Here is a 134,332-nt window from a genome sequence, read left to right on the forward strand (position 1 = left end):
GCAAGTATAGTATTAATATGAGATTTTCATATAGTGAAAAGGAAATGTACAATTTCTTGTCACTGATTGCTTTGTCTAAAATGCACTGAAGTTTTAAATGTGGGATTTGCATGCGATTTCTTGTTTTTTTTGTTTTTTTTTTAAATTGGCATTCCATTTACAGAAAAGCTTTATTAACTCTGGTACAGGTAGTTAAATATGATGCAGATTGTGAGATTCTTAAAGGAGGAAGAAAGGTTAAAAAGTAAGTAAGCTTTATCCGAAAGGTCTATATAAATACACTAGTAATGCTGATCTGAGTCATCTGTCAAAAGAAACACAGCATTCCTTTCCTTCTATTGTGTATACATGGGCTTCTGCATCAGACTTCCTTCCTTCAGCTTAAACCTCCAGGGCACGGGCTTGAGCATGCTCAGTTTTTTCCATCTCTCCATCCTCCCCCTCCCTGCTGTAATCTGAGCCCAAAGCTATGAGTGAGCAGGAATAGACTCAGGCAGGAAGCGATGTCACACCAAGCTTATATGAAAGCTGTTATCCTAAACAGAGAGAGCTTCTAGAGCTGTTCATGTATGGTAAAGCATTCTGCAGAATAAATATAGCATTCTATCTTGCACTATTGTGGCTAATCTATTGACACTTAACTGCCTCAGTAGTTTTGCTTCTCCTTTAAACTATTTACAAATGGTCTCTAAATGGTTTCAGGCCTCTAGACTGGAATTAAAGGAGAATTCAACCTTAACATTAAAAAACCCATACCCCCTACCCCACATAGACCCCCTCCCTCCTCCCCCTAGCCTAAGTTTTACCCCGGGCAAATGCCCCTAACATTTTACTTACCCCTCGGTGCAGATCCAGGCATCGGAGTTCACAGACGCCATCTTCGGCTGCTTCGTTAATTTTCGTAATGAGACCGGGGCTTCGGCAATTTTCATGAGTTTTGGTGCATGTGCAGTTGTCGCTATACAGAAAATTGCTCCAACTGTGCATGAGCCGCCACGCCGGTCTCATTTCGAAGAGAAGAAGATGGCGCCCGTGAACTTCCGATGCCTGAATCTGCACCGAGGGGTAAGTAAAACATTAGGGGCATTTGCCCAGGGTAACACTTAGGCTGGGGGGAGGAGGAGGGATGGGGGACTATGTAGGGGAAGAAGAATTAACGTTCGGGTTGAATTCTCCTTTAAATGGGTTGTTAACCTTCCAGACATGTTTTCAGATTGTTTACCAGAAATGACTGTTTTCAATTGCTTTTCAATCCAGGTGCGTATTCTAAACTGTTATAATTTGCTACATTAGTTGATACATTTCTCCGCAGCATCTGTGGAATATTAACAACTACTGTATTGTATCAATTAAAACAGCTGCCTTTAATGAAACTCAGTAGTGATAAATTCCGTGTTCCTTTTATAGACCCGCCGATGACGTCACAAATGGGGTGGGGGGAGCAGGCGCGCGTCTATAATAAAGGAAGTCGGAAGCCAGCAGTGTAAATTGGTGGGCAGGGAGAGCAGGCAGAAGAGCTCAACCTGGACCTGCCTGCCACCCACAAATGGGGGTGTCGGGCGTGTATTGGGCCAGCACACACATCACTAAAACTCAGGTACTCTGTTCAGCAGAGCCAAAGATAAGAAATGTATCCATTTAGAACAGTTTACAGTGTCTGCGACCCCCCCCCCTCCTTCCCAGATCTGCTTTAAAAATAAACATAAAGGTGAAATATGAAAGTTTACACTTAAATATTAGAAAAACGGTCAAAAGTAGGAAATAGAATTGGAAAAGTTTTGGTATATTTCTGGTGAACTATTTGAAAACAACTGAATTGAAAAAAAAATATTTTGGAAAGTGAATAACTTCTTTAAGGCATATAGCACAAAGGAAGGGGGTTTGTTTGTGGGGACTCCCACAAATGCACTAAACACAGGTTATGTGCAGTGGCGTAACTACCGGGGGAGCAGGGGGTGCGATTGGGCCAGGGCCCGCACCCCCTTAGGGCCCCCCCCGGCAGCTCATGCGCCACGATTTCCGGGCGGTTCCGGGTGTTATGTCACTGGTTATGTGGTCATGGCTTCTGTCTGATCAACCCCTGGGCTAAATGGACAGAGTACATACAAAGGGCTACGTGTGGTATGGCCATCTTCCTAATGTTTTGATTGTCATGCAACAGACATAAGCCTCAGCTCCTCTTCACTTTCTATTCTGCCACTGCCCCATGCCCTGACCAGTTTGATACAATGACAGATAACATTTTAAACCTGCCCAATCCCTGACCTAACCAATATACAAAGTTGGGATCGGTAGACTGCCATACACACGCACACACGCAAGAAACTTTTTTTGTGTGTATGCCCAGCTTAAGAGGACCACATAAAAAGGCCCAAGTGCCATCAGACAGTGGTTTGATCAAAGCTGCAAGATAAAAATATTTCTGTAACAATAAACACAAGTTTTCCATCTAATATACTTTCATATTGCAGCAGCCAATTATCTCAAAAACATTAAAAACATTACATACAAGTTGAAAAGATGTCAAAAGAATAATCAGTTTTAGGTGGATTTCATCTTTGATTATATCATTCATATACAATTTCAATAAAAATTGGTAAAACAGGTCAACCTCTAGACATTTTAGGGACCTGAAAAATAATTTTCTGTGGGACAGTAATATCTAGTTATTCCACTAGTTACAGCTGACTGACTTTGGCACAATCCTGCATGTAGAGAGAGCTGTAGTTTGGATTGCCACCCTTTCTGGAAAAAAATACCCGCCTTTCTTCTTGCTTTTTCCTATAAATAACATTAGCATCAAGCATAATTTTTACTGACCAGGCTGGTAAAATACCAGCCAGGTTTCAACTCTAGATGTAATACATCTTTTAGGCAAAAGAAGCCCCCCCCCCCCAAGTGCTGCATTAGACCTAACTGTCGTCAAATCTGACTCCCAACTCCTGCGTGAAATAGATAATGAAGAGAGACAGATGCTGAAATGGGGAGTGCAATGATTAACTAGATTATTTCAGAAAAGGCTCAGAATTTGTAATTGATTATGTTTAGAAAATGTCTTATTTAATTATGATGAAGCTTATATAAATTTTTCAATTTCATGATAGTTCTCCTGTAACATCTGGAATTAAAATATCTATATAACTTGCCAAAATTATTCTGAATTTTTGACTTTGTTGTTTTAGTGTTTATTTGAAATACTGTGAAAAACTATTCTAATAAAAGAACAACCTGAATGAAAACGTTTTTTGTTATAAAGAAATTAATTTGCTCAGTATTTATATGCTTTATGTCCTTTTTAATGAGTTACACAGTATCTTGCTGGATATGTATACACACCAGGGTTCATTTACAAACAACAGTGCACAATTTGCCCGTTCAGTCTATTTGGATTAATTGCTTACTTTCAGTAAGATTCATATAGCTTTTTAAATACTAGCAGTAATGAGCAGATGGATGGAAGAGGTTTTATTCATGTGAATGTGATTACCACTGATCTATAGCCTTACTGTGAATAAAAAGTGGACCTTGGCAGAAGACGGATGGATGGAGAGCAGTGCTACATCAGTATGTATAACAGTATTGCTTTTATAGTAGCTGCAGGTTTGGATGACAAAGAGCACTTATCCAAGCTGCACAGAACTTTAACTGGTAAACCTCCCAACCCCTTGAGGGGTGTGAATTTTGAACAACCCCTTTAATAAATAATTACTTTTTTTGTAGATAATCTGGTTAATTGAGAATAAAGCCCCACCCTCTGCCTCCGAGTGCGTGCGCACTGCTGCCGACGCCACGCCACTGATCGTGTGAGTTTGTGCACCGGCAGGAAGCCACCTGAATATCACGAATCTGTGTCTGCGGGGACCACAGGTTTTTTCCCAGGTGTCCCATCGGCCCAGTCTGACCCTGATCCCATACCTGAAAAAGATCACCTATACTGCATTCAAAAAACATTTCTAAATTCTTCCACTCTGATATTGTGTAAAATATTACATTAGATTTAATGTAAGATACACTTATGGCTAATATAAGGGCAACCAAGTTTGGGATGAAAAATCAGATGGAAATTTAGAGTAGGACTGGCCAGTCATTGGATCAACTTGTACTATAAGCTGTCTTAAAATTGGTATGTTGGCTACAGAAATACAACAATAGGCTATATCAGTGCTGTCCAAGTTCTGTGGTACCGAGGGCCAAAATTTTACTGGCCTATGTGGAGGAGGGCTGATAATGGAAGTCAGTGTTGGCCACTCCCCCTTTTAAAGCACACCCACTGTAAACCACACCCATATTACCACAAGAACTTTTAAGATCATATCCACATTAATGGTGGTTGCACACCAAAAACCAAATGGTTGGTGTTCACTGCAGGGAAATCCCTCATCACTCAAATGTGAGAAATTGAAGTTATGTTAAAATCATCCCCTTCAATCCATATGCCTCATCCTCCCCTGTGGATAATACAACAACCCCCCCAACACGTGATTAAACACCTTAGGGGCCCTTAACAACAATTTCCAAATACTAACCCCAAGAACAAACCCCTAACAGGCTTACATCCCACAGGTAGGGTAGGGCAAGCAGCACTGGGCAAGCAGAGAATGGCACACACAGGGAGGCAGGGCCGGGCCAAGGTATTTTTGCACCCTAGACAAAGGCTTCAATCAGTGCCCCCCCCACCCAGTCCTGCATTACCATTTCCCACCTTACCAGTCATATAGCCCCCTGTACCTGTGCCAGCACCTATCATATTGCCTCCATTTGTACCTATACCAATGGCAGTCAATCCCTCAGATTGCCCCCAGGCCCCAATCTGTACCTGTGCCAACATAAGCCAAAACATCCATCATATTTTTACCCCCAATCTGTACCTATGCCAGTGGCAACCAAAATAATCCATCATATTGCCCCAATTTGCATCTGTTCCAGCAGTAGCCAATAATCCATCATATTGCCCTCAAACATCTGTGTACCTGTGCCAGCAGCCACCATATTGCCCCATGTACCTGAGCCAGCAGCAGCCAATCCCTTATATTTCCCCCAATCTGTACCTGTGCCAGCATCAGCCAAAAAATACACACTATTGCCTCCATATATGTACTTGTGCCAGCAGCAGCCAAATATCCATCATATCATTTGTTTACCTGTGCAAGTAGCAGCCAAGATATTGCCCATAAATATGTACCTGTGCCAGCAGTTGCCAAAAGGGAGCTGGGAGTGATTCTGTCTGGAACAGGGGGTTTATAAAGTTGAAACTATTAAAGGCCAAGCAAATCAGGGTTTAAAAAATAAAGAAAGGAAATTCCCCTTAAAAGTGTGCCCTGCCCATGATTGCGCCCTAGACGGGCACCTAATCTGCCTGCCCCTAGTTCCAGCCCTGCAGGGAGGGAAGGCAGAACAGAGCAGGAGACAGGAATCAGGAGCAGTCTAATATGTACTACATACAGTGACACAGTGCTAGTGCCCCATTAGCATTTTGAATAAAGTGTGAACAAGTGAACAATGTGGGCAGTTTCAGTCTGGGTCTCAGGTAGAACAGTACAGGCTTTAGGATATAAACAATAGAGGTGTCACATGTGTGAACCATGCAGGGGGATCATAGGTGTGATACAGGTGATTAGAGTCTGAATTTGAGGTTTAATCAATGCAGGGTGCAGTTTATCTCTACAGTGATACCTTTTAAATCTTACATATGGTAAACAGACAGCATCTGGGGGGCCAAAGAAGGGGTGGTCTATATGAACAAGCTGCTTTGTAGCTATGGGGGAAGTCATTGAAGCACAGGATACACAATAGTTTGATGATAAATTTTGAAAATAAATCCTTTGTATACTGCAGAGCTTATCTGTTGTCTGCTGTGTATCCTGTGCCTTTTCTCCTTTTTCAGCTTTGAATGGCTGCCCCCCTCCCATGGTCACACAGCAGCTTGTTTATATAAACTATAGTAGAGTTTCAGAAGCAAGCACACCAGTTGCACCAGAGTAGCGCAAAAGTACAATATATTTTCAATACTTTAAAACATTTTAATTTTTTGGTGTTACCGTACCTTTAATCTTGTGTTTCTTTAAAGTAAAGTTTAAAAACCAGTCTGTCACTCTGTTAGCCCAATTTAGCTGAGGCAGAAGAAAGGACAAAGTTAGATTTATAATGGCATATACTACTAAATGCTTGAAGATTAAAGGTGGTCTAAAAACTGGAAATAGTCTCACATTTATATATATACTGTATGTTTTTACAGATGTAGGACTTTTTTTATCTTTGACTGCAGTGATTATATATGCCCATCAGAGGGCATTATATTGCCAGTTTCATGTTCTCACTCAATATCTATAAGGGTGCAATACATGCAGCTGTTATGAGTATTGCTTGCTATATCAGTTTAAATCAATCAGTGCATTTCCTCTCCTGTCTATCATTACTCTGACAGCTCAAATGAATGGTGTGTTATTCTATTTTCATTGTGATAGGTTAAGGCAGGGATCCCCAACCTTTTGAACCCATGAGCAACATTCCGAAGTAAAAAGAGTTGGGGAGCAACACAAGCATGAAAAATGTTCCTCGGGTGCCAAATAAGGGCTGTGATTGGCCATTTAGTAGCCCCTATGTGAATTGTCAACCTACATTAAGGCTCTGTTTGGCAGAGTGCCTGGTTTTTATGCAACCAAAACGTGCTTCCAACCCAGAAATTAAAAAATAAGCTCCTGCTTTGAGGCCACTGGGAGCAACATCCAAGGGGTTGGAGAGCAACATGTTGCTCACGAGCTACTGGTTGGGAATCAATGGGTTAAGGCATGACAATTATAACAATTAAATGGCATAGGATATACGTGTAGTAAAGGAACAGTAGCATCAAAAAATTAAGGTGTTTTAAAGTGATTTACATATAATTACTTTTACCTGTACTATGTGTGTTCGCAACAGAAACATTGCTATAGTTATATATTAGTGCCTGTATATGATTAAGCTTAACAATTGCGTATGTGCTGGAAAGCTTCATAAATTATCGAAGGGAAAGAAGAGGATCTGAAGATACAGAAGATGGCTCCCATGAGCTCTGCTGTGTTACTCTACATGGATAAGTCAATGTTAAATCCAGAAACACTTTTTTTATAGTTATGGACTGTGTGTGGAGGAAGTGGGAGGGTCAATGGAGGGTCATGGACGGTAGGAACGTGACCTGCCCACACCTGCCTCCTCCCCTCTATTTATAGACCTGCACGGTCCCGCCGATAACATCTCAAAAGGGGCGGGACAGGCGCTATAAAACAGGAAGCAGGAAGCCGGCAGTGTAAGGCCGCGACCTGCAGTTGGTGTGCCTGGGGATCGGCTTGAACCCATCCAACCCGTGGGTCCCTCAGGTATTGGTCCAGGCCACACATCACTAATGGATGGGGGCTTTTTCTTTAAGGGGTTTAGTTCTCCTTAAAGGTTCAGCAGCTCTATAGTAGTAATGATCCAGGCTTTCAAAGTTGTCATAGGAGATTCCCCATCTTGGATTTTGCTTGGAAATTGTCACAAATCATCAAGCGGAAAATTAGGTTTGTCATATAAGCTGATGCTACAGGGCTGATTATTCAATTCTGATTCTAATTGTGCTGGTTTCTGAGCTGCCATGTACCAATAATCTTAATTAACTACAAATTAGCCTAATATTTTGACATTTATATGATATACTGTATTTATAACTAAAGATGGGGGTGCTGGGCATCCTAACATTCCCAGATCTTTACTGCTAAAGGGTTGTGGTTGACTTGGACTGGTATAGAATCCCAAAATATAATGTACAACATTTCTACCCTACTTTTTTTTGTTAAACTTTAGTTTTCCTTTAAATTTGAGATTTAGCCTTTAATTTAATTTGCCTTCATTGCTACACAGTAGCTTGTTTATATATACTGTAGTAGTATTTTTGAAGCAAACAGATATGTTTCACCTGTGCAGGAGAACAGAACATTATATTTAAATTACTTGAAACACTTTTGTTTTTGGTGTTACTGTTAACTCATTTTAATCTCAGATAAAATCATTGCTTAGTTGTTATTGTGTCTCCAGGTGTCAGTTTAAAAAAAAATCACAATTATAGTCACAATGGGTTTGTATTTCCAACATTTTCAACATGCCATACCTATGGGTGACTGGAGATATCATCACTGTACAGGTTAGATCAGTACTGGAGTGTGAATCAGAAAAAGAAAGGCTAGCTGACACACAGTGGCACAAAAGAGTAATGGAGCAACCATTTCTTTTCTTCTCTTTTACTCTTTTTGTTTATTTACTTAAGCCTTAAAGAATAAAAAAAACAAAAGATCTCGGAGCGAAAAAAAGAAATCTGCAGTTATGATATGGAATCATACACGCTCAGTAACGTAACTAACCTAGCCCTCTCCCGGTTGCAGGATGTGCAACTTGAGCGTCCCTACCCCTCCAGACACTAATTTTCTTACCAGCAGATAGTGTGCGTGAAGAAAGCTGCACTGTTATTACTTCTCTGTTGGGCCCAGAGGGGGTGTGGGTTTGGATGCAGTTGCACCAACCGCACCCCCAGTAGTTACGCCACTGTTTACACGTAAATATGTCCGACTTAAAATAGTCTCCCTTGTGGAAAGAATTTGTTTTGCAATAACTGTCCAGCAAGTTTTAAAGAACAGAAGAAAGTTGTCATGGGTAATATGGCTTATACTGAGGCACATAAACCATTTCAGGATACGCTGAGACAAAACATTTTAAGTGAAATTAAAAAAGTGAGGTGTCCAAGAAAAAAAAAAAAGATTCCATTAGCAAGAAGATAAAATAGGAAAAAGAACATAAAAAACAACCCAGCAATGTCAACAAATTTGTTTAGATTGAAAGAGTTAAAGGGCACCTATCATTGGAAACTTGTTTTCTCTGCCGGAGGTGCAGTCTATACTCCAGCTAAATGGAAATACTGTACTCAAAAAATCTTAACTTTCAGTTAGAATTCAACTGCAACGGTTGATAAATCTGCTCCTTACTGTCCCAACTTGCCAATTATGAGTATATGTGTGACTTCACAAGCGTGGCTGAAAAAAAAATATAGTTTCCCCCATCTGGAGGGTAGGCTCTATTCATTTGACATCCAGTAGGGGAACATTTTTCCACTTAAAGGTGCCGTTTGAAGATGCATATATTACAGTAAAACCCCAATTTTACATTTCCCAGGTTAAATTCCAAGAAAAAGGTTAAAACCGGGAAAGAAAAAAATGGGACCACAACAAAACAGCACCAATTCAGTGAAAATGGAAAATCCGGGGATGTAAAATCATGGTTCTACTGTTGTATTATTCTCTTATGCCACAGGAGGAAAAAGACAAAAGATCATTGGATCAGCAAAGCTACTAGCTACAGCCCTTAAGAAAAAGCCAGAGGTTTCCTCAAAATCCATTATTCAGAAAGCTCCAAATTACAGGAAGGGCGTCTCAGATAGAGTCCATTTTAAGCAATAATTCAATGATTTCCTTTTTCTCTATAATAATAAAACAGTAACTCGTACTTGACCCCAACTAAGCTTCACAAATCGTTATTGGTGGCAAAATAATCCTGATTGTGATTATTTAAATGTTTAAATTATTTTTATTAGGTTTAAGGTATGGTGATCAAAATTATGGAAAGATACCTTATTTGAATAATCCCAGGTCCCATTCTGCATAATAGATTCATTGCCATAGTAGAAAGCATAACAGTCATATCTAATAATTTCCCTACTTTTCAACAGTATTATAGTGTGAAAAATAGGTTATTCGTTTAACCATAATTCTGTCAGTGTAGGGAGAAACCTTTTGTGTAAAGTAAAATGCTAAAAACGGAAATCATTTTTATTCCATAAAAAAAACATTAAATGACTTGTAGATAGTAGGTCTAATCTTTAAGCCTTAGTATTGAAGTTAGGCTAATACCATGTCTGGCTTCATACACATGCTTCTTCCATGTCAACGTCACAATTGTTTATTTATAACTGCGAAGCAGTTCATTAGTAACAGACCGTGATAGTAGTATAAAAGCACAATACCGTATTCATCTTTGGGACTTTTGAGCTTAAAACATGCTTATACTGAAAACAGAATAAAAAGAATAAACAGCTAAACACCTCAGTAGCATTTGTGGCTTGAATCAGTTTAGTTCAGTAGTTACTGCACTGTGTGGCTTGCCCCACTGGGAGGTCTGCTTTATATATATTTATATGTCTATATACAGTATTTCATGTTATTGTTGCCTGAGCCCATATGGGCGACTAGGAAATTCAATTAAGCCCCATCTGATGAACACCTAAAAAAAAATCTCTCCTCTTGACACACCCTTAATTGTGACTCTTTAAGACAGTTTTTCTAACAATGACAAGCTTTTATACTCTAACTACTGAAAATGGTGCAGCAATAACTGGCATATACAGGGTCAGACTGGGGGTCTAGCGCTCACTGGGGCTGCCACATCTGGGGCCCCATAATCCTTTAGGGCCTCCCCAGACAGTACCTGATGCTGCAATACTCTCCGTATGTTTTTTCAAAAAGCATCAGTTAATAGTGCTGCTCCAGTAGAATTCTGCACTGAAATCCATTTCTTAAAAGAGCAAACTAATTTTTTATATTTAATTTTGAAATCTGACATAGGGCTAGACATATTGTCAGTTTCCCAGCTGCCCCAAGTCATGTGACTTGTGCTTTGATAAACTTCAGACACTCTTTACTGCTGTACTGCAAGTTGGAGAGATATCATCCCCCTCCCTTTCCCCCCCCAGCAGTCTAACAACAGAACAATGGGAAGGTAATGAGATAGCAGCTCCCTAACACAAGATAACAGCTGCCAGGTAGATCTAAGAACAGCATTCAATAGTAAAATCCAGGTCCCACTGTGTCACATTCAGTTACATTGAGTAGGAAAAACAACAGCCTGCCGGAAAGGAAGTTCCATCCTAAAGCTCTTTCTGAAAGCACATGACCAGGCAAAATGACCTGAGATGGCTGCCTACACACCAATATTACAACTTAAAAAAATGCACTTGCTGGTTCAATAATTAAGTGTTATATTGTAGAGTGAATTACTTGCAGTGTAATTTAGAAATAAAAAAATACCTCATAAAAATCATGACAGAATCCATTTAACTTCTGGCCTTAGCAGCTGCAAATGGGGGGAGGTCAGGGGGAGTGAAGCGAACACACAGCGAGTGTACAGTGTCTTAGCCAGGGTGAAGGTTTGGGTTGCGGACACCACAAGGGTTCACTGGGTTTTTTTTTTGGTGTGCCACCAGCCCAGTCCAACCCTCAGGTGAATTATAGGTGAATTATATTAAAAATTAGAAAATTGTTACCACTACATTTACAACTCCAAAACACCAAAACGACATACTACATCTGTTGCCCAGTTTCTTACGTCCACCTTAGGATTTTCTACGTACAACCAAACTGACCTCACTTATTACTTACAGTAATTCCTCATAATGATTCATACAAGGCGAATACTAGAATAGGTGTTCTAGTTATGAATAAGATGAGCAAAGGTTTGATGTTTTTAAAAACAACCGATCTGCCCTAAATACAGCTAATAGATTTCATGTTTATTCACCAATTTTAGTTGTGATAGAACACTAGGCTACTACTGAAAACAATGCCTTTGCATAGCATAGCATTGCTTTTGGACATTGCACTATTTTTTTTGTTGTGTCAGGTACAAACGTTTGAAAAACAATAGTCTATTCTGCAGAAAATTCCCTAGCCATTATTGCCCCCCACATCTGAAGGGAGCCCTCGGAGGGGGTGGCCATGTTGGGGCACAAGTTTGCTCATTATGCATACACATGTGAAGTAGAATTAGTCAGCTTCCCCGGATCCTACATCACACACATTGCTCACATGAACTCTGACTAACCCTCAAAACCCTTTAACAGATCACTTAAAATATGAAGTATAAAGATAACAAGTTCAAAACAAAACAATTCAAATTTTTACACAGTACACATAATAAAAACTTCAGAATCTGAAATGCATGCTTATCTCTAAAGTACTATCATGTTTCTAAATTCTATTTAAAGTAAATAGTAAAGTTGAAAAACCACGTTACCTTTTATCAGATTTGGACTAAATACATTTGATCAATAAATTTCAATACTATAAAATACTTATAATGCACATCAATATAAAAAATAAAATACAAACGATGAATAATACAGAATAATGTACTCCAATATTCTAATATACCTGCTATTAGAGAAGAGTTTTAGAATGTTATCTGTAACTACAGAAAATTTACCACACCAGTTATTGTAATGTATATGCCTGCATAGTTTCTAGAAATATCATCTATTCACAAAAGTTGAAAAGTGTTTTGTATGCAATGGTTCCATGAACTATTTTGTTGGCCACTGACGTTACATAGGAGTGGCCTTCAAAGAATTCATAAACACTTTTGCATTGTGCGTGTAATTCTTTTTTGTAAATCCCTTCCTGTTTTTGGGGCAGTGGTTTCCTTTTTCCTTGTTGAGATTTTATTTATAGAGCAGAGGGGGATCCTTGCTTTGAAAACAATCTAAATAATGAAAGTAGATATAGTCTCATGAGAACACTTTGTTCATTATTAAAAACTATCATTTATGGATGAATGTGAAATAGGGGTGAAGATATTTAGAACACTGAAGATATTGATCAGCAGGGAGCTGAAAGACATGCCTTCAGCTTGTGTTTAGTGTAGAAAAGGCTTCAGTCAACCTACAGGAAGCTAAGTAATGCTAGAAACTTCATTATTGTATTCTAAGGGTACAGCATAACCAGCTTAGCTTAGGATGTAAACTATTAGGCTAAGGCCTTGAGTTTTTGATTTACACAATTACGTCATATCCACCAAAATAAACATATTTAGTTTGAGAGCTGAAGTGATACAGGGTCTTTAAAATCAGTTGTTCATGTGTCATATATATACAATAAACAAATTTACTATATTTGAAGTAATATGTAATGTTTGAATTATTTTAGGTTTTTGGTCATGGAGAGTCATATATAATATTACAGAACAGTGAAATGACATAAGCATGTTGAATGCTAATGCTGAAAATAAAACAATAAATAATTTTGCTATGAAACTAAAACTTCCCCCTCAGGAAATGCTTCTAAAATGACAGAACACAAATGTATGTATATATAAATTTATTTGTACAGTGCTGTTAAGGAGCTGCAGCGCCGTACAATATATAGAAAGTACACACATGTCATATAATAAACACAATAAATATGCACAGTGCACAATGCTTATATAAGGACATCAAGCTATGTGGTAAGAGACACAGTAGGAAGGAGTCTCTGCCCCGTATAGCTTACAGTCTAAGTGGGCAAATGTATTTAAATGTATACAAATAGCACCTGGCGTTGAACACAAATAAAGTGTAATAAATTATGTTAACCAATGCGTGGCTGTATTTATTATATACTATACCTGCCATTTTACGTTTACATTTATCTTTTTTTTAAACTCGCTTAATTAAGATAAAACAAAGTGTTGTATTTGCATTTTGTTGCAGAAGAAAAGTTGGATTTCGGTGAAAATCAGAATGTTCCATTCATTCTTCACGAGGCTGAAACTATTGAATGTTTTTATAAGTGGGGAAAATAAAGTTGCTTTAGGCAACTATTTTACTTGGGACTTTTGTGCCTTTAAATAAATGTAAAATTTAAATAAAGAATTTTAAGAAATACTTTAATATACATTTTCAAATTTTAACAAAGACATCAATCTCCAGTAAAATAAATTAATGTTTTTGTGTGATACATTTTGTACATAAATGTGCTTGATTGACAATTACAGAATGATAAGGATAGCAGATGGTTATAGTTTACATAGAAGGAGAAAATTAGAAAACACATTGAGCTGGTCAACTCCAATTTCAGTTGAATTAACTAGTAATTATTAACAAAACATGACAAAGGGTATTAACAATGATTTAAGAGCATTGCAAGTAGCTGGGTACAGTAACAGATGCTTGCTGTTATGTTTTAATATGACCATGCTGATGTGACCATAAAATATGCTTACATAAGCTACTCATACCTGTTCCTTCCTGTTCAAATACATACATATATCTTAGCAGAAAATATAACACCCCAAAGCAATACAGTCATCCAAATGGTCCATCAGCCTTGGTTTTCACATCAGAAACAAAACAGTCCTCTCTAAGCATTAGTTTGTGAAGTGCCATTTCTCATTGATAGCTTCATAATATCTTAAAAACCTATTTATAAACATATTTATTACCAAAAGTATGGCATAACATTAATTGCATATATTTTAAACCAGCTGCATTTAAAATAATTTGGAGTTTCCCCACTGGCATACTTTCTCTATGTAAAAGCTCTATATGCTCTATATGCATTATTTGTTTTTTAATGTATACACCATTTTAGTGTAAAGTGCAGCGGAATATGTTGATATTTAGGGGCATATTTATCAAAATGTGGGATTAGAATTCACTAGTCACTACATAAAAATTTACCAACTTTCTATTCATTCCTATGGGATTTTTTAAGAATCTTATTTCTCAATGGATGAAAGTTAGAGTTGACGATTTGATAAATATGATTCTAAAAATCCCATATGAATGAATAGAAAGTGGAATCAGTGTTAGTGATGGGCTAATATGTTAAATATCTTTGCAAGACCTTGACTATGCACATGCTCAGTTTGGTCTGGGCTTCAGTTGGGAGGTTCAGCTTAGGGATCATCATGAATTACCAAAACAGCACCAAAAAATATCTGCCATATTAGCTGACACAGCAAGACTGATTAATAATCAGAATATGCAGACTGCACTGGGTCTGCGGATGCAAATCTCTACACAGTTGCCGGCTGCTTTATAGGAAAACAAACAAAGCTGCTCGAGGTCAGGGAAGTAAGATGGGGGGCTCCCCCTGCCGTTTGAAAGTATGATCGTTTCCCTGCAGAGCAGTTAGGGACCATCTGAAGTTTCCTATCTGCAGCTGTCAGAGCAAGTAAAACGAAGGGGGAATTTCACTTCATATAGTCAGATTTCTTATAAAAACTGTACAGATTTTTTAATTAAAGTATATTGGAGATAGATTTATTTTTCATTAAAGAAATTAAAAATGGGATTTTATTTTTTTGCCTTTACATCCCCTTTAAATAAATGAACAGGAACAAATCACATTTGCACTGGGACTATGGCAATACATCCCACACCCAAAGTGTAGGTTCAGCTACTGGGACTTCCCACGCCAGTAGGAAAATTAACCCCTTGTGTCCCCTACATTTTTTTTTATTGGCACTTTTTTTTGTTACAGGAGTTGAAATTACAAAAAATAGGCAAATTTAAAAAAGTTTTGTCTGTCAAAAAAATATACGATTTTTTAAAGTAAACCTTAAATGCCTTTATAATGAAAATATTCAAAAAGTGTCTGGCATAAATACATTTTAAAATATGATGTCTCTATGAGCAGACTTGTCCCTCAGCATCCATATACTGTAACCTGATTTTAAATGCCACCAGTATTGCCTTTTACCCTTCCTTTCATTATCTGCATTACTCTTCATATTATGAACCACACAGATTGAATTAAGCACTTAAAAACCCAGAAATATATTGACCAGCTTATTATTCAAATGTCTGATAATGTTTCAACTTTTTCATAATTTTTATTATTTTTACATTACTATTACAATGTTTTTGTTCTGGTATAAAATGAGAAAAAAAAATGTTCAATCCACAATGCTAGTGGTCTTAATAAATCAACTTTTTTGCCAGTATAAAGGTATTCGTATTTCATATAACATTGTTCCTTTAGAAAAGTTACAGCTATAATGAAAGTATCAGATGAATGTATTAGGCCTTTTTTGGAAGTAGAAGAGAATTGTATTAGCTGTAACAGGTGATCCACCTTGCCTGGGGCAAGGACACAGTGGCTAGGAAAGTGTCCAAGAAAGTGCCTAGGTGATTCTGGAATTTTTAGTTTCAACCTTCAGGTTGTCCAGAACTAGCTGAACTAGAACTAATGAGTGAGTCTACTGCTTTGGTAAAGAATTAATCAATCTGGCAACAGCACTTTCACATATTATAAATCCGACATTTTACCAGTTATTACCGTGTTTGTCCACTAGTTAACATTAGATGTTTTCCTTATTATAGTAACATAGTAAGTTAGGTTGAAAAAAGATGCACATCCATCAAGTTCAACCTTTTAAGTCTATATATAACCTGCCTAACTGCTAGATGATCTAGAGCAGGGATTCCCAACCTTTTGAACCCGTGAACAACATTCAGAAGTAAAAGGAGTTGGGGAGCAACACTAGCATGAAAAATGTTCTCGGGGTGCCAAATAGGTGCTGTGATTGGCCATTTGGTAGCCCCTATGTGGATTGTTAACCTACATTGAGGCTCTGTTTGGCAGTGCACCTGGTTTTTATACAACCAAAACTTGCCTCCAAGCCTGGGATTCAAAAATCATTTCCTGCTTTGAGGCCACTAGTAGCAACATCCAAGGGGTTGGAGAGCAACATGTAGCATGTATCAGACCAGTCCCTAGTATCGTGGTACAGGTATGGGATCCATTATCCGGAAACCTGTAATGCAGAAAGTTAAGAATATTATGCCCAACTCCCATAAACCTCATTTTAAGACAATAATTCAGATTTGTTTAAAATTATTTTATTTTTCTCTGTAATAATTAATCCTTATTGGAGGCAAAACATTCTTTTGGGTTTGTTAAATGTTTAAATGTTGGAGATTCAAATTATGGAAAGATCCCTTGTCCGGAAAGCCCCAGGTCCCAAGAGAATTCTGGATAACAGATCCCATACCTGTACGCTATAGATATCATATTTATCATTTTTTAAACAAATTATTTTAATTTAACACAGACAAGGTACAGTATACTGTAATTTATTCTTCAAGACTATTGCCATTCATTTTTACTTCAATGGATTTTATCTATTGTGGGTGATAATTTTTTTGCAGTTCAGGAAGATCATTGCAATAAAAGGATTTATTTAATCTCATTTGTAGAGAATTTTGAGCAGTCTTCATGGTCAATATGGCAAAAGCCAGTGTCCAGACTGGAAGAAGTTCCAGCAATGTTGTTGAGGACCACAGAACTACAAATAAGGACCTGGTTTGAATACAGCAACATGCATGGAGGTTGTAACAACAAAAAGTCAGGTTCGCCAATCCTCTTGGGGAAGGCATGGGTTCAAAAGACATCACAGCAAAAGGAGTTTCTGAGATTCAAAGTTAAAGGGGAACTCCACAAAAACATAGCTTTTTGAAAAGTAAACATAATTTCAGCAACTTTGCAATATACATCAATTAAAAAATAATTTTCATGATTTTTAATGGTTTCTGACAGTTCCCTTAGCCTAGCTCCCTGCTCTTCTGCTGATCTTTCTGACTACTTTGCTGAGCTGGCTGACTAATGTTATTTTGTATTAACAGCTAGCTGTCCTTAGACTGCATCCTCCAAACCCCACAATTCCCTGCAGATGTGATTTCAATAAGGAACATCATAGTGCAATGCATTGTGGGTTATGTAGTTCCTGCATGCTGTCTGTAAGCTGTGGAGAATTTGTTACAATTTGTTACATCAATGTTTAGTCCCTCCTTCCCTGCCAGGATTTCAAATGATGCAGAAAGAACTGTATTCATAGTTTTTGAAGAAACAGGTAATTGGATGGGTATATTAGGGGTTTCTGTGTTATTTCTCTTTATCAAATTTTGGTTTGGAAGTCGAGTTTCCCTTTAATTTACTGGGGCTGCTTCAACAAACCTTCTCTTGAGAAAGGCCTGGGTCCAAAAAGCATCACAGCAAAAGGAGTTTCTGGGATTCAAAGTTAATTTACTGGGGCTGATTCATCAAACCTTTTCTGGGGGAAAGCCTGTGTCCAAAAGGCATCACAGCAAAAGGAGGTTCTGAGATTCAAATCCAATTCCTGAAATTGAAGGGACTACTTGTATTAGAGAAGGTACAGAGAAGGGCAACTAAGCTGGTAAAAGGTATGGAAAATCTTAGATATGAAGAAAGACTGGCCAAATTAAAGAGGTTCACGCTGGAGAAGAGGCGCTTAAGGGTGATATGATAACTATGTATAAATATATAAGGGGATCACATAATAATCTCTCTAATGCTTTATTTACCAGTTGGTCTTTCCAGCTTACACAAGGTCACCCATTCCGTTTAGAAGAAAAGAGGTTATTATTATTATTAACATGTATTTATATATATGTATTTAAATATTTAGGTTCCGCCTAAATATTTTTTACAGTGAGAGCTGTGAAGATGGGGAATTCTCTCCCTGAATCAGTTGTACTGGCTGATAAATTGGATAGCTTCAAGAAGGGGTTGGATGGGTTTTTAGCAAGTGAGGGAATACAGGGGTATGGAAGATAGCTCATAGTACAAGTTGATCCAGGGGCTAATCCGATTGGCATTTTGGAGTCAGGAAGGAATTTTTTCCCCTCTGAGGCAAATTGGAGAGGCTTCAGATGAGTTTTTTTGCCTTCGTCTGGATAAACCGGCAGTTAGGCAGGTTAAAAAAAAGGTTGAACTTGACGGACGTGTCTTTTTTCAACCTAACTTACTATGTTACTATGTTTACTTATTATTTGCTATGCAAATTGAGAGCTCACAAACAATGCAGTCTTAATTTATAAAAGAACTTAGCATCGTGTTAAACAGCACCAATAACCTTCAGTCAGTAGGTCACTCTTTATTATATAGGGACTAAAGAACAATATAAAAGTTGGCAGAAGTGTTTTTAAAACGTTTGCATGGGAAAAGGAAATGCATTGGAAGGAAGGAAGCGGAAGGTTACAGGAAAACACCATTATCCTCAAAATACATAATTTTTAATAAAATCTGATATTTCAAAAAGATTTATGGGTGTTACAATTTATGGGAACTTTAGAATTGTATTTATCAATGGGTAAAAATTAGAACTCATCATTTGATAAATACGGCTCTAAAACCCCCACTGTAATGATTGAACATGAGTCTTTATTTACTAAGCTCTAAACATTTTGATAAATCTGCCCCTAAATGTTTAAGAGCCTACATGAAAGTATTGTGAGAATCGCTGGCTCTATAAAGTGATTGATGCATGATATCATTAAATTGCAAAAGAGAATTTTATAGATCACAAGGCATCAAGGGCAGGTTACATTTAGCCAGATTGACCTACCAGGAATTCTGCCAGCATCTTTACAAATAGAAATATATAGGGTTTTATGGAAAGATACATAAAAGATGTCTCCATGTTAGAATAATCACTTGCTACTTAATAAATATATTAAATGGTCATCAATATATTGAACTGTTAAATGCTTGAAAAATTTAAATTTGAAATAAGCTCTTTTACTATTTCTCCCTCTAGATAAATACAGTACAGTGTACTTTACAGATGTCTTAAGGCTAGAAATTACAACTCTATGTGTTTTTTATTACAGAAAAATCCAGTTAAGAACTAGCCAATGTATTTACAGACAGTAAAGCTGGACATAGATCCAAAGATACGACCATCTCCCGACCTGCCACTAACCATTCAGATCAAAGTCTTACCAGTTAGATCAAATAAAGTAGTTAAAGAACAGATCAGCCAAAGCTAGTGACAGTCTCCACTGAAAATCTAACGGTCGGCAATACACGCAGAGATATTATCGGCAGCCGACAGAAATTTTCTAACCTGTCCGATCGACCAAACGACCGATCTCTGCCGGACGAAAAATGACGTGACACTCCACACACGATTCCTCGTCTTTCATTCTTTGCGTCTATGGCCATCTTAAGGCCACTGCCTAAATATAACCCCCCTCCCCCCACCGGGCCCTTTTCCATCTCCGCTACTGTATAGTTCCCACCATATACAACTCCATGGGCCCACCATTCCTAGTGTGTAAATTCAGAGTTGTGCAACTGCCATGTTTGGTCACATCACAACATGCAGTGTCTGATGCCCTGCTCAGACATAGGAGCATGCACACTGAAGGGCAAGGACCAGGACCAGGTTCCCATCCTGTTCCTGCTCAGGGATGACTGGGGGTTTTCCAAGGGAGCTATGAAACTGGGGTCATTGAAGGGGGCTTTTTGGAGGTTTGTTTGTAATTGTCAAGATCTGGCATATGAGTATAATAAAAAGGTGTGAGGTTTGGCAGCTCCACTTGTGAAATATAGAATTATCACTGAGTGATACAATCTAACTCAAGGTTACCAAAAACCAACTCAAAGTGACACCTGCAAAGTTCAATTTAATAAAAAACAAAATATGTATGTATGTAGCATGTTTTATTTTAGCATTGCCGTGCAGCTACCTACAGCATAATTGTTGGGCAATACCATGTATGGGGACACTTTTCTCCACTATCACTATCCCCCTGAAATGGAAACTGATGGGAACCCTAATCTAGCATCCATATCCAAAACACATACATTACATTAAATTTTACCAGCACTGGATAGGATCCTGCCTGTCTTAGTACTGTCTGCTATTGGTCCTGACTCTTAGCTCTATTTTTGCACCTTCCCCATAATCTCTCATATCTGCCTCATCCTCCTTTACTTTAGATCAACTCAATTATCCAAGTGGATGCTTTAGAAATGCGAGCAATAAGGTCTGGTGACAGCTGAGTGACACAGGGCTAGGCTGGAAAGGACTGGAAAGAACAGAGAATTAGTTGTGTAAAGCAGGACCGCCATCAGAAATCACAGGGCCCCATACGACAAAATTTCCTGGGCCCCCTGGGCTGCGCCCACCGCAAGCCCCACCTACAGGTTTCGCCCCCCACCACACAACAAACAAAAAAAATATTGGTGGCTAGGGTTCCCACATGTTAATAAAAAATAAAAAGATATTGGTGGTCAGGGCCCCCCATAAAAAAACATTTGTGGCCAGGGCCCCCCCATTAAAAAATATTGGTGGCTAGGACCCCACATGAGAAAAAAAATTGGTGGCCAAAATTGGTGGCCAGGGCCCCCCCCCCCACATTATAAGAGAATTGGTGGCCAGGGGCCCCTTAAACGCCCATGCCTTCCTGAAGTCAGCAGCTCTCAGAAAGATGGGGGGCCCAGCTAATCAAGTAAGGGTGGCGTGGCTGGGCCCCCTTACCCTCTGGGCCCCCTACAACTCTCCCCCCTGTCCCCCCCTGATGGCTGCCCTGGTGTAAAGGCAACACACACATGGAGATCAAGTATTTAGGATGCCCAAAATGCACACTGTAGTGCACAGGATCCGTGTCGGACTGAGACACCAGGGGTCCACCAAAAAACCTTAGACCAAGGGCCCACTTTCAGTACTATTATTCTTCCTCTCCACACTCAACCGCTATTTTCCTAGTCTGTTTTCTTTACATACTATAATACTATAATCTATTATTCCACGTATTTAGCCTTTTTGTTCTCATAACAATAAAGAATGACCATGAAATGTGCCAAATGTTTAACAGCATGAGGGCCAACTGACACCTGGGCACATCAGGAGTTTTCCTGGCATCCTGGTGGGCCAGTCCGACAGTGCACAGGATCATTGAGTGCCCCTTATATTGTTCTGCCTTTTGTAACATATGTATATCAGTCATTGGATCGATTGTGAAAAACTCAAAGACTTTAAGAAATATCTGTCAGTGAGTGTTTGGGCTCAAACCGCAGACTTTGTAGTGTTTCCAACTTTTACAGGTTTGAACCCAAAAGTCTGAACGTAAGGAGTTAAAGCTAGAGAAAGGAAGCCTCTTGTATACTTTTTTTTCCTTATCCTACAGAACACACTGGAGACATTATCCTTAGTTGTCAACATCTGTAAATAATTACCAGGGACATGCATGCATTACACAAGGCTTGTCCTTAAATGCAAGTAAGCATGCCACTCATACCATACATGACATGCCAAAGTGTATAATAAATATATTATTATTTAAGAAGCCTTAAATACACAGTATTAAACAAAGATTGAGGAACGAGAACAACTTTTTGGCTAAAGCAAGCTTAAACTACTTTGCAGCTTGTTAGCTTAAAAAACCTGAAACATTTCAAACAGGGTTTCCACTACTCCTGTCCTTGAATGGCTATAATTCACTTCTAGGTTCTTTCTAAAACTGGTAATACAAGAAGTACAATTATTGGTCTGTCTGTAGTGGCCTATCAATATGAATATTGGTCAGTTCAGGAATTTGATTTGAAAATATCATATTTTGATGTACATTCTGGCTTCCAGTCAATTCGATCATTAATGTTCTATGCATGAACGGAACAACAGAAAGATGGAAATACTATCTGTGGCCTCTTGTAGGTCATGGAGAGTGTACCAGGCCTATCCATGCATGGTCACCTTGAAGGGCACCTATAACATTAAAAAATGTTTTCACAACAGGCGTTGAGTGCTAACAGAGTGTCCCAGCTCACTCATTATGTGCATGCATGTGATGTAGGATAAGATGAGACTTTGATCCTTTTTCACACGCTTAAAGGAGAATTCAACCCTTTAAGAAAAAAACCCGTACCCCCTACCCCACGGAGACCCCCCTCCCCCAGCCTAACTGCCCCCCGGGGAAATGCCCCATACTTTATACTTACCCCTTGGCACAGATTCTGGCATCAGAGTTCCACGCAGCCATCTTCCGGGTTTTCGTGTCTTCTTCCGGTGCTTCAGCAATTTTCGGGAGTTTTGGCACATGTGCAGTTGTAGCAAGCCGGCAAATTGCTCCAACTGCACATGCGCCAACATGCTGATCTCCCACTCAGCTTGCCGAAGACCTGGAAGATGGCTCAGTGGAACTCCAATGCCAGAATCTGCGCCGAGGGGTAAGTATAAAGTATGGGGCATTTCCCGGGAGGGGGGCAGTTAGGCTGAGGGGAGAAGGGGGGTCTACGTGGGGTGGGGGGTACGGGTTTTTTTCCTTAAAGGGTTGAATTCTCCTTAAAAGCAAGAAAAGGAACTCACTCATGCAAATTATACACCCCAAAATGACCGCCCTCACCAGAAACTCTCTCTCCAAGTGTGGATTAGCGATGTGCTGGTTTACCATGAAACCCGTGGGTGAGGCCAGTGTAGGTTGAAATTTGGGCACCCATTGAAGGTTAGACTGGTGAAGTCCTCTCCTCCCACATATTTCCTGTCTTGGAACCAGAGGCTGGTGCAGAAGTAGTATATGGAATGGAAAAACTTGGATACATTTTGGGTGCCGGCATACCTCCCAACTGTCCAGTTTTCTGCTGGACAGACCTGGTTTTGACAGCTCAGCCCACTATCTCAAGTTTCTTACTGAAATGTCCCAAATTTTTATTTTTCTCTGATCTCCTGCACTGATTCCAGAAAAAGATACAAAGTTGCACTTGGATATTTTGTAACAATTTACGATAAGCAAAGATACAATTGTAATATAAGCAAGTCTCTTGGGAGAACTGAGACTAGCATATTAAGGGTCAGGGCACACGCTCAGATTCGGGGTGCCTCACGAGGAAACTTCGGGCGACTTCGGAAAACGAAGTGCTCCGAGTGCCATCCCACCTGTGATTTACATTCTAGCGGGCAGGAGGCAGTTCGGGGGGATTAGTCGCCCCCGAATCTGAGAAGATTTGTCCCCGGGTGACTAATCTCCCCGAATCTGAGCATGCGCCCTGGCCTTAAAGGGCAATTCACTTTCATTAGCAAAACTGTTATGACACATAAATCATTGCACAAATGTGTTGAAACTTTCATAAGCTGACATTTTTTGTAAAATGGACATGGTAATTGTGCTCATTCTTCCCCACCACAACACAGCACGTTCCCCAGGTCGTTCTGAAGGCTACAGAAGGGAAAGCTGTCCGGTCCTTTCAGCAGAGAAGAAACCTACACTTCAGTGACTCCTTTTATCTGCATATAGGAAAGTTAGCGACATTCAGCCCTTTCTGGAGGCGAGACACACACACACTGGAGAAGCAAGGAGGCAGGGGGAGGGCGGGGCAGCTCGGAGCAGCACTTCAGTTTCCTGTCTCTGAAAATAGTTTGCGCAGAAAGCCCGATCGAAAAACTGAAGTAAGGAAACTGTGAGAGGTCCGGACGGGAATCAGCAGGAAAACGAAGGTGTCACTTATAATAGGTAAATAAGACCTGCCCTGTCAGGTGTGAGGGCTCAATTGCCCCTCCGCACAGCGCTAGTTGTTTGTTCCCCTTGCTGTTTCTCAGGTTTTCTCGTCATTTTCCAAAACGAACCAGCATCTCTTTAGTGTGTCAGCCCCTTCCTTGAATTTTTTCCCTCTCTGACTTCTCTATCTAATCTGTGCTGCAGTGTTCTTCCAATTTACCCCGACCCCTCTATTGAAAACTTATTCTTGTGTTCTCTTATTTTCCAAAATTCTTTTTTTTATTTCCCTTTTCCTCCTAGCCCTTCCTCGCTTTCATCTGCCCTGGGTACACTTTCTGTAGTTGCATCTTTTTGTAATAGTCTTACCTCATCAATTTTACATTCGTTTTACATCATGAATTTTACATGCAGAGGTGCTGCTGTCTACCTTTTCTGATTTTACTTGTGTACTTAATTCGATTCTATGGGTTCCCAGTAGCAGTACTAACTTAATAATACACAAAAGCCATGAATATCTTGTCCACAGGGCCGGACTGGGGGTAAAAAGCAGCCCGGGCAAAAAAATCAAAGCAGCCCACATGTAAAGACGCAATGGTCTTGTACACATCCACTCATTTATTGGGGTAAAACTGCAAAAAAATATTTACATAAAGAGCTGCCTTTCTGACTCAAGTGTAATTCATGTAAAATATGTTAAAGATCCTGCAGCCTTGTGCCTTTATATGGTCACAGAACCCCTCAGACTTCTATTATTCCCTACATTACAGTAAAGCAACATTAACACTATAGTCTTATTTATAATTAATGGAATTAAATGCAATGTCTCAAATGACCCCGCCTCACAAAACACAAAAATAAACTGAACAAAGCCCACCTGTGTCCACTTACAGGTGCAGACCCACGTTTATCAGAGTCACCTCAAAAATGGGGAATTACTATGCCATAATGTTATGGTACATTTTAGGGGACTGTTCCTGCTGAATTGTGCTTAGTACAGGGAATACCTATGCTGCCATAGTTTTATGGGATCTCTCTGTACAGACTATGGGCAAATTTAGGGACTGTTCCTGCTGAATTGTGCTTAGTACAGGGGAATATCTATGCTGCCATAGTTTTATGGGATCTCTCTGTACAGACTATGAGCAAATTTAGGGTCTGTTCCTGCTGAATTGTGCTTAGTACAGGGAATACCTATGCTGCCATAGTTTTATGGAATATCTCTGTACATTTTGCTGAACTGAGCTTCACAACTCTGGAATAATTTTAGTCTGAAGTAATAATCCCTATCAAATTGCTTCGTTTGGTCAATTATAAAAACACTGCTGCCCACAACTAGTGCTTATCCTTTCCAAAACATATACAAATGGTTAAGCACAATAGACAAATGAAACAACCTTTCACAAATGTGCACACAATTAAAGTATAGGTACAGTGTGGGTCTAAAAGATTATCAATAGATTGAAGTTGGGAAACTGTAGTACCTAACACTATTTCATTGCCAGAGTTCTGGATCTCTATACTGAAATGTCAGGGAGATGCTACACTTAATCTATTAGAAGAGCCTGTGTGTGGGGAGTGTAGAGGCACAAAGGGATGTAGCACAATCAGGGCAGGTAGAAAGCTCACGTGTAGTGAATCTCCTCTGTGTATTCCAGCAGCCCCATGTCCTCAACAGCACAGTTTAGCCCCGCCCCCACTGTACAATGGGACCAAATGACACTGTCCCCAACTCATCTGACACCCACCAGCACACTGCACCATCCCTACTGCTTTCCCACTCGATAGAGGAAGTCTACTTACACAAACTCAATTCTGACTGTGCTGGGACACATACACGGCACGGCAGCAGCAGCACGAGAGCAGTGGGAGGGGCGGAGCCACAGTGGGACATAGATTGGAGGAGCGGTCCTAGAGCCCGCTGTGTATGCAGTGAAAAGAAAAGGTTTTATCGGAGCAGCCCACTTAAAGAAAATATGAAGCAGCCCCTCGGGCAAATGCCAGAACAAACATATGGTCAGTCCGGGCCTGCTTGTCCATTATATCCTTATAAACGGTGAGTTCTGATGTCATCAGTTAGGCGAGTTCTGATGTCATTTCTGTCACATGACTCACTGAAACTGGTGTATTATAATAAATAAAGTAAAAAGTTGCAAAATATGAGGATATTAGAAGTTACCTTGTGTTTTTATATGGTCATGAAACTCCTCGGTAACTTATAATATCCTTATAATTTACAAGAGGGGGTACTTTATTCACTATGTATAGCATAACGTGGCCATAGACGTATCTGCCCGTTTGGCGATGTTGCCAAATGAACAGATCTATCCAGTGGCGGAACTACCGGGGGCCCCCGGCAGCTCGCATGCGTCCCGCACCAGGGCCCCCCCCTCTAGTTACATTATTGGATCTATCCCTGATATGCCCACATTGAGGTGGGCGATATTGGGCTGATATGATCGTGGGCCCTAGGGCCCAACGATCAGATCAGAATGGATCCAATACAGGCGGTCGGATCGTGGGACCGCATAGACCAGTCATGTCCAATGTGCGGCCCATTTTCAAATTTACACCGGCCCTCCATCATGAAATTAATAATAATAAAGGCCCCCCAGCACAGTGTGATCAGGAATCCCATAGCAGTAATATTAAGGTTCAATTTAATGTTAATGGGCTGAATGGTTGGCCCCCACACATTTTCACCTCACCAAATCCGGCCCTCATTGCAAAAGGTTTGGGCACCCCTGGCATAGACGCACAGATGCGGCCGCAATCCGACGGGACTTTTTAACCTGCCCGATCAAGATCTGCCCAACTTTCGGCCAGATTTCGATCGGGGTAGCCTGTCGGATGGCCCCACATAAGGGCCAATAAGCTGCCGACTTGGTCTGTCAGCAGCTTTTATCGGCCCGTGTATGGGGGCATTTAAAGGCAAAGTGAATCCAGAAATACAGTTTTGTCTGTCATATCTGTCTGTTAATTCATGCTTTCTGCCCTAGTTGCCACCTTTTCTGGAAAAAAAAATGGCTTTCCTATATATTTATCTTTTTTCCCTATTAATAACATTGGGATCAACCATCATTTTTACCGGCCAGTTGGCAACCCTAGCCCTAGTGGTTGCCCCTCTGTGGTAGAAGCCAGCTGGTTAACAGATCTATCTTGGCTAGAAGAGAGTTGACTTCTACATAGTTTCAGGAGTCAGTGAGTGCAGAAAGCAAAAGGCAGATACTGTTTTCAAATGCAGCTGCAAGTAAGTTTTATAGGACCATATACACTGTAATGTTTTTCCTAGAGTGCACTTTAAAGGGATTCTGTCATGATTTTTATGATGTAGTTGTTATTTCTAAATTACACTGTTCACATTGCAAATAATTCACTCTACAATATAAAAAAATCATTCCTGAACCAGCAAGTGCATTTTTTTTATTTAAAATTATGTAGTTGTTAATTACGCTACATATAATTCACTATACAATATAAACCTGAACCAGTTTTATGTTGTAATATTGGTGTGTAGGCAGCCATCTCAGGTCATTTTTTCTAGTCATGTGCTTTCAGAAAGAGCCAGCGCTTTAGGATGGAACTGCTTTCTGGCAGGCTGTTGTTTCTCTTACTCAATGTAATTGATGCATCGCAGTGGGACCTGGATTTTACTATTGAGTGCCGTTCTTAGATCTACCAGGCAGCTGTTATCTTGTGTTAGGGACCTGTTATCTGGTTACCTTCCCATTATTCTGTTGTTAGGCTGCTGGGGGGGGGGGTGATATCACTCCAACTTGCAGTAAGCAGTAAAGATTGACTGAAGTTTATCAGAGCACAAGTCACATAAACTGAGGGCAGCTGGGAACCTGACTGACAATATGTCTAGCCCCATGTCAGATTTCATAATTAAATATAAAAAAAATCTGTTTGCTCTTTTGAGAAACAGATTAAATGATGCATTTTTTTCCAATGACAGTTTCCCTTTAATGTTTTTCCCTGTATTATTCAGCATATCCTTATATAACTTTTTCTTTCTTCCCAGTGGTGATTTTAGTGCACTTTCTGCATTAGTGATGATGCCCCTCCTTGCCCCCCAGCACTTACCTTTTCTGCACCAGAGGAGGTTGGGGGGATGCATCACTAATGCATTATTGCATTAGAAGTGAAATTTCCAATTTAAAAAATGGAAATTCATGTCTTAGAGTTACCAGGAGAGGGGTTTTGAGGCCCCTGGCAGATTGTTTGGAGTTTTTCAACTGGCCTCATGGCATCAGCTCCCCTGTTCCTACCTGCAGTGTTTATTTTCTTTTTTTTTTTTTATAAACCGTGGTTTCACTTTTCCTAGTTTCTTAAACAGGCTGCTGGGGGGGGTGATATCACTCCAACTTGCAGTAAGCAGTAAAGATTGACTGAAGTTTATCAGAGTACAAGTCATATAAACTGAGGGCAGCTGGGAACCTGACCGACAATATGTCTAGCCCCATGTCAGATTTCATAATTAAATATAAAAAAAATCTGTTTGCTCTTTTGTATAATAATAATCTGGCTCCTAGTCCTTGCCCTTCAGTGTGCATGCTCCTATGTCTGAGCAGGGCATCAGACACTGCATGTTGTGATGTGACCAAACATGGCAGTTGCACAACTCTGAATTTACACACTAGGAATGGTGGGCCCATGGAGTTGTATATGGTGGGAACTATACAGTAGCTGAGATGTAAAAGGCCCCGGTGGGGGGAGGGGGGGTTATATTTAGGCAGTGGCCTTAAGATGGCCATAGACGCAAAGAATGAAAGACGAGGATTCGTGTGTGGAGTCACGTCATTTTTCGTCCGGCAGAGATCGGTCGTTTGGTCGATCGGACAGGTTAGAAAATTTCTGTCGGCTGCCGATAATATCTCTGCGTGTATTGCCGATCGTACGATTTTCAGTGGGAGACTGTCACTAGCTTTGGCTGATCTGTTCTTTAACTACTTTATTTGATCTAACTGGTAAGACTTTGATCTGAATGGTTACATGCATGCATTACACGAGGCTTGTCCTTAAATGCAAGTAAGCATGCCACTCATACCATACATGACATGCCAAAATGTATAATAAATATATTATTATTTAAGAAGCCTTAAATACACAGTATTAAACAAAGATTGAGGAACGAGAACAACCTTTTGGCCAAAGCAAGCTTAAACTACTTTGCAGCTTGTTAGCTTAAAAAACCTGAAACATTTCAAACAGGGTTTCCACTACTCCTGTCCTTGAATGGCTATAATTCACTTCTAGGTTCTTTCTAAAACTGGTAATACAAGAAGTACAATTATTGGTCTGTCTGTAGTGGCCTATCAATATGAATATTGGTCAGTTCAGGAATTGGGCTGATTTGAAAATATCATATTTTGATGTACATTCTGGCTTCCAGTCAATTCAATCATTAATGTTCTATGCATGAACGGAACAACAGAAAGATGGAAATACTATCTGTGGCCTCTTGTAGGTCATGGAGAGTGTACCAGGCCTATCCATGCATGGTCACCTTGAAGGGCACCTATAACATTAAAAAATGTTTTCACAACAGGCGTTGAGTGCTAACAGAGTGTCCCAGCTCACTCATTATGTGCATGCATGTGATGTAGGATAAGATGAGACTTTGACTGATCCTATTTCACACGCTTAAAGGAGAATTCAACCCTTTAAGAAAAAAACCCGTACCCCCTACCCCACGGAGACCCCCCTCCCCCAGCCTAACTGCCCCCCGGGGAAATGCCCCATACTTTATACTTACCCCTTGGCACAGATTCTGGCATCAGAGTTCCACACAGCCATCTTCCGGGTTTTCGTGTCTTCTTCCGGTGCTTCAGCAATTTTCGGGAGTTTTGGCACATGTGCAGTTGTAGCAAGCCGGCAAATTGCTCCAACTGCACATGCGCCAACATGCCGATCTCCCACTCAGCTTGCCGAAGACCTGGAAGATGGCTCAGTGGAACTCCAATGCCAGACTCTGCGCCGAGGGGTAAGTATAAAGTATGGGGGGGGGGCAGTTAGGCAGAGGGGAGAAGGGGGGTCTACGCGGGGTGGGGGGTACGGGTTTTTTTCCTTAAAGGGTTGAATTCTCCTTAAAAGCAAGAAAAGGAACTCACTCATGCACATTATACACCCCAAAATGACCGCCCTCACCAGAAACTCTCTCTCCAAGTGTGGGTTAGCGATGTGCTGGTTTACCATGAAACCCGTGGGTGAGGCCAGTGTAGGTTGAAATTTGGGCATCCATTGAAGGTTAGACTGGTGAAGTCCTCTCCTCCCACATATTTCCTGTCTTGGAACCAGAGGCTGGTGCAGAAGTAGTATATGGAATGGAAAAACTTGGATACATTTTGGGTGCCGGCATACCTCCCAACTGTCCAGTTTTCTGCTGGACAGACCTGGTTTTGACAGCTCAGCCCACTATCTCAAGTTTCTTACTGAAATGTCCCAACTTTTTATTTTTCTTTGATCTCCTGCACTGATTCCAGAAAAAGATACAAAGTTGCACTTGGATATTTTGTAACAATTTACGATAAGCAAAGATACAATTGTAATATAAGCAAGTCTCTTGGGAGAACTGAGACTAGCAGATTAAGGGTCAGGGCACACGCTCAGATTCGGGGTGCCTCACGAGGAAACTTCGGGCGACTTCGGAAAACGAAGTGCTCGGAGTGCCATCCCTCCTGTGATTTACATTCTAGCGGGCAGGAGGCAGTTCGGGGGGATTAGTCGCCCCCGAATCTGAGAAGATTTGTCCCCAGGTGACTAATCTCCCCGAATCTGAGCGTGCGCCCTGGCCTTAAAGGGCAATTCACTTTCATTAGCAAAACTGTTATGACACATAAATCATTGCACAAATGTGCTGAAACTTTCATAAACTGACATTTTTTGTAAAATGGACATGGTAATTGTGCTCATTCTTCCCCACCACAACACAGCACGTTCCCCAGGTCGTTCTGAAGGCTACAGAAGGGAAAGCTGTCCGGTCCTTTCAGCAGAGAAGAAACCTACACTTCAGTGACTCCTTTTATCTGCATATAGGAAAGTTAGCGACATTCAGCCCTTTCTGGAGGCGAGACACACACACACTGGAGAAGCAAGGAGGCAGGGGGAGGGCGGGGCAGCTCGGAGCAGCACTTCAGTTTCCTGTCACTGAAAATAGTTCGCGCAGAAAGCCCGATCGAAAAACTCAAGTAAGGAAACTGTGAGAGGTCCGGACGGGAATCAGCAGGAAAATGAAGGTGTCACTTATAATAGGTAAATAAGACCTGCCCTGTCAGGTGTGAGGGCTCAATTGCCCCTCCGGCACAGCGCTAGTGGTTTGTTCCCCTTGCTGTTTCTCAGGTTTTCTCGTCATTTTCCAAAACGAACCCGCATCTCTTTAGTGTGTCAGCCCCTTCCTTGAATTTTTTCTCTCTCTGACTTCTCTATCTAATCTGTGCTGCAGTGTTCTTCCAATTTACCCCGACCCCTCTATTGAGAACTTATTCTTGTGTTTTCTTATTTTCCAATATTCTTTTTTTTATTTCCCTTTTCCTCCTAGCCCTTCCTCGCTTTCATCTGCCCTGGGTACACTTTCTGTAGTTGCACATTTTTGTAATAGTCTTACCTCATCAATTTTACATTCGTTTTACATCATGAATTTTACATGCAGAGGTGCTGCTGTCTACCTTTTCTGATTTTACTTGTGTACTTAATTCGATTCTATGGGTTACCAGTAGCAGTACTAACTTAATAATACACAAAAGCCATGAATATCTTGTCCATTATATCCTTATAAACGGTGAGTTCTGATGTCATCAGTTAGGCGAGTTCTGATGTCATTTCTGTCACATGACTCACTGAAACTGGTGTATTATAATAAATAAAGTAAAAAGTTGCAAAATATGAGGATATTAGAAGTTACCTTGTGTTTTTATATGGTCATGAAACTCCTCGGTAACTTATAATATCCTTATAATTTACAAGAGGGGGTACTTTATTCACTATGTATAGCATAAAGTGGCTATAGACGTATCTGCCCGTTTGGCGATGTTGCCAAATGAACGGATCTATCCAGTGGCGGAACTACCAGGGCCCCCGGCAGCTCGCATGCGTCCCGCACCAGGGCCCGCCCCCCGCTAGTTACATTATTGGATCTATCCCTGATATGCTCACATTGAGGTGGGCGATATTGGGCTGATATGATCTTGGGCCCTAGGGCCCAACGATCAGATCAGAATGGATCCAATACAGGCGGTCCGCATAGACCAGTTATGTCCAATGTGCGGCCCATTTTCAAATTTACACCAGCCCTCCATCATGAAATTAATAATAATAAAGGCCCCCCAGCACAGTGCGATCAGGAATCCCATAGCAGTAATATTAAGGTTCAATTTAATGTTAATGGGCTGAATGGTTGGCCCCCACACATTTTCACCTCACCAAATCCGGCCCTCGTTGCAAAAAGTTTGGGCACCCCTGGCATAGACGCACAGATGCGGCCGCAATCCGACGGGACTTTTTAACCTGCCCGATCAAGATCTGCCTGACTTTTGGCCAGATTTCGATCGGGGTAGCCTGTCGGATGGCCCCACATAAGGGCCAATAAGCTGCCGACTTGGTCTGTCAGCAGCTTTTATCGGCCCGTGTATGGGGGCATTTAAAGGCAAAGTGAATCCAGAAATACAGTTTTGTCTGTCATATCTGTCTGTTAATTCATGCTTTCTGCCCTAGTTGCCACCTTTTCTGGAAAAAAAAATGGCTTTCCTATATATTTATCTTTTTTCCCTATTAATAACATTGGGATCAACCATCATTTTTACCGGCCAGTTGGCAACCCTAGCCCTAGTGGTTGCCCCTGTCTTGGCTAGAAGAGAGTTGACTTCTACATAGTTTCAGGAGTCAGAACTGCGAGTGCAGAAAGCAAAAGGCAGATACTGTTTTCAAATGCAGCTGCAAGTAAGTTTTATAGGACCATATACACACACTGTAATGTTTTTCCTAGAGTGCACTTTAAAGGGATTCTGTCATGATTTTTATGATGTAGTTGTTATTTCTAAATTACACTGTTCACATTGCAAATAATTCACTCTACAATATAAAAAAATCATTCCTGAACCAGCAAGTGCATTGTTTTTTATTTAAAATGATGTAGTTGTTAATTACACTGCATATAATTCACTCTACAATATAAACCTGAACCAGTTTTATGTTGTAATATTGGTGTGTAGGCAGCCATCTCAGGTCATTTTTTCTAGTCATGTGCTTTCAGAAAGAGCCAGCGCTTTAGGATGGAACTGCTTTCTGGCAGGCTGTTGTTTCTCTTACTCAATGTAACTGATGCATCGCAGTGGGACCTGGATTTTACTATTGAGTGCCGTTCTTAGATCTACCAGGCAGCTGTTATCTTGTGTTAGGGACCTGTTATCTGGTTACCTTCCCATTATTCTGTTGTTAGGCTGCTGGGGGGGGGGTGATATCACTCCAACTTGCAGTAAGCAGTAAAGATTGACTGAAGTTTATCAGAGCACAAGTCACATAAACTGAGGGCAGCTGGGAACCTGACTGACAATATGTCTAGCCCCATGTCAGATTTCATAATTAAATATAAAAAAAATCTGTTTGCTCTTTTGAGAAACAGATTTCAGTGCAGAATTCTGCTGGAGCAGCACTATTAAATGATGCATTTTTTTCCAATGACAGTATCCCTTTAATGTTTTTCCCTGTATTATTCAGCATATCCTTATATAACTTTTTCTTTCTTCCCAGTGGTGATTTTAGTGCACTTTCTGCATTAGTGATGATGCCCCTCCTTGCCCCCCAGCACTTACCTTTTCTGCACCAGAGGAGGTTGGGGGGATGCATCACTAATGCATTATTGCACTAGAAGTGAAATTTCCAATTTAAAAAATGGAAATTCATGTCTTAGAGTTACCAGGAGAGGGGTTTTGAGGCCCCTGGCAGATTGTTTGGAGTTTTTCAACTGGCCTCATGGCATCAGCTCCCCTGTTCCTACCTGCAGTGTTTATTTTCTTTTTTTTTTTTTATAAACCGTGGTTTCACTTTTCCTAGTTTCTTAAATAGGAAATAACAACTAAAACACAACTTGCCGTTGTGCCTGAAAGCGAGTTGTTTAGTAATGTAGTGTTATAAACTTCAGATTTACTTAAATTCCTTTCATAAAGCTGCAACTGTGACAATAGAGGTCCCTCCTCAGTTTTTTAAAGGGGTTGTTCACCTTCCAACACTTTTTTCAGTTCAAGTTGGTTTCAGACAGTTCAACAGAAACAAATACCTTTTACAACTACTTTCTATTTTCTAAGTGTGATCGTTTTTCTAATATTGAAGTGTAAAGTTAAATTTTTCACCTTCTAAACCAGCTCTGGAAGGGGAGTCGCCGACCCTGTAAACTGTTCTCAATTAATACTTTTAGTTCATACATTTCTTATCTTTGTCCATGCTAGGCAGAATCTCTGGGTTTCATTAAAGGCAGCTGTTAGAATTGATACAATAGTTGCGAATTCTCCAGAGATGCGGCTGAGAAATGTATCAAGTAAAAGTTGCAAAACTGTAGCAGTTTAGAGTTTGCGCCTGAATTACTGAGCTGCCAGACTGAAACTTTAAACTTAGATTTGGGAAAACCGGTAAAAAATGAAAAGTAATTGACCAGAAATATTTATTTTTGGTGAACAATCTGAAAACAACTGAAAAAAGTGTTTGGAAGGTGAACAACCCCCTTAAGGTTTGATATCAATATTTTAACTTTTCATAAAAAAAGGATCATGTCATATGTTTTCTGTGTTTGGCATCAATGTCATCAATGTCTGCTCCTGTTGGTACAGTATGAATCTCTCTACTAATAGGACTGCTTTGCAAACACATGTATATACATCACATATGTATGGTTTCTCCTCCACTGTATTCAGAAACACAAGTGTTGCAGCTATATTCAGCAGGGGCAAAAGTAACAGATCTTGTATAAAACCAATTGCTGACGTCACTGCTGAATAGATGTTGCATATATGTAATTATATATGTAATTATGGAAAATGCTCAGAACAAATTAGATGTCCAAAAAAGTGGAAACTCCAACCAAAACTGTTTTTTATTTATGCGCAATAAAAAACATGTATTTCTAAGTAACCTTCCAAAACATGTGATTTTGTATTTGAAATTTGTGATTTTAAAGTTATTTTCAAATGGAATTGCTATTGAAAGCAGTAGCAGTCAGGCTGTTTATATTGACTGCACTCCTGTATCCAGGGGTGTAGCAAGAGCACAATGCCCCCCCGGCAGGGAGGATTTGAACACTATAGAGGAAACCCAGGCCCCCCCCTTTTCCCAGGCTCCCCAGTGACCACGGGGTCTGCTTCCTCTATAGTTACGCCACTGCCTGTATCAGGTTAGCAGAAGCCTGCTGATTGATGGAAAACAACTTCTGCTACATTTGTTTCAAATGTCAGACCCAGAGAACTGAAAGGGATAAATAAACACTGGCTTTGATTGCAATTATATTTACAATGTTATTTGAACTTTATGTGGAATTAAAGGGATGACTCACCTTAGTTAGCGTTTAGTATTTTATAGAATGGCCAATTCTAAGAAATGTTTCAATTGGTCTTCATTTTTTAATATCTTATCATTTTTTTAAAATAGATACCTTCTTCTTGCGACTATTTCCAGCTTTCAAAAGGGGGTCACTGACTCAATCTGAAAACATAGGTTATACATTTCAAATTGTCTCAGAATATTACTTTTTACTTCATACTAAAAGGTAACTCAAAGGTGAACAACCCCTTTAATGAAATAAATGTATATTCGACAATTGCATATTACAATTATTATTATTAACAATTTTCCAACAATAGAACATATATATAAATACCAATTGATACAGAAAGTAAATAAGCCCTGCCCAATAGAGATTGGGTCTTAAAGGAGAAGGGTATTAAGACAATTGAGCATTTTTAGTAGTCAGTAAAGTGAGTGATGTGAGCATTGCATATAAGCTTTGCAAATATCAGGTAACTATTCCGTGTATACAAATTTCTCTATTCAATTAGTTTTTAGAGAACACTTAAAGGAGAACTAAACCCTAAAAATTAACGTCTAAAAATGTCATATTTTATATAATGAACTCATTGCACCAGCCTAAAGTTTCATCAGCTTCTCAATAGCAGCAATGATGCAGGTCACCATCTTGGAAAGTATCTGCGACACTCACATACTCAGTGGGCTCTAAGCAGCTGTTGAGAAGCTAAACTTAGGGGTCATCGCAAATTATAAAGCATAAAATGAGTCTGGCCTGTAATATAAGATGATGCTACAGGGCTGATTATTAAAATCTGATGCTAGTTGATCTGGTTTCTGTGCTGCCGTTTACCAATAATCTGTATTGATTACTAATAAGCCTTATATTGTGACAGTTATACTCTATATGTACAATATATTGTGCATTGGTCCCAAAGCTCAGTAAGTGACAGCAGCACAGAGCATGTGCATTGAATCAACAGAAAAGAAAATGGAGAGCTACTGGGGCATCTTTGTGGTTGCATTGAGCTGGTACAGAATCCCAGAACATAATGTACAACATTTCTAGCCTACATCTTCAGTTAAGCTTTAGTTCTCCTTTAAAGGCAGAGAAATTGGTATGGCTTTTTCAATATACAACATAGCGTATATAAGCGTTTATACATTATAAATTACACATTCTGAATTGAGTTATACAGTAAAGGTGCCAAGAACTGACGGTGAAGCAGGTCAGATGTTGGGGGATGATGGGGGGAAGCAGAAAAATCAGTGAAACCTAAAGAGAACAGGGGGATGGGAGATTGGTGTTAGGATTTGTGCATGAAAGTGAATTGGATTCTAGGGAAGGCTTATTGGATGTGTGGAAGTCACTAGAGGCACCAACACTTGTAGAAAGTAGGGGAGGGGAGTCTGGTACTGGGACAATTGAAGGTGGAGAGCATTTTGCATTCATTACCTAGCATTGGTAAAAGATTGTCAGAGAAACCAACCAGGTTTTGCAACATGGTTACATGAATCTCCATTGCCACAATGCACTGCCGAATATTTATGTGATACAATGGAATGACACAGTGTAATTGGTCGGATGGGCACGTCTGTGATATAAAACAGATGGAAGATTGAAACTCAGCATCTTTAAAAACCCCTAAGTACATACTTTGTTTCATTGCGACATAGTATATGGAATGCTGAAGTCTGATGACCGAAGGTAATATATGATCACATAACTTGGTGAGTTATAACATACTTGTACTGAACAACAGGAGCTATATTAACCACTATATATATATATATATATATATATATATCTATCTCTTTTTCTCTTTTAGTTGTAAAGGTGGCCATAGACTTAACAATTACGACTTTCCAAGAAAGATCGTTCGTTTAAATACACACGTGTAGTCGTCCGATATACAGGTAGATATACAGGACGAAACAATAGAATTCTACCAGTAGCTGATGATTCAGCACTAACAATGGTGATGTCAAAGGCACCCGATCAAAATTTTCCGTCCAGCCTGATCGGCGAGCCGACCGATATTCAAGTCTTCTGCCGATATCGGTCGGCTCTTTTCCCACCATACACACACCGAATATTAGTTTCGTACGATATTATCTGTGCGTCTATGGCCACCTTAAGATTCAAAATACTGAGCAAAATGGTTGGCCTATTGGGACCCAGTACTGGCTAGTTGGAGGCACTTTATAAGAGCCCATTTATTTGCAGTTGAATGTTCCAAAATTAAAATCTTGTCTGGCAATGTCATCTTTGGCAAGTGTGGAAGGTCAAATGTCAACAGGATAATCTGATCAATGCAGCCTGGCCATACAAGTTTTAAAAATACATAAACATTGTTTACATGTGCATTAAAGGGCCAATAAACATTTTGATCAAAAATAAAAATACATATATGTGTATGCAAGATTTACCAAGCCATTTGTATTAAAACATTTGCCAAAAGTAGGGGCAAGTTTGATCAATAAGCTTTTAAGATAATTCTTAAATCAGCTATAATTGTTGAGGCTACAAAATTCCATACTGTGATGATTATTATTCAAAGCAATAAAAGTCTTTAAGAGGTAGAATTGCTTTTCATACATAACTTGATTTTTCACTCTAATCTCCATTAGATTACAAAAAATTATATAGTGCTGACAACAGTGCCAGTTAGAAAATAAATAATAAACATGCATCTCAGTTTAAGCACTAGCTATTGAAAGAAACAAGTGAGAGGAGGCCTCTACCCCATACATTTTACAGTCTTAAGCATACAGATAGTTTATGTTTTGTCAGAATGCACATTGTAATATACACATAAATCTTTTATGTTTCACATCCTGATAATAATGTAATTAATCCAGACATCTGGAAATACTTTTATACCAGGGAGGGAGCAACCCAAGTGAAAGAGCAAAAGACTGTTATATTTTTTAGCAAATGTTTATTGGCAAACTGGTTTAAGAAATATAAGGGTATTATTATTACCTCAATGAACAGATTAAAGATAAAAAAAACATGAGCAAAGTTTTAGGCTTATGTGGCATGTAGCTATTCCCTCTTGGCATATTATTGGAAGAACAAAACTTGTGGCTACATAAAATAGATTAAATATGAAATAACACAAAAGGCATGCATTTAAATTGCTTTACCTCTAATTAGAGAAACTTTAAGCAATATGTATTACAGGTATAGGATCCATTATCGTGAACCGATTATCCAGAAAGCTCCAAATCATGGGAGGTCATCTTAAGCAAATAATTCTATTTTTTAAATGTGATTATCTTTTTGTCTGTAATAAAAAAACAGTACCTTGTTTTTGATGGTAAGAACCATATTGGTGACAAAACAATCCTATTGTGTTTGAAGGGATTCTGTCATAAGAAAACATGATTTTTTCAAAATACATCAGTTAATAGTGCTGCTCCAGCAGAATTCTGCACTGAAATCCATTTTTCAAAAGAGCAAACAATTTAATTTTAATTTTGAAATCTGACATAGGGCTAGACATATTGTCAATTTCCCAGGTCCCTGAGTCATGTGACTTGTGCTCAGATTAACCGTAGTCACACTTTACTGCTGCACTGCAAGTTGGAGTGATATCACCCATCTCTCCCCCCCCCCAGCAGCCCATCAGCAGAACAATGGGAAGGTAAACAGATAACAACTCCCTGACACAAGATAGCAGCTCCCTGGTAGATATGAGAATAGCACTCAGCAGTAAAAATCCAAGTCTCACTCCAGTTATGTTGAGCAGGAGAAATAACAGTTTAACTGAAAGCAGTTCCATCATGAAGTGCTGGTTCTTTCTGAAAGCACATAACCAGGCAAAATGACCTGAGATGACTGCCTACACACCAATATTACAACTAAAAAAATACACTGTTGGTTCAGGAATAAAATTTTATATGTTAGAGTGAATTATTTGCAGAAAAAAAAATGACACAATAAAAACCATGACATGATCCCTTTAATGTTTAAATGATGTTTAGCAGACTTATGGGCAGATTTATCAAAGGTCGAGGTGAAATTTCGAATGAAAAAATTTAGAATTTCGAGCTATTTATGTGTACTTCGACTAGGGAATAGTCCAAATTCGATTCGAATTTTAAAAAAATTCAATATCAAAATGTATCATGTACTGTCTCTTTAAAAATTCAACTTTGACCATTCACCATCTAAAAACTGGCGAATTGCTGTTTTAGCCTATGGGGGACCTCCTAGAACCTATTTGGAGTCAATTGGTGGACTTTGAAAAATCACAGTTTTTTTTGAGAAAAACTTAAAAACTAATTCGATCGAATGCACTATTCCTTCGATTAGTATGATTCGAATTCGGCCAAATATGGACCTATTCGTTAAAAAAGTGACCTATTCGACCAAAAAATACTTAATTTCAGTTGGTCTTTTTGAATTCGAATTTCAAAATTTTTTCAATTCAAAATTTGACCCTTGATAAATATGCACTTTAAGGTCTGATGATACAAACTATGGAAAATCCCTTATCCAGAAAACCCCAGGCCCTGAGCATTCTGGATACTATATGTATTGGATTTGTCTTTACAACTATATCCGCTATAGACTGTATCCTCAAACAGAGCTGGGTTTTATTAAAAACATCTAGGTCTTCCAGAAAGGCTTTTGTTCTCAGAAATACTCTAAAAAATGAGATAACTATCAGAGCCACCTGTTGTCATTGTCACACTGAATCCCAGATACAAAAGTCAGAACAACTGAGATAACTGAATGTGTAGAAGTCATACACATTTGCATGAGTGTATTGGTTTCAGCTAGAAAACAAATTTACTTTGAGGTAAACTCAAAAATTAGTCTTTAGTATAAAACAACTGTAAAAAATAATTAAATTAAATAATAATAAATTAAATAATAAATTCTGAAACAGATAAATTAAATATCCACTCTAGTGAAATTATATAATATAACATTTTCTTTAATTACATTAATTGAACTTCATTATGCATTCATAGTTTCACAGATAATATGACCTCTCATATGTTATCATGTATAACATGTGAAATTAGAGCTCAGAACGGTGAACTGTAACTTTCACAAAATGATAACTGTGCTTCAAAAATTCCCATAGGAATGAATAGAAATTGGGTGAGTTTACTGTGGTGAGTTCTAGGGGCCGATTCATCAAGCTCGAGTGAAGGATTCGAAGTAAAAAAACTTCGAATTTCAAAGTGTTTTTTGGGCTACTTCGACCATCGAATGGGCTACTTTGACCTTCGACTACGACTACGACTACGAATCGAAGGATTCAAACTAAAAATCGTTCGACTATTCGACCATTCGATAGTCGAAGTACTGCCTCTTTAAAAAAAACTTCGACCCCCCTACTTCGGCAGCTAAAAGCTACCGAAGTCAATGTTAGCCTATGGGGAAGGTCCCCATAGGCTTGCCTAAGTTTTTTTGAACGAAGGATATTCCTTCGATCGTTGGATTAAAATCCTTCGAATCGTTCGATTCGAAGGATTTAATCGTTTGATCGAAGGAATAATCGAAGCATTTGCGCTAAATCCTTCGACTTCGATATTCGAAGTCGAAGGATTTTAGTTCCTAGTCGAATATCGAGGGTTAATTAACCCTCGATATTCGACCCTTGATGAATCGGCCCCCTAATGCCATTACACAGTTGCGTTTGCACTTTAGTGAGAATCAGATGTGCTGACCAGTTCCCGTCACTTAGTGTCATGACATAATCACAGTGGAACAGTGCAGGGATGAAGCAGAGAAGTGATAGCGTTTGTCCTTTCTTGCTCCATTGAACAGTATATTTATTTTTGTTGAGTTTCAGTTCTCTGAGTTTGGGAAAACATGACTACCAGGAATTATATGTCAGCAGACAGAAGTATCCACTTCTGTTTGGGTGCATGTTTATATCAACAACAATTCTCCATTAATAATTAAATGTTTAGTCAGTTTCCTTTTTCTCCAATTACTTAATAACTGAAAGTTATCATTTCTTTTATTGACAGATTGTAGACCAGGAGAACCAGCCACGTCACCTAATTTTGTCTTATGAAAGAGTGGAACCTTTCCTGAAATTAAACTAAATAAAGAGGTATTTTTCCTAAGGTTATCTGGGACACAAGAAGAATCTCTGCTCAGAAGAATCTAGAAGAATCTTATATAATCATTACAGAACCTAAAAAATACGATAATGGCTACAATTTTTTTAGTTGAACCAAGACACTGTTCCAGATTTGTTAATTTAAAAGATATATTCAATTAAAGAAGAACTTCTGTATTTGTTTAAAATCCATTCTGATGACGTAGAAGAATCCATTTCCAAAACCTGGAATCTTAAATGAAAGACGCCTAAAACATATTGAAATTTATCATTTTCAAAGTTAAAGCTACATTTGGATGACATTTCGATTGGATTAAACAAGTTGTACTGTTTAAACACCTACATCTGAAAAAAAAAATCCATAATTTTAGTTAACCAAAACTGGAATTTTGCTTTTGTGATTTCTGACTTTATTTAATCATCGCACAATAAAACTTCACTTTTTGACTTCAGTTCCCCTTTAAAAAAAATCTTCTGCAAATTGCTCAAGAACTTTACTGCTTTATCACAGACAACTTCCTCTGTAGAAATCCTTCTTAGAATTCAACCACATCATCTTTACCATGACATTAGAGAAGGAAAACCAGGGCAAAATGTCCATCAGACTTCAAATAGGCCTATCACGTGAGTTCTACCAGATTCAACCATGTGATGCTAACTTTAACACTGTGAAAAAGCTGGCTATGGACCTTGTAGAAAAACAGGTAAGTTTCATTTTCATTCATTCTGCAACACTAAATACTAAGAAATCAGAATCTTAAGTCCAAAGCTTGTTTAAACTTGCAGAATATGTTCAAATTGCAATTTAAATGTGATAAAAGTATTTAAAAAAGAGAATGCAATCAGGCTTTTCTGGGATTTGCTGTGCAGGTCACGTGACCCACACTCCTAAGGGGTTATTTATCAAAATAAAAAAAATCAGACTAAACTAGAATTCACCATGTGACCTTATTTATTAATTAAAAAGCACAATTTAATCGGATCGGGGACAAACTTGATAAAATCGAGCAAAAATTCAAATCATACGATTTTTCCTGAATCGTATGATTTTTTAGGGCTTTTTCCTGAAAAACACGAATTTTTCGGGTTGGATTTTCGGGCTAATTCCAGAGCAGACCACATGGGAACTCTCTCCCAATGACTTATATACAATCTCTGCAGGTCTGAGATGCCGGATTTTCGGGTTCAGGGTATAATAAATCTCAAAAAATTCTATTTTATGTTAAAAAAAAAAAAGACATGGAATTTTTAGAGTTTTTGGCATTTGGACTTTAATAAATAACCCCCCTAGTATCAAAAATCTGCACAGAGGCATGTCACGCTTGCGACCTTTAGCAACCATGTTTATGTCCTTTTTGACTTTTTACAAACCTCAACGACTTAATCGCAAAGTTTGCGACCAAATGGCTTTTGCGAACATTTGCAGCGTATGTAATAAAATTTCGCAATAGCAAAGGGTTTTTTGCGGCAAAATATTTAACGAAACTCCAGAGCAGGTGTTAATGCTAAACCTTTGCTTAACGATAGTGCGCAATGTAAAATTTTTATTACTTTCCCCTAATAGAATGCATAGTAAGGCTATGTTGGGGAATGGTATATTATGATTAATATATGTTATAGATTGAGCCATTGCATATGATGTCACATATAAAGCAGAATTATATGTTATTAAACAGTTTCCAAAATTTGGTGCTACAATATTATAATTGTGGCATGCAGTTTAGTCAATATCACCCTAGTTTAACAAAGTTAGCTTTGGGCCCACTATGAGTCATTGGAATGTTCAGCTAAGGTACGGAAACCATGAGGCTTTGGGCTGCTCCAGAGAAAGGTACGTGGAGGGAGTGCAGTTTTAAAACTTTAAACATCTCAAAAATATGGGGAAAAGTATATGTGACACATATGTCATCCATATTAGCAAGGTTACCCCTATCTACACTTACCGCTAAATTAGTTGTGAAGACAGTCATGGACAAAAACCAAACCCTCCTTGATTGTTAAAGCAAACAAGCTTGATACTAAAGGTATATGGGGCATATTCTTCACCTGAAGTGCTCAAAACTGGCCATGCTGCATGTCATTGACTTTAAATGAAATCACTTTTTGCTGCTCACGGTCCTGCTCCTGGTGTTTTTCACTTTATTCACATTGACGGGTGTTTTCTATTACAGCCAATGACAAATAGTAAAATGTAAGAAAACGAGTAAATCAAATTCCTGACTGTGATACAGCAATTTAAGAAACCTTACAGGAATATATCTTCCTGTCCTGTTTTTATCTTAAGTACATAACTATTTATGATACCCACAGTAGCTCATTTCTGTGACATGACTAGTTTAAAATTGAGATTTTTTTGCAGTACTGAATCTGACTGCGCTGATACTATGTGCTGAGTGCAGCCTGCACAGACTAGTGCCCCAGGCACAAGTGCTCTGTGCCTAAGGGGTGTAATTAAGTGTACCTTGGTGCTATAGCTTCAAAAGCAATAGCAAACAAGGCTGCAAATGTTCAAGTGAAATGGCACTGTGCAGTCCTGCTCAACGAATGCATATGGGCTTACCCTGTAAAGGTGGCCATAGACGCAAAGATCCGCTCGTTTGGTAACATCGCCAAACGAGTGGATCTTTCCCAGATATGCCATTAACAAGCATGGCTATATCGGGGCTAATCTGATTGTTTGGCTGTATGGCCGAACGATCTGATTACGATGTGCCATGGGCTCCGGCGGGATCGGTCGTTTCAAAATCAAACCTGACCGATCGACCAAGCTACCGATCTCCGCTGGACGAAAGATGTCGGCACACGCCACACACGATCCAAAAATCGTACAAATCCGTGATTCGTACGATAGGATCTGTGTGTCTATGGCCACCTTAAGAACAGGAGCCTGGAAAGGAAATGAAATCTATTTGAGATGATGTATCTCAATTAGCATACTGCCTGTCTTTTAAAAGTTGCACAACATATCTATGTCCTATAAGTTATAGACATAGGAGCTTGGAGCTTTGTTTCCCCTTTAATTTTTAATGGGTTTCCAGATGGAGCAAAATGTCATAAGTAATGGAAATGCAGAAACCACTTAGACACAGCATGACATTATTGTGCATCATTGAAACATGCAAAATCGTTAATGCCAAGTGTAAGGGAAAGCTGTGTTTGTATAGCATCTTCTGCACATATGACCAAAGGGCAAAACAGCTGTTTGATATAATGGGTTAAATTGTGTCACCAGTTACCTACCAATAAATATCTATTTATGACATGTAAGCTGCTGAATAATATACTAAAACACTACCCCTTCTTATTCTTGTCTACATTTAAAGGGGGTGTTAACCTTTAAATTAACTTGCGGAGGCCTATTTATCAAAGGTCAGATTTTAGTGGTTTAAGAGGTTGTAGAAACTACTACTAAACTCACAAACTCTAAAACTACGAGTGTCAAGCCAGCTCCCATTGATTTCTATAGGACCTTGACAACTTATACTTGGCAAAGTTTTGTATTAGTGGTTTTAGAGGTTTTTACACTTAAGTCTTACATTTTTAGAGCATTTTTTAAAAAAAATTGGAAAAACACACATTTGTAAAAGATTCGTAGAAAAAATTTAATTCAATTGTTAGTAAATAGACCCTTAGGGGTTATTTATTAAACTCCGAATCCAAAAATCACAAAAAAATTGGGATGTATTTTATATACAATTAGACTTTTAAAAATATCCAGAATTTTTTGGAATTTATTAAACCCTGAGGATGGAAAAGTCAGAATCTGAAAATCCGGCATCTCAAACCTGTCGAGGTTTTGTATAAATCAATGGGAGAAGTCCCAATGATTTTTTCATGTGCGCTGGGTTTCGTGCAATACCCTGAAGTTTTCAGAGTTTTCAGGTGAAAAAAAACATGAAATTTGTGAAAATCTGAAAAAATCTTGAAAAACTGATTTTTTACAGCAAAGCAAATTTTCGGGAAAATGTAATAATAAATAAGCGTAGAAAACCGAGCGGATTTATATTGAGATAAATTCGAATAAATAACTCCCTAAGTGTTATGTAGAGAATAATATTCTTAGACAATTAGCATTTGGTTTTCATTTTATATTATTTGTGGTTCACAATTTCTGCAATCTGGTGGTTAGGGTCCAAATTACCCTAGCAACCATGTGTTGACGAGACTGGAATACGAATAGAAGAAAGCCTGAATAGAAAGATGAGAAAGAAGACGTAGCAATAACAATAGATTTGTAGCCATACAGATCGTTTTTTTAGATGGGGTCAGTGACCCCTATTTGTAAGTTGGTAAGGGTCGGAATTAAAAAGAAAGAAAAATGAAGAAAAAATTAAGACCAAATGAAAAGTTGCTGCTTACAATTAGCCATTCTGTGACATACTAAGAGTTAACTTAAGGGTGAACCACCTCTTTACAGTAGCTTTCTTTATATCATATATAATCAAAACATAGTTATTCACTCATTTGTTTGTTTTGTTTCCAGTCCATTTGCTTTTGCTGCTTTTCTCTTCAGTAATGGACTTTTATGCATATACAGTAAACAGATAAAAGGGGTCATTTATGACTGCAAGAACAGTTGTGCCTTTTTTCCCATAATCAGTTGCGCGTTAAAGCCTGTTCAATAAAGGTACTTGCATCAAAATGCACTATTTGTACTTCTATATAGTTTGCTCTGTGCCTCTCATTCTTTCCTGCTCCCGTTCCAAATCAAGCACAGTTGCATTTATTGACTCAAAAAGAATCAAGCTCACACATCAAATACACTCAAAACACTGGCTATGGCTCCAACCTAATTTGGAAAACATTCAGCTTCATTGCATCTGATTTACGGCAAAGTACAAGTGCCATTAAGTTCGTCTTCACCCATTGGCCCCAATTGGATCAGAGAGAATGCACTTGAATTGCACTTGACCATCTCTCGTTGCGGTGAAAATTTTGCCCATTTTTGTGGCCACACCCCCTAATTTTACATAATTTGGCAAGTTATGAAAGTTGGAACACATTTCTGTGGTTTTTATGATTTATTACAGTTTTGCTAATGAAGGTAAAATTGCCCTTTAAGCTGCAAATCACAGTTTCCCCAAAAAACCTGCATATCTTAAATTATTACAAAAGTATCTAAACAGCTATTCTGGGCTCAATTCTAACCAATTAAGTTAGAAACGTTGTGTCTTTTTCTTGCTGTTCAGTGCAGGACATCAAAGAGAAAGTCGGGACATTTCAGTAACAATTCGGGACTGTGGGTTGAGCTGTCAAACTCAGGACTGTCCTGCGAAAGACAGTTGGGAGGTATGATACAGTATATCGTCTCTGAAAAAAGCACTTACATTTTTTTACTAATATAATAGCATCTAGAATTATTTGCTCAAAATTAATAAAAGTGAACATCCAAAATTTTGACTGAACTTATCTAAATAACATTAATCGATAAGTTCAGGCCTCACATACGCTTTGTTTCCAGCAGTATGCATTCATACAGGTGATGTATTCTGTCTCTAGATGTGTTCTTATTGTGAGGTAGTACAGGAAGTATGAAGAACTCTGTGGTTTAAGATGCAGCAAGAAGCGAGAAAAAGAAAAGGAAACAATGTGCACATTTATATATAAATGCGTCCTCACGCTTTCAAAATTGTCTCTTTGTTGACGAGCACAGTCAATGCAGCATATACATTTGTTAATGGGGAGGAGCACACAGTGGATAAAAAAAGCAGAATGTCTTTTGTGTGTGTCCACAAATGGTGTGTGATTAAATAAAGAACTTTTCCTTTCTCATTCAATATATGTGTGTGTTGGTCCCCATTACAGGGGTGGGTCACTTTTAAGTTTACTTTTAGTATGTTGTAGAGAGGCTAATTCTGAGCAACTTTTCAATTAGCCTTTATTTATTTTTTATAGCTTTCAAATGAGAGTCACTGACCTGTCTAAAAAAAAATCTCACTCAGTAAGACTACACATTAAGGGGCAGATTTATCAAGGGTCAAATTTCGAAGTGGAAAATACTTGGAAATTCGACCATCGAATAGAATCCTCCGACATTTGAATTCGAAGTCGAAGGATTTTATTCATCGTACGATCGTACGATCGTACTCCGACGGTACTTCGAATTGTACGATTCTAACGATTTTATTGTATGATTTTCCTTCGAATATAAAAAACTTAGAAATTTGCTCTGGAAGCAATACAGCTAACACAGCACTTTGGCAGGTTTAAGTTGGCGAAGTATTGAAGTCAGAGTTTTTTTTAAAAGAGACAGTTCTTCGATTATCAAATGGTCGAATAGTCAAATGATTTTTACTTCGAATCAAAGACGAAGTAAATTTGAAGTCGTAGCATCCTATTCGATGGTTGAAGTATTCAAAAAATTACTTTGAATTTCGAATTTTTTAACTTTGAAAATTCCCTCTAATTCACTTCGGCCCTTGCTAAATCTGCCCCTTTGTTATTATTACTTTTTATTACTCATCTTTCTACTCAGGCCTGTCCTATTCATATTACAGTCTTTTAGTCAAATCAATGCATGGTTGCTAGGATAATTTGGACCCTAGCAACCATATTGCTGAAATAGCAAACTGAATAAAAAGCTAAATGCCTAAAAAAACACAAATAATAAATGAAAACCAAAGGCAAATTGTCTCAGGATACCATTCTCTACATCATATGAAAAGTTAATTGAAAGGTGAACAGCCCCATTAACAGATTAACAGGCTCAGTTCCAATAACTGATTTTAATAAATAAACGAAAGAAATTCCAGCATTTCAATCACATCATAGTGATCTTCCTCAGGCAAAAAAATGGAGGAAGTTCACTATGATGCGATCAAAACATTTTTTTCAGGCAAATTTTTTTTTTGCCTGAAAATCCTGTGAGTGCCGCCATTCTTCACCTATACATTTACCCTGCTGGCTCGGGCACCCAGGTTCTCTATCCTGTAAATGGTGTGCACCTTTGGGACTATATATATATATATATATATATATATATATATATATATATATATATATATATATATATATATATATATATATATATATATATATATATATATATATATGTACAGTTCAGTTGTGCAAGAATCTTTTTTCAGGGGGTTATATATTGAGAGTGCTGGGGCTACCTTGTTTAGTATGTAAATTAAGCCTTGCCCACGTGCACCCAATAAGAAAGGTGAGTAGCGGCATTTCAGCTTGTTTGTTTAAAATATATATATATATATATATATATATATACACACATATACATACATATACATACATACATACATACATACATACATAGGAAGGAAGAAATCTGAGATGGCTGAGAAGGTGGCTTCAGCATGAAATGATTCTCTCGAATATGTCAGTGGACCTGCCTGTGTGCTTGTCAGGGGTTGACATCACAGTACAGGTTTTGCAGTTTATGAGGTTTACCAGAACCAGGTCATTATACTATAATAGGGTTGAATATGTGAAGAGTGAAGACTATGAAGTTCTAGGTCTATAGTTGCACACTGTGTTACCTGAAATGAAGCATTCTAAAGGGGTGGTTTACCTTCGTTAACATTTAGTATATTTAAAAAGCAAAAAAAAAAAAGCTTACATTTTGAAAATAAGACACCCATTAACATAAAAAGAAACTTACCAGGTTTTAGCTGCCAAATGTTTTCAAAGATTTTCACACTTTTTTTTATACATAAATACATTATGTATTCTTCCTGCATATAACTCACAGCCTTGGTGTACCCAGGCTCAGTGTGAACAACCAGTCAATCAGGACACCGGCAGCCACAGAGCACTATTTCCAAGCACTATTTCCAAGCACTATATTAAAGTGTGGTAGGAAGTGGTCATTAAACCTCTTGGCCAATAATAGGATAGGTGAAATTAAACTAGATATATGGGCTTTTGCCCTGCATCTAGGAAAAAAGAGGAAGGTTAGGGATTTAAAGCCATAGGGGCATTTTAACACTATGGGTCCCTACATAGGTATGTCATGTGCTGACATTATCATTCAGGAGCATAGGTTTCTAAACTGGGGACCTGATAGACTGGATGGAGAGGCCCAGCCTAAAGGTCAGCCATGGTGAAAATGTGTTGTTTTCATACTGTATTTGTTCCTATTAGCAGTACAGATCAATTTGTATTGGCAAGGAAAAGGCTGGTGGCACAGAGGTTGTAGGCTCCGCTGCTCTCAGTCTGCGTATTTATTTCCAGCTTGAGTGCAGGCACATGCAGTGGAGCAGAGGTGAGCCCAAATACGGAAAAGCCGGCATTTCCAGGTCAACCTTCACTCTATTGCGTGTGCCATTGGCCAAACTGGAAAACTCACCTTAGTTAGAAATAAAATTTTTCATTGAATTTCTGCAGTATGAAACTGGCATTCACTCTTCCCACTCCAGCGCTAAAAAGTTGTTGGCAGGCAACTCTAATCACCTAAGCGAAAGGTTATTTGAGTAATAGGAATGGTTTCATAACACTTTTTCCAAAAACAATATTCTTAATTTAGTGACTGAAGTCCCATGATCTAGTTTTGTGTCATCTGAAAAGGAGGCTTTTTTTATGCCGTTTGAATGCAACAAGAATGTCTTAAGGCTTGTCTGGATTTTAGAGGTGTGTGTGTGTGCATTTGTGGCTTTGTTATACCACAAAGAAACCGCATGGTAATGGATCATGTAGAAATTTTAAAGATGAATATAAGAACATTCAAGGAAAATACAACAAGCTTTGTAAGTCGCATAATGGGTCTAAAACTGCACAAAGAAATGGAAAAAAGAGGAATCAAATATGAATAACTGAAACATTTTAACCAAGTTAGAATGCTGTCAGTTAAAACATTTTTGTTGAGAAAATAATCTTAGTATGTGAGTTATGTGGCAGTGTTTCGTCGTCTGGAAAGTGTTAATAGAAGGCATTTTCATACCTCCCAACTGTTCTGTTTTTCGCAGGACAGTCCTGATTTTGACAGCTCAACCCGCAGTCCTGGATTGTTACTGAAATGTCTTGACTTTTGCTCTTCTGCACTGAACAGCCAAAAAAGATACAAGTTTCTAACTTAATTGGCTTTCGGCAGAGAGCCCAGAATACGTGGCAGGTGGCACTTAGATACGTTTGTAACAATTTAAGATAAGCAAAGAAACAACGGTGACAATTTAAGATAAGCAGGTCTCTTGGGGAAACTGTGACTAGCAGCTTTAAAGGCAATTCACCTTCATTTATCAAAACTCACACAACACCACAGAAATGTGTTCAAACTTTCATAGCCTGACAAATTTTGTAAAATGAACATGGTAATTGGGGGTGCAGCCACAAAAATGGGAGTGGTCAAAAAAATTGCTGCGCTATGCACTGGAGATGCACAGGAGATACAATATTTTTTTATATTTCCCGTGTGCCAATCCCCATTGCTCCAGTCCTGTTGATGAAAATTTGCATGAATAAAGGGGAGGGGACGGGGGTGATGAACGGCAGTGGGCCTAGGGGCGCCCACAATGAAAATCCGGCCCTGCCCCCACCCCAGGAGACCCCTCCCTGAGCCGCAACCCACCCCCCTGGCCCCCCGCGCCTACCTTCTTTTTCATACAGCCTCTCTGGGGCCAAGGAGGGAAGACGGAAGACACATCTGGCTTCCGCCAAGGACCGGGTCTGGGCTGGCGGGGCCCACAAGCAAAGCCATTTTGATATTTCCATTTTGGTATTTCCTTCTAATGAACAGTTTAATGTCCAGTATGCATAGATTTACAATTCAGCATCTGCAAACACAGCACCTTGCCTGTATATTGTGTGTCATAACATAGCACAACCCCAGCATATTCTATTGTACCCCACAATTTTTAAAATATCAATCTCTCGCCATTTCTCAATCTGCTGCTGTTCTCTACCTTCATTTTCTCATTTTGTTTTCCATATTTTCTTCTCTTCTGTTCTATATAAGCCTCTCTGATGCCTCCAGCTTCTTCGTCTGTATAGCATTTCTCCATCTTTTCTCTACTTCTCTCCCACAATCTTTTTTCTGCTTTTACTTCTTACTTGCAGAACTGGGGAGGAGCAAAAGAAAGCTCCGGTATTACAATTAAATGTGCCGTGAGGGGATGCTATCTCACAGGAATAAAGAAGTGGAGGGATGGCATGAGCATCCCAACCCAATTCTAGCCACTAGTTAAAATTAGATAAAATGGTCCAAAATATTTAATGATATAAATGAAATAATTGAAAGTAAAAGTATTTTTGATACAGAATGCAAGCATTCATAAAAAGCTTTGTTTTGCCGTTTCTACATGTCTTTTTGTCTTTTTGACTGCTACTGAAAGGCTGTTTCTTAACCTTAGGTCCCAAGATGTTGTCGGACTATAAATATATGGGGGGGTCAGCGCCGATTCTGGGGCTGCTGCCCCCCTCCGCGCTTAAAAATTAGCATCGGATCGGGTTTCAGAGGGCAGTATCGCTAGTGCATTGAGCGCTAGAGTGCTCTTTGCACTAGCGGAGCCAAATTTCCGGGTTAAAACCCGGAAGTTCGGCTCTTAAAGTTACAAGAGGCGGCTTTTTGCCGCCCCTTATAACTGGCAGAAGCGGCCCTGGGGGGGGGGTATTTATTAAAATCCGAATGTTAAAATCTTGAAAAATTTGAGTTTTTATTTCACTAGAAAACTAAAATTTTTCGAGATTTATTATACCTAGATGCTGCAACAAGCCAGAATCCAAAACTCCGCTATCTAGGGTTGCCACCTGTCCAGATTTGAACCGGGCAGCCCGGTTTGTAGAAGGGTCGTCTGGGTCAAGACAGTCTGCCCAGTTTTCCAAATAAGGAAAACCGGGCAGGATCTCCTTTGATTGACATGGCAATCGTCACGTCATAGCCCCGCCCCACGGCGGCTCTCACTCCACCCGCAACGTCACTAACCGGCCCCTCTGACGTAATGGTTCTGTCTCTGCCTGGATCGTGGGCCACGGAAAATAGGCAACCTTACCGCCATCTGAGACCTGCCGAGGTCCTGTATAAGTCAATGGGGAGGCACCTATCTCTATTTGAAGTTTTTGTGGTCTGCACTGGTTTTAGCCCCAAAATCCAACTTTTTCTTTTGAGCAATTTGGGAAAAAAAGCCAGAAAATACAAGCAATTCGGGAAAAAGCAATTCGATTTACTCGATTTTATCCAGTTTTTTTAATCAAATTTTTTGTATCAATAAATAAGCTAAAACCGAGAATGGGAGTTTGGTAATGTTTTTTTTTAAAATAAAATATGAAATAAATTTGGATTTTAGTAAATAACCCCTTCTATGTTGGTGAATACTGGGAGTTCTCAAACCAAAAGCAGGCAACCGCTAACTGGACAACAGTGTAAATGAAGGCAGAAAAAGTTTATTTAAGAAATAGTCATGATATAATGTCCATTTTAGCTACGATACATGTCAATTCTAAGAGTTTGTATAACTTAATTGAAAGTAGTCCAGCAACATCTGGGGAGCTAAGTTAAAGGGGATCCAAACCCAAAAATGAAAATTGGATATTTGGTTTATGACATTTTGTTTGAGAACCCAAAAATGATACATATTTATTTCTAATCCCCCATGCTAAACTAGTATAGAGACACAGAATACAATTTTTTTTTGTTCTTGCAGAATACTTGTTTTTGCTACTGAGATTAGTTTGAAGGTAATGAAGTGTAGGTTAAATAGCTGATATATATGATTAGTCAGGTGGTGTCTCCTCCCTTCTATGCATGTGCACCAGAGCTTAGAGGCTAGAATACACCTGTAGAACCAGTCCTTCTGCATGCTGGAACACATTCATGATAAAAGTATGTGTAAATGCAATTTAAGTTTGTATACAAATAAAATATCAGCTATAATTGACGTATTTCCTAAATTTATAGCTATGTTATGCCCTATAATACTAGTTAAGTTGCTTCTTATAATTACATATCATTTACTTTAGAGCAGGGATATTCTGGGTGAAGTTTTACAGTTAGAGTACATATAGGCCAGACAATTTAACAATAATAATCATTAGTGACTCCATATGTACAGATTTCAAACATAGTTTTCTTTATAATGAAACATATTTATTATTATCGAAGGTTTATAGGTTAACTTCTAGGAAGTTGGAAACAATGTCTACAACACTCCCAAAAATTTGGAAGTAGGCAAATTGCAGAGGGAAGACTGTAAAATAGTTCCTGATTGCTTTACTAAACACTGAATATAACACTGTAAATATTTAGATATTTCAGATCCTAGCCAATAGTTTAACAATCCCTGACCTAACTCTCCTTTCCCTGTTGCTTTTCAGCACCCAGAATTTGGTTTCCTTGGTGTTTCCGAAAAACTTCAGCTTTTTCGGCACAATTTGAGCTCACAAAATGTTCTTGAACGGCTTTTTCCCAACAATTTCATCCAGGAAGGGGACTTGATTGAAGTGGTGTTGCCTGGTGAGATCAAATAACAAAATAACAATAATATCAAAATTAAACAGGACATACTGGAACTGATGGCTTATCTTTTTATAGTCACTGTACATTGTATATATAAGTATTATATGAACATAGCAGTACTTAATGCTTAACCCTACCTTTTATATACTATGCATTAATAATATACAAACTCTTCAATATGAATTCATGGTCAATTTTATTTTTAATGCATTATTATACATTGGAGACCCTTTCTGTCCTAAAAGGGATCTCCACCCAAAAACAGTTTTTATATATCGGCAGAAAATGTAACAAACTTTCCACATTGCACATAAATTTAAAACGTTTAGTGGTTTTAAAGGTACGGGATATCTTATCCATAAACCTGTTATCAGAACAGAACAAAATTACAGGAAGCCCATCTCCAATAGACTCCATTTTAAGCAATGCATTCTAATTTTTAAAAATGATTTCCTTTTCCTCTGTAAAATGACAGTGCCTTGTACTTTTTAAAGTTATGGGATCCCTTATCTGTAAAACTATTATCTGGACAGTTCTGAATTACAGAATGGCCATCTCCCATAGACTCTGTAATAATAAAACTGTTCCTTGTACTTGGTGGTAACTAAGCTAAATCCATATTGGTAGCAAAACATTTACGTTTGGTGTAGTAAATGTTTTCTTTCCTTTCTGGAGTTCAGATTTTCAATTGCATACCTCCCAACTGTCCCTTTTTCGGAGGGACAGTCCCTCTTTTGACAGCTCAACCCGCAGTCCCTCATTCGTACTGGAAAGTCCCTCTTTTCTCTGCACTGAACAGCCAGAAAAAGAAACAAAGTTTCTCACTTAATTGGCTTTTAGCAGAGAGCCCAGAACACCAAACAGGAGCAAATAAGATACTTTGTAACAATTTTGAGACACAAAAACACAGTTTAGATAAGGAGAAATATTTTCAAACTTTCATAACCTGCCAAATTTTGTAAAACAAACATGCTAATTAGGGGGTGTGGCCACAGAAAGGGGTGTGGTCAAAAAAATTGCTGCACTACGTGCGGAAAAAAATTTTTTGTCCCTCTTTTTACTTCCAAAATGTTGGGAGGTATGCAATTGTAAAGGCACAGTTTGTAAAAATGATACCATTCCCCTAAAAACACGGATCTCTGTAACTGTCTGACTTCAATTTCCACAGCATCTGTGTCCCTGGATTTCTCAATACGCCCCCACATTCTCTTAGTTCATTCCTACAAGTCTCCAGCCTTTTGTGACTACTGTGGAGAAATGTTGTGGGGACTGGTGAGACAAGGGTTAAAATGTCAAGGTAAGCAAACACTCTGTTTGATACTGCTTTCTTACATACAGCAGACCACGGTAGTCTTCCTCAGTAACAAGGGAATATGGTCAAATTAAAGGAAACCTAACTGCAACAAAGGTACCAACAGGCCCAGAAGAAAGGTTTTATACACACTTATGTCTTGAATGGGTTGATACTACTAATTTTATCCTGCAGCTTAATTGTACTTGGCTGGTGAAAAAGAGAATGAAAGCAACTAGTATGACCTATTGAAATCTGATAAAGCCATGTAGTGTATAAGACCTTTCTATTGTAACAATGTAGTAAAAAATATGTTACTGTTTATGAAATAAAGATGCTGTTTATGTAATCAAACTGTACAAGATCATGCACGTGAAGGTCCAGATGTACCGATCTTTACCCATAAACTTTATAAAAGAAATGTAAACTATAATAACACACATGATATAAAACCACTTTGCTGCACTGGTAAAGATGGTGCCCAAAGTTTTAATATACCAATTTAAAATAAAAAATATGGTAAATACAATTTAATAATGTTCTATATTTCTTTTCCAGGATGTGGTTTGAATTATCATAAGAGATGTGCCTTTAAAATACCAAACAATTGCAGGGGTGTAAAAAGGGGTCAACTTTCCAGTCGATCTTTCACCGGAAATCAAATCAACCGACCTAAAGCATCATCAATACCATCAGGCAGCAGCCTGGAGGACCTGGGGGCAGATTCCAGGGATTTCAACCAGGTGATCACACAAGAAAGCAAAACAGAAATGTCACTGTGCTTCCATTTGTTAATCTCCAGAATGATGATAAACCAGTTTTTACTGCTGCATTAACATTGTTAAAATTCTGTAAAACAAGAAAAGTACTGAAATGTATTTATGTACAGTACATGTGACTGTAAGGCATACTAATATTAACATAAAAAGCATGCACTAGACATGAAATAACAATAAAGAGAAGCAGGAGGCTGTTAATATTTTGATACTTAACAAACACTACGATGTACAGACCTTTACAACAGGAAACCTAACAAGACTCGGGGCAGAAGTGCTTGCCCTTTAAAGCTTATGCAACTATTTCTTCAGCCTTTGAGTGAATATACCCTTGCACAATTAATTTTCATATAAGTGAATGCTACCATGTATGTATGCCACTTCTCAATACTACATGTAATCTTGTGGGTTCGGGTACAGCCACGTTAGAACTTAAGGAAATAGCATGAAGGGTGTTCTGATAGCAACCACCTGTATCAGCAGTTAAAGCACACACTACCTGTATATTTTCCTATGATAATAGCCAGTGGCGTAACTAGATGTTACGTGGCCTCACAGCAATTAATTTTAGGGCCCAACATATCCAGAGTTTGTCGTGTTTTACCAATATATGTTGAAATTGCTCATTAATTATGGCCTCATGGGCCCCTGTGCCTCCTGGGCCCCCCTGCATCCGCAGGGTCTGCTTCTTCTGTAGTCACGCCCATGTGGTGCTCTCTATCCTTTCCATTAAAATCAGTTGGAAGTGGTAGACAGCAGATTTTAATTGATGCTTCAAGTACAATATACTTATGTTGCTGGGCAGGCCCAGACTGGTAATCTGTGGGTTCTGGAAAATGCCAGAGGGGCTGCTATAAGGTCCCATAGAAAGTCAGTATTTAGTGGGCTGGTGGGGGCTGTTTGGGCCTCTATGTGGGCTGATTGGGCCTCTGTGTCCCTGAAATGCCAGTGCCCATTTTAATACATAGTCTGGAACTGTTCAGGGGCGATCCTGGCCCCTCCACCGCCTGAGGCAGCAGCAGTTGCTGCTGCCCCCCTCCCCCAGAAATTCTCTCTTAAAGTACCAGGAGCAGCATTTTTGCCGCCCCTGGTACCAAGTGGGGCGCTGCCGCCTGAGGCGACAGCCTCAACTCGCCTCATTGGCGAAGCACCCCTGGACCTGTTGCTGGGGCACTATCCTGATTTGCTTGCTTGTATTCCAGCGTGGCAACTCTTGCCAGGAGCTCCTCCTGCTGCAGGTGGCATATTTTGTTCTTAATAGCTGCCTGTTCAATGTAATGAATCATTGACTAACAGAGGTGACCTGTGTTCTAGTTTAGGCTCTGGAAGAGAAAATGGTCTGAATGGTAGTGACCCTGCATTTAGTACAGTAGTTCACAATTCAGATCACAGCCCTTATAATATGCAGAAAGAACCAAATGCATTCAGATAGCTTCCTCTAGTGACTCACACAACTGTTAAAAATAATCCCCTTCTGGAAAAGTATCCATCTGTGACTGAACTGAACATGTGTGCACCTCTAGCTGAGGGTTAACATTTATATTAGGTGTCCTTTATACACAGCTCACAATAGGTGTTGTTTGCTGTTTTTTTTATTTAAAGATATTTGCATTTTAGGGTTAATGTTTCATTAAACTTTGGTACAAGCAAATTATCCTTTGTATAAAGACGTCAGGGTTCTTACTAACTTTAAAGAGGTCCATCACCCAAAACAGTTTTTTTGCAAAATGACAGAAAAAGTCATTTTAAGCAACTTTCTAATTTTGGTTAAAGCTAAAGAAAAGACAATTTCTCTGTTGTTGCAGCTTATCCCAAAGAAGTCACGCGTACCTTCCATTATTGGACGCCCTATCTGGAAAGACTGGCAGGAAATGAACAAAGTTAAAGTCCCACATACTTTCCAGGTCCATTCCTATACCCGGCCCACAATCTGTCAGCACTGTAGACGCTTATTAAAAGGTCTCTTCAGACAAGGCATGCAGTGCAAAGGTAAAGAAAATTATTTAACCAAGCAAGCATTACTGCTTTTTTTTTTACTGCTAAAATTAATTTATCTGTTGTAATAGCAACATGGCTTGTTCCATTGCTTATTTACCAGTACTTTATTTGGGAAATGTCACCACAAATCAGACAACTAACCTGCTATGGTACAGGGCATCATTGTACAGACCCAGTTGCTTTCATCTTCCCAGCATTATTTGATAATTCTTGACTTTAACTTTTACTGCAAAGCCTACACTAAAGTCATCGGTAGGTTATTGAGGGCTTATTTGCAAACATGCCCATCCTTTGATGCCCACGAGTCTAAGAGCCAAAACATTGAATAAACCCATTTTTTTCATCACAAATGACTTATGAGTGGGGATTTCTTTGCTCTCTCTCTCTCTCTCTCTCTCTCTCTCTCTCTCTCTCTCTCATTCTCTCATTCTCTCTCTCTCATTCTCTCTCTCTCTCTCTCTCTCTCTCTCTCTCTCTCTCTCTCTCTCTCTCTCTCTCTCTATATATATTTTTAAAACTTCTGCCAGTGGGGAAACTGTTTTTAAAGGGTCCCCCACTCTCTCTTCCAAAAATTATTATAAATTATAAGCACCAAGGCTTGCACCCTCTTGAGGCTATGGTAAATCTTATCGGGGGCAGCAGGGCAGGGGGGAACTTTTCGGCTCACACAGGGAGCGCATTGCTGCAACCATAAACCCCAACTTGGGCAAGTAAAAGCTGTATTAAAGGGATTCATTGGACATGTACAGTGGGGCAGAGGGAGGAAATGGCCAAAAGTTATAGGCAACTAGGGTTCAGTCTATATTCCATAATAATCTCATATCTTGTTGTTGCAAGTCTTTTCTTTTCCAGCTGTAGGTGAAATTATTTGATGCCTGAGCACCATTTATAATACCGGAGTCATGCCAACAACAGTGAAGCGTGTTTGCATTCTATCATTTTCTAGTCATTGAGTAATGTCTATTCAAAGGAGAATGAAAGCAAGCATACATAACTGTGATTGGACAGAAATTCACTTTTGTCAGGACTAGAACAGCTCTTGCTGATATAGTCCAGATAAAAATTTCAAACATTACTGCAATTATTATCGGTACCTATATGCAAAAGTGGTACACTATCGTGTGTCTTGGTGGATCCATGATAACCACCTTTTTGACAGGTAGTTTGGTTTTTAGTACTAAGAGTATATTCTCCATCTCTGCCCCCAAAATGTAATAAATAACTGGCTTGTGAAAGCTATTATAGTCTATAAAATAATAAACATTTGTTTATTCTATATATAGATTGCCGTTTTAACTGTCACCGACGATGTGTGGAATATGTTCCAGATGAGTGTCTAGGCGAGGTATCCAATCCTGATGAAGAAGGTAAATATGTAATGATATATAGTTATGTAGTAAGGCTGGAAAGAAACACTTTTGAATCCAACTGCAGAAAATGTAATCCTACAGTAACATGATATATTACTGAACATTTTTTTAATAATTGTACCTGCCCTTTCTTTAAGATAAGTTCTGAACAAACTTTTTGCCTATAGTTTTAATTGAGAAATGTGATTTTTTTTTTTTAATTTCATGCACTAAACAGGGTTCATTCTGAATCTCTAAGTATAGTCACAATCTGCTTCCTGTTCACACAAACGCAATCAAAACAAATTACCAGTCCACTGAGAACCCTCTATATAAACAAACTTCCCATTTCCCTCAGATGCCGCCTTTGTAGTAGAAAAAAGTAGCTCTTTATACAGAGGACTTCTTAGTAAAGTGCTGATTTGTTTTAATTGCGCTTGTGCAAACAGGAAGTAGAATGTACAGTTAATTTCAATTTCAGATTTTACCCTGTTTAATTAAAGGGATATCAACAACTATAGAGATTTCAATTTAAACTAATAGGCCTAAAGTTTGTTCAGCACAAGTGCTATTTATTAAACAGGTGCTAAAAAGAGGGGTATAATGCCCATTTGAGTTCATGCTATTTATTTCCCTCATGTCCATCATTCTGTTTATGGTTGTACATTATATTCATTATTCTCTATGCTCTATTCATTATATTTGAATGCACTCCTTCCCTGTTATATAAATTATTCATGCTCCCCCTTTGTTTCCATCATTCTGTATGGTACCTGTATGTCTTTCTGTCTACCATTATGTGTGTTCCCCACTTTCTTCTAACCACTTTATACAATCTCTTTCCCCTTTTGCTCCCTGTTGTCTCCCCATTTGTGACATGGTTGTGTTTGTTTTCCTCCTAACTAGTGACCATAATCTTATCAGGCCCGGATTTGCGGCAAGGCCGCATAGGCCCGGGCCTAGGGCGGCAAAAAAATAGGGGCGGCATGCCGCCCAGCCGCATCCAATTCAATTACAGCAGCTGCGCCGGCGTTTTTTCGCCAGCGGGCTGGGAAGGGGAGGTGAGGTGGGCGCTAGGACCGCGCGGCCGCCTGGTCGGACCGCGCGGCCTAGGGGCAGCCCCACATTGAAATCCGGCGCTGCATCTTATGCGATCCTCCAGTTTGTCATTCTTGTTATTTTCTATCTCTACATTACACTTAGGAATCATTATGTTTACATCTCATGAATCGAATCCCCATTTAATACATGCAAGCATTTTATTGGCATTTGCAGCCAGGTTAGTTAACTGCAGCTAATCTAAAATCCTCTTCCAGCACTGATTCATTTCAGATTATAATTGTAATTTTAATTACTTCATTTGTTTCTACAGCCCAGGTGCATAACATACATTTATTCACATTTCTAGTTTGTGCCCAATCTGCTACAAATGTCATCTGCAAATATCGACACCTTGCTTTCTATATCACTTTAAAATTTTGCTCCATTTAAGATACTCATTATTCACCAGAGGGAGGTGAACATGCAAGAAGTGTGGGACCATAATATTGTTAAAATATTTAGAAATAACAGGACTATCAAGTTGTACAAAGTGAGTGCCAATAAAGATTTGGCAAAGAACCAAGTTATAATTATATAGCATTTACAGGGCACGCCACTCACACGTTAATGCCAGGTTTTGAATTCACTCTGATGCCAAATGTGATTACTAGTTTGTGTGGCATCACGATTAACACTGTGGCAAAAATGTAAATTGGTGCTCAAAGTATCAATATATATAAACTAAAATAGTAGTTGTTGGCCCACTTCCCTCAAAACCTTTTTATTTTTATTTCATCTTTGCTATCTTCATCTTAGATGCAGAGGCCCAGGATGCAGAGGATGATATTGATAGTATGAGACCACCAGGCCTTGGTGCAAATCATCAGGATGAAGACGAAATGTCATTCAAGGGGTCGGAATCTTCAGATCTTTCATGCAATATTGAAAACTCAATGTTTGACAGGTAACAGTATGTATTGCAATTTTTAAATATGGACAGTGACCTTTAAATGTTGCAGGTAATATTTTGTTAGCATGATCAGCTATTATAGTTATTTGGTTTGTGGTGTAAAAGAAAAGCAGGAAGTGTCCACAGGCTGGTTTTCTAAGGCTAATGCCATTCCTATCCACACTGTAGTTTAAGTGCACTGATAGGCACAGACATGGAGCAGATTTTGGAGCAAAAATACATACTTTTGCATTTCCGCAATCTGCTCCGTGTGTGTGCACACACAGTGTCGGACTGGGATGCCAGGGGCCCACCAGAAAACCTTAGACCGTGGGCCCACTTTCTAAACTATTATTCCTCCTCTCCTCACTCATCCTTTTTATTCTCCTAGTCTTTTATCTCTACATAATATACTCAATTCTTCCATTATTAAACCTCTTAAAGAAATAGCAAATAGCAATTAGTTCTACTAAACTACACATAAGAAAAACCACAGGGGACCTCTAGGAAATCCGTGAACATTGCAGTGCATATCTCAGTGGAAAAAATACCAAGGATGGCTGACAGTATATTTTTTAAGAGGGGTATTGTATGAATGGAGGCAGTATTTTACTAATTGGCACCCCACAATGAAGTTCACTTTCCTTTGAAAAGCAATAAGGATTACATAATGGCACTGAGTTCCAAACAGCCGTAGGGCCCAGTTTAATGTGTTATGCAAAAACGAAAAAGCTAAACTTTTTAAAATACATATTTAGCACCCATTTTATTATATATGATTTATCCCTGCACATCGCTAGTTGGTATTTGATGCAAGTAACTGACTAATGATAATACTACTTAGTTATACAGTACGTTTTATAAAGGTTTTGAGGTAGTTTAGTCAGAAGCATTTCCATACAGAAACCTTGCTTAGGAGCTTACTGTTCCTGTCTTTTTCGCTTCAATTAGTAACTTCATTCCACTCATGAGAGTTGTTCAGTCCGTGAGACATAATAAAAAGAAGAATAGTTATGTGCTAATGGAAGGCTGGCTGGTCCATTTTACCAGTAAGGACAGCATGGTGAGTCAAACCTTTAATGAACCTCTTTTTTTATTAAGCATTGTTGCTGTACTTTTGTGATTATTTTACCTGACTAAGGGGTGCTAATATTAAACTTACGGTACACAAGATCCCGCCTATTTGTTCCAGTAATGTGACAGTAGCTCAGTCATAGACCATTTGTAGATCTTCACTTGCACACACAGTAGGATCTGACTACTGTCACAGTAACTCGGCTGCAATTAAAGGTGCATGAAAAAAATATGATCACCCGCACCATGCCTGTGCTACAAGTGCAATTGAGCACAACTGACTTCTGAAAAATTCTGGGCTTCCATTTCCTGGTTCTCATGTGCACAAATACACATAAAAGCTCTATGTTTTGGGGGGAAACTTTTTGCACTTGTCATTTTTAGTAAGTGTGTAAAATATACACAAAAAATTGTATTGACTTTAGGTAATGATAATGTGCCTTTAATACTTTTGCATCTATTTAATACTTTTGCACCTTACTTCTTTTCCATTTCTCCACGTATAAGTAAAGTAAAATGTACAGTTATCTGTTTACCTCCATCCTCAGCATTAAAACAAAATGCCCTATTATCTACCCACATTATTTTAAATCTTACCGTACCTCATGACTTTAGATACCTTGTATAGTGCCAGATGTCAATGTGCTAAACATACATTACATTAAATCTTCACAAAAACTTTAATTTTCCTTCAATAGGTGAAAAGACAGATGGTTGTTTTGTGACCATGTCACTATGACTAGAATACTATAAAATACTATATTTCTATAGTATTTTGAGCTAAATCAAATAAGAGGTATTTTGGAAGCACTTTGGAATAAGATGTTTTTTATTAACATTTAGATTCTTTAACAGTATTTGGTCCTTTAACCGTTTAACCTTTTGTATGCCACTTGGTAAAGAATTTATGATGCTGGCACAAAAGTACCATTGTGCCAATGCCATAGATTCTATGGTTCTAGGTTACACTTGATCTATGCAAGAATATAGGATATATATATATCATTCACGTCGCTACACTAATGAACCAAGAAGCCAGCCTGTAGTTGGAATCTGACCAGAACCTACTAAGGCTGTTCTTCAAAGCCTGGTAAATTTTAAAGCAAATATGAAATACATACTGAGTGTCATCACTAGAAAAATGTGTATATCTGATATATTTATGCAGTGTGTAGCTTGAGCAAATAGCTTCAGTTATGTTAATGAATTATAATGGTTGTTGTCAAATTTATATGTGTTTACTTTTGTTTTTCTTTAAATTATACAGAGGAAAAAACATTACTGGCAACTTGATAGTAAATGTATCACCTTATTCCATAACGAGAGTGGTGGCAAGTATTACAAGGTTAGAAAATTTAATTTTTAATCACTTACAACGTTCCCATTAGGCTCACACGTTTTCACTTCCATTCAAACTGCCAGCAACACATGTAGCCTTTCACATCTTGCAACACAGAAACCATCATCAGACAAATCCACCCATTCAACAAATGTTTACAGGATTAATTATATTGAGCTATGGCAGTTTGGCAAATTTATTCATATAACCCAACCATCTGAGCATGCATGGCAAGTTGGGGGGGTTTGTTAAATGATAACCCTGCCTGATGGATCACATATCCTGCTCCCTTGCTGGAAAATTTCTGGTTTCTGTTCTGATCGTTCGGGTAGTCGGAACAATACTAAGGTTGCCATTGGTATGGACCCTCGTACTGCATCCATCTGCTTGGACCATAAATGTATTGGTTGGAATAGGTTGGCTCACTTATGGTTCCCCTGAGTCTGTTTGGACAATACAGATGCCATAGATCCCCAATCTGTTCACAGTGACGTAGGCTGGATAGCCCTGTACTCATTAATCTTAATGACTCCCAAACAGCCCTAATTGACCGAAATCAATGACACTATTGTAATATAATATAAAATGATTGGGCTAGAATATGTAAAACATCTTTTATCCCACATTTTTCACCTTGGATAACATTCAAAATACTTCTGTCTAAGCCAGCAACTCAGCAGTTCATTCATGCAGTAATAGAGCTGTGTCCTAATGTCTGTTCATTCATGCAAGCAGATTTGCTGTTTCTTAATACCTTCATATCTAATATATCAGAAACATAGTCCTGCAAATTCATGACAACCTGTATTTTTATAAAAAGGTGACAAATCCCCTTTATACTGATATATTACACATCTACTAATACTGCTGTGTATATGTAAACTGAATATTAATTCTGTTTTATTTAGGAATTACCCTTGTCTGATATTCTTCACATTGAGGCTTATGATAAGAATACCAGTGGGCGACCATTAGGAGAAGAAATCCCTCATTGTTTTGAATTACTTACTGACACTTTAGTTTATTATGTTGGAGAGAGAAGTTCCACTCATATAGACTCAGGAGAGAAATGGTATAGAATGATTCGACAAGCCCTATTTGCTGGCATGAATGAGAACACATCCTCAAGGGCTTCTACAAAGACAAATGTTCAAGGTGAGATATGCATCATCTTTGATGTGGTCATAATTTAGCACTTGGTTCTCAATATAATGAGCTAACTCCTCTGTGAAAGTAACAGTGCCGTCCACACTTCAATATAACTTCCTTAGTCTCCTTAAAGGAGAAGGAAAACTACCAAGGCAGTTTATTGCAAATAGATTAGCTACAAAAGTGCAGGCTAGAACACTATATTTATTCTGTAGAATGCTTTACCATACCAGCGTAAACAGCTCTAGGAGCTCTCTCACTTTGTTTAGGATAGCAGCTACCATATTAGCTTGGTGTGACATCACGTCCTGCATTAGTCTTTCACTCTTCACTCATAGCTCTGGGCTCAGATTACAGCAGGGAAAGGAGGAGGGGGAGAGGAGTAAACTATGCATGTTTAAAGTAGAAGAAAACCCTGTAGAAAAAAACCCAGTCCCTCCTCCCCCCAGGCTAACTGCCCCCCCTGAGGAAATGCCACATACTGTATACTTACCCTTAGCGCAGATTCTGGCAGCGAACTTCATGGCATCCATCTTCTTGCATCCAAGAAACTTCTTGGATGCATAGTGAAAAGTCTTCAATTATTACTCAGCAAGTTCAGTTGCTCTAGATTTACTTCTACTTGATATACCATGACCTGGATGAATGAAAACCTTCATAGACATATTCCTTAAAAGGAAATTTCTATACACATTTTGAATAAAGAGCGAAGGCAACAATAAGGATGTAGTGCCAAATGCAATCACTTTTTTCGCTGTGTGATTTTGTATAAAACAAGCTATTTCTAGAATGTTTATTTTGTTGTAAGTCTGCATTAAGTGTTATTTTATTAATATGTTATTTTTTACTTTATTTAGGAGAAAATGGTGAATGCCAGCAAAATTTGGTGAGTATGAGATAACTACCATTCCAAATCCATTGTTATTTGTCCAGGAGAAATGCACATTAGTGGTAGAAGATGTTTAGCATTATGGATTCATGCCCTTTGGAGGATTTTTTTCAATTTATGAAACAAAATATATCCACAAAAATGTGAAACAAATATAAATGACTGCACTGCTAAATGAAATATCCAAAATTGCTTGTGTTATTTTGTAGAAGCAGATGAAGCAACTTCAGCCGTATAACATTACATACTTTTTTTCCCAGGACATCAGTCACATGTATCAAATATTCCCAGATGAAGTCTTGGGATCTGGACAGTTTGGAGTTGTTTATGGAGGTAAGGTTTACATTATAGATACATTTATGGTAAGAACCTTGCCTCAGCTAGCAGTGTGCAACAGGGTACCAGGAGTGGTGAACAGTCAGCCAAATTTTCATTTTTTAAAACCAAAATTAGTCTTTTAGTGCAGAAAGTGAACTAGAGGCCTGTGGCAATTCTGAAATAGTAGAAGACAGTGTGCAAAAGGCACAAAATATGCATTGCACTTTGTACACTGCATCACAGGTCATAATCGGTTCTTAGAGAGTTTTTAGTTATGTGTAGATCTACAAAAAGGTAATAAAACTAGCCAAAGAATGTAAAACCCTTTGTAAAATAACTGATTATACATTAATGGCATCCCCGCCATTTTATTTTTCATGGGTGTGCTCTTTTTTTCATTTTATGTTTACAATTTTTTTTTTTTTGTGTTTATTATTTTTCTGTATTATAGGAAAGCACCGAAAAACTGGGAGAGATGTTGCAATCAAGGTTATTGATAAACTCAGATTTCCTAGCAGGCAAGAGAGTCAGCTTAGAAATGAAGTGGCCATTCTGCAGGTAACAAATTAACACAATAAATACTACACATTAGCACTAAACATATTAAAGAATAACTACTTTCATTCTGGCATAGAGATTTTAGACTGATTTTAAGTTGATTTCATACTTTCATTTTTGTTTAATGACTTTTACATCTAACCCATCCACTTATCTTGTGAGCAGTCTACAAAAATTTTAAATGTATATCAATTATGTGCCGTTGTATAACATCTTTGTGTGTGTGGTTTAACAAAAAAAACAAGATAAGAAGATGCAAGTGACACCCTGTTTATTAGTTCACTTTTAGAATGAGTAAATGAATATTTTGTGGCTACAGTGTTTCATGAACACAAAATAGCTATTAGCGATGCTAAAATATTCCTTATTAATATAATATAAAGCACTAATGTGTTAGGTCAGCCTCTGAATATTATGTCTCTCATTTTCCTTAGAATCTGCGATTCCATGGTGTGGTTGACCTTGAGGCTATGTGTGAGACTCCAGAGCGCATATTTGTAGTAATGGAGAAGCTACACGGAGACATGTTGGAGATGATCCTTTCCAGTGATAAGGGGAGACTTCCAGAGCGGATTACACGGTTCCTTGTTACTCAGGTAGGAATCTAAATAAAAGATGTATTTTTCGTTGGATTTGGGGGGGGGGATCAACTTAGTTTGCCCATGGCTTTGGGGTTTCCTTTTTTCTGTACGGATTTACTAAATAGTATCCTAACTATCATGGTTTTGTTATTTTTTTTTATTGATTAACTGTTAAAAGGGAAGTATTATTAAATGATTTTCAACAGCTATAGTTTTAGAGGCAAAATATAACACAGTACAAATTTCACAAAATCTTTGGTTTTCAATGATAGTCTTGTCATAGAGATGCAGTCCCACATATTTGAATAAGTTCACCTTGGGGTGAACCTGGGGTGAGGACATGAGTTGAGCAAAATCATAGGGATTTATTGCTGCCATGATTAAATCTTAAACATGCTCACTATTTCTTGGAGTTTAGTTTGATACTTTTTAGTCAGATAGATACATCTGCAAAAGGTTATATTTTTCAAAGGTTTACCATAGGTAACACCTTGAAGGTAATTTGGATATTTTAATGGCCAGCGGTTGGACTGCATTATGGGGAAAAATATTGGGTCTGAAATTGCACTTTGCACACTGCACTTGCCCTTGTAAATAAGCCCTAAAATCTTTAATCACATTCTCCAAGTGTGTGTATTACAAAAAGACTTTTGCTTTGTAAATTCTTAATTCATTTATTTATAGTATGTTTAGTCAACAAGACTAAAGTGTTTTATAAATTTTAAAGTATTTTTACAGCTTATATTTCACTTTACAATCTGAATTATTATAGATTCTAACAGCCCTGCAACATCTGCATTCCAAAAATATTGTTCACTGTGACCTCAAACCGGAGAATGTCCTCCTTGCTACAGAAGATCCTTTCCCGCAAGTAAGAATATAACTAATTAGTTTCACTTTTCTTGTTCTTTCCCTTTTATTTCCTTCTTCTAATTTCTTTCAAGTAGCATCGTGTGTAAAGTAGCTAGTGATATACATTTGTTCTTAAAGGGAAGACAAAACGAGTGACTTGTTGGCGACTAATCTTCCCGTGTGCCACTACCATAACAAGGACCAAACAATTTCCCTATTTGCCCTGTTTAGCTCATGAAATGACCAAAACCATATATTTTTTATGATTAAAACAATAGGCAAAAAGTAATTGCAGTGAACAAGTTCACAATTAAATTAATTACCAGTATGTTGTACATGGACCTATTCTAGTTTCAGTTGGTCTTCATTTTATTTAGTCTTTCTGTTTTTAAATAATATCATTTTTCCAATTTATTTCAGCCTGTCACTAAAAAATGTTGTCTGTTGTTGAGGTTTCTGACCCTGGCAACCAATAAACAGATCAACTGTGAGGCTTCAGTGTTATTGTTATTTTTTTTTATTGATTATATTTTTTATGCTTTCTTTATTTGTCTTTCATTCATTGCAAGCTGCCATGGTAATTAAACCCAAACAACTAGATAGCAAGCATGCTTAAAGACTTATTGCAAATTATCTTAGAACACTACTTCTACCACTAGTTCAAGCTCAACATCCACTTTGAGGTTTTCCATATTATTATTATTGCAATTTTCATACATATTCTTTCAGATAAAGCTCTGTGACTTTGGCTTTGCTCGTATAATTGGTGAGAAGTCCTTCCGCCGATCTGTTGTTGGAACTCCAGCATACCTGGCCCCTGAGGTTCTGCGCAACAGTGGTTACAATCGATCTTTAGATATGTGGTCTGTAGGTGTGATAGTCTACGTCAGCCTCAGTGGCACATTCCCATTTAATGAAGATGAAGATATAAATGACCAAATCCAGAATGCAGCATTTATGTATCCAAAGAACCCTTGGAACGGAATTTCGAATCATGGTAAGGACATCATTGCTTGATGACTGTGATTCAACAAAGAGTGATATGCATAATAACACACACATTGACTATATTTGCATGCTGCTATATTTAACATCATACTGTATTTACAGTGTGGGGACACTGTGCTACAGAACCGCCATCATCTACTAAATGGACAATACATTACAGTCATGTGTGCACAGTAGAAATTCTGTTATCATCTTTGGTATATACACCGCATATTCGAGTATACTGGGTGTAGAGCAGTACAGTTTTAGAGAAGAAAATGTACCTTTAGGGGGTTTCAGCTTTTTGTTTTATTTTCTACAGCTATCGATCTTATTAACTGTTTGCTCCAAGTCAAAATCAGGAAAAGGTTCAGTGTTTGCAAAGCTCTGAGTCATCTATGGATGCAGGTATTTACCTTTATTATTTTGTCAATGTTAATCTAAAGACAATGGGTAGGCATAAATTAATTAGATAGTTAAAATAGGGGCACGTGACATGGATTATCCACGCCTGTCCCTAGCCCTACGCCTGAAAACAGTTTGTAAATTAGGGAATTGACACGGGGTTATTTTGAAAGGCTTTGACAACCATATTTATAAATAGTCAATATTGTGTGGCCAAAGTGACCAAAAGTGCTTCATTAGCTTATATGTGAATCGAGTGTATGTTGCTTGCAGATTTCAATGAAGGTGAAACTATAATTTTCAACTGTAAATATTAAGGATATGATATAATGGCCAAAGAAATCAAGATTTTCCCTTAAAACATTTAAATATTTATCTGCATGCATAATTTGTAAAATTTGCCACAAGTGATCCAGTTTAAGTTCTTTAATTACAATATGTAATTCACCTTTTGTTCCTTGGACTTTATCAGGAGAATGTAATTCAGGTTGCAAAGAACAAAACAATTCGCACCAATAAGACTAAAAATTCACATCTCACAATGCAATATTGTTCCTTTAACTGTTATTGCATTGCGAATTTTAATTGCGCACTCTTAAGAAGTGCTTGAAGATATCGTAATCTTTTGGAGCAAACATAACCACTTTTTCATTAAGTTTTATTACATTGACTGCGCATTGTCGCAAACTATAAAATTCGCAAACGGTCTTCCACTGTCGGAAGTGGTCGCTAAACAGTTTCCGGGCTCACAAAATTAAATTCACGCAAAGCAAAATTTATTCGCACAAAGGCATAACTTTTCGCATTGCGAATAGTTTTTCCGTTAGCGACTTTTGTTACATTACCCCGTTAGTTGTTTAACTTTCTCTATGCAGGAGTGCTTATACCCTTGTACTAACCCACAGCATGGACCAAGATGAGGCAGGGAGGGAGTGTAAAAAGTACCCTAAATAGTACCAGGGATAGCAAAAGCTTTCTCTAGTGAAGCGCCACCTGAAGCAACTTTCTCACATTAGAAGATCTTAGATAATGGTATTATATTAATATGTTCTTTCTGCCACGAGGCAAGTTGAGAAAGTTAGTTGAAGGTTTATGATCCCATAGATGTAAGAATTGTCTAAACTCACCTGTAGAAAAGTTGGATTTGGATGGCAAGCCTCAAACCTACAGAAAGAGGGAGTGGATTTGACCATAACAGCAAAGACAGAGAAGACACTCAAAAATTCCAACGTGACCATTCAATAAAATTAAAATGATTGTATATGTTCATAAAAAACCTGACACATTTTGTGCTTTAAGGCACTTAGTCATAGGCTGCCAGCCTATGAATAAGTGCCTTACAGCCTATTCAGCCTATGAATAAGTATTAAGCCTGAAACGCATCAGGCCTTTTATGGACGCGGTCAGGGTTTTTATGGGCGTAATATTTTTATGGACATGTAATATTCAATAAATGTATACTTTTTTATTTTATTGAGCCATCAAGTTGGATTTTTTGAGTGTCTGCTCTATCTTTGTTATTATGTTCTAATCCATTCCCTCTGGCTGTAGGTTTGGGGCTAAGAACCCAAACCTAGTGTTTCAACTGGTGAGTTTAGACCTTCCTTACATCTATGGGATCGTAACCTTCTACTAACCTTCCCCCCTTGCCTCATGTTGTGCTATGTTAATATAGTACCATCATCTAAGACAGGGCTTTCCCCATAATCTTATTATGAACCAGCTACTGGACACATCATGGTGGATGATTGGCCTACTACATATGAACATTCGAAAGTACCAGTCTCAAGGCTTTTCCTATGGTTATTTGCAATAGCAAACATAGGTGTTACTGCACAAATTAAATAACCCTTAGAAACTACATATAGCTTTGGTCAGTTTATTGCACATGGGTTATGTCGAATTGTTTTTTTAATTTATTTCAGTGTAATACAGGATAAATATTCATTAAGATAACTATTGATGATATTGTTAGACTTTTTTTTTTTTTTAATACTGATTCCATGAGTTAGCGATTGTACTAAATAGCACAAACTAATCTTTCAAAGGACTTTAACACGTGGCTGGATCTTCGGGAACTTGAAACCAGAGTTGGGCAAAGGTACATTACCCACGAGAGCGACGATGCACGTTGGCAGAAATACGCTAAGGAATGTGGTATTTTGTACCCACAACACTTTGTAATGGGGCCACAGTATGATGAAACTGAAGAGGATGAAGCTCAGGAATAAAGAGAATATTCATAACTGTGGTGGCCCTGGAAACAGACCACTGCAGCATTATAGGCCAAATTCTTACTAAGCAAACCAAACTATGACATTTTATATTTATAAGGTCCGAGTCTAAATTTAATTTCTTTTCATTTGCTTGGGGCAGTTTAAGCATATTATAATGAAACAAGTGTGGTCCTGAGTGTTTGCAATAGTGAAATCTGTGTGATTTTAAATCAGCTCCTTCCCATATATGGCTGGGTAATAAGACTTTTTTTAAAAAGGATGTATACTCTCTTTCTCGAAACAAGATATTTTTATCGTCTTAATAATCTTTATTTAAATTAGAGTGCTGGCAGTTTTGGGAGATGCTTTGTTCAAATATTCCAGCTTTTCAAACATCAATTATATTGAAAAGCTATCAATGCAGTCTACAAGACCTTGAAAAATGCGGTATCTCTCAAAAAATAGAACCCCCCTTGTTTCTATCAGCAGGACAAGTAATACTTTTCCTGCAATGTAGAAAATCATATTTGCTGTTACATGAAAATTGTCTGTGTCATAAAATGTATTTTCATTTTATATTTCAAAGAGGCTGTTCTGTATCTGATTCTTTGATAGTAAGTTTGAACTATTGTAGGGTAGGAGTAGTAGTTATTTAACTGTGTATTCATGTATATAATTGAGATATTTCCCTATTTTTCAGAACATGTTTTAAGAGATTTTTATGGATATAATCTTGAAATTAAAATTATTTATCTCTGTTATTTTTTATTGATTCGAGAGATGTTTTTTGCCAGTGGTTTTCAGGGGTTAAATTACAGATAAATGCAGACAGTGGGGTTTATTTATAAAACCTGTGAACAATTGCACCTGAGCAGTAAACTATAGCCACAAGAACAAACTTGGAGCATATGAATTAATTCAGAAAAAAACTGGTGCCCAGCATTTGTTAATAATGAAGCACATTCCATAGTGGCTGAACACAGATTATTACAGCCCTAGCCATATATAAAACCGCCAATATTTTGCTTTGTCTTGAACCAACCTACATTTTGGTCTTCTTTGTCAGTTTGGCAAAGTTTCATGTTAAAACAATCTACTTCCTTTTACAACTGTGATTTTATTTAAAGGAGAACTTAACTTAAAATGCCGGGTGGTGGGTTACCACAATATTAGGCATGCCACTCAATGATTAAAATTTCTTACCTGATACCCCAGCCGGTCCTCCTGTTATCTAAAAACTGCACTGGCCCAGGGGATTGCTGCAATGCAATTCACAGAGTAGCTCATAGGCGACATCAGTCTTCTTCAGTAAGGGAGTGCTGTATTTGTCACATGCACAGCTGGAGCAGTCTGGTATTGGTACCAACTGCTCATGTGCTGAAAAGTTGTAAAAATTGCCGAAGGGAAGGAAGAGGATCTGAAGAAGACTGAAGACCTGGAAGATGGTGCTCATGAGCTCCGCTGCGCTTCTCTGTATAGATAAGTGAGCATGCTGTCCAGCTTTCTGGAATAATGCACTATGAGGGTAAGAAGCCGGGAGGGGGAGCTATCTAGTAGTAGATGGGGTTTTTTTTATCGGGGGTTAGTTCTCCTTTAAGAGTTATTTTTTTAATGTCAGTATCATTTTAAGTGTATAAGGCCTACAATGAACATACTAACACCCAAATGTAAAGAGCCCACTACGAGCACAACATAATGTTATCTGTCACTAGCCACAAAAATCTGAAGAAAAAGTCACAAAGCACCACAATGTAAAAGGCCTGGAGCCGCACTGTATAGTGTAGATACCCTTACAACAGCTGCCATGGTTAATTACTCCTGATTTATGTCGTTTGAGTATAGAAAGGGAGACAGACCTGCAGTAATAGGAGTCTAGAGTGGCTGCCTGGGGCATGGGAGAAACTGTACAGTGCAACCTATAGTGAACCTGACATACATGGTAAGATTGACTCGCATGGCAAGTATTTTACAATGACAAGCAGATCTGTACTCAAATTGGCCACCAACGAGGTAGACCAAATCTGGACGAAGCAATCCCTTAACAAGACTCTCGAGGTGCCTTGCTGGAAGCTTTTATAAGCAAGCATGGTAACCAAACATGGCTTCCCTCACAAGACTTCATGGTAGATTCTAAAATGTGCATAATTTCTAAGGATAAGTAAACCTTGAAAACAAGTGAATGTAAAATTGATGAGGGTTCTATTCTAAGCACTAAGCACAGCCACCTGCTGGTCATTTTCCGACCAGTCTGACCACCAAGTAGTCAAGAAAGTTGTCAGGAGAACGAAAGAGGCTGCTCTGATGCAGAAAGGTTTCTAATTTTTTTCCTAAGCAGAAGAACATCAGAGCAGCCTCTTTCTTTCTCCTGATAACTTCCTTGACTACTTGATGGTCAGACTGGTCGGAAACTGACCAGCAGGTCAGTAACAAAATTCATTCATATTAACAGTACATGTATCCTTTAATATCTTGAAATTAAAAATAAATAAATAATGAATGTACATTGCAAAAGTGCTTAGAATAGCAGCCTCATCACTTTCACATTCACTTATTTATTTTTTTTTATAACATGTTTTTATTTGAGGTGATAAAACAAAATCACAAGATATATTTTAATATGATTACACGGAGCAGAAATTGTAGTGATTATGATATCAAACATAAACATTCACTTATTTTTAAGGTTTACTTATCCTTTACATAGAGATACATATTTCATATAACACCCAATAAAGGAGGACACCATTAAAGGAGAACTAAACCCTCAAAACAAACAGATGTGCTTTATTTTATGTACTGAACTTACTATAGCAGCCTAAAGTTTTAGGGGCAAATATACTAGCGAAAATTCGCAGTAACAATGGCAATTCCCTACTGGTTTGGGAAATGTACTAAAAGGCGATGAGGACAATTCGCTAGTATAAAAGCTCAGCGCTAGAGAAGATTTTTGCTGTTTCGCCAGGCGAATTTTCGTTCAGGGCAAATGATCATTTCTCTGCAAATTTATCAAAATGTGAACTTTCCAATACGTTACACTTTCGCCAAAGTCTGTTTCACTGGGTTATACCTGGCAAATTGATAAGGTGAAGCTACATCCTCAACGATCTTATGTCAGTGACATCATATCCTGTATGCCCAAAAGTCATAAAAAAGACAAACCGCTGGTGTTTTTTCATATTTCAATGTGGGATTATGTTTCAAAGTTACAACTATATATATATATAAATATATATATATATATATATATATATATATATATATATATATATATATATATATCAGTTCCACGTTGGAATGCAACAGAAATAAAAAAACTACTTTTTACATATGGGATGCTGGTTCTTCGCAGAATTTGTATATATATATATATATATATATATATATATATATATATATTCAACCTTTTCTCATACACTCTTTGTTACTCTGTATATCTGGTCTCAGGGTACCAAGGGCTTTTGCTTCTGTTGGCACATATTTGCATATATCTGATATTGTTTTATAATCACCAAGAAGAGCAATAAATAAATATATCCTCATAAATAGTGAATTTGTGATATGGGTCAGTGTTAGAAATTATGCACAGTGTTAACTCTTCTGCCATATGGATTATTGGAATGTGTATTATAAGAAATAATATACAGCAGACTTAATATGACCATATTGGAGATAACCTCAGAATTCCATGGGCTTCATTTGGTTGCAGTGTGGCAAGAAAGAGATATTGAGCAGCATCACTAGCCTATAGGTCTGCCAATTATTGCTTCTGCTGTCGCATCTCTCCATCTAGTGGGAGGTTTTAGGTAACACAGATTAGATTGTCAATTGGCACAACTGGGAATAGAAGGGACTCTTTACTTATGTTTGTGCTTAAATCTGTCATCATTAAACCTCTGTAATCCAGCATTCACATAGAAGTCTCCTGATGCAGAGAAAGGAACAAAGATCAGCACAAGCAACTAAGCTTGCACTCCCCTAATAATACGGATATCACCTAGGCACAATCCTGCAGAGTCACAATTGTTTTGGAGCCATTTGCTTATTGCTTATATGGTCACACCAGCTTACTATAATGATACTGTCTGTTGGGATGATGTTTTCTCTGGGGCACTGACCTTTGTTTTGGTTAAAGGGCAAATCAACTCAAAACATAACTCCAACTTTCCAATATACAATATTCAGTGCTTTTAAGGTTATTTGTAAAACCAACTTCTATTGAAAGCAGCATTTGCTTAACTCCTGGTTGTTACTTTTTAAACAATGTTTACCTCTGTTAATCAGCTGGCTATTCTTACATTCTTACATTTGTATGAGCAGCCACGTTTGCTCGGACGTGTAAACGTTATCCAATTGCCCTAATGAACATCTCCATCCAGTGGCTAAATGATCACAAAAGAACAGCAGAATGCTTTGCTGGTGTTTTAAAGCAATACAAAGTATCTTGGACCTGGGAGTGTCGTGTATGATAAAAATCATACAAAACCTGGATTTCTCACCAAATTGCTTATTGCACATCTTTGAGGAAACAAAATAGAAAATACTAAAACTGTAATTTCACCTTCATTATTCAAGCAATGTGATAAGATATTTTTACTTTACTTTATCCACGAATTGGGATAAAACTGCCAAAAGTAGTCATTTGTATGGGCTGGTTTGAACCTTTGATCTAAAACTTTAAAACTTTGCAAAAAATGTATCCATATAATTAACATAATAAATGCAATAGCACATGCAAAATTTTAGGTAATTTCCACACTAGTTTTATTTTTATACTGGCCAGTGGAGGAAGATTTTGGGAAGTTTACTTGTGTTTGGATAAAATGCCCAAATTGCCCCCTTGTACCACTGCCCTAATAATAATCTAAATACTAACTATAAAGCAGCCCAGAGGCGCACCTGCTGCCTAGAAGAGAAGGCAATCTGCAGCAAGAGTTTGAACTGATTGCTCTTTTGCTATTGAGTCTGACTTTATGTCCCAAACTTTTTATCAGAGACACTTTAGAGGTCATTTGTGTTCACTTTGTGCTGGGTTAAAGCACCAAAACACCAAGTTGACCCAGAAAACCAATACATTTTTGGAAAATACACTTTCTGCCTAAACCAAAATTTTGTTGTGTGTGATTCTTTTGGCACAAGTCTGCAGTGCCTTTTAGCTCTAGGGTTCCACAGCGTCAGTAAGTGCACTTGCGCACGATTCAGAAGGACGGATTTGCCCTGGCACCACTATATGGAAGAGCAAGGTATATGTATGGATGCAAATATCTTTAATTAATGAATAAATCAATACTTGCAACATCCACTGAAGCACAACCACACTTGCAGCTGTTTGTAAATTGCCCCTATAGTATCTGCACTCATCTCATACATCTTCTGTCATCTTAAGGCAATACATCTGGAATACTTTGTCTTTTCTTATGTTGCAGTTTACATCATTTGCAACTTCACTATGCTGTTGGTTATGGGAAAACTGATGTTATAATCAACATATTTGTAGGGATCCAAAGGGTTAAATTCCATACTGGTTTGGGAAACCCCATAATGGCTAAGTTCTAATCAATGTAACCTATGCTTAGTGGTGGGATTGTTTTGCTTTTTGGCCAGAAAGGTTATGACTAGTTTCTATCTTTTTATTCAATAAAATCGATTGTAGAACACGACTTTTCCTATTTGGACTCCACCTGCTGAAGAGGTTATTTGCTGCTGGAGAGTCTGGGACAACAGGGCCTTTGTAAAGAAAAGTACCCTAAATTAACTGTCTCTTTAGTATAAGTTGGGGAACAAGGGACCCCGTGAAGCAGGTAATAGAATTGGACATAGTAACAATTGTTCTTTTACACCCTGAAAAGTAGATTTATCAAAAATAAAAAAATAGATTTAGCAAAAATAGTGCAAAATAAATAGATTTAGCTAGCAAGAGCAGCACTGAGCTCCAGTGAAGATTTGATAGAGCGAGGGTAGCTCTCCCAAGGCAACACTGGCCCCAAACCACAGTTTGGAAAGGGACCTACTTGAGGTTTCTGCTAGAGGGGATCCATACTACTAGCAGCTGTTCCAATAGGTGAATTAAAACCTACCAACTAACACACTGGACTGCATAAGTACTACTCCTTGTATATCAAATAAACATCTATTACATTTTAAAAGGAGACTTTTCACCCAAACATAATTAGCTGTATAATAAAAGCCCTTTTCAAATTAAACATGAAACCCAAATTCTTTTTTTTATTAAAACACCCATACCAGTTATAAAAGGTAATTCAAAATCTCACCTGTCAATCATGTATTGCCTGCCCCTCCTCTGTGTTTTAGGCATAGAGGTGAGGCAGATAATTACTTTTACTTTCCATTCTGCACTTGCTAGATGTCCCTGCATTCCCCACTTTCCCCATTGCTCCTTGTCATCTAATTGTGTCAGTGCCGGGCCAAGTCGGCCAGGCGCCCCAGGCAACCTGGCCAACTACGTCGCCCCCCGCTGTAGGGAAGAGCGCATGCACTGATTACGCGCGAATGCACATACACTGATGACACGCGAATGCGCCGATGACACGCAAATGCGCATGCACGGAAGACAACGTGCACAGAGGACGCGTGAGTGCGCATGCGCAGAGGACGAGCACGCAAGAGGAGAAAAACTGCTGCCACAGCTTCTGGAACTAGGGGTAGGCGTCAGAAGAGGTATGTGCCTGGCGCCCCTCCACCTTTGCGCCTTAGGCACGTGCCTCTTCTGCCTACCCCTAGTTCTGGCCCTGAATTGTGTAGCCACTGTATGGACATGTCCATTTAGTCCCCTATTCTGGTAAAAAAAAGACAAGATCTTGCCATGATGTAAATCTTGCCTTACTAAATGGCAGCTGCCTGCTTGCTGTGATTGTGTAATTCCAAGACTGAAGGAAACAAGATTTAAATGATTTATATATTGGAAGTACAGTTTATTTTGCCTGACAGAATTGAAATGAATTTGACATTGTTTCTTACGGTGAGAGGTCCCCTTTATGAACTTATTGGTTTGAACATGATTGGGGGTGGGTCCTGATATTGTGCACTCCCCCCAATGTGGGGGATAAATGTTTGTATCACACACTATCAGGCAGGCTTGAGAAAGGGCAAGACAAGGCCCGAAACGTTGCCTGTTACTGACCAATTGTAATAAATTTTTCACAATTTGCAAACAAGAGGTGCTGCAGTTTTTCTTCTTTGCTGTATATTTGGCCCATGGCAAGGGCCTATACACTGCTTTGCACTCTGCCCGAAAGGAACTTATGTGAGGTGGCTGAAGCACACACAACTGTATACCTTTATGAACTTATGGCATTCCTGATTTAGCTTTGTGAGAGTTGTGGTTTTACAGCACTGCTCCCTTCCTCCAAACAATGTTCTGCTTTACTTTAGGATGAGCCAAAGCATCAGATAAGGCCAAGAAAGGGTTACACACTGTAATAGAGTCTGTTCATAATGTTTTTTTGCTGGTGTCCTTTTCAATGAATTCACACTGTGCTTATATATTTTATTTAGATCATTAATTTCTATGGGAATCCTATAAATGTCTCTGGTAACAGCTGTGTGGAACCGTGTCATTCTGATACTTCTGCGTGTGCTATTTCTGTATGGCAACTACCATTTAAGTGTTCTGTATTTAGTAACATAGAAGACTATTCTGGTTGTAGGCCAGAGACTCCTTTCACTTTGTGTTTGTAAGGCTGCATTAGCCAGTCAGAGTATGAGTTCATCAGGGTTTTGGTCTGTGGATTACGAGATTTATGGGGACGTTCAAGGTAAGAATTTAATACACCAATTGTTATGGAAATACAGTTTAGTGTTTTCGGGCTTAATGTGAAAATTAATGAAGGTGATTAAATTTTCAGGTGGAAAACACAAAAAATAAACCTTTAATAACAGCTGACATATGAAATTATTCAGTATGGAGAAGCATCCTTGTTCTTTTTGCAAATATTTTAATCTAAGTAATGTTTAATCTAAGTACAAGTTTAAAAAAAAGAATATTCTTCCTTCTAAATATTGCCTGTGGTATATTCAATGTATGGCAGATGTCCAAAACCTGAGCTCTTTTAACAGCACTAGGCAAATTTGCACCAAGGCAGTAACCCTTAGCGACCAGTCAGTGTTTTTACACAATTCTTTGTGCATATCACAATTTGTGTGCTGGCCTCAAAATCCCTTCACTTCTTTATTCCTGTAAAATAGCATCCCCTCAGGGGGAATGCTAGAGTATTGAATCCCAGAACATTTTTTTGTAATACTGGAGCTAAAATAGAGAGGTTAAAAAGCACACATTAATAGAGCATATACAAGATAAAAGGAGTGAAAAGATCACTGGGGGAGACGTAGAGAAAAAATAGAGAAGTGTTATACAGATGAAGAAGGTGGAGGCATCAGAGAAGGTTATAGGGAACAGAAGAGAAGGATAAAATAGTGGAAACAAAAAGAGATATTGTGGGGTAAAATAAAATATGCTGGGGTTGCACTGTGTTAAGATACACAGGCAAGGTGTTTGCAGAAGTTGAATTGGAAGCCAAGAAAAGTCATAGGCACAGTTTTCATTTTCGTTTCATTTTGGGTTCCTTACACGCAACATACTTAGGTAAATCTATGCATACTGGACATCATACTGTTCATTAGAAGCAGAGCCAGGCAAGACCGACCAGGCACCCTAGGCAACTGGCCGGTCCTGGCTGGATGTGTGCAGGCGTGAATTACCGTTCACGTGCACATGTGAGAATTACCGCTTGGCGCACATGCGCCAGTTGCGCAAAATGCACACACGTGCATGTGCTGAAGCGCAAATAGATGGGGCAGATAGAACAAAGCCGGGGGGAGAGAGGGGAAATGGGATAGGCAACAGAGAGGTACGTGCCTGCCACCCCCCCCCCCCGCTTTGTGCCCTAGGCACATGCCTACTCTGCCTAATAGTGATGTGCGGGTGGGTTTGGGCCAACCTTGCAATATTCCTCGCCAGTGGCGGGCGGGATGCAGGTTGAACGATTCTCCTGCTCTCCCCGCCCGCCACCGCCAAATGCCAGCTTCCGACTTCTGGGTTCTTCTTTTATAGACACTGTGCCTGTTCGCCCCACCCTTTTGTGACATCATAGGCGTGTCTATAAAAGGAACATGGAATCGGGTGCGGGCGGGAGGGCGTGGGCTGAGGGAGAGCGGGTTACCGACCCGCACATCACTACTGTGTACCCCTAGTTCTGGCCCTGATTAGAAGGAAATACCAAAGGGGAAAAAGCACCAGAAACTGTTTGTGGGTGAGGCTTATTATAACAGTGGGTGTATAATTGTGGGAGGGACTTATTTTAGCACGCTGTGTGTAGCATAATCCACATAACATCCCTCCACTTTTTTTTTCTCACTCCAATTCATGCACTAAATATATGAGAGGTTTAAGCAAATTATAAATTTACATAAACATAGAAACAGATAAGTAGTTTTGGTTTATTTATTTAAAATATTTACAGTGTAAAGCTGTTTTATAGGATAAAAATAAATTAGCCATATGTATAATGTATTAACAATCTCATCTATTGTCTCTTACAGGAGTCTTCTTCAGAAAGGTACAATTGCCTATGCAATATTGTGTGACCGTCATGCTTTGGAAATGGAGGTTTAGAGGATGATTCTCACTCCTGGCAAGTGCTGTACAAAGACCTGCTGAAAATCTATCCCTAGATTGTATGAGCAGAATATACACAAAACACAAGCAGCAGAGCAAATAAATCAAACCAATGATTCTTAGTTGGGCAACACAGGGATATTGGCTGAGCAACAACCAGTTATATACTGTATGTGCTGTTAGTGCTGATAATGTGGCTTTGTTTTATTGGGACAACCGCATACCTCTCTGTGTGATTCTGTGTCACTTTGCCAAGACTTTGGAATATAGTACTTAAATGCAACTTGATAACGGGGAAAAAGAGTTAACACACTGCTCTATCACCATTCATCTAATGCAGGAAAGTATACATTAAAGGAGAAGGTAAGCTATCAAGGCAGTTTATTTCCAATAGATTAACCACAATAGTGCAAGCTAGAATGCTATATTTATTCTGTAGAATGCTTTACCATACTTGATAGCAGATGCCATATTAGCTTGTTGTGACATCACTTCCTGCCTGCGTCTCTCTCTGCTCACTCATAGCTCTGGGCTCAGATTACAGCAGGGAAGGGGGAAATGGAGGGGTAGGGGGAGAGAGGAGCAAACTGAGCATGCTCAAGCCCTAGCCCTAGAGGTTTATGCTGAAAGAAGGAAGTCTGATACAGAAGCCCATGTGTACACAGTACCGGATTTACTGGGCCGGCGCCCCTAGGCCGTGCAGTCCTAGTGCCCATCTCCCACAACACCTCGCGGGCGCACAAAAGCGCTGGAGCAATGGGGTCTGCACGTCCCCAGTGCTCCTTATAGAGTGGTTGGGCAGCATGCTGCCCCTAAAAATCTGCCGCCCTAGGCCCGGGCCTTTGTGGCCACAAATCCGGGTCTGTGTGTACATAATAGAAGGAAAGAAATGCTGTGTTTCTTTTGACAGGGGACTCAGAGCATCTTTGTGGGTTTACTGGTGTATCTATATAGACCTTTCTAATAAAGCTTACTTAGTTTAAATGTTTCCTCCTCCTTTAAAATAAACTTATATATAACAACAACTGGGGGAATCTAAAATGGTGACACTTGTACACACTCCTATGCTTCCATATGGTTGTCATTGCGTCCATCCTGCCTCTTCTAATGAATGGTGTGCAACTGCACCTATCGACACTGAGAAACCCTGGGGCTGCTACCACCATGGACCTGCCATAACTCTCAGCTTGTAATCAATTTATGTCAAAACCCACACTTGACACAATTGTGTGCAGTCTTGGCACACCAGGTCACAGTGGAAGCAACTCAGAGCGTGGCTGCAGTAACGCTCAAATTATGAGAAAAAAGTTGCAGTACGAGTAAAAATATTGTGATTTGCTTCTGAAATTGCACTTTGCAAACTGCACTTGCAAACCTATTGTAACAAAATTCATTAACTACTATAGGGTAGCTTAGAGTAAAACCAGATGAATTCTTAGCTGTTTGAATTGTATCCCTGTTTTTAACACCTTCCTGAAAAGTTTTTCAACTAATTAGCTTTTTTTATCAAAGCATGGACTGCTTTGACTACGATTGGTGTATCAATGTGGGGTGTTGGATGTTTTTATTTAATGCAGGCCCTCCCTCACCTCATTGCCTGAGCACCGGGCAGTTAGTCTGACCTGGCATGTCTTTGGTTTGTGGACTCTTCCTGTTGCATGTACGGGCATTGCACCAATGACGCAAGTTGAGAAACTATAATCAATTGGCAGCACCCCGCAAGTTACCAGGGGTGGCAAAATGCCTCTTCTGGTAACTTAAACCGGGCATTCGGCTCTCCTAGTGCAATTGAGCTCTCTGTACTAACGACATGGACCCACCGATACCCTCCAGTGCAGGAAAGTCACCCCAGGTCGCCAGAGAGGTCAGGATCGCCCCTGGTTGCATCCTCTTCCCCTGCAACTCTACAGCCACAAAATACCAAGTGTCACAACAATTAGCATTATGACCCCAGGGGCGCTCCGCAAAGAAGGCGAGTTGAGAGACTGGTTGCCAGGGGGGCAAAAATGCTGCAATTGGTAACTTCAAGAGCCAAATTTCTGTTTTTCAACCTGTAAATTCAGCTATTTTAGTGCAGAGAGCGCAATCACGCTCTCTGCACTAGCAAAGTGAACCCCCCCGACCCCCTCCGGCACTGAAAAGGTGAGTGCCGTGGGTATGGGGCACGGCAGAACGAAGGCCGTCTCGGGAAGCAAAAAAGGCAAGATCGCCCCTGTATGACCCAATAATGTGCCACATTCAATTCACAATGCAAAACGTTTCTCCAAATTCTAGACTGAATTTTCATAAGATAAAACACCACAAAATGTTTCTATATTTGAATTTAATAGATCTAATATTTTGTAATAAAGATGCTGTAAAATACAATTTTCCAGAGATTATGTAAAAAGATCTGTGGTTTAGTAGTTTTGAGAAGAAACAGAGATTTAGCCATTTAGAATCGGTGCTTTCTGTAAATAATGGATGTGGCATAAATAAAGAATCCAGCTGTTGTGACAGAATGTGAGTTTAGTTTGTAAGGGATAAATGTTCGGAGTGAAAATAATATTGTACAATTTTTATCTTTGGGTTCCAAGAAGCTCATATTTTCGGTCCCTTATGAATATTTAGGGGTAAATTTATCAAAGAGTGAAGTTCCGCCACTAGAGTGAAATTCCGCAGCTCTCTATTCATTCTATGGGATTTTGAAAGGCGTATTTATCAATGGGTGAAAGTGAAAGTTCATCCTTTGATAAATACGCCTATAAAAATCCCATAGAAATGAATGGAGAGTGGCGGAATTTCACTCTAGTGGCGGAACTTCACTATTAACTTCACTCTTTGATAAATATACCCCTATGTGTCAGGTCTTGCTTAGTGCACATTTTCAAGCAAGACTTTTTTCTTTTATCCTTAAAGTGCTGCATATCATCTAATCTATGGCTTGTGAATAAAGGGACCAACGTTTCACAGCTCCTAGATTCTAGATCAATGGGGGTCTTTATTTGTCATATATTTGATAATCCTATGCATACTGGGCACAAACTTTTTAGTTGACTCTGGTACTGTATATATCCTAGTACCAACGGACATGTCGTAGATAAGATGTAGTGAAATCTAAATTCAACATACAATTTGAATAAAACATTTTAAGACATACTGACCAATTCCTGTACAGAAGTATATTTCTCATAAACTTAAAATGTATAACCTGATTTATTCTTTGCCAATGATTTGAATATGTAAATGCACTCTGTATCCCACTTCTTCTGTTTTCTATCTAGTATACAGAAGATCAAGCAAAACGTGTTAATGCTGTTGGATGGGTTAAAAATGCCCCCCGTGGAACAGTTGTAGGTCAAGTCCAGGGGTCAAAGAGTATAGTGGAAATAATGTAAGTACATACATGCGTAAAATATATGTGTGTTATGACCTACCAAAAAGGTCTGCCAACCTTGTATTTCTTGTACAGGTATGCAGGGTCGGACTGGGCCGGTGGTGCCCAGATCTCTGTCTCTGGCCTCAGGACTTGCGGCAGAGTCGGTAGGGCCTGGGCCCCGCAGTCCAACCCTGCAGGTATGGGATCTGTTTTCCCATAGTTTCCATTTTATCTAAAAAATCCACATTTTTAAAAATGATTTATTTTTTTATATGCGATAATAAAACAGTACCTTGTACTTGATCCCAACTAAGATATAATTAATCCTTATTGGAAGCAAAACCAAACTATTGAGTTTATTTAACGTTTACATGATTTTCTAGTAGACTTATAGGGATACTGTCATGATTTTTATGGTGTAGTTTTTATTTCAAAATTACACTGTTTACACTGCATATACAATATAAATATAAAATGTATTTCCTGAACCAACAAGTGTATTTTTCTTAGTTGTAATATTTGTGTGTAGGCAGCCATCTGGTCATGTGCTTTCAGAAAGAGCCAGCACTTTAGGATAGAACTGCTTTCTGGCAGGCTGTTGTTTCTCCTACTCAATGTAACTGTATGTGTCTCAGTGGGATCTGGATTTTTACTACTGAGTGCTGTTCTTAGATCGTGTTAAGATATGTATTAATGTGTGCTCTCATACAGATCCCACAGCAATCTGATAATGACACAGTATCTGCTTAAGGGTGGTGGCACACGTAACCATCACGGTTTTCCGAAGTTGCCCGAAGTTTCAACCTATTGTGCGACTTCGGAAAACAAAGCGATGTGACATGATCTTAGTCTGCTAATGCAGAAGTGTTAATAAAGGTATGTATTCATGAAACAAGAGAAGCATGGTGTCTGTTTTTCCTCTGTCTAAAAGAAAGCTGCAGGCTCACGTAAGATTGAGCTACCAGTTATCCCATCTCTTAGGGTGGTGGCACATGTATGCGTTCCAGGGAGATTAGTTGCCCAGCGACAAATCTCCTCTTCTTTGGGTGACTAATCTCTCCGAAATGCCTTCCCGTCAGCTAGAATATGAATCACCGGCAGGATAGCACTCGGATCAATTTGTTTTTCGAAATCGCCCGAAGTCGAATCGACTTCGGAAAACCGTAATGCCACCACCAGTAAGCAGAATGGCAACAGATCTACCAGGGAGCTTGTGTTAGGGAGCTGCTATCTGGTTACCAGGTATCTGGTTACCTTCCCATAGTTCAGCTGATGGGCTGATGGGGGGGGGGAATTGGAGAGGGTGATATCACTCCAACTTTCAGTACAGCAGCAAAGAGTGACTGAAGTTTATCAGAACACAAGTCCCATGACTGGGGGCAGCTTGGAAACTGACAATATGTCTAGCCCCATGTCAGATTTCAAAATGACATGTTTTCAAAACATGAAACATGAATTTGCTCTTTTGAGAGTGCAGAATTCTGCTGAAGCAGCACTATTAACTGATGCATTATCCCTTTAAGGTCTGAAGATCCAAATTACAGAAATATCTGTTATCTATAAAATCCCAAGCATTCTGCATAACAGGTCCCATACCTGTAATAATATACGAACAGGAGGACGGCACTCCGGTAAAAAGCAGGTTTTTATTGTAGAGAACTGCAAGAATACATAAACCTTACGCGTTTCGGGAACACCTTCCCTTAATCTTATCCCTTAATTACCTGTAATACATTTGTTGTGCATTGTGTTGCTGGTGGAATATAAAAAATGTCTGGAACCACTGTTGCAATTTGAGAGATGCTACAGGGGAATATTTAATTGGGGCTTATGCTATTGTGAAGTGACCTATTTAGTTGCCCTTTAAGTACCATTTTTCCAATTTTTAAAGATAGTATACATTTTAGGTCACATTAAAGGGGAGGTTCACCATTGAGATAACTTTTAGTATGATCTAGAGAGTGATTTGCAATTGGTTTTCATTTTTTATTATTTAAGGTTTTTGAATTATTTAGCTTTTTATTCAGCAGCTCTTCAATTTGCATTTTAAGCAATCTGGTAGCTAGGGTCGAAATTACCGTAGCAACCATGCATTGGTTTGAATAAGAGACTGGAATATGAATAGAAGTGGGCCTGAGTAGAAAGATTAGCAATAAAATAAAACAAAGCTGTAAAGAGTCAGAAGAAAAAGGCAAATAACTTTTTGGGGCAGATTCACTAAGGGTCGAATTTCGAAGTAAAAAATACTTCGAAATTCGACCCTCGAATTGAAATCCTTCGACTCGAATATCGAAGTCGAAGGATTTAGCGCTAATCCTTCGATCGAACGATCGAAGGATTTTTCTTCGATCGAACGATTAAATCCTTCGAATCGAACGATTCGAAGGATTTTAATCCAACGATCGAACGAAAATCCTTCGATCAAAAAAAGGTTAGCAAGCCTATGGGGACCTTCCCCATAGGCTAACATTGACTTCGGTAGCTTTTAGCTGCCGAAGTAGGGGGTCAAAGTTTTTTTTAAAGGGCAAGTACTTCGACTATCGAATGGTCGAATAGTCGAACGATTTTTACTTAGAATCGTTCGATTTCGTTCGATTTCGATCGAATTCGAACGAATTTAACCAATTCGATGGTCGAAGTACCCAAAAAATACTTCGAAATTCGAAGTATTTTTCATTCGAATCCTTCACTCGAGCTTAGTGAATCTGCCCCTAAAACTATTAAAAATAAATAACAAAAAACAATTGAAAAGTTGCTTAGAATTGGCCATTTTATAACATACTAATAGTTACCTTAAAGATGAACCACCCCTTTAAGGCCAAACCTATTACTCCACAATGCCACCTTGATGAAAGTATAGTGATATGGTGGTGAAAAAATTATTATTATTATTTTTTTTTAAAGAAAAGAAGTGTAATTGATCGTATTGGCCAACTAAGTATTTTAAAATGAAACTGAAAAATAAAATACATTTTCTATTTCTCTTAGGAAAAACTGGCTACAGAATGTTGGGAGCCCAATGTCTCGTATTGACAAGGCCGTTTTCTCCAACGAGCGTGAAATTCCGGCTTTAGAATATAACAATTTTAAAACAAACTATTAGTCTTAGTCTGTCCAGATGCAAGTCAACAAAGAACACGTTGAATACTCTTGTGATTTTGATTGTTTCTTCATGCTTTCAGTCCCCACAACCTTTCACTGCATATATATTTGTAGATATTAAAGTTATCATTTGTAATGTATGCTTGGTATTCCTGTGTATGTATCAGACTGGCACAATGTGCGTATTCTACTTAGCAAAAAGGTAATTCTTTGTAAAATTCCTCCAGTTGCTATTCACAATGTTGAAGCTGCAGCACTGACTTCTAATAAAGTACAGGTATGGCATCCGTTATCCAGAAAGGTCCAAACTGTGGAAAGGCCGTCTCCCATAGACTCAATTTTATTCAAATAATCCAAATTTGTTTCTATTATTTCCTTTTTCTCTGTACTAATAAAACAGAACCTTGTACTTGATCATAGGTAAGATCTAATTAATCCTTACTGGAAGAAAAACCAGCCTATTGGGTTTATTTAATGTTTAAATGATTTTCTAGTAGACTTAAGGTATGAAGACCCAAATTATGGAAAGATCTGTTATCCAGAAAACCCAAAAAACCCAAGATTATCCCAAAAACACCTGTACTAGCCTAATTACCCTACAGATGGCTCTCACCTCGATATACTAATACTACCCCAGTGGCTACTGTCATTCAAGAGGAAAAGCCTCACCGCACATCACTAGTCAGAATGGTTGGAAAATGACCAGCAGGTGGGGCTGTTGTAACAAAATTCATTTATATTAACAGTACAGTAAATGTAACCGTTAATATCTTAGAATTAAAAATAAATACATAATGAATGTACATTGTAAAAGTGCTTAGAATAGAACCCTCAACAATTTTACATTCATTTATTTTAAAGGTTTACTAAACTTACCAAACTTAAATGTGTGTGCATATTTATTAAAAAACTCACTAGATTAAAAACAAGAAAAACACATGATAAGACAAATTTGCATTCTACTCATCATTGTCATCTCGAATTGAAAAAAAAGCTCTTACATTTGGTTAGAAAAATCCCATTGACTTCTACAAGCTGAATTTTTACATTTGAGTTTTTTTGGGGGTTTTTGCCTTTAATAAATCTCTAAAAATTTCTCAAATTTAATTAGTCAGATTTACCGCAAAGAAACTCGAATCGTAGTAAAAAGGTGGAAGCCGACAAATCAGCCACTCTGTCTTGTTACTGCTGTTAATAAAACTAAAAACATTAAAAAAAATCTTTATCACAAAAAATAACAATTCTGTTAAATTCTGTGAAACTAGATATTTGCAATAAAACCACAAGACTACTCGCAAAGTGGGTGCCTAGGGGCTCACTCGTCTGTACTTGTATGCTAAAGTAAATAAAGACCTTATTAATATTATTATTAATAATAATAGTAATACCAATTATTATTATTAATGAATTATAATAATTAATAATAATAATGTATAAATAGTATTTACATATATAATAATAAAGAGAAAGGCCTTTACTCTGATCAATATTTAATATGTGCTACTAATAGCCATTAGCGAGACAATCTCAACTGCATGTCAATGCAATAAAGCCCTAGAACTAACCAGTGATGGCTCTGGATAAACATACAGTAGGAACAAGGCTCCATTTCCTAGTAGATTCTAACTGGTAAAGCATATGGGGACGATGGCATTTATTTCATATCTACTTCCATAACACTGGTGAGATCTCCCAAATTTAATAGTGGTTTACTTTTGGCATTACTTTTTATTCAAACCCAGTTTTGAATCCTGTATAATGTCCTATACATAATGCAGATGATACTCATTTCTTATGTATTTACATGCCAGTGGAGAAAAGGATACTTGGGCCATTAGTTTTAGGTGTAAATGTACAATAAATCAAGGCAAAGAGCAGGGTGACTAACCCAGCAGAATAACTGCAATTAGCTCTTTTTTGCACACAACTTGCTCAAGACATTTATGTATTTGGCAAAGGTAGACAATTTAATCATAGATTTGGAGGTAAGAAACAGTTTTATGGCAATTGGAAAACTCAAATACAGGAAAAGTTATAAGCAGAGCTAGGCCAATTAGTATTGATGCCCAAGGTTATACTACTTGGCCCAAGGTTGTGCCTGCTTCACCTTCCCCCCATCCTGCCATGTAGTTTGGGAAAATTCTTGGTATAAAACATGAAGAATTGTGTCTAAAATTGCAGTTTCCATGCTGTACGTGCAATCAAAAACAAAATCTATTGGCTTTATTTAATGTTCAAAATATTTTAAGGAGACTTAAGGCCTCCATAGACTTCCAAGGGCACAGCCACACACAGTGATTCAGGGTGTTTCCTTGCTCAAGCCTACAGTAGCTGTACTGCCCAAATTCTGGGAAGAGCTGGCCAGGGCTGGTTCCTAGTTATAACACCTATGAGTGCTTCTATGTGCTGACAAAATAAACCTCCTCTATGTCTCTTCTATAAACATATATAAACATACATATCTTCTACATTTAGGGGGTTATTTGCTAAACTCCAGTCGGGATTTTTGGGGCAAAACATTTTTTTAGGGGTTTTTCTTAAACTCAAATTTTTCTACATTTATTAAAGCCCGGTGCAACAAAAAGCCTGAATCTGAAAATCTGCCATCTCAGACATGCTGAGGTTGTGTATAAGTCAATGGCAGAGGTCCCTATCTTATTTTTAAATTTGTGGTCTGGGCTAGAATTAGCCCGAAAATCCAACCATTTCGGACTTTTCCTGTCAAAAATCCCCAAAATTCTGGCTTTTTGGGATAAAGCCCGAAAAATATTGTACGATTCAGGTTTTCACTCCGTTTTATCGAATTTTTAACCAAACTGATTAAATCAAGCTTTTTTAATAATAAATAAGGTAAAATCAGGTATGGGAGTTTGGTTGTGGTTTTTTTATTTTAAATAACGAGACAAATTCTGATTTTAGTAAATATGCCTCTTAGTCAGCACCACCTCCCTAATACTGTCATCAAGATTCTTTCCACTTACAATGTTGGTAAAGTTTTTATCAAATCACTATTATAGTCTATTTAGAGATAGGCCACACTGGGCGTTTTGGGGAGATTTGGTCGCCTGGCAACTAATCACCTCGTCTTTGCAGCGACCAATCTCCCCAAACGCCTTCCTGACTTTGCGCCGGCTAAAATGAAAAAACGCCGTCGCTAATCACACGTTGCAATTCGTTTTCCGAAGTTGCCCTAAGTTTCCTCGTGGTTTTCCTTAGGTGTATGTTATATCTGTGAGGAGTTTACAGGCTGGATCCTTGGAAACTGACACAACAAATAAACTGCAATGTCCTTATAAACCCAAAAGATTATTTTCTCTCTTGGCCGATTGATTAAATTATTTGCATATGAAAGGTGAAATGTTAATCCCTATCTGGGTCCTTATGCAAAATATATTCTGTTTCTAATTTTATTTTTAAAAAAATGGTGACAAACCCAAACATCAACAGTATCATATTTGCAAACAGATTACGCTAGGGCAACCCCCCACCCTGCCTAAAATGGTAATACCCTGGGGCAAAATTTGAGTCCTACAGATCCTGTTGAAAAATAAGTAACAAATAAACAAACATGGTTAACCCGGAGGCTGTAAGTAGTTAACCCTTTTAGTTGCTTTTGATCTAAGTCTAGTTGTATGCTTACTGCCAATACACAAAGTGACAAAGATCAAGGGTTTTGTATTGTTTTTTTTACTAAACTCTGAATTTATCTGGTCAGGCTTTTTGGGGCAAATCTCACATTTTTTTTTTAAACTCGAATTTTTCAAGATTTATTAAAGCCCGATGCTGCAAGAAGCCAGAATCCGAAAATCCGCCATATCAGACCTGCCAGGGTTGTGTATAAGTCAATAGCAGAGGTCCCTATCCTATTTCTGTGGTCTGCACTGGAATCAAACCATTTCGGGCAAAAATCAAAAAAATTTTGGCTTTTTGGGAAAAAGGAGTTTTTACCCGAACCGATTAAATCAACCTTTTTAAAAAATAATAAATAAGGTAAAATTGGGTATGGAAGTTTGATCGTGGTTTTTTTTATTTAAAAAATGAGATAAATTCGGATTATTTTAAGTAACCCTTCCCATTGAGCTGGAAAATCAATGATGTTGGCACAGTGGTATTTTATGGCATCTTTTACAGACAATTGACCCATAAAGGATATAAATAATGGGTAAACTGTAAATATCTGATACCGGGAAATACAATTACACATTTGAGTGCAGTAAAAGACATAGGGTTTCTCACATCAGTGTACATGTACCCAGAGCATTTTCAATAATATAATAAAATGAACAGGAATCTGGGTAATGTAGTCTTGTGTTAGTTAATATGTGTTGGGGGCCTCTAGATACATGTTATGAGTTTGAAAGAATGTGTTATGAGTTGTATTGTTTTTAACTGATATTATGAACACATTATATTGTAAGTGTAAATAAAGGGAGAACTGCTGAACTATAGGGTTCTCTATTAGTAACCTGAGACAGCTCAATAGTATTTACAAAATAATCACCAAGTAAAACAAAGGAGAACTAGTTTGAAAGTAGGAAAAAGGTAATAGGCATATCAAAACAGAGGAATGTGCCTCTTTATATACAGGTATTGGATCTATTATCCAAAAAGCTCTGAAATGCCATCTGCCATAGAGTCCCATAAACAAATAATTTTATTTTAAACATGACTCCATTTTCTCTGTAATAATGAAACCAGTACCAGTAACAGTACCTTCTACTTCAGTGGTCCCCAACCAGTAGCTCGTGAGCAACATGTTGCTCACGAGCCCCATGGATGTTGCTCCCAGTGACCTCAAAGCAGGTGCTTATTTTTGAATTCCTGGCTTAGGGGCAAGTTTTGGTTTCATAAAAACCAGGTGTACTGCCAAACAAAGCCTCATGTAGGCTACCAGTCCACATAGGGGCTACCAAACAGCCAATCACAGCCCTTATTTGACATTCTCATGGACTTTTTCATGCTTGTGTTGCTCTCCAACTCTTTTTATATTTAAATGTGGCTCACAAGTAAAAAAGGTTGGGGATCCCTGTTCTACTTGATCCCAACTATAATTAATCCTTATCGGAAGCAAAACAATCCTATTGGGGGTTGTTCACCTTCCAACATCTTTTTCAGTTCATTTGGTTTCAGACTTTTTTCAAATACTTTCTATTTTCTATTTATGGTCGCTTTTCTAATATTTTCAGTTTTCACCTTTTTATGCCTTTCTGAAGCAGATGCAATATCTTTTTATAGAGGCCTACATTGTTTGGGGGGTAAAGTTTTCCTTTAATATTTTGATGTGGAACAGCTATTGCACCTGCATTGTCAGAAAGAGCCACATGAGGTGGGGGTGTTAATTTGTTCAGCTACATCTGATATTAACTCTAAAGGGGTTGATTCACCTTTAAGTTAACTTTTAGTATGTTATAGAATGTACCTGTCCTAGCAACTTTGCATTTGGTCTTCATTATAAATTTGCAAATAGTTTTTTCAATGATTTGCCTTCCTCTTCCTACTCTTTCCTGCTTTTTCAATGGGGATCACTGACCAAAAGTGATTGTTCTGTAAGGTTCAGATTCAGGGTCAGACTGGGCAGGTGGGACACCTGGAAAAAACCTGGTAAGCCCCAGCTCTTTTGGCCCAGACCCACTCCCTGCACTGACCCAAGTCACGATGTAGTAGAAAAAGGCACGCACGCATGCGGTTTGCGGCTGGGATGGGGGTGCAGAGGGTATTTTGTAGCTGGGAGGGTCCAGGGGATGGTGTGGGGGGCCCCTGAGGCTGCAGACCGGGATCGATTGTTACTTTTTATTACATATCTTTCTATTTAGACCCTCTTCTACACATATTCCCATCTCTTGTTTAAGCCACTGCCTGGTTGCTGAAAATAAGACTAGCAACCCAATTGCTGCTGAAATACCAAATTGGGGAGCTGCTGAGCAAAACTCTAATTAACTAAAAAAAACACACAAAATAAAAAATGAAGACTAATTGCAAATGATCTTAGAATATTAATGTCTGCATGATACTAAATGTTAATTTAAAGGTGAACAACTATTTTAAGGCATCCCATGTATGGCCAACTTTAGCCTTCCCAAAAAGAAAAATCACCCTCCGCCTAGGAACAAAAAGCTAAATAATTGAAAAATCACAAATAATGAATGACCAACTGCAAATTATCTCATATTATTATTCTCTACAGCATGCTAAAAGTTCATTTAAAGGTTAATAACCCCTTTGTGAAGTGATGCATTCTTGGCGTTCCTTTGCTTTCCACAGAATATTTGCAATTTCCACTATAGAAAGCAGAGTGGTTCCAAGTCCCAGAATCCAATGTGAGGCTGGGGTTGAACGATACTGCAAGCCTAAGATGGGCTGAGAAATGTTTCCTATGAGTGACGAGTAGGGATGTAGCGAACGTCGGAAAAAATGTTCGCGAACATATTCGCGAACTTGCGTCAAAAATGCGAACGGTTCGCAAACGTCGCGAACCCCATAGACTTCAATGGGAAGGCGAATTTTAAAAGCTAGAAAAGACATTTCTGGCCAGAAAAATGATTTTAAAGTTGTTTAAAGGGTGCAACGACCTGGACAGTGGCATGCCAGAGGGGGATCAAGGGCAAAAATGTATCTGAAAAATACATTGTTGACACAGCGCTGCGTTTTGTGCTGTAAAGGGCAGAAATCACACTACATTTCTAAACTTGTGTAATAAACTGCTTTAAAACGTCCGGCGTCTACATGCCAATCAAGTCGTGTAAAGGTTACAGCCTGTTCACACGCAAAGACAAAACGCGGCGCTTACTGCAACGCAAAAAAACGCAAAGAGCTTTCATGAATGATACCGTCAAGTGAGCAAATAATAGTTTTTAATTACTAGTTGCTTGTCACCTCCAGGATGTTCGTCCTGTTGGTGGCAATATTTCTGTAGTAGTGTGTTTAGCAGTCACCGTGCTTGTGCGCACGTGCACGGTCAGGCAGAGGTAATTCAATGTACAGTGAAGTGAACCAAAAAACACTGATTCTGCAGTGTGGGCCCAGTTTTGGTCTACTTTATTGATCACCTGCGGTGACCATAAAAGATGCGATTTTGCCACTGTTGCAGAACCCTGAAAAATTAGGCATGTGTACTTTCCTGAAAAATTATGTTTTTTTTGTCGCAGCCACTGAAGCACAGAGGCCAGAAAAAATATGCCATATAAATGCTGAAAATATGAATTTTTTTTTGTCGCAGCCACTGAAGCACAGAAGCCAGAAAAAATATGCCATATGAATGCTAAAAATATAAAAAAAAATTGTCGCAGCCACTGAAGCACAGAGGCCAGAAAAAATATGCCATATAAATGCTGAAAATATGAATTTTTTTTGTCGCAGCCACTGAAGCACAGAGGCCAGAAAAAATATGCCATATGAATGCTGAAAATATGAATTTTTTTTGTCGCAGCCACTGAAGCACAGAGGCCAGAAAAAATATGCCATATAAATGCTGAAAATATGAATTTTTTTTTGTCGCAGCCACTGAAGCACAGAGGCCAGAAAAAATATGCCATATGAATGCTAAAAATATAATTTTTTTTTGTCGCAGCCACTGAAGCACAGAGGCCAGAAAAAATATGCCATATAAATGCTGAAAATATGAATTTTTTTTGTCGCAGCCACTGAAGCACAGAGGCCAGAAAAAATATGCCATATGAATGCTGAAAATATGAATTTTTTTGTCGCAGCCACTGAAGCACAGAGGCCAGAAAAAATATGCCATATGAATGCTGAAAATATGATTTTTTTTTTGTCGCAGCCACTGAAGCACAGAGGCCAGAAAAAATATGCCATATGAATGCTGAAAATATGAATTTTTTTTGTCGCAGCCACTGAAGCACAGAGGCCAGAAAAAATATGCCATATAAATGCTGAAAATATGAATTTTTTGTCACAGCCACTGAAGCACAGAGGCCAGAAAAAATATGCCATATGAATGCTGAAAATATGAATTTTTTTTGTCGCAGCCACTGAAGCACAGAGGCCAGAAAAAATATGCCATATAAATGCTGAAAATATGAATTTTTTTGTCGCAGCCACTGAAGCACAGAGGCCAGAAAAAATATGCCATATGAATGCTGAAAATATGAATTTTTTTTGTCGCAGCCACTGAAGCACAGAGGCCAGAAAAAATATGCCATATAAATGCTGAAAATATGAATTTTTTTTTTCGCAGCCACTGAAGCACAGAGGCCAGAAAAAATATGCCATATAAATGCTGAAAATATGAATTTTTTTGGTCGCAGCCACTGAAGCACAGAGGCCAGAAAAAATATGCCATATGAATGCTGAAAATATGATTTTTTTTGTCGCAGCCACTGAAGCACAGAGGCCAGAAAAAATATGCCATATAAATGCTGAAAATATGAATATTTTTTTTCGCAGCCACTGAAGCACAGAGGCCAGAAAAAATATGCCATATAAATGCTGAAAATATGAATTTTTTTGGTTGCAGCCACTGAAGCACAGAGGCCAGAAAAACTCAGGATTTACCTGTCCAAAAAGTTTTGATTAAAATAAAACCAGTAGGGTTTGCACCCTAGTTTGTAACGGTGGCGGAGGGAGGAGGACGCTAAAGGACAGCTGTGTGTGGAGTCATGCGGCGTGCAGAGAAGGACAGCTGCATGGGGAGTCAGAACAAGTCTTCCGGCGTGCAGTAACCCTCCGAGATCCATGCCTCGTTCATTTTAATAAAGGTCAGGTAATCCACACTTTTGTGACCTAGGCGAGTTCTCTTCTCAGTTACAATCCCTCCTGCTGCACTGAAGGTCCTTTCTGAGAGGACACTTGAGGCTGGGCAAGACAAGAGGTTCATGGCAAATTGTGACAGCTCTGGCCACAGATCAAGCCTGCGCACCCAGTAGTCCAGGGGTTCATCGCTCCTCAGAGTGTCGATATCTGCAGTTAATGCCAGGTAGTCCGCTACCTGCCGGTCGAGGCGTTCTTTGAGGGTGGATCCCGAAGGGTTCTGGCGCTGCCTTGGACTGAAAAACCTTTGCATGTCTGACCTTACAGAGTGGCCAAAGTGCATTGTCCTTGCAGGTGCGCTCGTGGCAGGATTACTGGCACCTCTGCCCCTGGAATGTTGATGAGTTCCTGAAGTGACATCACCCTTAAAAGCATTGTACAACATGTTTTGCAGGCTGGTTTGTAAATGCAGCATCCTTTCGGACTTGTGGTACGTTGGTAACATTTCTGCCACTTTATGCTTGTACCGAGGGTCTAGTAGCGTTGCGACCCAGTAAAGGTCCTTCTCCTTAAGCCTCTTGATACGGGGGTCCTTCAACAGGCATGACAGCATGAAAGACCCCATTCTCACAAGGTTGGATGCAGAGGTATCCATCTCCGCTTCCTCGTTATCAAGGACTATATCATCCACGGTCTCCTCCCCCCAGCCACGTACAAGATCAGGGGTCCCCAAAAGGTCACCACAAGCCCCCTGGGAAGCCTGCTCCTGTTGGTCCTCCTCCTCCACAAAGCCACCTTCCTCCTCTGACTCCACTTCTGACACCTCTCCCTGCGTTGCAGCAGGTGCCTGGGCTCGTTCTGGTGATTCCGACCAGAAATTGTGCGCTTCCTGCTCCTCGTCACGCTGGTCTACAGCCTCATCTGTCACTCGTCGCACGGCACGCTCCAGGAAGAAAGCAAAGGGTATTAGGTCGCTGATGGTGCCTTCGGTGCGACTGACCATGTTTGTAACCTCTTCAAAAGGGCGCATGAACCTGCAGGCATCGCGCATAAGCACCCAGTAACGGGGGGAAAAAATCCCCAGCTCTGCAGATCCAGTCCTACCACCCAGTTCAAACAGGTATTCATTGACGGCTCTTTGTTGTTGCAGCAGACGTTCAAACATGAGGAGCGTTGAATTCCAGCGAGTCTGGCTGTCGCAAATTAAACGCCTGACTGGCATGTTGTACCGATGCTGAATGTCAGCAAGGCGTGCCATGGCTGTGTAGGAACGTCTGAAATGGGCCGACACCTTCCTGGACTGCCTGAGAATGTCCTGGAATCCTAGGTACTTCGAGACAAAACGTTGGACTATGGCCATGCAGGGCACATGTGTTAAATTGCCCAGTCTCAGTGCTGCCAACAGATTGCTTCCGTTGTCACACACCACTTTTCCAATCTTCAGTTGGTGTGGGGGTCAGCCACCGATCGGCCTGTGACTGCAGAGATGACAGGAGTACAGATCCGGTATGGTTTCTGCTTTCCAGGCACATCATCCCCAAGACAGCATGACAACGGCGTACCTGGCACGTTGAATAGCCTAGGGGGAGCTGGGGGTGCACAGGTGTGGAGGAGGAGGACCCAGAAGCAGAGGAGGAGGAAGCAGAGGAAGAAGACGAGGTAGAGAGCGAAGGAGGAGTAGAGGTGGTGGCAGAACCGCGGGCAATCCGTGGCGGTGACACCAACTCCACTGTTGTTGTTGAGCCACGCATTCCGTGCTTCCCAGCCATAAGCAAGTTCACCCAGTGGGCAGTGTAGGTGACATACCTGCCCTGACCATGCTTGGAGGACCATGCGTCAGTAGTCATATGGACCTTTGCCCCAACACTAAGTGACAGAGATGCGGTGACTTGGCTCTGCACATGGTGGTACAGGTGTGGTATTCCCTTCTTGGAGAAAAAATTGCGGCTGGGTACCTTCCACTGCGGTGTCCCAATTGCTACAAATTTGCGGAAGGCCTCAGAGTCCACCAGCTGGTATGGTAAAAGCTGGCGGGCTAAGAGTGCAGACAAGCCAGCTGTCAGACGCCGGGCTAGGGGGTGACTCGCAGACATTAGCTTCTTACGCTCAAACATGGCCCTCACAGAAACTTGGCTGGGGGCAGATGACTGGGAACTGGTGGTCAAGGTGGAAGGCGGAGTGGAGGGTGGTTCAGACGGGTCAAGGACAGCAGAGGTAGAGCAGTAAGATGCTGGACCAGAAGGAGGGTGGCTTTTAGTTTGTCTGCTGCCTTTGAGGTGTTGCTCCCATAGTGCTTTGTGCTTGCCGTTCATGTGCCTTCGCATAGAAGTTGTACCTATGTGGGTGTTGGGCTTCCCAAGACTCAGTTTCTGACTGCACTCATTGCAAATTACAACGCTTTTGTCAGAGGCACACATATTAAAAAAATCCCACACTGCTGAGCTTTTTGAAGCTGGCAATCTGGCGGTAACAGTAGAAGTTGGCGGCAATGGCGGGTGCGTTGGCCGGCTGACCACAGGTGCCGATACATGTTGTTGCCCTACTGTTCCCTGCTTCTTCTAAGTATTATTCTCCTCTTGCTCTCTTCTACTGGGCACCCACAAAACATCAATCTCCTCATCATCATTCTCCTCAGATGCATCAATTTCTTCTAACAGCTCACAGAAGGAAGCAGCAGCGGGGACCTCCTCATCACTCATTATGTCCATCTCTGTTGTGTTGTCTGCCAGAATTATATCTGGTGTAACGTCCTCATCTCCTTCATCTTCTTCTGCCAATAATGGTTGCGCATCACTCAGTTCAAGAAACTCATGTGTAAAGAACTCCTCTGACTCCAGTGAAGAAGGGGCGCCGGTGGTGGAGGAAGTGTTACGTGGGGTGCCCATAGCAGAGGAGGATGAGGATGTTGTGGCAAAGTTAGAAACGGTAGAGGATGGGGTGTGCTGTGTAAGCCAGTCAACTACCTCTTCAGCATTTTGGGAGTTCAGGGTAATTGCCTTTGTAAAACTGGGCAATTTCCTAGGGCCACAGGATAGCATAGCAGCACGGCCCCTAGTGCCTCTGCGTGGCGGCCTGCCTTTGCCTGGCATTTTTTTTAAAACAACAACAACTCAGGTGGTGTTTCTGGAGACGGTATTATTATTGATATTTAGACAGAATGTGAAAGAGCTCACACAGCTAGGTGGCAGTTGTTTGAAGAACACACTGGGCAAACAATGTCTGCAACGTCAATGTATACACTACAGCAGTGGATACGGAATATATTATTGCTGCTTGAAAAACGTCACTCAGGTGGTGTTTCTGGAGACGGTATTATTATTGATATTTAGACAGAATGTGAAAAAGCTCACACAGCTAGGCGGCAGTTGTTTGAAGAACACACTGGGCAAACAATGTCTGCAAGGTCAACGTATACACTACAGCAGTGGATACGGAATATATTATTGCTGCTTGAAAAACGTCACTCAGGTGGTGTTTCTGGAGACGGTATTATTATTGATATTTAGACAGAATGTGAACAAGCTCACACAGCTAGGCGGCAGTTGTTTGAAGAACACACTGGGCAAACAATGTCTGCAAGGTCAACGTATACACTACAGCAGTGGATACGGAATATATTATTGCTGCTTGGAAAACGTCACTCAGGTGGTGTTTCTGGAGACGGTATTATTATTGATATTTAGACAGAATGTGAAAAAGCTCACACAGCTAGGTGGCAGTTGTTTGAAGAACACACTGGGCAAACAATGTCTGCAAGGTCAACGTATACACTACAGCAGTGGATACGGAATATATTATTGCTGCTTGAAAAACGTCACTCAGGTGGTGTTTCTGGAGACGGTATTATTATTGATATTTAGACAGAATGTGAAAAAGCTCACACAGCTAGGCGGCAGTTGTTTGAAGAACACACTGGGCAAACAATGTCTGCAAGGTCAACGTATACACTACAGCAGTGGATACGGAATATATTATTGCTGCTTGGAAAACATCACTCAGGTGGTGTTTCTGGAGACAGTATTATTATTGATATTTAGACAGAATGTGAAAAAGCTCACACAGCTAGGTGGCAGTTGTTTGAAGAACACACTGGGCAAACAATGTCTGCAAGGTCAACGTATACACTACAGCAGTGGATACGGAATATATTATTGCTGCTTGAAAAACGTCACTCAGGTGGTGTTTCTGGAGACGGTATTATTATTGATATTTAGACAGAATGTGAAAAAGCTCACACAGCTAGGCGGCAATTGTTTGAAGAACACACTGGGCAAACAATGTCTGCAAGGTCAACGTATACACTACAGCAGTGGATACGGAATATATTATTGCTGCTTGAAAAACGTCACTCAGGTGGTGTTTCTGGAGACGGTATTATTATTGATATTGAGACAGAATGTGAAAAAGCTCACACAGCTAGGCGGCAGTTGTTTGAAGAACACACTGGGCAAACAATGTCTGCAAGGTCAACGTATACACTACAGCAGTGGATACGGAATATATTATTGCTGCTTGAAAAACGTCACTCAGGTGGTGTTTCTGGAGACGGTATTATTATTGATATTTAGACAGAATGTGAACAAGCTCACACAGCTAGGCGGCAGTTGTTTGAAGAACACACTAGGCAAACAATGTCTGCAAGGTCAACGTATACACTACAGCAGTGGATACGGAATATATTATTGCTGCTTGGAAAACGTCACTCAGGTGGTGTTTCTGGAGACGGTATTATTATTGATATTTAGACAGAATGTGAAAAAGCTCACACAGCTAGGTGGCAGTTGTTTGAAGAACACACTGGGCAAACAATGTCTGCAAGGTCAACGTATACACTACAGCAGTGGATACGGAATATATTATTGCTGCTTGGAAAACGTCACTCAGGTGGTGTTTCTGGAGACGGTATTATTATTGATATTTAGACAGAATGTGAAAAAGCTCACACAGCTAGGCGGCAGTTGTTTGAAGAACACACTGGGCAAACAATGTCTGCAAGGTCAACGTATACACTACAGCAGTGGATACGGAATATATTATTGCTGCTTGGAAAACGTCACTCAGGTGGTGTTTCTGGAGACAGTATTATTATTGATATTTAGACAGAATGTGAAAAAGCTCACACAGCTAGGTGGCAGTTGTTTGAAGAACACACTGGGCAAACAATGTCTGCAAGGTCAACGTATACACTACAGCAGTGGATACGGAATATATTATTGCTGCTTGAAAAACGTCACTCAGGTGGTGTTTCTGGAGACGGTATTATTATTGATATTTAGACAGAATGTGAAAAAGCTCACACAGCTAGGCGGCAATTGTTTGAAGAACACACTGGGCAAACAATGTCTGCAAGGTCAACGTATACACTACAGCAGTGGATACGGAATATATTATTGCTGCTTGAAAAACGTCACTCAGGTGGTGTTTCTGGAGACGGTATTATTATTGATATTTAGACAGAATGTGAACAAGCTCACACAGCTAGGCGGCAGTTGTTTGAAGAACACACTGGGCAAACAATGTCTGCAAGGTCAACGTATACACTACAGCAGTGGATACGGAATATATTATTGCTGCTTGAAAAACGTCACTCAGGTGGTGTTTCTGGAGACGGTATTATTATTGATATTTAGACAGAATGTGAACAAGCTCACACAGCTAGGTGGCAGTTGTTTGAAGAACACACTGGGCAAACAATGCCTGCAAGTGCACTACTATTGGTGCACTACTATGAAGAACAGCAAACAGCATTGGACACGTTAAAGAACAGTAAGATAAGTAAAATAAAAAAATATATATATATATTAAAAAAAAAAATTACTCTGGTTGGTGCTGAACTACTAGGAGCAGCACACCAGTCCCACTCCCCAACACAGCTAGACTAATAGCACTGGGCTCTTATAGTAGCAAAGTAAAAAAACAAAAAAGAAAATAAAAGCAGTCCTTACAAGGTCTATTGGGTTACAGGCAGCAGTCAGCAGATGAGAGATCAGCAGCAGGACAGCTGCCCACAGCAGCTACATACAGAGCACTGCAGTAGAAGGTAGATTACTAGCCAGCAAAGCTACCTAACCTAAAATGTCCCTCAAATCCCTGCAGAGTTCTGTCCCTACAATACAGAGCAGTATCAAGTAGATTACTAGCCAGCAAAGTTACTATCAACTGTCCTTCAAATCACTCAACAGCTCTCTCCCTACACTAGCTCTTCCAAGCACACACAGGCAGAATGAAAAAACGCTGCAGGGCTTCAGTTTATATATGGAAGGGGAGTGGTCCAGGGGGTGTGGGGGTGATCCAGGAGGGAGAGCTTCCTGATTGGCTGCCATGTATCTGCTGGTCTGGGGTGAGAGGTCAAAAATAAGCGCCAGCTAAGGCGAACCCAAATTGGCGAACGTCGCGCGACGTTCGCGAACATTCGGCGGACGCGAACAGTCGATGTTCGCGCGAATTAGTTCGCAGGCGAACAGTCCGCGACATCCCTAGTGACGAGTTAAACTTCCATGCTTTCCTTTCAATATCTTTCCTTAAATGTATATTTATTTGTGGAAGTTCAGGCAGGGCTGTATGATGCTAGGCATCAAACGTAAACACGCCCCTACGCTGTGCTGACGTCACGCACCGTATGTGCTAACATCACATGCCATACGTGCTGACATCACGCGCCATGCGTGTGGCGTCACTTCTGCAGTCTTCCTCAGATGCCCTACCCCTCACCTCCGTCACTTGATTTCCTATCTGTGGAGGAAGGTGTGGAGGGTTTTTTTTTTAAAAAAAAAAACAAAACCGAAAAAAATAGGCACTCCAAGGGCCGCCCCCAAAACCGTGCTGCCGTAGGCACAGACCCTCGGTAGCCTATTAATATAAATATGGCCCTGAGTTTAGGTAGTATTTACGCATCTATTTTTTCCTATTTAGAACACGAACATCTTATCCCCAGGAGCTATATAATCATATTGTACACATATCAAGCTTGATAAAGAGCTGGTTATGCCTGAAACGTTGCTTCATTTGCACAAATACATTTCTTTCACTATATCGGAGTGCTGCTGGAATTTGTATTGGAATATAATCATATTGTACACATGTTACTCCAGTAAGGGTTAAATATTTCCTAAAAGAGGATAACAGCATCCCTTTCTAAGGAGGACAGTTTGTTGCTGACTATGCTGCCATGTTTGGGATGATAAATATTAACAATAACAGGATTTCAGCTTATTTTCTTCAATAGAAATATTTAGAAATACTTTTTTACTATTAAACATTGGAGACCATTTATTTGGATATGCTTCCTGGTCTCACACTCTGCTGATCTCAATGTTTAGGAAGATTCAACATAAGTGGATTAAACGGATCCACAGAAGCGGTAAAATCTTCACTGTAGAATTACTATCTGGCAGAAAGGCAAATGCAAGGATTAATATCACGATAGACATTTCACAGTATAGTGCTCCTGTTTAATCAGCAGGCCAAGGCTGCATTTGGTGGTGTAAACAGGGTCGGACTGTGCCAACGGGAAAAAACCTGGTGGCCTGGAAAAACCCAGGCATGCTCCCTTTGAAAATGTCCCCTCTGCCAGGAACTACAGGCACCGGCACTTCCCTCCCTAGTGAAAAGAGGGAGTGCAGAAAGTGGAGGAGCTGGAACTCTCGAATGGAGAGAGGGGCCTCCAGGCGGCAGCCCTGGTGGCCCCCATACACCCCAGTCCAACACAAGTGAAAGCACCATTGCCTCTTATGCAGGCACAAAATGGGTGAGCCTGGAAATCAGTTCAGGGATCCTCCGGGTCACCGGCTGCATTGATTTCAAACCCTGTGTTGTACTATACTATGTTGTAGGCATCTGAACTGATTTCATGTACTGTGATGAAGGGCGTGTGACTGGTAGGGATGTAGCGAACGTCGGAAAAAAAGTTCGCGAACATATTCGCGAACTTGCGCAAAAATGCGAGCGGTTCGCGAACGGTTCGCGAACCCCATAGACTTCAATGGGAAGGCGAACTTTAACATCTAGAAAAGACATTTCTGGCCAGAAAAATGATTTTAAAGTTGTTTAAAGGGTGCAACGACCTGGACAGTGGCATGCCAGAGGGGGATCAAGGGCAAAAATGTATCTGAAAAATCTGCCTGTGTGTGCTTGGAAGAGATAGTGTAGGGGGAGAGCTGTTAGTGATTTCAGGGACAGATGATAGTAAGCTTGCTGGCTAGTAATCTGCTTGATACTGCTCTGTATTGGAGGGACAGAAGTCTGCAGGGATTTGAGGGACATTTTAGCTTAGGTAGCTTTGCTGGCTAGTAATCTACTGTTCTCTTTAAACAACTGCCATACGTTGACCTTGTAGGCATTGTTTGCCCAGTTTTTTTGGACGCAGCCACTGAAGCACAGTTGCCAGAAAAATATGCCATATAAATGCTGAAAATAGTAATTTTTCGCCATACGTTGACCTTGTAGACATTGTTTGCCCAGTTTTTTGGACGCAGCCACTGAAGCACAGTTGCCAGAAAAATTATGCCATATAAATGCTGAAAATATAAATTTTTTTGGTTGCAGCCACTGAAGCACAGAGGCCAGAAAAATTATGCCATATAAATGCAGAAAATATGCATTTTTTTGGACGCAGCCACTGAAGCACAGTTGCCAGAAAAAATATGCCATATAAATGCTGAAAATAGTCATTTTTTGCCATACGTTGACCTTGTAGACATTGTTTGCCCAGTTTTTTTGGTTGCAGCCACTGAAGCACAGAGGCCAGAAAAAATTAAACCAGTAGGGTTTGCACCCTAGTTTGTAACGGTGGCGGAGGGAGGAGGAGGACGCTAAAGGACAGCTGTGTGTGGAGTCATGAGGCTTGAAGAGAAGGACAGCTGCATAGAAGTCAGAACAAGTCTTCCGGCGTGCAGTAACCCTCCGAGATCCACCCCTCATTCATTTTAATAAAGGTCAGGTAATCGACACTTTTGTGACCTAGGCGAGTTCTCTTCTCAGTTACAATCCCTCCTGCTGCACTGAAGGTCCTTTCTGAGAGCACACTTGAGGCTGGGCAAGACAAGAGGTTCATGGCAAATTGTGACAGCTCTGGCCACAGATCAAGCCTGCGCACCCAGTAGTCCAGGGGTTCATCGCTCCTCAGAGTGTCGATATCTGCAGTTAATGCCAGGTAGTCCGCTACCTGCCGGTCGAGGCGTTCTTTGAGGGTGGATCCAGAAGGGTTGTGGCGCTGCCTTGGACAGAAAAACATTTGCATGTCTGACGTTACAGACTGGCCAAAGGGCTTTGTCCTTGCAGGTGTGCTCGTGGCAGGATTACTGGCACCTCTGCCCCTGGAATGTTGATGAGTTCCTGAAGTGACATCACCCTTAAAAGCATTGTACAACATGTTTTGCAGGCTGGTTTGTAAATGCCGCATCTTTTCGGACTTGTGGTATGTTGGTAACATTTCTGACACTTTATGCTTGTACCGAGGGTCTAGTAGCGTTGCGACCCAGTACAGGTCCTTCTCCTTAAGCCTCTTGATACGGGGGTCCTTCAACAGGCATGACAGCATGAAAGACCCCATTCTCACAAGGTTGGATGCAGAGCTATCCATCTCCGCTTCCTCATTATCAAGGACTGCATCATCCACGGTCTCCTCCCCCCAGCCACGTACAAGACCAGGGGTCCCCAAAAGGTCACCACTAGCCCCCTGGGAAGCCTGCTCCTGTTGGTCCTCCTCCTCCTCCTCCACAAAGCCACCTTCCTCCTCTGACTCCACTTCTGGCACCTCTCCCTGCGTTGCAGCAGGTGCCTGGGTTCGTTCTGGTGATTCCGACCAGAAATCGTGCGCTTCCAGCTCCTCGTCACGCTGGTCTACAGCCTCATCTGTCACTCGTCGCACGGCACGCTCCAGGAAGAAAGCGAAGGGTATTAGGTCGCTGATGGTGCCTTCGGTGCGACTGACCATATTTGTCACCTCTTCAAAAGGTCGCATGAGCCTGCAGGCATCGCGCATAAGCACCCAGTAACGGGGGAAAAAAATCCCCAGCTGTGCAGATCCAGTCCTACCACCCAGTTCAAAAAGGTACTCGTTGACGGCCCTTTGTTGTTGCAGCAGACGTTCCAACATAAGGAGCGTTGAATTCCAGCGAGTCTGGCTGTCAGAAATCAAACGCCTGACTGGCATGTTGTAGCGCTGCTGAATGTCAGCAAGGCGTGCCATGGCTGTGTAGGAACGTCTGAAATGGGCCGACACCTTTCTGGACTGGGTGAGAACGTCCTGGAATCCTGGGTACTTGGAGACAAAACGTTGGACTATTAAATTTAACACATGTGCCATGCAGGGCACATGTGTTAAATTGCCTAGTCTCAACGCTGCCAACAGATTGCTTCCATTGTCACACACCACTTTTCCGATCTGCAGTTGGTGTGGGGTCAGCCACCGATCGGCCTGTGACTGCAGAGATGACAGGAGTACAGATCCGGTATGGTTTTTGCTTTCCAGGCACGTCATCCCCAAGACAGCGTGACAACGGCGTACCTGGCACGTCGAATAGCCTAGGGGGAGCTGGGGGTGCACAGGTGTGGAGGAGGAGAAGGAGGACCCAGCAGCAGAGTAAGAAGAAGAAGAAGACGAGGTAGAGAGCGATGGAGGAGTAGAGGTGGTGGCAGAACCGCGTGCAATCCGTGGCGGTGACACCAACTCCACTGTTGTTGTTGAGCTACCCATTCCCTGCTTCCCAGCCATTACCAAGTTCACCCAGTGGGCAGTGTAGGTGACATACCTGCCCTGACCATGCTTGGAGGACCATGCGTCAGTAGTCATATGGACCTTTGGCCCAACACTAAGTGACAGAGATGCGGTAACTTGGCTCTGCACATGTTGGTACAGGTGTGGTATTCCCTTTTTAGAAAAAAAATTGCGGCTGGGTACCTTCCACTGCGGTGTCCCAATTGCTACAAATTTGCGGAAGGCCTCAGAGTCCACCAGCTGGTATGGTAAAAGCTGGCGGGCTAAGAGTGCAGACAAGCCAGCTGTCAGACGCCGGGCAAGGGGGTGACAGTCAGACATTGGCTTCTTACGCTCAAACATGGCCTTCACAGAAACTTGGCTGGTGGCAGATGACTGGGAATGGGAACAGGTGGTCAAGGTGGAAGGCGGAGTGGAGGGTGGTTCAGACGGGTCAAGGAGAGCAGAGGTAGAGCAGTAAGATGCTGGACCAGAAGGAGTGTGGCTTTTAGTTTGCCTGTTGCCTTTGAGGTGTTGCTCCCAAAGTGCTTTGTGCTTGCCGCTCATGTGCCTTCGCATAGAAGTTGTACCTATGTGGCTGTTGGGCTTACCAAGGCTCAGTTTCTGACTGCACTCATTGCAAATTACAATGCTTTTGTCAGAGGCACACACATTAAAAAAATCCCACACTGCTGACTTTTTGGAAGTGTGCGATCTGGCGGTAACAGTAGAAGTTGGCGGAGTTGGCGGTATTGGCGGCAATGGCGGGTGCGTTGGCCGGCTGAACACAGGTGCCGATACATGTTGTTGCCCTGCTGATCCCTGCGGGCTGTCCTCCCTGCTTCTTCTAAGTCTTATTCTCCTACTGCCTCTCTGACTCTCCGTCTCTCCATCTGAACTACCCTCCTCTTGCTCTCTTCTACTAGGCACCCACAAAACATCAATCTCCTCATCATCATTCTCCTCAGATGCATCAATTTCTTCTGACACATCACAGAAGGAAGCAGCAGCGGGGACCTCCTCCTCATCACTCATTATGTCCATCTCTATCGTGTTCTCTGCCAGAATTAAATCTGGTGTAAGGTCCTCATCTCCTTCATCTTCTTCTGGCAATAATGGTTGCGCATTACTCAGTTCAAGAAACTCATTGGAAAATAACTCCTCTGACCCCAGTGAAGAAGGGGCACCGGTGGTGGAGGAAGTGTTACGTGGGGTGGCCATAGCAGTGGAGGATGAGGAGGATGTTGTGGTAAAGTTAGAAACGGTAGAGGATGGGGTGTGCTGTGTAAGCCAGTCAACTACCTCTTCAGCATTTTGGGAGTTCAGGGTCATTGGCTTTTTAAAACTGGGAAATTTGCTAGGGCCACAGGATTGCATAGCAGCACGGCCCCTAGCACGGCCTCTGCGTGGCGGCCTGCCTTTGCCTGGCATTATTTTTAAAAAAACAACAACAACAACAAAAACTCAGTTGGTTTTTCTGGAAACGATAATACACACAGCTAGATGGCGGGTTGAAGAAAACACTGTGCAAATAATGCCTACAAAGTCAACGTATACACTACTACAGCGGTGGATACGGATTACGTAAAATATATGAATGCTGCTTGAAAAAAAGTAACTCAAGTGGTTTTTCTAGAGACGATAATATTATCAATATTTAGACAAAATGTGAACAAGCTCACACAGCTCGATGGCGGGTTGAAGAAAACAGTGTGCAAATAATGCCTACAAGGTCAACGTATACACTACTACAGCGGTGGATACGGATTACGTAAAATATATGAATGCTGCTTGAAAAAAAGTAACTCAAGTGGTTTTTCTAGAGACGATAATATTATCAATATTTAGACAAAATGTGAACAAGCTCACACAGCTCGATGGCGGGTTGAAGAAAACACTGTGCAAATAATGCCTACAAGGTCAACGTATACACTACTACAGCGGTGGATACGGATTACGTAAAATATATGAATGCTGCTTGAAAAAAAGTAACTCAAGTGGTTTTTCTAGAGACGATAATATTATCAATATTTAGACAAAATGTGAACAAGCTCACACAGCTCGATGGCGGGTTGAAGAAAACAGTGTGCAAATAATGCCTACAAGGTCAACGTATACACTACTACAGCGGTGGATACGGATTACGTAAAATATATGAATGCTGCTTGAAAAAAGTGACTCCGGTGTTTTTTCTGGAGACGGTAATATTATGGATATTTAGACAGAATGGGAACAAGGTCACACAGCTCGATGGCGGGTTGAAGAAAACAGTGTGCAAATAATGCCTACAAGGCCAACGTATACACTACTACAGCGGTGGATACGGATTACGTAAAATATATGAATGCTGCTTGAAAAAAGTGACTCCGGTGTTTTTTCTGGAGACGGTAATATTATGGATATTTAGACAGAATGGGAACAAGGTCACACAGCTCGATGGCGGGTTGAAGAAAACAGTGTGCAAATAATGCCTACAAGGCCAACGTATACACTACTACAGCGGTGGATACGGATTACGTAAAATATATTATGGCTGCTTGAAAAAAGTGACTCCGGTGTTTTTTCTGGAGACGGTAATATTATGGATATTTAGACAGAATGGGAACAAGGTCACACAGCTCGATGGCGGGTTGAAGAAAACAGTGTGCAAATAATGCCTACAAGGCCAACGTATACACTACTACAGCGGTGGATACGGATTACGTAAAATATATGAATGCTGCTTGAAAAAAGTGACTCCGGTGTTTTTTCTGGAGACGGTAATATTATGGATATTTAGACAGAATGGGAACAAGGTCACACAGCTCGATGGCGGGTTGAAGAAAACAGTGTGCAAATAATGCCTACAAGGCCAACGTATACACTACTACAGCGGTGGATACGGATTACGTAAAATATATGAATGCTGCTTGAAAAAAGTGACTCCGGTGTTTTTTCTGGAGACGGTAATATTATGGATATTTAGACAGAATGGGAACAAGGTCACACAGCTCGATGGCGGGTTGAAGAAAACAGTGTGCAAATAATGCCTACAAGGCCAACGTATACACTACTACAGCGGTGGATACGGATTACGTAAAATATATGAATGCTGCTTGAAAAAAGTGACTCCGGTGTTTTTTCTGGAGACGGTAATATTATGGATATTTAGACAGAATGGGAACAAGGTCACACAGCTCGATGGCGGGTTGAAGAAAACAGTGTGCAAATAATGCCTACAAGGCCAACGTATACACTACTACAGCGGTGGATACGGATTACGTAAAATATATTATGGCTGCTTGAAAAAAGTGACTCCGGTGTTTTTTCTGGAGACGGTAATATTATGGATATTTAGACAGAATGTGAACAAGGTCACACAGCTCGATGGCGGGTTGAAGAAACAGTGTGCAAATAATGCCTACAGGGCAAATAATGCCTAAAAGGTCAACTTATACACTACTACAGCGGTAGTAAAATAAAAAAAAGTAAAATAAAAAAAAAATGAATATTAAAAAAAAAAATTAAAGTTGGTGCTGCTGAACTACTAGGAGCAGCAGATTAGCACACCAGTCCCACTCCCCAACACTGCTAGACTAATAGCACTGGGCTCTTATAGTAGTAGTAGTAGTAGTAGTAGTAAAACAACAAAAAAATAAATAAAAGCAGTCCTTACAAGGACTACTGTTATTGCAGCAGTCAGCAGATGAGATCAGAAGCAGGACAGCTGCCCACTGCAGCTACATACAGAGCACTGCAGTAGAAGGTAGATTACTAGCCAGCAAAGCTACCTAAGCTTAAATGTCCCTCAAACCCCTGCAGACTTCTGTCCCTCCAATAACAGAGCAGTATCAAAACGATTACTAGCCAGCAAACTTTCAACTGTCCCTGAAATCACTAACAGGCAGCAGCTCTCTCCCTACACTATCTCTTCAGCACACACAGGCAGAGTGAAAAAACGCTGCAGGGCTTCGGTTTTTATAGGGAAGGGGAGTGGTCCAGGGGAGAGCTTCCTGATTGGCTGCCATGTACCTGCTGGTCTGGGGTGAGAGGGCAAAAAAAAGCGCCAACAATGGCGAACCCAAAATGGCGAACGTCGCGCGACGTTCGCGAACTTCCGGCGAGCGCGAACACCCGATGTTCGCGCGAACAAGTTCGCCGGCGAACAGTTCGCGACATCTCTAGTGACTGGGCAGCATCAAAAAGCAGGTCAGTGCACCTCCCGAATAAGAACTCTTCCATTACTTTAGAAATTCCTCCCCATCCAAACCACATCAACCTGCCCTACTAGGACAAGATATAAGAATCTAGGTTTTGGGAATGAAAAAGGCCACAGACAGTGGTGCATACCTCCCAACATTTGACAACAGTGGCGATCCTAGAGGGGGGCGGGCCCTGGTGCGTGACGCGCAGCCTGGGCCCCTCCCCCCTCTGTACGGCCGCATATGCCGGCATTCTCAGCGGCAAACAGACTGCCGGGGGGCCCTGAGGGGGTGCGGGCCCTGGCCCGCTCGCACCCCCTGCTCCCCCGGTAATTCCGCAACTGTTTGACAAGGAGGGACAAAAAGTTGGGTTGCGCTGCAAAATTTAATGAAAGTGAATTGCCCTTTAGGGTGGTTGAAGACGGGGAGATTATTCCTAGTGAGGCAGCTTCGGGTGACTTCAGATAGGCCATCCTGCCGGCAATTCGTATTCTTGGCGGCAGGAAGGCATTTGGGGAGATTAGTCGCACGCAGTAGAGAAGATTTTTCGCTGGGCCACTAATCTCCCCGTCTGTCACCACTCTAAGGGGTATATTTATCAAAGAGTGAAGATAGAAATCACCACAGTCCACAAGAGTGAAATACCACCTCTCTCCATTTATTTCTATGGGATTTTTGAAGGCGTACTTATCAAAGGGTGAAAGTAAAAGTTTGCCATTTGATAAATACGCCTTTAAAAATCCCATAGAAATTAATGGCAATATATGTCTCTAGCGGACTGTGGTGATCTCTAACTTCACTCTTTGATAAATATACCCCTTAAACTGTTAGTCTCAGTTTTCCCAAGTGATTTGCTTGTCTTAAATAGTTAGAGTTGTATCTTTGCTTGTCTTAAATTGTAAGGAAAGTATGTAAGTGCAGCTCTACCAAAAATCCTCTTATTTTAATTGTATCTTTGTATCTTTTTCTGGCATCAGTGCAGGAGATCAAAGAGAAAGTTGGGACATTTCAGTAAAAAACCCAGGATTGCGAGCTGAGCTATCAAAATCGGGACTGTCACGGGACAGTTGGGAGATGTGGTGGTGTAACTATAGAAGAGTATAGTTACACTACCACTACCTCTATAGTCACACTACTTAAATTATGCATGCCTGCTGCATCTGTACACAGGCGGGCCCTTCCGAATGGTTTTCTTCAGGGAGCCCAGCATTCTGTAGTTACTTACATGGAATGCTTGCTACAAGTACCCATTACATATGGTTTAACTTACACGGAATGCTTGCTACAAGTACCCATTACATGTAAACTATGGGCTACCTGTCATGCCAGTAACCCAACCCCGAGGTTCAGTTGGGCAAAACTTTTAGGGATTGGTGCCCGAGAAACCATGTCACCTACCAGTTTGCTTCTTTGTCACAAATGTACCCCGTGCCTAATCCTGCACTTGGCAAACATTCCCTGCCTTCCCACCAACTGTGACAGTGGCGTAGTGTAATGTTACCCACCGCAAAACCCACAGTCCAAACATGCCAACATATGCTAGGGTTGTGATGGATGCTGGTGAATCTTTGTTGTCTGAAAATGGTACTGGAAAGTGGAAAATTATTCCAGCCTGCCCTTCCCTTCTTTCCCAAAGTCTGACAGATACAGCCATTCCTTCAAAAGCCTCTTCTTTATCATATTCCTCTCTGTGTGCTGGTACTGGTCCAGTGCTTCAACTCAGGTAACTCTAGCTCTCCTGTTGTGTTTCTGTGCTCCTGTTCCACCACTCATGTTGATTTTTGACCCCAACCTGTTCTTAGACCTCAATCCTTGCTATCAGCTAATAATACTTGCTGACCTTCTGACTTCTGACCCTGTACCTGGTTTTTGAACTCTGAAGTTGTATCCTCAGTCACACTACTCAAACGCCGGTCTCTGGCCCTAGGTATCCCTGTATTTTGGAATTAACAACTGCTTAGAACTCTGCTTGACTGATACCAACACATTCATACAGTGAGTCACTAACAGATTCCAACTGGTATGATTCCAGCTAAATCAGCATTTTGCAATGCACTACTGACACGTCCATTTGTATAGGCTGCTGTTTGTCCCAATTACGTATTGTTTGTTAAAAAAATACATTCTGTATCCAAAAACATCCCCAATCCATTTTTTATTTGTTTATTTAAGTCGAGGAAGCACAAAAAATCATTATTTATAAATCAAAAACTAAAATAAAAAAGACTATTTATCAAAAAGCATTATACATCCACTGCAGTTTTTTTTTATTTATTAATAGAAACTGTTTCACTTCACACACTTTTAGAATTGGTGTGTCAGTTTCAGTTTGGAAACCTGTGCCAGAGACTGGAATCCACTAAATGCATGAGCTTTATGCATACCTCCTAACATTTTGGAAGTAAAAAGAGGGACAAAAAATGTTTTCGCACGTAGAACTGTGATTGTTTGACCATGGCCCTTTCTGTGGCCACACCCCCTAATTACCATGTTAATTTTACAAAATTTGTCAGGTTATAAAAGTCATGTGACATGTGCCTGCACTTTAGGATGGAATTACTTACTGGTAGGCTGTTATTTCTCCGACTTAATGTTACTGAATCAATCTAAGTGGGATTTGACTTTTATTATTAAATGCTGTTCTTAGATCTTCCAGGGAGCTGTTATCTTGTGTTAGGGAGCTGCTATCTCATTACCTTTCCATTGTTCTGTTGTTAGGCTGCTGGGGGGGGGTAATATCACTCCAACCTGCAGTATAGCAGTAAAGAGTGATTGAAGTTAATCAGAGCACAAGTCACATGACTTGAGGCAGCTGGGAAATTGACAATATGTCTAGCCCCATGTCAATCCAATGCTCTTTTGAAAAATGGATTTCAATGCAGAATTCTGCTGGAGCAGCACTATTTACTGATGCGTTTTGAAAAAAACATGTTTTCCCATGACAGTATCCCTTGCATCACACAGCTGCAGGTGCAGAGTAATTCCCCCCTTCCCTGCAGCCTTGATAATACTTTGTGCTGCTCTTGAGGGCCCCAAGGGGGTGCGGGCATGGTGCATCCAGGGCCACCATCAGGGTGGCACTGGGGGTACAGCTGTACCGGGCCTGAAGGGGGCCTGGTTGTGTTACACTTTTCAAATTAACCGGCCCCCCTTAACAGCGCCGAAGGTCACGGTGCAGCTGAAGATCCAAAGCCATACCAAAGACCTGCTGCTGCTCACGCTGCTCAATTGTCACTCACTAAGCTAAGTACGGTTGGACCTTCCAGAGGGGCCCTTTCCAAAAGATGGACCTGTAAGAGATACTGACAACAGAAATTAAACCTTATTTTATATCAATCATAATATTGTCTTTGCCGAAGACCAAAAGCAGAGCAGAAGACCTGAAGCCACGAAAATACCCGAAGTTGAAGTCCTGAAGCCACAAAAAGACCCAAAGGTACGAAAGGAAACTGAAGAAGCTGAAGAAGAACCTAGGATGAGTTCCACTGAACACCAATGTTTTATTTTATTGAACCCCTGGCCAACAATGTTTTTTTTAAAAATTTAATATAGGGGCCCTGGCACCAATGTTTTTTTAACTTGTAGGGGGCCCTGACCATCAATGTTTTTTTAAAAACTTGTGAGTGAGGGGTTTACTGTTTTTAGCACTGGTGTCTGTGTGGACTTTTTAATGTGGTGTGTGGTGGGTGTGATCTGGGGTGGGCGGGGTCAGGGGGCCCAAAAGATTTTGCTGTACGGGGCCCCGTGATTTCTGATGGCGGCCCTGGGTGCATCCACACAGTAGTTGTGCCACTGCCAATTCTCTTCGTTTCTCACAGTGTTGGACTGGGATGCCAGGGGCCCACCAGAAAATGTTAGTCCAGGGGCCCATTCTCCAAACTATTTCTCCTCTTCCTCACCTCACTCAACCTCTATTTTTCAGGTCTCTTTTCTTTCTATTCTATTATTTATTATTCTTTATCTATTTAGCCTGTCTTTTACCATACAGAAGTAGGTATTGACCATGAAACAGGCCAAATGGTTAGAAGCAGGAGGGCCCACTGACATTTGGCCACTGGGAGTTTTCCTGGTATCCCGGTGGGCCAGTCCGACACTGGTTCCCCATGTTTTGATAAAGGTGCTAATGTTTAAATGAGCCTAATTCTAACCATTATTTCTAGGCAAAGTATCCACAACCTTCTGTATCACCTCAGGCAGCACATGACACAACCCAAACCAGTACCATATAATAGAATACAGTCTTCCAATGCTTCATAATGCCCTTTAATGCCCCTACCTTTATATACTACTGCGGTATAATAAGCAATCTCTTATTATACACAAATAACTTATCGTTTAGTCTTTAATGCAACTCTACTTTGTATTTATTATTGTAATGTACTGTTCTGTTAATTTACTGTTCTGCTGTACAGTGCTGCACATCAGTAGCGCTATATAAATACAAATATACATACTGTATATAGAGAAATAGTTTTTATTTTTTACTAATATTTTGTGATATACAAATGGTTTTTTAGTGTGCTTCTTTAACTTTATTTTGCCTCCTGCAAACAACTCATCCATGCTGATTGTCAGCAGTGCATTGCAAATAGCAGACTCAAGCTGGAATCAGCCAGTTATAGTTGATTTATTAAACATCAGTGATGGTTCACCTACTGCCACAAAAATTCCATATTTTGTGTTTGATTTTACAAAGTCATTGTTAACGCTGACCTTCTAAACCATCTCTTGTGTACTAGCCTAATACAGAATTCCCAGGGCCCCATTTTCACTGTGGCACAAATTCAAGGCCGAAGGGTAGGGGTAGGCAGAAGAGGCACCTGCCTAGGGCTCAATGATGGGGTGGGGGTGCTGGGCAGGTATCTCTTCTGCCTAGCCCTGGTTTAGGCTATCTTGCCCCTGTTGCTGCTTACAGACATTGCAAAAGCGATAGAGGAGCTCAACGCAACTCCCCCCAAATCTTGCGCGGGTTCCCAGCCACTCGACAAACAGTCTTCATGATCTTTTCGGTTCTTCACAGCTCAGAATCAACCACACTTTTCAAATATAGTTTTAAAACATCTCTTTTTTTATTTCATCTGTATAAAAATAGCTGTCAGCACGGTTTAGTGCAATAAATTTAAATCTATTGACTTCTAAAGCTCACTTCCTCAGAGCATGTTTATTAATGCATATTCCTCCCCCGCGCTACGTCACAGCATCTGAGCATGCATGTTCACGAGTGTGCACCCGGGGGGGGGGGTTGGTGGGTGGAAGGTGGCCGCCTGGGTTGCCCAGGGTGCTCAGGTGGCAAGGTGCCAGTTTACACAATAGCCATCAATAAAAACAGAAATTCTTTGAACAATATCTTTCTATAAATGATCTCCTAACCAGTACTTTTCGATTCTAGGGCAATGGCACAAGGGGTGCATTGTTCCCTGCAGGAAATCTCCTCTCACCTGGACTACAAACTGCCCAAAAATACCTTGTCACTGGCATGACTGCAAATCTCCATAATAATGCAAATTTTCCTTCCAGGGTGAACTTTGAACAACTACACAATTTGTGTGTTTTGTTTTCCGAAGTCGTCCGAAGTTTCCTCGTGAGGCAACTTCGGAAGACTTCAGAAAACGCAGTGCAGCTTGTGAATTAGCGCAGGCGACGTTTCAGTATAGCGGATGGGAAGACATGCAAAGGCAGTTCGGGGAGATTGATGCCCAGAAGAAGAGACGATTTGTTGCCAGGCGACAAAATCTCCCCGAATCTCCTTGTGTGAACTAACCCTTAGATGTAAACTGCAATTTTTTTAATACATAATGCAGCATTTTTGCCAGCCTAATTCCACTGTAATTGTGACCAATTCATCAAAACGGATACAATTGTGCTTGTGTTTTGATGCAAATGGGATAAAAGTAGCGTCTAGTATTTTAAGGTCTGGGGCTGCGTCACTTCTGAAACACATGCTTAAAGGCGTGGTTTACCTTTAAGTTAACTTTTAGTATGTTAAAGAATGATCAATTCTAAGCAACTTTCCAGCTTTCAAATGGGAGTCACTGACCCCATCTTAATAACAAATTCTCAGTAAAGCTACAAAGGTATTGTTATTGCTACTTTTTATTACTCATCTTTCTATTCAGGTTCTCTCCTATTCATTTTCCAGTCCCTTATTCGAATAATTGCATAGATGATAGGGTAACTTGGACCCTAGAAACCAGATTGATGGAATTGCAAACTGGAGAGCTGCTGAAAAAAGCTAAATAACTCAAGAACTACAAATAATAAAAATGAAAACCAATTAGAAATTTTCTCTGAATATCACTCTCTATCTACATCATACAAAAAGTAAACTTCAAGAACAACCTGTGATTCACTGGGGGGCAAGTATGGATGCGCTGCCAACCATGAAGATGTCACAGGCATGTTTGAACACAAATACCTTTATGAATTGCATCAGTGTGCTCTCTGTTGGTTTCATTTTAGAGCACCCACACTGTTGGGTGTGTTCATTCATTACGCCATATGACTTTAGAGGTTACCTGAGTGACCACATCTAGGCTTGCATTTTTACCTGTTCACATCTAAAACAATATTTTTGACATCAAATTCCTTTTGCAAACTCAGCTATTTGTTGTCAGTCGTTCTTAATAATGGACTTTGTCCCATATATTTCTGCCTGGGGCTAGGGATGTAGCGAACGTCGGAAAAAAAGTTCGCGAACATATTCGCGAACTTGCGCAAAAATGCGAGCGGTTCGCGAACGGTTCGCGAACCCCATAGACTTCAATGGGAAGGCGAACTTTAACATCTAGAAAAGACATTTCTGGCCAGAAAAATGATTTTAAAGTTGTTTAAAGGGTGCAACGACCTGGACAGTGGCATGCCAGAGGGGGATCATGGGCAAAAATGTTTCTAAAAAATCCATTGTTGACACAGCGCTGCGTTTTGTGCTGTAAAGGGCAGAAATCACACTACATTTCTAAACCTGTGTAATAAAATGCTTTAAAACGTCCGGCGTCTACATGCCAATCAAGTCGTGTAAAAGTTACAGCCTGTTCACACGCAAAGACGAAACGCGGTGCTTACTGCAACGCAAAAAGACGCAAAGAGCTTTAATGAATGATACCGTCAAGTGAGCAAATAATAGTTTTTAATTACTAGTTGCTTGTCACCTCCAGGATGTTCGTCCTGTTGGTGGCAATATTTCTGTAGTGGTGTGTTTAGCAGTCACCGTGCTTGTGCGCACGTGCACGGTCAGGCAGAGGTAATTCAATGTACAGTGAAGTGAACCAAAAACACAGATTCTGCAGTGTGGGCCCAGTTTTGGTCTACTTTATTGATCACCTGCGGTGACCATAAAAGATGCGATTTTGCCACTGTTGCAGAACCCTGAAAAATTAGGCATGTGTACTTTCCTGAAAAATTATGTTTTTTTTGTCGCAGCCACTGAACCAGAAGTCCAGAAACAATATGCCATATAAATGCTGAAAATATTAATTTTTTTTTGTGGCAGCCACTGCAGCACAGAGGCCAGAAAAAATATGCCATATAAATGCAAACAATATTAATTTTTTTTTGTCGCAGCCACTGCAGCACAGAGGCCAGAAAAAATATGCCATATAAATGCAAACAATATTATTTTTTTTTTGTCGCAGCCACTGCAGCACAGAGGCCAGGAAAAATATGCCATATAAATGCTAACAATATACATTTTTTTTGTCGCAGACACTGAAGCACAGAGGCCATAAAAAATATGCCATATAAATGCAGAAAATATGCATTTTTTTGGTCGCAGCCACTGAAGCACAGTTGACAGAAAAATTATGCCATATAAATGCAGAAAATATAAATTTTTTTGGTTGCAGCCACTGAAGCACAGAGGCCAGAAAAATTATGTCATATAAATGCAGAAAATATGCATTTTTTTGGTCGCAGCCACTGAAGCACAGTTGACAGAAAAATTATGCCATATAAATGCAGAAAATATAAATTTTTTTGGTTGCAGCCACTGAAGCACAGTTGCCAGAAAAAATATGCCATATAAATGCAGAAAATATAAATTTTTTGGTTGCAGCCACTGAAGCACAGTTGACAGAAAAATTATGTCATATAAATGCAGAAAATATGCATTTTTTTGGTCGCAGCCACTGAAGCACAGTTGACAGAAAAATTATGCCATATAAATGCAGAAAATATAAATTTTTTTGGTTGCAGCCACTGAAGCACAGAGGCCAGAAAAATTATGCCATATAAATGCAGAAAATATGCATTTTTTTGGTTGCAGCCACTGAAGCACAGAGGCCAGAAAAATTATGCCATATAAATGCAGAAAATATGCATTTTTTTGGACGCAGCCACTGAAGCACAGTTGCCAGAAAAAATATGCCATATAAATGCTGAAAATAGTCATTTTTCGCCATACGTTGACCTTGTAGACATTGTTTGCCCAGTTTTTTTGGTTGCAGCCACTGAAGCACAGAGGCCAGAAAAAATTAAACCAGTAGGGTTTGCACCCTAGTTTGTAACGGTGGCGGAGGGAGGAGGACGCTAAAGGACAGCTGTGTGTGGAGTCATGAGGCTTGAAGAGAAGGACAGCTGCATAGAAGTCAGAACAAGTCTTCCGGCGTGCAGTAACCCTCCGAGATCCACCCCTCATTCATTTTAATAAAGGTCAGGTAATCGACACTTTTGTGACCTAGGCGAGTTCTCTTCTCAGTTACAATCCCTCCTGCTGCACTGAAGGTCCTTTCTGAGAGCACACTTGAGGCTGGGCAAGACAAGAGGTTCATGGCAAATTGTGACAGCTCTGGCCACAGATCAAGCCTGCGCACCCAGTAGTCCAGGGGTTCATCGCTCCTCAGAGTGTCGATATCTGCAGTTAATGCCAGGTAGTCCGCTACCTGCCGGTCGAGGCGTTCTTTGAGGGTGGATCCAGAAGGGTTGTGGCGCTGCCTTGGACAGAAAAACATTTGCATGTCTGACGTTACAGACTGGCCAAAGGGCTTTGTCCTTGCAGGTGTGCTCGTGGCAGGATTACTGGCACCTCTGCCCCTGGAATGTTGATGAGTTCCTGAAGTGACATCACCCTTAAAAGCATTGTACAACATGTTTTGCAGGCTGGTTTGTAAATGCCGCATCTTTTCGGACTTGTGGTATGTTGGTAACATTTCTGACACTTTATGCTTGTACCGAGGGTCTAGTAGCGTTGCGACCCAGTACAGGTCCTTCTCCTTAAGCCTCTTGATACGGGGGTCCTTCAACAGGCATGACAGCATGAAAGACCCCATTCTCACAAGGTTGGATGCAGAGCTATCCATCTCCGCTTCCTCATTATCAAGGACTGCATCATCCACGGTCTCCTCCCCCCAGCCACGTACAAGACCAGGGGTCCCCAAAAGGTCACCACTAGCCCCCTGGGAAGCCTGCTCCTGTTGGTCCTCCTCCTCCTCCTCCACAAAGCCACCTTCCTCCTCTGACTCCACTTCTGGCACCTCTCCCTGCGTTGCAGCAGGTGCCTGGGTTCGTTCTGGTGATTCCGACCAGAAATCGTGCGCTTCCAGCTCCTCGTCACGCTGGTCTACAGCCTCATCTGTCACTCGTCGCACGGCACGCTCCAGGAATAAAGCGAAGGGTATTAGGTCGCTGATGGTGCCTTCGGTGCGACTGACCATATTTGTCACCTCTTCAAAAGGTCGCATGAGCCTGCAGGCATCGCGCATAAGCACCCAGTAACGGGGGAAAAAAATCCCCAGCTGTGCAGATCCAGTCCTACCACCCAGTTCAAAAAGGTACTCGTTGACGGCCCTTTGTTGTTGCAGCAGACGTTCCAACATAAGGAGCGTTGAATTCCAGCGAGTCTGGCTGTCAGAAATCAAACGCCTGACTGGCATGTTGTAGCGCTGCTGAATGTCAGCAAGGCGTGCCATGGCTGTGTAGGAACGCCTGAAATGGGCCGACACCTTTCTGGACTGGGTGAGAACGTCCTGGAATCCTGGGTACTTGGAGACAAAACGTTGGACTATTAAATTTAACACATGTGCCATGCAGGGCACATGTGTTAAATTGCCTAGTCTCAACGCTGCCAACAGATTGCTTCCATTGTCACACACCACTTTTCCGATCTGCAGTTGGTGTGGGGTCAGCCACCGATCGGCCTGTGACTGCAGAGATGACAGGAGTACAGATCCGGTATGGTTTTTGCTTTCCAGGCACGTCATCCCCAAGACAGCGTGACAACGGCGTACCTGGCACGTCGAATAGCCTAGGGGGAGCTGGGGGTGCACAGGTGTGGAGGAGGAGAAGGAGGACCCAGCAGCAGAGTAAGAAGAAGAAGAAGAAGACGAGGTAGAGAGCGATGGAGGAGTAGAGGTGGTGGCAGAACCGCGTGCAATCCGTGGCGGTGACACCAACTCCACTGTTGTTGTTGAGCTACCCATTCCCTGCTTCCCAGCCATTACCAAGTTCACCCAGTGGGCAGTGTAGGTGACATACCTGCCCTGACCATGCTTGGAGGACCATGCGTCAGTAGTCATATGGACCTTTGGCCCAACACTAAGTGACAGAGATGCGGTAACTTGGCTCTGCACATGTTGGTACAGGTGTGGTATTCCCTTTTTAGAAAAAAAATTGCGGCTGGGTACCTTCCACTGCGGTGTCCCAATTGCTACAAATTTGCGGAAGGCCTCAGAGTCCACCAGCTGGTATGGTAAAAGCTGGCGGGCTAAGAGTGCAGACAAGCCAGCTGTCAGACGCCGCGCAAGGGGGTGACAGTCAGACATTGGCTTCTTACGCTCAAACATGGCCTTCACAGAAACTTGGCTGGTGGCAGATGACTGGGAATGGGAACAGGTGGTCAAGGTGGAAGGCGGAGTGGAGGGTGGTTCAGACGGGTCAAGGAGAGCAGAGGTAGAGCAGTAAGATGCTGGACCAGAAGGAGTGTGGCTTTTAGTTTGCCTGTTGCCTTTGAGGTGTTGCTCCCAAAGTGCTTTGTGCTTGCCGCTCATGTGCCTTCGCATAGAAGTTGTACCTATGTGGCTGTTGGGCTTACCAAGGCTCAGTTTCTGACTGCACTCATTGCAAATTACAATGCTTTTGTCAGAGGCACACACATTAAAAAAATCCCACACTGCTGACTTTTTGGAAGTGTGCGATCTGGCGGTAACAGTAGAAGTTGGCGGAGTTGGCGGTATTGGCGGCAATGGCGGGTGCGTTGGCCGGCTGAACACAGGTGCCGATACATGTTGTTGCCCTACTGATCCCTGCGGGCTGTCCTCCCTGCTTCTTCTAGGTCTTATTCTCCTACTGCCTCTCTGACTCTCCGTCTCTCCATCTGAACTACCCTCCTCTTGCTCTCTTCTACTAGGCACCCACAAAACATCAATCTCCTCATCATCATTCTCCTCAGATGCATCAATTTCTTCTGACACATCACAGAAGGAAGCAGCAGCGGGGACCTCCTCCTCATCACTCATTATGTCCATCTCTATCGTGTTCTCTGCCAGAATTAAATCTGGTGTAAGGTCCTCATCTCCTTCATCTTCTTCTGGCAATAATGGTTGCGCATTACTCAGTTCAAGAAACTCATGGGAAAATAACTCCTCTGACCCCAGTGAAGAAGGGGCACCGGTGGTGGAGGAAGTGTTACGTGGGGTGGCCATAGCAGTGGAGGATGAGGAGGATGTTGTGGTAAAGTTAGAAACGGTAGAGGATGGGGTGTGCTGTGTAAGCCAGTCAACTACCTCTTCAGCATTTTGGGAGTTCAGGGTCATTGGCTTTTTAAAACTGGGCAATTTGCTAGGGCCACAGGATTGCATAGCAGCACGGCCCCTAGCACGGCCTCTGCGTGGCGGCCTGCCTTTGCCTGGCATTATTTTTAAAAAAACAACAACAACAAAAACTCAGTTGGTTTTTCTGGAAACGATAATACACACAGCTAGATGGCAGTTTGAAGAAAACAGTGTGCAAATAATGCCTACAAGGTCAACGTATACACAGCGGTGGATACGGATTACGTAAAATATATGAATGCTGCTTGAAAAAAAGTAACTCAAGTGGTTTTTCTAGAGACGATAATATTATCAATATTTAGACAAAATGTGAACAAGCTCACACAGCTAGATGGCGGTTTGAAGAAAACACTGTGCAAATAATGCCTACAAGGTCAACGTATACACAGCGGTGGATACGGATTACGTAAAATATAAGAATGCTGCTTGAAAAAAAGTCACTCCGGTGTTTTTTCTGGAGACGGTAATATTATGGATATTTAGACAGAATGTGAACACGGGCACACAGCTAGATAGCAGTTGGTTGAATAACACACTGGGCAAAAAATGCCTACAGGGCAAATAATGCCTAAAAGGTCAACGTATACACAGCGGTGGATACGGATTACGTAAAATATAAGAATGCTGCTTGAAAAAAAGTCACTCCGGTGTTTTTTCTGGAGACGGTAATATTATGGATATTTAGACAGAATGTGAACACGGTCACACAGCTAGATAGCAGTTGGTTGAATAACACACTGGGCAAAAAATGCCTACAGGGCAAATAATGCCTAAAAGGTCAACGTATACACAGCGGTGGATACGGATTACGTAAAATATAAGAATGCTGCTTGAAAAAAAGTCACTCCGGTGTTTTTTCTGGAGACGGTAATATTATGGATATTTAGACAGAATGTGAACACGGGCACACAGCTAGATAGCAGTTGGTTGAATAACACACTGGGCAAAAAATGCCTACAGGGCAAATAATGCCTACAAGGTCAACGTATACACAGCGGTGGATACGGATTACGTAAAATATAAGAATGCTGCTTGAAAAAAAGTCACTCCGGTGTTTTTTCTGGAGACGGTAATATTATGGATATTTAGACAGAATGTGAACACGGGCACACAGCTAGATAGCAGTTGGTTGAATAACACACTGGGCAAAAAATGCCTACAGGGCAAATAATGCCTACAAGGTCAACGTATACACAGCGGTGGATACGGATTACGTAAAATATAAGAATGCTGCTTGAAAAAAAGTCACTCCGGTGTTTTTTCTGGAGACGGTAATATTATGGATATTTAGACAGAATGTGAACACGGGCACACAGCTAGATAGCAGTTGGTTGAATAACACACTGGGCAAAAAATGCCTACAGGGCAAATAATGCCTACAAGGTCAACGTATACACAGCGGTGGATACGGATTACGTAAAATATAAGAATGCTGCTTGAAAAAAAGTCACTCCGGTGTTTTTTCTGGAGACGGTAATATTATGGATATTTAGACAGAATGTGAACACGGGCACACAGCTAGATAGCAGTTGGTTGAATAACACACTGGGCAAAAAATGCCTACAGGGCAAATAATGCCTACAAGGTCAACGTATACACAGCGGTGGATACGGATTACGTAAAATATAAGAATGCTGCTTGAAAAAAAGTCACTCCGGTGTTTTTTCTGGAGACGGTAATATTATGGATATTTAGACAGAATGTGAACACGGTCACACAGCTAGATAACAGTTGGTTGAATAACACACTGGGCAAAAAATGCCTACAGGGCAAATAATGCCTAAAAGGTCAACTTATACACTACTACAGCGATGGATACGGATTACGTAAAATTTATTATGGCTGCTTGAAAAAAGTCACTCCGGTGTTTTTTCTGGAGACGGTAATATTATGGATATTTAGACAGAATGTGAACACGGTCACACAGCTAGATAACAGTTGGTTGAATAACACACTGGGCAAAAAATGCCTACAGGGCAAATAATGCCTAAAAGGTCAACGTATACACAGCGGTGGATACGGATTACGTAAAATATAAGAATGCTGCTTGAAAAAAAGTCACTCCGGTGTTTTTTCTGGAGACGGTAATATTATGGATATTTAGACAGAATGTGAACACGGGCACACAGCTAGATAGCAGTTGGTTGAATAACACACTGGGCAAAAAATGCCTACAGGGCAAATAATGCCTACAAGGTCAACGTATACACAGCGGTGGATACGGATTACGTAAAATATAAGAATGCTGCTTGAAAAAAAGTCACTCCGGTGTTTTTTCTGGAGACGGTAATATTATGGATATTTAGACAGAATGTGAACACGGGCACACAGCTAGATAGCAGTTGGTTGAATAACACACTGGGCAAAAAATGCCTACAGGGCAAATAATGCCTACAAGGTCAACGTATACACAGCGGTGGATACGGATTACGTAAAATATAAGAATGCTGCTTGAAAAAAAGTCACTCCGGTGTTTTTTCTGGAGACGGTAATATTATGGATATTTAGACAGAATGTGAACACGGGCACACAGCTAGATAGCAGTTGGTTGAATAACACACTGGGCAAAAAATGCCTACAGGGCAAATAATGCCTACAAGGTCAACGTATACACAGCGGTGGATACGGATTACGTAAAATATAAGAATGCTGCTTGAAAAAAAGTCACTCCGGTGTTTTTTCTGGAGACGGTAATATTATGGATATTTAGACAGAATGTGAACACGGGCACACAGCTAGATAGCAGTTGGTTGAATAACACACTGGGCAAAAAATGCCTACAGGGCAAATAATGCCTACAAGGTCAACGTATACACAGCGGTGGATACGGATTACGTAAAATATAAGAATGCTGCTTGAAAAAAAGTCACTCCGGTGTTTTTTCTGGAGACGGTAATATTATGGATATTTAGACAGAATGTGAACACGGTCACACAGCTAGATAACAGTTGGTTGAATAACACACTGGGCAAAAAATGCCTACAGGGCAAATAATGCCTAAAAGGTCAACTTATACACTACTACAGCGATGGATACGGATTACGTAAAATTTATTATGGCTGCTTGAAAAAAGTCACTCCGGTGTTTTTTCTGGAGACGGTAATATTATGGATATTTAGACAGAATGTGAACACGGTCACACAGCTAGATAACAGTTGGTTGAATAACACACTGGGCAAAAAATGCCTACAGGGCAAATAATGCCTAAAAGGTCAACTTATACACTACTACAGCGATGGATACGGATTACGTAAAATTTATTATGGCTGCTTGAAAAAAGTCACTCCGGTGTTTTTTCTGGAGACGGTAATATTATGGATATTTAGACAGAATGTGAACACGGGCACACAGCTAGATAGCAGTTGGTTGAATAACACACTGGGCAAAAAATGCCTACAGGGCAAATAATGCCTAAAAGGTCAACTTATACACTACTACAGCGATGGATACGGATTACGTAAAATTTATTATGGCTGCTTGAAAAAAGTCACTCCGGTGTTTTTTCTGGAGACGGTAATATTATGGATATTTAGACAGAATGTGAACACGGGCACACAGCTAGATAGCAGTTGGTTGAATAACACACTGGGCAAAAAATGCCTACAGGGCAAATAATGCCTAAAAGGTCAACTTATACACTACTACAGCGATAGTAAAATAAAAAAAAGTTAAATAAAAAAAGAATGAATATTAAAAAAAAAAATTAAAGTTGGTGCTGCTGAACTACTAGGAGCAGCAGATTAGCACACCAGTCCCACTCCCCAACACTGCTAGACTAATAGCACTGGGCTCTTATAGTAGTAGTAGTAGTAGTAGTAGTAGTAGTAGTAGTAAAACAACAAAAAAATAAATAAAAGCAGTCCTTACAAGGACTATTGCTATTGCAGCAGTCAGCAGATGAGATCAGAAGCAGGACAGCTGCCCACTGCAGCTACATACAGAGCACTGCAGTAGAAGGTAGATTACTAGCCAGCAAAGCTACCTAAGCTTAAATGTCCCTCAAACCCCTGCAGACTTCTGTCCCTCCAATAACAGAGCAGTATCAAAACGATTACTAGCCAGCAAACTTTCAACTGTCCCTGAAATCACTAACAGGCAGCAGCTCTCTCCCTACACTATCTCTTCAGCACACACAGGCAGAGTGAAAAAACGCTGCAGGGCTTCGGTTTTTATAGGGAAGGGGAGTGGTCCAGGGGAGAGCTTCCTGATTGGCTGCCATGTACCTGCTGGTCTGGGGTGAGAGGGCAAAAAAAAGCGCCAACAATGGCGAACCCAAAATGGCGAACGTCGCGCGACGTTCGCGAACTTCCGGCGAGCGCGAACACCCGATGTTCGCGCGAACAAGTTCGCCGGCGAACAGTTCGCGACATCTCTACCTGGGGCACTTCAAATATTAAATATGACTGACAGCTTGTAGACCTAAGGCAATCAATAGTTTGCACCTGCCCCTACACAAACCAACAGTTACTAGGAAAAAGTTCACAAATATGCACTTAAATATTCTCAAAGTCAATTCCCATGACCCTTTCACAAGGCATATTTTAAAGATGAACATAGATAAGTTACAGGCAACTATATTCTGCTTCCCCACCAGCATGTAATTGTTAATGATGTTAGAGAATATAGCATTGAAATATATATTCCAACAATGAGCAGAGTGTGACAGTGTGAAAATATAATTCCACTGATTGGGCACAGGGAGTTACTGTACCAACCAGAAATGGGTACTTATTTGTGGATACTATGTACTTATGTTTTGTGCTAATAACACAGAACGGAAATGGTTATTTTAAATTAATATTAAAATTATATTATATTAAATTGTTACTGTTGTCAATTGATTCCCTTAAGAAATAAATGTAAAAGTACAGCTCTATGTGGTTTAATGTAGAAGTAAAGAAGTTAATACGGAAAAAAGAAAAGCATTTAAAAACTACAAATCAGAGAGGACAGAAGCTTCATATAAAGAATATAAGCACTATAACAAATGTTGTAAACAGAAATCCGGAAGGCAAAGATAGAAAAGGAGGTGCACCCTGTGGCAGAGACTAAGACTAACCCCAACATTTTTTTTAAACATATTAATAGTAAAAAGATACAGGTTGAGAGTGTGGTTGTTTTAAATAATGGTACCAGTATGGTTGTAACAGATACTGAAAATGCAAATTTGCTAAATCAGTTATTTTCTTCAGTATATTTAATAGAGTAGCCAGAATTCCAAGACCCACCTCATAGCTGCACTGTTGGCTCAGCTCAGTCTAGTCAGTGGTACATAAAGAGTTACTCAAAATTGATGTAGGGACCAGGGCCAGATGGAATATGGTTTTGAGAGAGCTTAGTTCAGTTTTAGACTGGCCTCTCAGATTCACTTTCATCTGGCATGGTACCTATGGATTGGTGGAAAGCTGATGTAATTCCTATATTTAAAAAGGGATTACGATATCAGCCTGGCAATTATAGGCCAGTAAATTTGAAATCTGTGGTGGGCAAGTTATTTGAAGGCTTGTTAAGATTACTAAGAAGCTGGACAGCGGGGGAGAAGTAGCTGTGATCTATTTGGATTTTGCCAAAGCATTTGATACCGTGCCCCACAAATGACAAATGACTGTTTTCTAAACTAAGGTCTGCTGGGCTTAATGAAATCATTTGTACATGGATGGGAAACTGGCTACAGGATCGGTGGGTGGTTGTGAATGATATTGGGCCCATTTTTATTCAACTTGTTCATTAATGACTATGGGGAGGGTATTGTAAATAATGTATCAGTGTTTGCATATGACACAAAACTATGCATCCAGGATATGGCGTCCTTGCAACAGGATCTTGACAAACTGGCAATCTGGGCGGCTAAGTGGCAGGTGAGATTCAATGTTGATAAATGTAAAATCATGCACCTGGGATATAAAAATATGCAAGCCACTTATACTCTTAATGAGACATCACTAGGCAAACCCATAATGGAAAAGGACCTAGGAGTCCTTGTAGATAATAAGCTAGGCTGTAGCAAGCAATGCCAGGCAGCAGGTTTGCTGACACCATGCAGGTTATATGTAAAACATAAAAGGTTGAACTTAATGGACGTGTGCCTTTTTTTCAACCTATATCAAAAAAAGTATCCCATAACACCACTTATTGCTTAAAAAAGACAAAAATGTATAAAAAATTCCAAAATTCCATATGCTGTACATACAGGCCCTATGGTACTCCGCCTTATGCATTTCATACCCTCCTGTACTTAATCATAGGCATATTGTCCTTTGGTTCTGGGGGGCTATATCTTATTAACTTTGGCCCTGTTTGCCTGCCCACTTGTATTGCCTGCAGGGGCAATCCTGGCCCCTCTGCCGCCTGAGGCAGCAGCAGTTGCTGCTGCCCCCCCTCCCCCGGAAATTCGCTCTTAAAGTACCAGGAGCAGCATTTTTGCTGCCCCTGGTACCTAGTGGGGCGCTGCCGCCTGAGGCAACAGCCTCAACTCGCCTCATTGGCGAAGCAACCCTGATTGCCTGTAGAAAATCTATATTATTTCATGTTTTTTCAACCTAACTTACTGTGTTACTATGTATGAGGCAGAAGGAAGGCAACAGTGGCAAGCACAAGTATACAGAGGTGCAAAGAGTATATGCAAGCACCTTCAATAAATGTGATTTTTATGCCACTGCAGTAGAGTAAATTACCTTTTACTGTGAGTAGGATTGCCACCTGCTCAGTTTTACCATGGATGTCCAGTTGAGAATTTTCTTTCTGCATTTCACAGTTCTGAAACCTGGACAAACTGCTGTGGGTGAGACTTCACTATACAATTCACTGTTCCCTTACGCCATTGACCTGTCCCCTATGTCATTTAGACTTTTTGACTTGCTTACTGCTTCCTTTTAAAATTCTTAGCTGTCCTGCCAAATCTGGTGATGTCAGACAAGGGCAAACTGGCCCTGGATTTATAGAGCATGTAGTTACAGCAGTTTGGACTGAGGCACAAGAGAGTTTGGGTTGGTTGTGGTTTGACAAATCGTTGACTGTGCATAATTAATTAGTTTCTCATGCTGCTGCCATATCTGTAAACTAACTCCAGTGGGAGTTTGCCTACTAGCTCTAGGCAAATTCTATTATGGGTCATTTACAAATGCACCCATGCAAGTGCGGGTGCTCTTAATAGAAGCATTGGAGAGAGCAATTCAACAAGCTACTTAAACACACACCTGCACTTCCACATGGTTAACAATGCATCCAACCTGCCTGCTCAAATGCGCCTATTGGCGCTGGGGAACCCTGGCGTTACCAGCACCCTGGACCTGGCAGAAGATCTAGGGTTACCCACAGTGGGTTTGAGCCAATAGGTGTACTAGACTTGCGCTCAGTGAATCAGCTGCAAACATATTTTTTAAAGAGAAATCCAGAAGTGATGCAGACTCAACTGCACTCTGCTCCTGTAAATGAAATGCAAGTTAGGGGTTGGGTGGGGACAAGTCTATGGACATCTCTGTGCCTTCCACCTGCTGAATAGTGTTTATTAATGCAGTCAGCACAATATTCCTCGGAACTGGAGCAGCCGTAAATGACCCCTAATATTGTACAAATTTACCTTTAGACAGTGCAGGTAGCACCTTTAGCATTAAAGGATTACTAAAACTTAAAGTTAAAAAAACCCTACTCTAGATAGACCCCCTCCCTCCTCCCCCCCAGCCTAGCTGCTACACCAGGCAAATGCCCCTAAGTCTTTACTTACCCCTCTGTGCAGATTCTGTCCAGCAGAGTTCACAGACGGCCTTCTTCTTCTCTTCAGTAATATTCAGAATGAGACCGGCGCTTCAGCAATTTTGTTGCGAAACAGAAAATTGCTCCAACCGTGCATGCGACGCTACGCTGGTAACATTCCGAAAATTATCGATGAGAAGAAGATGGCACCCCTGAACTCCGCTGGACAGAATCTGCACAGAGGGGTAAGTAAAGACTTAGGGGCATTTGCCCGGGGTAGCAGCTAGGCTGGGGGGAGGAGGGGGGTCTATGTAGGGTAGGGTGGAAGGGTTTTTTTTAACTTTAGAGTTTGCTTCTCCTTTAATGATAAGCCTCTGAGAGGGGGCTGTCTGGGTATTGCATAACACTAATCATAAATCTCTAAAAATTCAAGTTTTTTTTCTCTAACAATTCTAATTTTCCCCTTTAAAAACTTGACCAGAAAAAATCGAGGTTTAATATATAGGCACCTTATTGCAGGATGAGATGGTGTCTGTAGTACTGGATAATATCCTATGGGGGGGCTCAACAAATTATATTTTATTCCAAATCTCAATGCCACTATAGGCTTGTCTTTACTAGATTACGCAAAAGTCTTGAACGCTGCAGTAATTCAGTACAGTCACAGGTCACACTTATTGCCTATTGTTGATTTTATGATAGGTGCCCTTTAAGGAGTTGTCGGGGACCTTACACTCTCTGCTATAATGTATTGCCCCGTCAACTTCTAAACAAGAACCTTTAGCTCTGTCTGGTAGCTAATAGCACAAGGCTTTTAAAGGAAAACTATACCCCCAAAATGAACAGATAGTTTACATCATACTATACTCCCAAAATGAACACTTTAGCAACAGACAGTTTACATCATATTAAGTGACATATTAAAGAATCTTACCAAACTGGTATATATATATTTAAGTAAATATTGCTCGTTTACATCTCTTGCCTTGAACCACCATTTCGTGATGGTCTCTGCGCTGCCTCAGAGATCACCTGACCAGAAATTCTACAACTGTAACAGGAAGAAGTGTTAAAGCAAAAGACAGAACTCTGTCTGTTAATTGGCTCATGTGACCTAACAAGTATGGTTTGTTGGTATGTTTGTGTGCACAGTGAATCGTACAATCCCAGGGGGTGGCCCTTATTTTTTAAAATGGCAATTTTCTACTTATGATTACCCAATAGCACATACTACTAGAAAAGTTATTATTATGAAAATGGTTTATTTACATGAAGCAGGGTTTTACATATGAGCTGTTTTATGCAATATCTTTTTATAGAAACCTACATTGTTTGGGGGGTGTAGTTTTCCTTTACAACAAGGACACTCACTTTAGGCTGTTATCCTATGAAGCAGTGAGTCAGCATTAAGCTGGCCATAGACGCAACGTTCCGATCGTATGAATCGTGGATTCGCACGATTTTCGACCATGTGTGGAGAGTCCCGACATTTTTCATCCGGCGGTGATCGGTCTTTTGGTCGATCGGACAGGTTAGAAAATTTCTGTCGGCTGCGGATAATATCTCTGCGTGTATTGCCGATCGTACGATTTTCAGTGGGAGACTGTCACTAGCTTTGTCGGACATAACTATTGTACGATTGCTGTCAGGGGCAGAACATTGGCTGATCTGTTCTTTTACTACTTTATTTGATCCGAATGGTAAGACTTTGATCTGAATGGTTAGTGGCGGGCCGGGAGATGGGAAAGTGCGATTGTACATTGATTCGTAGGTGAGGAGATTTTATCTTACAGGGTTGGACTGGGCCAGCGGGGCACCGGGAAAAAACCTGTTCCCTGCATGAAGCCTTCCGACCTCCCTCCCTGGCATGGCCGCAAGAGGAAGAAAGTAGGCACGTGGGAGCCGTATGGGGGTTGTGGCTCGGCAGGGGGGCTGGAGGGGACTTTGCATCTTGGGCGGGGCCTGGGGGGGATGTGGTGGGGCCTGAGGCAAAATTCCAGGACCAGAGTCTTGTTGTACAGTTAAGCTAGATTTAGCCTCTTCTATTGCTTAGGATACCTTTTAGCTATCCCCTTTGACTTGTGAATAGAAAACTCATATTTCTCTTAAATCCTTCCCTATAACCTCTTATATTACCCTTTAAAACAACCCGTATAATTTTTACAATGTAAACCCCATTTTGTTACAGGTGCCTGGAACTTGTCACTTGCTTCAACTCAGCGTGAGAACTTGTAAACATTTCTGAGATTTTTGTTCCTGGAGTTTATCCCAAAGGGACTTATTACAAGTGTGTTTTATTTTATAAGAATGCTGAGTACCTACACAGTATGTGTGCGTCAATACTAGGTGCTAAATTATTTTAACCATATGTGTGGATATGTGTCAAAAACTTAGGACAAATGTGTTTTATTAAATAATAATCAGTTTCAATATATTGGGGTTTATAGGTGGGTATAGCTGATGAGGAAGGTATGCTAATGACACAAATGGGGAGAGGGGGTGACTAAAGTGAGACAGTTAATTTGCACTCCATTAGGTAGGACAGGTGCTATGGAGTTCACCTAAGTTGGGGAGAGATAGAAGACTAGACCAACTTATTGAACAGCTAAGGCCCCACCAAGGAGGAAGGAAGGTGTCAGCACCATGGAAGGTCAGACCCTTGTGTCCAAAGAGGGCCCCCTAAGAAGATAAACACCTTGTGGACCCTGTACTCGTTGAATAGAGTGGTGTGAATTATCCAAAGAACTGTGATAAGATATAAAACGAATCAGTGCAAATGAGCTGTTTCTGAATTCATCTATTACATCCCTTTACAGTTTATTCAGTATTACGTTTTCACATAATACTAATGGAGGGATGAGCTTAAGGGGTCAATTCAGTGATACCACAGAAAATGGTAGACTCTGTTATATAGCCTTGTAGCAAGTTGCAGAGAGGGAGAGAATGAAACAGAAGGAGTCAGAGAGAGAGAGAGAGAGAGAGAGAGAGAGAGAGAGAGAGAGAGAGAGAGAGAGAGAGTTTGAAAATGATTCTGCTTCATTATTGCTTATAGAGTCTAAATCTGCTTGTTTCTATATGTGATTGTCTTATTGCATGTATAGTGTGTGTCTGCTTATGTAGTAATTAACTATGGGACAGCTGGGACCCTTTCTGACTGCCTGGCCATGCCCCTGATCTACCCAACCCTACCCAGTGATCAGGCTCCTAACAGCAGAGTCGAAACTAGGAGTAAGCAGTAGAGGCACATGCCTAAGACAATAAGGTGAGGAGGACCCTGAGCACATACCTCTTCTGCCTGCCTAATTTTTATAATAAAGTGCAATATGCAAATCACACTAACAAAAGTAAAGAATAGGCACAAACACCATATCATAATG

At 40.1% G+C, this 134,332-nt stretch overlaps 2 protein-coding genes across 4 annotated transcripts; both read left to right on the forward strand.

Annotated features, from left to right (window-relative positions):
- The first annotated feature begins 23,666 nt into the window (after positions 1 to 23,666).
- On the forward strand, positions 23,667 to 72,588 carry prkd3.L (protein kinase D3 L homeolog). Of its 2 annotated transcripts, XM_041590046.1 has the most exons (20): positions 23,667 to 24,067; positions 30,985 to 31,303; positions 41,555 to 42,353; positions 53,914 to 54,052; positions 55,224 to 55,352; positions 55,905 to 56,089; positions 57,928 to 58,111; positions 59,404 to 59,487; positions 61,327 to 61,474; positions 62,411 to 62,522; positions 63,801 to 63,878; positions 64,781 to 65,027; positions 65,879 to 65,907; positions 66,171 to 66,243; positions 66,680 to 66,786; positions 67,221 to 67,382; positions 68,140 to 68,238; positions 68,949 to 69,216; positions 69,529 to 69,614; positions 71,660 to 72,588. In XM_041590046.1, the coding sequence occupies exons 3-20, from the start codon at positions 42,213 to 42,215 to the stop codon at positions 71,840 to 71,842; spliced, it is 2,454 nt and encodes an 817-aa protein (XP_041445980.1). In that variant the 5' UTR covers positions 23,667 to 24,067; positions 30,985 to 31,303; positions 41,555 to 42,212; the 3' UTR covers positions 71,843 to 72,588. The 2 variants fall into 2 exon arrangements, with proteins under 2 accessions (XP_041445980.1, XP_018113202.1); XM_018257713.2 differs by lacking the exon at positions 30,985 to 31,303.
- Positions 72,589 to 79,391: 6,803 nt separating this feature from the next.
- Positions 79,392 to 88,058, forward strand: LOC108713628 (acylphosphatase-2). Of its 2 annotated transcripts, XM_041590047.1 has the most exons (5): positions 79,392 to 79,599; positions 81,383 to 81,399; positions 84,722 to 84,831; positions 84,910 to 85,013; positions 87,805 to 88,058. In XM_041590047.1, exons 1-5 carry the CDS (start codon positions 79,545 to 79,547, stop codon positions 87,888 to 87,890), a joined length of 372 nt encoding a protein of 123 aa, XP_041445981.1. In that variant the 5' UTR covers positions 79,392 to 79,544; the 3' UTR covers positions 87,891 to 88,058. The 2 variants fall into 2 exon arrangements, with proteins under 2 accessions (XP_041445981.1, XP_018112654.1); XM_018257165.2 differs by lacking the exon at positions 84,910 to 85,013 and having other exon boundaries at positions 79,464 to 79,599.
- The last annotated feature ends 46,274 nt before the right edge of the window (positions 88,059 to 134,332 follow it).

The sequence above is a fragment of the Xenopus laevis genome, chromosome 4L (genome assembly GCF_017654675.1).
Source record: "Xenopus laevis strain J_2021 chromosome 4L, Xenopus_laevis_v10.1, whole genome shotgun sequence".
Taxonomy (NCBI): domain Eukaryota; kingdom Metazoa; phylum Chordata; class Amphibia; order Anura; family Pipidae; genus Xenopus; species Xenopus laevis.

Bases quoted from the DNA above. Each gene is read 5' to 3' on its own strand.
- prkd3.L (XM_041590046.1), top strand. From the start codon at position 42,213: ATGACATTAGAGAAGGAAAACCAGGGCAAAATGTCCATCAGACTTCAA. The intron at 55,353-55,904 runs GTAAGCAAACAC...TTTCTTTTCCAG, and splicing joins ACAAGGGTTAAAATGTCAAG to GATGTGGTTTGAATTATCAT. The intron at 67,383-68,139 runs GTAGGAATCTAA...GAATTATTATAG, and splicing joins CACGGTTCCTTGTTACTCAG to ATTCTAACAGCCCTGCAACA.
- LOC108713628 (XM_041590047.1), top strand. From the start codon at position 79,545: ATGAGTTCATCAGGGTTTTGGTCTGTGGATTACGAGATTTATGGGGAC. The intron at 84,832-84,909 runs GTAAGTACATAC...TTTCTTGTACAG, and splicing joins AAGAGTATAGTGGAAATAAT to GTATGCAGGGTCGGACTGGG. The intron at 85,014-87,804 runs GTATGGGATCTG...TATTTCTCTTAG, and splicing joins CCCGCAGTCCAACCCTGCAG to GAAAAACTGGCTACAGAATG.